This window comes from Stenella coeruleoalba (genome assembly GCF_951394435.1).
Source record: "Stenella coeruleoalba genome assembly, chromosome: 17".
NCBI classification, from domain to species: Eukaryota; Metazoa; Chordata; class Mammalia; order Artiodactyla; family Delphinidae; genus Stenella; species Stenella coeruleoalba.
In genome coordinates this window covers 58,028,115-58,172,293 of record NC_137163.1, presented here as the reverse complement: position 1 = coordinate 58,172,293, position 144,179 = coordinate 58,028,115, and the positions used below count along the sequence as shown (strand labels likewise).

At 37.3% G+C, this 144,179-nt stretch overlaps 1 pseudogene across 1 annotated transcript; it reads right to left on the bottom strand.

The window, feature by feature from the left end:
* Window positions 1–59,367: 59,367 nt before the first annotated feature.
* On the bottom strand, window positions 59,368–133,155 carry LOC307176035 (CDK5 and ABL1 enzyme substrate 2-like; annotated as a pseudogene). The gene is made up of 3 exons: window positions 133,087–133,155; window positions 69,095–70,094; window positions 59,368–59,435 (listed from the first exon to the last, which is right to left on the bottom strand). The product of its transcript is annotated as a CDK5 and ABL1 enzyme substrate 2-like (transcript).
* Between the last annotated feature and the right edge of the window lie 11,024 nt (window positions 133,156–144,179).

Below are 144,179 nucleotides of genomic sequence, written 5' to 3'. Positions count from 1 at the left end.
GCCACTTTGGACTATCAGAATTATTCTTTTGTACTAATCACACAGGGGAAGTGAAAGTCTCCCAGGGTTAATTCAGGCCCCTCTGCCTAAACCCATCATGAAGTCATTCCTTCTCTGGGGTTCTGCCACCTCCCCAACTCTGCCCAAGAATCAAGGCCCAGGCTGTCTTTGCTCTTGGTCCCCCAAACATATCTGGGATTTTTATTATCCCCCTAAAGCATGGCCTTGTAGAAAGCATGGGAAATAGCCTCTCACCCTCCACCTTGTCCAGGGCCCAGTGCACTTTTCATTTTCCTTCTGACTCTCCCTCACACCAAGGACCTTCATCGAATTTGATCATCAGGGAAATGGGTGTGTTTCCTTTATTGAGATCTTTTAATGTTCATGCCTTTTCTCTCTGAAGGCTGGGCTAGACTTTTGAAATTCAAAACCCAGAGGAAAACCCTGAGTTTTTGTTTTTGTTTTCTCTTTCTGCTGTCTACTCTTTCTCCCAGGAGGTGATAAAGTTGGAATGGCAGAAGGACCACTGATTAAAAGGAAATATCAGAAGAACACACACACACACACACACACACACACACACATACACACACACAATTTATACACATATGTGTTATTATATATAATATATTATTTATAATATATACATTATATATTATATAGCAATATATTATATGGCATATTGTATATAGTAATATATAAAATATGTATATATTATAATATTTTCCTGAAACCATTGCACTATTAATCAAAACCTAAATTACTGGACAGGGCAGCCTGTATTCTTCCCTTGTCTCTTCTTGCCTCTCTGTCACAGTGGCAGTCTGCAAAAATAGCATTAGTAGGTAGAAGACAATACATTTAAGGAAAAGAAACTAGCTTAGTGTCCTCATTTTTTCAAATTAAAGAAATTTGGGAATCCCCTGTGAGACCCTTGAGAAAGAAAGAGAGAGTGAGCTTCCAGCTCCATGCGCCTGGGAAGAAGTCTAGGGTTCAATTTGCAATTAAACTATAAGTGCTTCTGAAAGCCTCAGAAACTAAGTAAGTGCTTCTGAAAGACTCAAAAACTAAGTCTTGAGAAATCTGAATAATATTTGAATCAAGGTTTCCAAATGCCATTTCACAAATAACCTACTGCCCTACTAGATAGTTATATCTAATCATAGTAAATAACATTTTTTTAAAAATCTGATATGTCTGGTTATATTTAAAGCAAATGCCCCAAAGTTCTGTTGTCCTGTTTCTCTTTGAATCTGTATGTTCTAAGAATTCCACATATTCTGTTTAAATCAGACATTTCTCTTCTCTCTAATTTTTCAAATGCTTCTAATCTCTGGATCTGACACACAGACTCCAATAGGTACCTCTGCTATATGTTCTCATTCTCTCTGTCTCTGTGTATCATCTTTCTATTTATCTATCAACTATCTATCATCTCTCTATCATCTATCTGTTATCTACCATCTATCATCTAGCTAGCTAGCTAGTTAGGTTCATAAGATTCAGGCTCCTCTTCCCCTAAGATTCACTGACCAATCTCTTGTTAAATATCTGCCTCCCCTGAGAAACTGTCAGGCAGGCACTATGTCTTTGGTGTTCACCACTGTTCCCTGTGGTCTAGCAGAGGAGGTAGCTTGTATAAGGGATGAGTAAATATTTGTTCACTGAGTGAATGATCATCTCTGAGAGCAGATACTCACTGGGTTATATATTCTGTGTGATGATAACTCTACTACAGTCACCAACTTACCCTCCAATAGCCACAGCATCTCAACACAATCACTCAGATATGTGCAATGTATGTAGTGGTTCATATATTTATCTCTAAAGACCGATCTCAATACTTAGTCTCCCACTCAGGAAATGCACATGAGTTTGAGTGAGGGTACTGTTTGAAGTACTTCAAATTTGGTCTATTTTAAAGTCTTTCCCAAAAAGTGTGTCTTTATTTATTCTCAGTAACAGTATATTTGTATTCACCTCACAACTCATCATGACCCATCAGCCTGCTGAGACACAGAAATTCAGAGTAGCTGCTCTAGACCTGTGCTTCCATATTTTAGTACATATATAAATCACCTGGTATTTTTGTTAAAATGCAGATTCTAATCCAGTAAACCTGGAGTGGAACCTGAGACTCAGCATTTCTAACACACACTCTCCCAGGAGAGGCCCTTGCTCTGGTCCATGGACCACACTTTGAATAAGAAGGGTGTGATTACTGCTCACTAAACCAATGGGAATAAAGCCTTAAAAATGCATAGTCTAACAAAATGTTTATATCTATCTTAAAGATATTATTTTTCTTTTCTTGCTCTACTCAAAGGTTTATCAATTTATAAACCTGATGACAGCATGAATAGGATTCTCTTTGCTCATAAAGTTCCTTCATGGGAGCCTTAAACATTAAATTCAGGAGAATTGGCTTTATCATTGGGGAGAGAGGAGATGGGATCACAGAAGTGTATCCAGGAATGTTAAACTTCTCTGAAATATGTGATTTCATTAAAAGAAAAGAGAAAATATGACAAAATGTTAATATTTGAAAGTACTGGGTGATAGTTAAATGTGAGTTTGTACTTATATTAATCTCTGTACTTTTCTGTAAGTTTCAAACATTTCATAACTTTAACAGCTTTATTGAGCTATTAATATACAAAAAAACTGCACATATTTAATGTGCACAATTGATGCCCCTGGACATATGCAAACATCCATGATACCCTCATCACAATCAAGGTAACAGACATATCCATCACCTCTTAAAGTTTCCTGTGTCCCTTTGCTTTGGTGGGGTTTATTTGTTTTTGTTTTTATGATAAGAACATTTAATGTGAGATCTATCCACATAACAAAGTTTGAAGTGTGCAAATACCATATTGTTCCCTTTAGGTACTATGTTGTAAAGCAGATCTCTAGAATGTATTCATCTTGCATAACTGAAACTTTATAACCATCAAGCAACTCCCTGTTTCTCCCACCCTCTAAACTCTGGCAACCATTATTGTGTTCTCTGCTTCTATGAGTTTGACTATTTTAAATACTTCATATAAGTAGAATAGTGTATGTGTCCTTCTATTACTGGCTTATTTCACTTAGCATAATGTCTCCAGGTTCAGCTATGTTGTCACAAATAGCAAGATGTCCTTCTTTCTTAAGGCTGAATAATATTCCATTGTACCCATATACCACATTTTCTTTATCCATTCATCTGTCAGTGGACACTTGAGTAGTTTCCATATCTTGCCTGTTATGAATAATGCTGCAGTGAATGAGAATGCAGATATTTCTCTAAGATCCTGATTTCAATTATTTTGGATGTATACCCAGAAGTGAGATTGCTGGATCATATGGTAGTTCTAGTTTTAATTTTTTGAGGAAACTCCATCTTGTTTTCCAAAGCTGCTGAACCATTCTTCTTGGATATGTTACCCAAAGCACAGGCAACAAAAACAAAAATAAACAAGTGAGACTGCATCATACTAAAAAGCTTCTGCACAGAAAAGAGAAGTCAACAGAATGAAAAGGCAACCTACAGAATGGAAGAAAATGTTTGCCAATCATATATCTAATAAGTGATTAATTTCCAAAATATATAAGGAACTCTGACAACTCACTAGCAAAATAAATAAATAAATAACCCAATCAAATATTTCATAATTTTTAAAGCCTAAGACCACTACTATACTGTAAATGAGAACTTTTTGTTTTTTTATTTTACATTTCTCTTATTGAATGCCCTCAGTGAGGTGAGAAACAAAGGAAGGAAGAGATCACAGAAAAACAAGAAATTTATAAGCAAAAGAAAATCTATTATCTTTCATACTTTTACATGTGTATTCAGAATTTGCAGGGGAGGAATTACCTCACATATTTTAGATTTTCTTTTCCTCCAGAATTCAGAAGTTCTCTTCTCCAGAATGAAAAAAAACAAAAACCAAAAACCAAACAAACAAACAAAAAAACTGAGAGGGTGGATCCTTTCACAAAATGCCTTAATCTGGATATTTTTTCAGAAGGAAATTAGATTGAGCCCAAGGGAGAAAATCTTCTGGCAAACACTAAATTTAAAGCCCATTCTTATTGCTAAACTCTAATTATGTTGTCACTGTCTTGCTTTTGGTACTATGGGGAAAACAGATTTAATTTTAAGAGTCCTTGAAGCTCAGTACCAACTGACTCATCATTCTTAATTCCTCCTCCATATCTCCCTGTTTTTACTTCCTATCTCTATATTTAGAAAACTCTGGTTATTTTATCTATTTTCAGGAAACTAGAACAAAATCTGCTCTAGAATATGTTGAACATCTAGAAGTCACACTATATTTTCTTGCACTGAACTAAAAGATATATAAATAAAAGGGAACTGAAATAGCTCCTATTTAGAGGCAATGAGTCACTTTTCAAGTTTTCACTGCTTCATCCAGCATAGGAATATCCTTTCTTTTGCGTTGTCTGACATTTTCCAATAATCTATGAGCAGAGATTATTTAGCAGGGGAACACATGGAGAATCTTTCTGCTAAACCCATGTTATGTCACTTTATCTTTTCCACATTTCTATTTAATTTAAAAATTTGAATCCAAGTTTCCAAGTATTAGGAATCCAATTATGTCTCAGTTTAATCTTTGGGAAATTGTTGTCTTGAAATTTTGTAATTTGAAGTCATCTGAAGACTCAAGGAGGTCATCAGTGAGTATAATCAGAATCTATTAAACCATAAATAAATATTTTAATGCAAAAATAATTTTAATAATTGCCTATGATAATCAAATTAGATGTTTACTTTCCAGCTAATCTCATATTTCCAATGATATTTCCTTCTTGATCCAATTTCACACCCTTTCCTTTGCCCTTTCCAGAGGCACTAGTTTGGTTTGCTTTTCATGTAGTTTATTATGCATATCCATCCTTCTTTTCCTATCTATTCATTTATCCATGTGAAAAGTGTGTTGACATAAAGTATTTTATTATAGAAGAAAAATCTTTGAATGATTCATTATCCTCGAGGAGCTATGAAAGGTAAGTGTTCTATTGTTATATTGCATTCCTCTTATTTTTACTCATTGCCTAGGAAACGCCCAAATTATGTATCTTAAGTCTAAAGCATCAGAGCCTCTGTTTCCATGAAAAATTTACAAATACAGACTGAGTTATAGTATTAATATAGTAGACTTGAGAAAATTAATAAATTAGATCATGAAGTCATAAATTGGTCTAAAAAAATGCTGAAACTTGCCACTCCCTTTTCTTTTCCACTTGTTTTGGCAGCTATATAAGTCCCTCTCTTCTGCACAGACTTCTTCCAACAGTTGCCGGCATTCTGGCCAGACCTCTGGAGCCTGAATTGCTCCTTTCCTAATACGAGAAATATTCCTTGGCTGTCAAGGTCTGTCATTGTCTTCCACATTACCCCAAATCACTATACCTCACACCCTGTTCATTACTAAATAAAATCTGCATTTTTCCCCCATATTCTCAACTGACCCCTGATCACTACATCTAAAAATAAGCCATGCATCAGGCATCCAGAATAAGAAAAAACATTACTAATTCTGCAGCCCTCCAAGTACGTTTATTTTATTTTTTTAACTTCTTTATTGGAGTATAATTGCTTTACAGTGGTGTGTTAGTTTCTGCTTTATAACAAAGTGAATCAGCTATACATATATCCCCATATCCCCTCCCTCTTGCCTCTCCCTCCCGCCCTCCCTATCCCACCCCTCTAGGTGGTCACAAAGCACCGACATGATCTCCCTGTGCTATGAGGCTGCTTCTCACTAGCTATCTATTTTACATCTGGTAGTGTACATATGTCAGTGCTACTCTCTCACTTCGTCCCAGCTTACCATTCTCCCTCTCATGTCCACGAGTCCATTCTCTACATCTGCGTCTTTATTCCTGTCCTGCCCCTAGGTTCTTTGGAACACTTTTTGTTTTCTTTTGATCCCATATATATGTGTTAGCATATGGTATTTGTTTTTCCCCTTCCGACTTGCTTCACTCTGTATGACAGACTCTAGGTCCATCCATCTCACTACAAATAACTCAATTTCGTTTCGTTTTATGGCTGAGTAATATTCCATTTTATATATGTGCCACATCTTCTTTATCCATTCATCTGTTGATGGACACTTAGGTTGCTTCCATGTCCTGGCTATTGTAAATAGAGCTGCAATGAACATTGTGGTATATGACTGTTTCTGAATTATGGTTTTCTCAGGGTATATGCCCAGTGTTGGGATTGCTGGGTTGTATGGTAGTTCTATTTTTAGTTTTTTAAGGAACCTCCATACTGTTCTCCATAGTGGCTGTATCAATTTACATTTCCACCAACAGTGCAAGAGCATTCCCTTTTCTCCACACCCTCTCCAACATTTATTGTTTGTAGATTTTCTGATGATGTCCCTTCTGACTGGTGTGAGGTGATACCTCATTGTAGTTTTAATTTGCATTTCTCTAATGATTAGTGGTGTTGAGCATCCTTTCATGTGTTTGTTGGCAATCTGTATATCTTCTTTGGAGAAATGTCTATTTAGGTCTTCTGCCCAGTTTTGGATTGGGTTATTTGTTTTTTTGATATTGAGCTACATGAGCTGCTTGTATATTTTGGAGATTAATCCTTTGTCAGTTGTTTCATTTGCAAATATTTTCTCCCATTCTGAGGGTTTTCTTTTTGTCCTGTTTATGTTTTCCTTGCTATGCAAAAGCTTTTAAGTTTCCTTAGGTCCCATTTGTTTATTTTTGTTTTTATTTCCATTTCTCTAGGAGGTGGGTCCGAAAGGATCTTGCTGTGATTTACGTCATGGTGTTCTGCCTATGTTTTCCTCTAAGAGTTTGATAGTGTTTAGATCCATTCTTTTATTCAGAACTTGAGATCTTTTAGAAAAGGAGAATATCATGTAGTGGTGAGAACATGGGTGATGGAATAAGTAGGACCTGATTCAAATCCAGCCTACACTTAGTTGTGTGACCTTGAGCAAGTTATCTTTTTGTATCTCACCTGTATACTGAGGATGATTGAATGAGATAGCATAGAAAAAAATCACCCAGCATGTACTAGATACATAATCCACAATCTGGTGTTTTAAGTCTTCTTTATAATTTCATAATATTCTTTATAAGAATGTTTAACTAGTGTTTTGCTCCCTTTTTTCTCATTACCCACAAACCACACCACCCCACCCTCACAATGGGGATGGGGGGACTTCCCTTCACTGTGCAAGTACAATTTAAAAATCCTTCAATGTACCTTTCAGCATGGGTCCTAAATTTACCTTCTGGCAATGATACATGTTCAGCATAACTAAAGTGTAAAATAACTGACACAAAGAAGCAGACAGGTGTCTCATTTTTACTCATGGGATTTTAATTTATGGAGGTGACTGAGTGACAACACAGAGATGTCATTGCTATTGAAAGAAGAATTTATTATTTAAATCTCTTGAGACAAGGGAACACACCATGCTATGCAGGGCCACATGGGAAGCATCAAGTTTGGTCAAGACACAGAAGAAGGAGTGAGGGTAAAGCCTAGGCCAGAGCACTTATTGGGGTTTCCATGGAAAAGGCAAGACAGAGCAGGGGAAACAATTTAGGATTGGCTAGTTTGAATATTTTGGCAGGTTTTTGTCTCTAGGAGTCTGTAGCTGCCTGGTACCTAACCCTGGGATGATTTAGGGCAGAAAAGTTGGTATGTAAGGTAATAAAGTGGGTTGTTGGGGGTATAAACTCAAGATTGGTTGATTTTGATAAGAAAGGCATACTCCCTGACAAGCCCTTTTTTCTCTAATAATTGGCTGGCCCTGGGAGGGGCAGTCCCTCCCTAGCCAGCAAGATTTTTAAGATGTCAAAACATCATAAGATAATGAAAATTAATAACATGATTAATACAATAAGAAAAAGAGAAAGAAAATCAGTTGTATGATGTTAAAAAGAAGCATTTTTAAAATGGGGAACAATTGATGCCATTTTTAATAGAAAAAAAATGCATTTCAGCCATGATGCTTTTTTTTAGCACTAAATATTTTTAATGAATCTCTCATCAGTGCCTCCAAACAACTTTATCATACCAACTCCTTGTCTGTGAGTACTTCTTATAAATATGGGAATGAAAGAAATACCCCTCACTTTTCTCAGCCACATTTGCTTCAGTGGGGATTACAGGGGAAAGGTACAGTTTCCTAAGTCAGGGCTGAGTTAGGCTAAGACGTATAAATCTTCCCTTTTATCCCCACACCTACATCCATATCTCTACTTCCAAATATAATATCAGGCCCAAAATCAGCATTCTCTGCTCCACCTATATAGCAATCATTCTGGGAGGACTTAACTTCTGTTAGAAACCCTGTCATGCCTTAGAGCTTTAAACATCAGTAAAACCAGGCCACACTTCTAGAAGCTCAATGTCACTGAAACAAATTATTATGACACAATGGGATAAGTAGATTAGTAGAGTTTATCCAAGTAACAGTAGGTTAGCCAAAGTAGATTAGTAGTAAGTAGATAAATAAAAGTTTATCCACTAGCTAGCAAATGTCTTTAGGGAGCACTTGAAATACGGTTCATCCAAACTGAGATGTGCTCTTAAGTACTAAGCACATACTGGATCCCATAGATTTGCTAAGAAAAAAATGAATGAAAGTATCTCATTAATAATTGTTATATCGATTACATGTTGAAATGGTAATATTTTTTATATTTAACAATTATTAAAGTTACATGTTTCTTTTTTTCCTTTTTTTTAATGCAGCTCTTAAAAATTTTTATTACATGTATTTTACATTTATGACTTTGATTATATTCCTATTGAATAGTGGTGATCCAACATTCTACAAAGGTACTTTTATACACCAACATCCAAAAAAAAAGAAAAGAAAAGAAACACCTGAGGGTTCCAGTCATCCCCAAAAGTCACCAAGATTGATCTCATCTTTCCATTTTCATGATTTTTGCCCTAGAGAAAGCTTCTGTTATGTCCAACATGAATGAAGAAGCAGATCCTGAATGAACTCTCTGTCCACAAAATCCATGCACTCTACTGTTTCCTGAGTTGGTTTCCTTAAACAACAAACTTATGACTGCATCCTCTGTATATGAATACTGTATTGGCCACACAATAATGTCAACAATGTCCAATTCCCTTATTTCTAGACACTAACACTAACACTGTCCCGTGTCCTGCTATAGCCTCACAAATCCAAATCCAGTCAGTTCAGATTACTCATCATTTTCCATAATCTTCTCCCCTACTATCATCCTTTTACTCTCCATCTTATTTGCTTGGAAAGCCCTCTCCACAAATTTACCTGTGACCCTCCTACTCAGACTAAAATAAATCACTCCAATTCTACCACCTTCCCCATGATCTCTGGGTCAGAAACTTTCTCAGCTCTAGGTTCCTATCAGTCTTTGTTAGCAACTTTTTGATGGCATTTACCACAGGATACCTTGTGCTACAGCTGATAGTGTGTATTTTCTGTCCCTTCCCAAACTATACGAACCTTGCAAGAAGAATAATTTATACAGCCTTCAAGACAAAACCTTACACTCAGTAAATATTTGAAAGTAGAATGCAATTTGAAGTTTGAAAGGCTATCAGAACAGAGAAATTCAGTTCTGTGATACTCACAGTTTGACCCAGAGTTCATAGCAATCTCAAATGACCTTCTACACAACCAACTTTTCTGTAGCTAACCCACTTGAGCGTGATGTGTGGTAAAGCATTAGGGAACTCCACAGAGCAGTCAATTTTCATCTCAGTTTTTTAGGTAAAATGATTCACAGGCTGGTCATGAGCAACACAGAAGCCAATAAAAAGATCCTGACTGGCAGTGCAATCCCAACATCTCTCAAGGCCTGCTTGCTTATAGAGACTAGAATATGTCAAGATGAAGAAGTGACCTATTTGGTACATACAACAGAGCAAATTGGAGAAAAGAAGTTATGGATTAGAAAACTAACCACCCCCCCAAAAACAAAATTCTGGAAAAGCTAACTATAAAGAAGCTATCTTGAGGTCATGAATCACAGCTAATTTTATCACAGAGCCAGGATGAATTGTGTGTTTGTTTGTGCCTGTTGTGTCCTCAGTCAGATTATATACCCCGAGAGGACTGTAACTGTATAAGAGATGTCTTATACATCTCTTTGCTTACACATCACATTGATGGGTACATAGTAGGGTATATAATTATATTTCCATCCAGCTAGTGAGCATCTGAAATTACTTGAGACTTCACATCCGGGGTGGGGGTGGGGGCTAAATAAATTTAGTTTAAATAAATTTTGGTTAGTTTAAATAAATTTTTGCCTTAATAGAGTGTGGAGAATGAACCACCATAACCCTAGAAATCTAAAAAAAAAAAAAAGGCAAAGATATTCTTTTCCTTGTTGTTCCTTTATGAGGTAGGATGAGATGTCAAAGGCCAACTATGAGGAGGTAGAAAATATGCAAATATCAAGACAGATTAATTTCTAAAAAGAGAGTCAACTCATCCAAATTACTGTCTCTATTGAGGAAATATGGTTTAGTTTACCTTTCCAAGGTCTCAATCTTACAGTGGAGGCAACGCTTCAAGAATCTGGTAGTCATGATAGGTAGATGAGAAAAATGGTCTTGGTTTCAGGGGAGTTATTTTCACCTGTTTTTTATGATATAAGCCAGTGGTTTCATCGATGAGGGAAAGGGAATAAAAAGGGCTTAACAAGGTATATGGGCTCAGTCAAGGAACGTGAGATTTAAGGCAAGCTCCTGTCTCAGCAGGAGTTTGAAAACAAACAAGAAATGACACAAAACCCTTTCTTATGGCCTCAGTGAAAAGAGTGAGGGTTAGAACAGAATTATCCACCTCAATAGGCAAAGATAGAGACAGGAAGGACATAATAAAATGCTCTCAAAAGGGCATCTTTTTGTGGGAACTCACAAAAGATGGAATAATTCTGAATGTGAGGATCAGAGAAATTTTCATAAAAGAAACTCAGCAAGTATCCAGTACAGCAAAGCAGTCTTAATCTCAGCTCTAGACATTCGTCTGAGGGTAGCCTGGCACTCATTAGTGAAGGACAAATTCAGGGATTGGGTGAAGTCTTCAGAGCCTGCAGCCAGGGTAGGCCAGTACTCACGGTGGAGCTCCTCTTTGAAGGAGTAAGAAATCTGCACTCACAAATATGTGAGAAGAAGCAAATGACATGTGTCTTTCAATTCAAGTTGTTCATAGAAATTGCTTTTTCTCTTAAAGCAGTAAAAAAAAAAAAAAAAAAAAAAAAAAGGTTGAATTTCTTTCCAATCAACCAAGCTATATGAATAATGTCTAGATAGACATTGTCTTCCAGGAGTAGCCGTTATGAAAAGGGTCTCGAATAGATTGTTTTGCCTTATGGAGCAAAATTACTCTTTCCCAAATAAAAGGCCTAAAGATTGGAAAAGAAGAAATACAATGGTTGCAGTCTCTGCGCTCCCACTCTGGAGCCCACAGCCTTCCACAGCCCATGCCAGTGACTCGGATCCCACACCCTGAGAGTCTTTGTTAGTGGTTGTGGTGGCCCAAGACACCACAGGGGCAGGTTGAAAAGATCTGACGGTAGCACCACTTCGACCAGTTTCATCCTCAGTCAGGAGGAAGACAAAATGTAAAAAGCCGGCATCTCTCCAGGTCAACTCAGGGCCAGACACTGGGAAGGAGGTGCACCAGCCCCGAGTGACAGGCGGAACCCTGACAACGTTGAAACAGCCCCGGGCTGAGTGGAGGTGAGAAACAGGCTCAGGGAGATTTGGGCTGTGCCTGGGTTCCCCAACCAGCAAGAGACTGAGGCATCACTTCATCCAGTTCTTCTGACTTTAAACCCTTCTGCTCTCTCAAGTGTTAGGTGCATGCCACACCCATGTGGCTGACAGGATCTTGGTGTTCCGGCTGGGTGTCAGGCCTAAGTCTCTGAGGTGGGAGAGCTGAGTTCAGGACATTGGACCACCAGAGACCTCCAGGCCCCACGTAATATCAATTGGCAAGAGCTCTCCCAGAGATCTCCATCTCAACACTAAGACTCAGCTCCACTCAATGACCAGCAAGCTCCAGTGCTGGAAACCCCATGTCAAACAACTAGCAAGACAGGAACACAACCCCACCCATTAGCAGAGAGGCTGCCTAAAATCATAATAAGTTCACATACACACCAAAACACGCTACTGGATGTGGTCCTGCCAACCAGAAAGACAAGATTCAGTCTCATCCACCAGAACACAGGCACCAGTCCCCTCCAAAAGGAAGCCTACACAACCTACTGAACCAACCTTACCCACTGGGAGCAGACACCAAAAACAATGGGAACTATGAACCTGCAGCCTGTGAAAAGGAGACCCCAAACACAGTAAGTTAAGCAAAATGAGAAGACACGGAAATACACAGCAGATGAAGGTAAAAACCCACCAGACCAAATAAATGAAGAGGAACTAGCAGTCTACCTGAAAAAGAATTCAGAGTAATGATAGTAAAGATGATCCAGAATCTTGGAAATAGAATGGAGAAAACAGAAGAAACATTTAAAAAGGACCTAGAAGAACTAAAGAGCAAACAAACAAAGATGAACAACAAAATAAATAAAATTAAAAATTCTCTACAAGGAATCAATAGCAGAATAACTGAGGCAGAAGAACGGGTAAGTGACCTGGAAGATAAATACTAGAAATAGCTACTGTGAGCAGAATAAAGAAAAAAGAATGAAAAGAATTGAGGACAGTCTCAGAGACCTGTGGGACAACATTAAACGCACCAACATTTGAATTATAGGGGATTTTAGATCAATATTTTAGATCAAATATAGATCAATGGAACAGTATTTACACAATCATAGTAGGGACTTTAACACCCCACTTTCACCAATGGACAGATCATCTAAAATGAAAATAAAAAAGGAAACACAAGCTTTAAATGACACATTAAACAAGATGGACTTAATTGATATTTATAGGACATTCCATCCAAAAACAACAGAATACACTTTCTTCTCAAGAGCTTATGGAACTTTCTCCAGGACAGATCATATCTTGGGTCACAAATCAAGCTTTGGTAAATTTAAGAAAACTGAAATTGTATCAAGTATCTTTTCCGACCACAACGCTATGAGACTAGATATCAATTACAGGAAAAATTCTGTAAAAAATACAAACACATAGGTTAATAATACACTACTAATAACCAAGAGATCACTGAAGAAATCAAAGAGGAAATCAAAACAAAAACCTAGAAACAAATGAAAATGAAAACACGATGACCCAAAACCTATGGAATGCAGCAAAAGCAGTTCTAAGAGGGAAGTTTATAGCAGTACAATCCTACATCAAGAAACAAGAAAAATCTAAAATAAACAACCTAAACTTACACTTAAAGCAATTAGAGAAAGAAGAACAAAAAACCCCAAAATTATCAGAAGTAAAGAAATCATAAAGATCAGAGCAGAAAGAAATGAAAAACAAGTGAAGGAAATGATAGCAAAGATCAATAAAACTAAAAGCTGATTCTTTGAGAAGATAAACAAAACTGATAAACCATTAGCCAGACTCATCAAGAAAAAAAGGGAGAAGATTCAAATCACAGAATTAGAAATGAAAAAGGAGAAGTAACAACTGACACTGCAGAAATAAAAAGGATCATGAGAGATTACTACAAGCAACTATATGCCAATAAAATGGAAAACTTGGAAGAAATGGACAATTTCTGAGAGAAGCACAACTTTCTGAGACTGAACCAGAAAGAAACAGAAAATATGAGCAGACCAATCACAAGCACTGAAATTGAGACTGTGATCAAAATCTTCCAACAAACAAAAGCCCAGGACCAGATGGCTTCACGGGTAAATTCCATTAAATATTTAGAGAAAAGCTAAGACCTATCCTTCTCAAACTCTTCCAAAATATAGCAGAGGGAGGAACATCCCAAACTCATTCTACAAGGCCACCATCACCCTGATACGAAAACCAGACAAAGATGTCACAAAAGAAAACCACAGACCAATATCACTGATGAACATACAGGCAAAAATTCTCAACAAAATACTAGCAAACAGAATCCAGCAACACATTAAAAGGATCATACACCATAATCAAGTGGGGTTTATCCCAGGAATGCAAGGATTCATCAATATATGAAAATCAATCAATGTTATACACCATATTAATAAACTGAAGGATAAAAACCATATGATCCACTCAGCAGATGCAAAAAAAGCTTTTGACAAAATTCAACACCCATTTCTGGTAAAAACTCTCCAGAAAGTAGGCATAGAGGGAACTTACCTCAAGATAATAAAGGCCATATATGACAAACCCACAGCCAACATCGTTTCAATGGTGCAAAACTGAAACCATTTCCTCTAATATCAGGAACAAGACAAGTGTGTGCACTCTTATCACTATTATTCAACATAGTTTTGGAAGTTTTAGCCCCAGCAATCAGAGAAGAAAAAGAAATAAAAGGAATCCAAATTGGAAAAGAAGAAGTAAAGCTGTCACTGTTTGCAGATGACAAAGTTTGATGATATTATACATAAAGAATAGTAAAGATGCTACCAGAAAATTACTAGAGCTAATCAATGAATCTGGTAAAGTAGCAGGGGTACAAAATTAACACACAGAAATCTCTTGAATTCCTATACACTAATGAAAAATCTGAAAAAGAAATTAAGGAAACACTCCCATTTACCATTGCAACAAAAAGAATAAAATACCTAGGAATAAACCTACCTAAGGAGACAAAAGACCTGTATGCAGAAAACTATAAGATACTGAAGAAAGAAATTAAAGAGGATACAAACAGATGGAGAGATATACCATGTTCTTGGATTTGAAGAATCAACATGTGAAAATGACTCTACCACCCAAAGCAATCTACAGGTTCAATGCAATACCTATCAAACTACCCATGGCATTTTTTACAGAACTAGAACAAAATATCTTAAAATTTATACGGAGACATGAAAGACCCTGAATAGCCAAAGAAGTCTTGAGGAAAAAAAATGGAGCTGGAGAAATCAGACTCCCTGACTTCTGTACAAAGCTTACAGTAATCTGTAAGCTTACTGTACAAAGCTGTACAAAGCTTACTGTACAAAGCTGTACTGTACAAAACTTACTGTATAAAGCTGCAGTAATCAAGACAATAAAGTATAGGCACAAAAACAGAATTATAGATCAATGGAACAGGATAGAAAGCCCAGAGATAAACCCATGCACCTATGGTCAACTAATCTATGACAAAGGATGCAAGGATATACAATGGAGAAAAGACAGTCTCTTCAACAAGTGGTGCTGGGAAAACTGGACAGCTACATATAAAAGAATGAAATTAGAACACTCCCTAACACCATACACAAAAATAAACTCAAAATGGATTAAAGACCTAAATGTAAGGCCAGACACTATAAAACTCTTATATGAAAACATAGACAAAACACTCTATGACATAAATCACAGCAAGATCCTTTTTGACCCACCTCCTAGAGAAATGGAAATAAAAACAACAATAAACAAATGGGACCTAATTAAACTTAAGAGCTTTTGCACAGAAAAGGAAAACATAAACAGGACAAAAAGACAACCCTCAGAAGGGTAGAAAATATTTGCAAATGAAGCAACTGACAAAGGATTAATCTCCAAAATTTACAAACAGCCATGTAGCTCAATATCAAAATAACAAACAACCCAATCCAAAACTGGGCAGAAGACCTAAATAGACATTTCTCCAAAGAAGATATACAGATTGCCAACAAACACATGATAGGATGTTCAACATCACCAATCATTAGAGAAATGCAAATCAAAACTACAGTGAGGTATCACCACAATTCAATCAGAATGGCCATCATACAAAAATCTACAAACAATAAATGCTGGGGGGGGTGGGGAGAAAAGGGAACCCTCTTGCCCTATTGGTGGGAATGTAATTTGATACAGCCACTATGGAGAACAGTATGGAGGTTCCTTAAAAAACTAAAAATAGAACTACCATATGACCCAGCAATCCCACTACTGGACATATACCCTGAGAAAACCATAATTCAAAAAGGGTCATGTACCACAACGTTCAGTGCAGCTCTATTTACAATTGCCAGGACATGGAAGCAACCTAAGTGTCCATCGATGGATGAATGGATAAAGAAGATGTGGCACATATATACAATGGAATATTACTCAGCCATAAAAAGAAACAAAATTGAGTTATTTGTAGTGAGGTGGATGGACCTAGAGTCTTTCATACAGAGTGAAGTAAGTCAGAAAGAGAAAAACAAATACCTATGCTAACACATATATATGGGACAGGACACAAAAAAGAAATTGTTCTGAAGAACCTAGGGGCAGGACAGAAATAAAGACACAGATGTAGAGAATGGACTTGAGGACACGGGGAGGGGGAAGGAAAGCTGGGACGAAGTGAGAGAGTGGCATGGACATATATACACTACCAGATGTAAAATAGGTAGTGGGAAGCGGCCACATAGCACAGGGAGATCAGCTCTGTGCTTTGTGTTCACCTAGAGGGGTGGGATAGGGAGGGTGGGAGGGATACGCAAGAGGAAGGGGATATGAGGATATATGTATACCTCTAGCTGATTCACTTTGTTAAACAGCAGAAACTAACACAACAATGTAAAGCAATTATGCTCCAATAAAGATGTTTTAAAAAAAGAAAAGAAGAAAGAAAGAAAGAGAGAGAGGGAGAGAGAGAGAGAGAGAGAGAGAGAGAGAGAGAGAGAGAGAGAGAGAGAGAAAGAAAGAAAGAAAGAAAGAAAGAAAGAAAGAAAGAAAGAAAGAAAGAAAGAAAGAAAGAAAGAAAGAAAGAAAGAAGGAAAGAAAGAAGGAAGGAAGGAAGGAAGGGGGAAATAAAAATGTCTTTGGCAGATGACATGATTGTCTATGTAGAAAATACTTATGTATCTACAAAAAAAGGGAAAATAGCTCCTAAAATTAAGTAAGTTCATCAGGGTCACAGAATGCAAAATCAACACACACATATCAATCATATGTCTATATGCAAGCAACAAATTTGTGGAGACCAAAATTTAAAATATAATGCCATTTACAATAATTCCCCCAAATGAAATTCTTAAGTAAAGCCTAAAAACAAGAAAAATGTACCAGATCTGCAGGCTGAAAATTATAATATACTGATGCAAGAAATCAAAGATGATCTAAATAAATGGACATATTGTGTTCATAGGTTGGAAGATGTAAATTCTCCCCAAATTGATATATAGGTTTAATGCAAATTCTATAAAATCCCAAGATCTTTGTATGTATAAAAAAATTTACTATAAAATTTATATGGAAAGGCAAAGGGACTAGAATAACTAAAACACTTTTGAAAAAGAATGAAGTTGGTGAAATCATTCTACCAGATGACTGACTTACATAGCTACAGTAGCCAAGACAGTGTGAAGAGGTGTAGATCAATGGAACAGAGCAGAAAACCCAGAAATAGACCCACACAAATATACCTAATTGAATTTGGACACAAGTTCAAGTAAATTCAGTGTAGGAAGGATACACCTTTTAGCAAATGGATGTGTAAAAAGAACTATGTTAGGAATGACTGAGACATGACCTGAGGACCTCCATGTTATGCTGCCCATACTGGACTTTTGCTGGACATTCTAAATTAAAACTGCAATTTAACAGTTGCTGAGTTGCTAAAAAGAAAGAACAAGGTTGACAACTGGAATTTTTCTGGACTAAAGAAAACATACCTTTCCCTAGCAGTAAATGAGATGTGTTCCATAAGTCAATCATATGGATAGAATAATTTTACCCTCCAATCCAATTCTTGGTAAACACTTGGTATAAGCCTGCATTAACTCCTCACTTTTTCCTATAAAAACCCCTGCCCATTTTCCTCCAGTGGAATACTATTCTGGGTTCCTCCAGAATCTGTGATCTTCGAATTGCAATTCAAAGATGAAATCCACTGCCTATTTTCCTCTTTAGAGTTTGTGGTCCTTTTGGTTGACAGATGTTAAGAGGATGAGAAGATAAGCTACAGACTAGAAGAAAACATTTGCAATCCACATATCTGACAAAAAAAAAAAAACCCTGTGTCTAGATTACATAAATGACTCTTAAAACTCAACATCAAAAAGATTTTTCAATTAGAAAAATGGGCAAAAGACATGAACAGACATTTCATCAAAAATGACAAGACGAATGGCAAATAAGCATGCAAAAAGATGTTCATCATCATTAGCCATTAGGAAAATGCAAAAATTAAAATGATAGTGAGAAATGACTATACACAAATTAGGATGACTAAAATAAATGGTGGGGGTGGAGTGACATCAACAAGATGGAATTATAGGGATTTCTAGTGTGCATCTCCTCACAGAAACATCAGTTTGAACAACTATCCACTCACAAAAATAACTTTATAAGAGCTAAGAATTTCAGCTGAAGGATTAGAACACCAGGGTGAAGCACAGAGGTAAGAAAAGACACATTGAAGACGGTAGGAAAGGCAATTGCACAGTACTCCCCTGTCACTCCTCTCCCAACACCAGGCAGCCCACAGAAACCCTCCCTGTGGAGGGAAGGAAAGTGAAGGGAGTACCAACCTTCATCAGCGACCCAGCACCGGGCCCACACCAGCCCTGACTGTCTCCCCCAGGGAGCCATTCCTGTGGTCCCAAGCTCAGGGCAGCTCCCACAAACCCAGGGTCCCCATCCCAGTATCACCAGGCTCCAGGCAGGCTCCCAAGGACCCAGGCTCCCGCCCCACCCCAGTGCCAGGTGGTCCCTGCAGCCTCAGCCTCCAGGCCCATCTCAGTAGTCCCTGGCGACTGGCTAACTCCTGCTGACCCAGGATTCAGGCTTGCCACGCCCACCATTCGGATTTCAGGTGAATGTTCCACCTAACAATTTATTGTTATGCCGACTTTCTTTGCCAAGTATTTCTCTCAGAGACCTGGTGAAGTGGCATCACTATATGCTGGGAAGAATTCATATACTTTGGGCTTCCCTTGTCATAACACCACCATAATAGCATTTTTATTTCAATGTTAACACAATCATGTGTCTTGTTTAAACCAATCTATTGTGAATTGTTCAAAACAGCAGTTTGGGGGTGGAACTTTCCCCTGAAATCCAAGAGAAGAGAACTCTGGCAAACTGGGCTGGGTACAGGCAGCAGCCAGTTTTCCTAAGTCATCTGGGTTCTATTTCAGGGATTCCATCTCCTATATGACTCTCAAACTAGTATCTCTCCTCCTTGGAAAGAGCAATGAAAATAACAGAACGAGGAGCTTGATAGTATTTTTGCACTCAAGAAATTACAGAATTTTCTATTTGAGATTTTATTTTAAAAAGAGAGGAAAGTACTTACTTGAGTAGAATTAAGCTGCATTATGGATTGAACTGTCTTCATTTATTCTCTGTTCATCCACTGTAACTAGTCACCATCCACTACTGAATCTGAGCCTATTTGTATTCTGGTTCCTTCTCACCACTCTTGTTCTGAGTCATTGTTTTGATCTGCTTTCCAGTCCTGTGCTGATCTATGTCCCAAGCTGACCCATGCTGGGTCCATTTAAGTGAATCAGAGCTGCTGTGCTTACTGCAAACACTTTTTGTTTCTTCTTCCCCAGTTGCTCAGCATGCAATCCTTAAATTGTCATGTCTTGATCTTCATTATTCTGGCTATATTTGTTAGGATCTATGCAATGCTGAATTGATAGAGGTACATCTGCATCACTTCATGTCCCCCTCTGGTAATGTCTACTACAAAATGCTATATAAGGGCGGGGTGGGGAGATTAAAGATTGCTAAGAATAAGCGTATTTTGTGTAGAATTAAGAGGTCAGTCTTGTTAAATATGAGAGCTCTTCTTGATGAAAATGAAGGGGCTGGAAGATGGGTGGAGGTAGAACTCCATGAATAGAGAGGTTACCATGAATTTAGAAGAAGGAGAGCCAAAAGATGAGGCTCCCGATTTTCTCAGTAAGGGGCAGGCAGGGCTGTATTTAGAGGTTTCTGGGTGTTGAGAACACCTGGAACATACATACCAGAACAGTTCCCTCCAATGAACTTTCTGCAAGGATGGAAATTTTCTGTATCTGAAAAGTACAATTTGGTAGCCACTAGTCATGTGTGGCTGTTGAACACTTAAAGTGTTTTGTGTGACTGGGGTATTGAATTTTTAATTTAATTTTAATTAGTGGAAAGAGCCACATGTGACCAGTGGCAACCATATCCAATTGCACAGTTCTAGAGAATATAAACATTGTATGATTAATTGGGGCACTAGAAATTGCAGTTTATTTGATTTATATAGGCACCCAAGCCAGAGATTAAGACAGAATATTTACTTCTGTGGTTGGGAATTTTGTTTGGCAGGTAGTATGGTAAAAATATGTGTTCTAAAGCAGTTAATTTAAATACACTTCACTTCTTTTATCAGTACAATCCTGTCATCATTAAGAACACAAAAGACTACCTTCTCTGCATTCTTTTATGAAAGTTGTTCTGTGGTATCAGTTCTATTGATATTTAAAATACTACCTACTCAATAAAACACAAAGTTCTGTGTGGGCAGGAAAAAAAAATGCTATATATACTGCTGGAGGGAAGAGTGGGGGATGGTTATGAGTTTCTAGATATGGGGAAAGTAAAATTACTTTGGATTCTACTTAGAAAACTTTCCATGGTCTTTGGAGGCAACTCCTTCCTTCCACTGACCCATTCTCCAGGTAGAAGCAAGGGAAGAAAATTAACCAAAATAACTGGTACCCATTTTTTTTTATTTGAGACCCTCTTAGTTCTGTGTACTCCTTATGGTGTTAAGGACTGACTTCACCTTTTCTCATTTTCACCCTAGAAACTCTGGAGAAATATGAGCTGCTCTTAAGGTATCAGGTAACTGTACACATCCTCTGTTTACTCTGGCCCTGTGGTTGGCTAATGGTTGAAATTTACTAATAAGCTAAAGATATTATTAGTGATATTGAGAAAAAAACTGAGATCCTGAATTTAACAAGGATAGAGGTCAAGTGAAAGGCAAAGACACTGCATACAAGACAGAGATGAACGACAACTCTAGTCTTAATAAGAGTTTCAGAAAAGATTTCGTGTGACTTCTGACTCAGTCAACAGGAAATATGACAGTTTGCATTTCATATCTGAGACAGAACAATCTGTCACTTGGAAATATTTGGGTCAATAATATTAGCTGAGAATAAAATCATGATGTGAACGTGAGAGTGATTCTAAATAAACTAGATAAACAGAAAGATTCCAAGGGCAGAAATTTTCCTTCTTTTTCTTCAAATTTATGTATAAATATGCTGCCACAATGAGACTGCTAGATAATATGTGGTTTATGAATTTCATCTGGATTAGAAAATCATTAGATTCTCTGCATCGTTACAATGTGATGACTTTTACTTTCAAACATTTAGAGCTGTTAGCAGGAACAAAAAAATGATCTCTTAAGGAAGCATATTGTGAGATGGAAAAAAGATGATTTGGGCATATACTGGTATAAAGAAAAAGAGAATGAACTGAAATATTTAATTTTTCAACAAAATGACTAAGGACCTAGATTCAAGCAATTTTCTATTTAAACTTATCTTTTAAAAAATAACATACTTTATAGATCTTTGGGCTCAGAAACAAAGGTTGTGGCTATGTACAAATATTCTGCGATAAAATAATTAAAGTCACATACGTGTAAATATTTAAGGCAGAGTTGTCTCTGTTTACCATAAATCTTGGACAAATTCATTTGTTCTAAAACGGATGTCACATTTCAATTTATTGTATACTCACAGTGTGGCTGACAGAGGTTTTTGCCCACGCCCAAAACTCTGCTGCACTGTCTAGGCAATGCTTTATTGTATCTTAAAGGGTTCCTTCTGCAGAAAAAAAACTGAGCTGCCTCGTTCTGGCTCCTCTTGCAACTGTTCAGCTATCCTGCAGTTTTCTATTTGCACTCTCCAGCCTGGGAGGTTGCAACGCAGCAAACAGTGCTACCCTGCTCAGAGATCTGCTATGTTTAAAGCTCCTTGCTCTGGATTTCCTGTTTAAAGATTAAGAGATTTGATAAAGATATATTGGTCAAGCTTTCATTTTAAATCTGTCCAAGCTCCTTGACAGAGTGGCCATTTTACTAACAGCACTCCATTTGTCTTAGGATAACATATGTTAGATTTCCAGTGTTATTCAATGATTATCCAGTCCAGCACCCGCAGTTTACAGATGAAGAAATTGACGCTCAGAGAGCTGAAATGAAATGTTTAATTTCTGGGAAAATAAATTTCTTATATTCCTGAGAACCCAAACTCCAAGTATAAATTCTGCTGTCAAAAAAATCATCAGGGAGAGTGAGTTGCTGAGAGTGTGTCGCCATTGGATAAAGGACTCTCTTGGGAATAAAAGTTCTAAATAATCCTTCCTTTTTTCCTTGGTCTCAGATCAAGGAATGGATGAATGTTGGGGAAAAAATGCACATAACACATATGCATTTAAATTCATTTAAATTCAGAGTACCAAGTTTCTCTGAAGTTCACTGATAAATACTCTAGGTTAAGAATCCCTATTCTAAACTGTCTAGATGAATGTCAAGAACATTCATTATATTCTGAACTAATTATTGCTTTTTTCCTATTGATATTCATTGAGTTCTTACTATGTTCTAGGAGCTTTACATATATTTAGGTATTCAATCCTCTTAAAAATTCCACAGACCATTACTATTATAATACTCATTTTACAGATGATGACATTGAAACACAGAGACATTAAGTAACTTGACTAAGACACAGAGCCAATAAGTGGTAGTATCAACATATCAATTTGCTAATTTACGTTGTCTGGGTCCATAATTGAAACATGCTTTTAACCACTAGGTAATATGATTTATCGAGTATAACATGTCAATCACTTTTGCTAACTATTTTAAGTTTTCCAAACCCTCTGAGGAGGTTGTCATTATTATTTCCATTTTTTAGATCAGGATATTGAGGTTTATAGATATGAAGTCCAATGTTGATAAATCTAGTAAGTTATAGAACAGAGAACTGGGCACAGATCTTCTACCATATAGTGCAGTGTTATTTTCTCTGTAGCAATCCTGTCCAGTAGAACTTTCCACATTGATGGAAATGTCTAGTACGATAGACACTACTCACATGTGGCTATTGAGCACTTGCACTGTGACTAATGTTAACTGAAGAATTTATTTTAAATTGTATTTAATTTTAGTTTAAGTAGTCATACCTGGCTAAGGGCTGCCATACTGAACATCGGGGCTCCAGAGCCTTACTCCTCAGTGTGGTCCATGGGCCGGGACCACCAGCACCACCTGAGTGTTGTTAGAGATGCAGACTGCAAGCTTCATCCCAGACCTATGGAATCAGAGTCTGAATTTTAATAAGACTTCCAGGTATTTTATACACACTTTAACATTTAAGAATTGTGGTTCTAGATCACTCCACCACTCATATTATTTGTCGAGACCAAGAAAATAAACTATTTCATCTCAAGAGCCTTTTGCTCTCCAATTACTTTCCAAATTAAGGGTTTGTCACCTCTCTCCACTGCAATATGAATAAAAGCTTTAAAAGGAAAAAGAACGTAGCAGATTAGGAGACTTCAGGCAAATTCATACCACCAAAGAGAAATCATAACAAGGAAATTAGTAATATTTGTAGCTGGAGATGTAGGTAAAAGTCAGATCACAAGAAGTCAAAAGTCAGATCATGAAGAGATGTATCATGTAGGAAAGTTGGACATTATCCTATTGGTAATGATCCCCTTTAAGGAACATTAAGCTGAAGAGCTACATGTTACATGTAGGTGATCCCAATGGCAGTGTGGAGAATAGATTGGTTTAAAGACCATCTCAAACCAGGTCAGAGGTGATGAGTGATAAGTGTTAAGAGTAATAAGAGATAAATAAGGTAGTGGTAGCTGGAATAGAGCATAGGGAACAAATTCAAGAAATATTTAGGAGAAAAAAATGGACAGGATTACATAATTGAATGTGAAAGATAAGAAAGAGAGAGGATAAAAACAAGGGTTTTAGCTTAGGTGACTACCTAGGTGATTGCCTCCAGGTGACATAGAGGATACAGAAGGTGACCACAGATATAAGTTCAGTTCAGGAATACTGAAGTTTAAGTGACTTTTGGACAGGTAGGAGGATATATATACACGCAGCAATTAGATAGGCAAGTTTAAATTTCATTAGACATATTTGGGGTATAAGATATAAATTTGGCGATCAACAAAGTTTAGGAGGAAATTGCAATGGATTAGTCAGGAAGAATATGCAAAGTGGAAAGAGTCTCCACAACATTTCTGAGGGACTGTGGAGGAGGAAGAGAAGTCTGCAAAGAGTAGCTACATTATAAGGAGCACGTGGGATTTTACAAGCCAAGAGAGTAGTTTACAAGACAGTGTCAGTTGAAACAAAGATGCAGAGTAACAAAACACCAAAAATACCACTTTAGTTTGGTAATTACTTGGTCATTGGTGACCTTATGAGAACAGTTTCAATGGAGTGGCTGTGATGGAAACCGGATGCGAAAGAGTACAAAGTAAATGGGAGGTCAGGAAATCAGGGCAGTGAGTAGAGACTCTTCTTTGAAAACTTTTATGCAATTCTACACCAAGTATTACAGATCAAGATTAAAGGAGACATGTAAAGAGTCTAATTAACCAACTTGTGTTATCTCCAAAGGGAAAACATTTTATTTGCCTGTGAATGGCCCTTGTACTGGCACTGCATAGAAAGGGAGATCAAAATGAAACCAAACCAAAAGCAGCATGTTTTGAACAATGAAAAACGAAAACTCTGTTCTGAGCGATGGATATAAAGAGATGCAAGATGCACTTTGTGGTCCCCGAGGCTCATCATAATGTATAGGAATAACACCCAAAAAAATCAAGAATTAAGTGATCAGAGAGCAGCTGAGAGTCAGAGCTTAAACATGAATTAGGCACCAGTGAATGTTAACCACTTTGTTCATGCAACCTAACTATTCCCACTTATCTCTCTGTTGGAGGAGGTCATCAAGAGGTTGTGACACCGGTTGAACCTCGAACTGGACCTGAACGATCAAAGGCTCCTTACTCCTTCCCCTGTACTTAGAATGTACGACTGGCCCACTGTCCCCCTGCTAGGAGCCACTTAAGGACGCAGCCTTGAGAGAATGATGTGTTGAGGCCACCTGAATTGGACAGTGACTGAACCCTGTTAATGGTCTCCATATAAACTATTACAGTTCTGGTGGGTAGGTGCAGAGATCTACTCACCTCATGATTGTCCCAGACAAGCCTCGAACTTCAGCTTCCTTGCTTATTAAAACTACCTCCTACCCATCTGGAGTGGCTTACCTCTTTCTTCAGTGTCTCTTGCCCTCCGTGTAGGGAGCCAGTGTCGGATTTCACCCAGGGAGCTCAGGTAGTGAGCCAACACTCTCCCTGTGAAAACCTGCCCCTCAACAACTAAACCTCCAGACACATTCCCTTTCAGTCCCTAAACTACCAGGTAGAGTCTATACCATAACCCCTGGCTCCAGGGCTTTGAGGTCTCCCAGCTAAAGCCACTTAGCACTCCTCCAAGACCAGCTCATTCCCATTGCTGGGAACGTAAAGAACCTGAGGGCAATAGGATGGCACATAGGTGATGAGGCTGCTCACCTGCTCTGACCTTATGCTCACATTTCACTATGTTGATTTCTATCTCCAGTAGATTATTTTTATTAAAAGTAAACTTCTGGTGGCCTATATGGGAAAAGAATCTTAAAAAGAGTGGATATATGTATATGTATGGCTGATTCACTTTGCTGTACACCTGAAACTAACACATTATAAATCAACTATACCCCAATAAAAATTAATTTAAAAAAATAAACTTTTATTATGTAGCAAGTATCTGTATGCAGAGTAGAAAGTTAAAGATAACAGATACCACAGTAAGAAGATCAGATGACTTTATTCCTACAGTCAGGGATAACCACTAATACCTTATTGTAAGTTCTTCCACATTTTTTTTATTCACAAATATAAATATATGCATGTTTACTGAGACAAGATCAAGCTGTAATGTTATTTTTCCCATAGATGATTAACTCTTTAAGAGACCAAATTTTACAATTCTATTGCGGGACTGTCTGGCTTGGTATCTGACTTAGAATAAGACCCACATGAAAGAAATTTAAAAGTGGGTTCTGTTTCTTGAAATTTACTGAAAAGATTTGCACCTCAAGAGCCATCTACGAGGTCCAAGACTCATGGGTCCCTCTTGACTAAAGCATTAATGCTCACTATGCAGACCTGTATCAAGATAATGTGATTGAGTTCAAACAAAACAGAGAGATGGGTGATGGTCGAAGTTGGGACCAGGAGTTGGAGTAGCCATGAGTGTGCTCTTGCATCCTTTCCTGTAGATAAAATGACCACACCAAGAATGTCCACAAGCATGGGGGCATGGGTGATATGGCCTAGCTGACCTTGAAGCCGATACCTAGCTTCAAGACCTTGCATATGTCAGAGATTCAAATTCTCTTCTGCTTCATGAAGAATATGGAATTATATCTCTTTCCATAAATCAAAACAATATGCATTGTAATTGTTCCATAAATCAAGAGATCAGTAGTGTGCATCCTTACTTTCCTAATGCTCAGTGATCCTTATCCTTTCTGCAGAGATATCTGTGCCTAAAAAGGTCTTCAGAAGAAGAATCTATACATTATGGAAAAGTAAAAGTACAAGAAAGTTTTAGATTCTATTACTGCTCAACATCATTAATTATTAAAGAAATGCAAATCAAAACTACAATGAGGGCTTCCCTGGTGGCGCAGTGGTTGAGAGTCCGCCTGCCGATGCAGGGGACACGGGTTTGTGCCCTGGTCTGGGAAGATCCCACATGCCGCGGAGCGGCTGGGCCCGTGAGCCATGGCCGCTGAGCCTGCACGTCCGGAGCCTGTGCTCTGCAATGGGAGAGGTCACAACAGTGAGAGGCCCACGTACCAAAAAAAAAAAAAAAACTACAATGAGATATCATCTCACACCAGTCACAATGGCCATCATCAAAAAGTTTGCAAATAATAAATACTAGAGAGGGTGTGGAGAAAAGGGAACTCTCCTACACCATTGGTGGGAATGTAAATTGGTGCAGCCACTATGGAGAACAGTATGGAGGGTCCTTAAAAAGCTAAAAATAGATTTATCATATGATCCAGCAATCCCACTCCTGGGCATATATCCAGAAAAAATGGAAATTCTAACTTGAAAAGATACATGCACCCCAGTGTTCACAGCAGCACAATTTACATAAATCCATTATGGTCACAATGTTTCCATAATAAGGAAAACTCTCTTTAAATTAAGAAACTATCATAGCAACACTGTTTCCAATAGCCAAGGCATGGAAGCAACCTAAATGTTTATTGACATATGAATGGATAAAGAAGATGTGGTATATATATACAATGGACTATTACTCAGCCATTAAAAAAAATAATAATGCCATTTACAGCAACATGGGTGGACCTAGAGATTATCATAGTAAGTGAAGTAAGTCAGACAGAGAAAGACAAATATCATATATCACTTATATGAGGTATCTTAAAAAATGATACAAATGAGTTTATTTACAAAACAGAAATAGACTTGCAGACATTGAAAACAAACTTATGGTTACCAAAGGGGAAAGGAGGGGAGAGGGATAAATTAGGAGTTTGGGATTAACATATGCACACTACTATATATAAAAGACAGATAATCAACAAGGACTTACTGTATAGCACAAGGAACTGTGTTCAATATCTTGTAATAACCTATAATGGAAAAGAATCTGAAAAAGAATATATAAATATATGTATAACTGAAAAAACGATAATATATTATTTAACTTCTCTGTGCCTCAGGTTTTTACCTAAAAAGCAGAAATAATAAAAGCACCTACCTCATAGAGTTGTGGTAAAAATTAGTTGAGCATATGAAATACTGAAATATGTTTCATGCACAAAGATATTTCTCTGAAGAAGATATACACATGCCATCAAGCATATGAAAATATTCTCAACATCACTAATCATCAGAAAAATGCAAATCAAAATCACAATGAGATATCAGCTCATACCTGTCAGGATGACTATTATGAAAAAAGAAGGATTATAAATGGTGGCAATAATGTGGAGAAACTGGAACCCTTGTTCACTGTTGGTGGGAATGTCAAATGGTGCAGCCATTATGGAAAGTAATATGGAGGGTCCTAAAAAAATTAAAAATAGAATTACTGTATGATTCATCAATTTCACTTTGAGGTACATATCCAAAAGAATTGAAAACAGGATCTCAGAGATGTTTGCACACATACGGTTATTAAAGCATTATTCACAAAAAGCAAAAGGTAGAAGAACCTAAATGTCCATCAATGGATGAATGAAGAAAACATAGTGTATGCCAGCAATGGGTTATTATTCAACCTTAAAAAAGAAGGAAATCCTGTCATACGCTATGTGGACAAACCTGGAGGACATTATGCTAAGTGAAATAAGCCAGTCACAGAAGGACAAATACTGCATGATTCCACTTACATGAGGTATTTAAAGTAATCAAACTTGTAGAAACAGAAAGCAGAAGGTGTACCAGGGACTGGGGGGAGGGGCAGATAAGGAGTAGCTGTGTGGTGGGTGTAGAGTTTCAGTCATGCAGGATGGTGGGCAGGGTGGCGCCCAGGGATCTGTTACACAACAATGTGCATATGGTTGACAGTATTGATCTGTACTCTTGGAAATTGTTGGAAAGGTGGATTTTATGCTTTTTTCAGCCACACTAAAAATAAATGGAAGAAATAAACTCTGGCAGAGATTGACACTTGATTATATCTAAATCCCCAGAGCCTAGCCTGAGATTTGGCAAAGAGTAAGGGTTTAAAAAATTGTTTCTCAGAGGAGGAAAGCCTGAATGAATGCAAGAGTGAACCTGAGATTAATTTTTTAAAGGCATTCAGCTACTGAATATTCACTGGGGACCCTTGCCTCTCTCACCCTTGGGCTTGATGTCTGTAGTGGTGATTGGAAGATTAATGGTCACCAGGGAATATCCTTGAGATGGTCAAAAAGATTCAAAAGTGTCATTTTCACATAAGGAGCTCTTTGAGAAAAGTAGAAAATTCCAGCGTCACTGAACGCCCTTTTCTTCTAAGAAACTTTCTCTAAATTGTCCTACTTTCTGAGCCGTTATTGTCAGCAATTTTGCTTCTTCAATTCTTCATTTTTATTATCTTGGACTTCTGAAAAGTGATGTTTCCCTACACTAGGACAAGTTCCCCTCCTATTACATATTTAAGCTTAATTCTTAAAGTTAAGAATTATAGAATTGGGAGATTGGGGTTGACATATATACACCAAATATGCATAAAATAGATAACTAATAAGAACCTGCTATATAAAAATAAAATAAAATTTTATAAAATATTTTTTTAAAAGAATTATAAAGTCTGCATATAGGTCACACCTCTCATGTACTGCAGAAGCTAGAAGGATCTGAAGCAAAGGTGATCAGACGCTGAGTCATGCAAAGCTGGCCTCCTCCATGCAGGAAAACCTCCCCAGCAAGTTCACCCAGTGTTCCTGGACCAAGGGCTCAGGGGGCTGCCCTCTTTTAAACCCATTCTAAGGAGAGCAAAAGGCAAAATACATTCATTCATTCAAAGACCTCGGCATTAGGCACTCGAGTGCTAGGACAGGATTCTCGCCCTAAATCTATCTAAGGTCTGGTCAGAGAGACAGACAAGAAAATCAGTGATTAATCCCAGAGGGATAAGTACAGGAGGGTAGATACAGGCTCTGAGATAACAGGAGAATTACCACTGTCTTAGCTAAAGATGGCTGAGGATAGCTCAGTTAATGCTCTCAATAACAGAACTAATTTTTAAAAGATTAACATGATTAGCCACTGACAGGGCTGGAGGTTGGGTGGGGACCAGGGAAGGAAGCAAGTATACTATAGAGGGAGGCAGCAGCTTGCTTATATCATTTATGCTCTAGGAGGATTGATACGGCTAGAGACAAGTGTCAAGATGGAGAGTGGCGGGAGATAGAAAGCAAGGGACTAATGCAAAACTCAGGTGCTCAAGTGCTTTCTGTTATATTTGAACTTATCTCGAAGATTAGTGGAAATGGAGTCGTGAAGAGATGGGCTCTTCAGAAAGACAACTTAGTAAGAGTGTGCAGCATGGATTAGAGAGAAGGAGATAGAAATGGGGAGCCTAGTTACATGGCTATTGTTACTCTTCAGGAGAGACGTTATTAAATTCTGAACTCTGGAGGAGGTGGTAGGAATGAAAAAGATAGAAAAGATTCAGAAGTCTTTCATCAAGGAGATTGTAAAAGTCGTCATTTAAGATTATCCTGGTGAGATATTATCCTGTTAATATCTGGTGCAGGATTTTTATCATAATGGTTTATAGAAAAGTCAAGTCCCTGATAATATACATAAATTTGTGGATGTATTTAGGTAAATTTTTTGCTACGAAAAGTCTCTTTAATTTTCATCAGACTCTCAAACAACCAATAGGTTAAAAGTTAAATTATTAAGCTAAGTATTGACAGTGGCCCACTGTACTACTAGGAAGAACCAAAGCTCTTAATTTCATAGCGTATGTTGACAAGACATAGCCCACAAGGCCAGGTTAGAAAAGCAAGTTGGTTTTTTAATGACATTTATCACCTTGGATTTTATGCAAGGCTACTCTTGCACTTCAGAATTCTTTATTGCTCTGAACTACACAGAATTTTGTCAGGTAACAGGGAAACAATCTCTTATATTCTCAAAAATCTTTTTTAAAAGTAAAATCCACGACTTTCCTGCAAAACTTGAGTGAAACTTAGTCCATCTAAGGAGCCCAGAAGGGGCAGCTCAGTTACATATGGCCGTACACCCACCTAGAGAATATTTGGGGCATCTTTTCTATAAGCATTCATACATTTATCTATGTATCCTTGTAGTTTAAGAAATGGAAGCAAAGATGAATAAGATATAGTCTTTGTTACAAAATTATCAGTCACTTAATTTAATAAATGGACTCCATAATAGTCATCCAAAGCAGGCAGTAATAAACTTTGTTATGGGATCAAGGAGTGGGAATATGGCCAAAGAGAGATGCCAAAGCAGCATCTCAAATACAGTGTAGGAGTTTGCCAGGCTGCAGGAGCATACGAGGCCAACTGCAGGAGCGCTATCCCAAACTTAATGTGTTACCTTTGGCTTTATTTTGACCACGTCATATAAGTTTGTGTCTTTTTGATTGTAGGTCATGAAATCACTTTAGGGGGAAATATGTGGATATGCCACAGTATGTTTATCCCTTCACATATTGGTGGACATTAGGATGGTGTCCACTTTTTGTCTATTACAAATAAAGCTGCTATGAATAATTAGGTGCAAGTTTTGAATGGTTGTATGAATTTCTCTCAGGTAAATACATAGGTATGGAATGGCTGAGTGTATGTTTACTTTAAAAAAAACTGCCAACCTGTTTTCCAAAACGGTTGTATCATTTTGTATTCCCACCAACATTGTATGAGAGTTCAAGTTGTTCCGTATCCACCTCAACACTTGGTATTGTCAATCTTTTTAATTTTTAGATATTTTAATCAAAGTGTACTTGTAATTCCTTATGGTTTTAATCTGCATTTCCCTAATGAGTAAATTTGAGCATTTTTAAGTGTTTATTATATATATATATATATATATATATATATATATATATATATATACACATCTCAGAGAATTTATATATATATATACTACAGAATAGATGTATATATTTATCATATATATAACATGTACACATATTCTATAGCAAAATGTTCAAATCTTTTTCTTTTTGTTTATCAAATCCTTCTGTTTATCAGGATGTTGATACTCATTAATAAGCAGTTATGTGTTCTTTGTATATTCTAAATGAGAGTCTTTGTTCCATTCTGTGGTTTACCTTTTTATTTTCTTAACAGTGTCTTTTGAGAAGAAAACGTTTTAAATGTTGATGAAATCTAATTTGTGTGTGTGTGTGTGTGTGTGTGTGTGTGCGCGCACACGCGTGTGTGTGTGAGCGTATGTGTATGTAAGTGCATGGGTTCTTTAGGGGTGAGTGGGAATGAGGCAGGTTAGATAATCCCTTCTCCAACTCAGGAGAGAAGGTTGCGAAATAGAAGGTAATAATATATGACTCCATATAAGGAAGAGACCTAAAAAAGCATGAATTATAGCCCAAATTGTCCCTGTGCAATAGTGTAATAGGATATGAAATTGTGCTGCTATATAGGGGAGAGGGATGTGGGACAAAATTATAGCTATCTAAAGAATAGTGATAACTGGCATTTATGTACATTTATATGTATATATATACATATATATTCCCTTGAAACTACTCTTCTGAGAAAATCAATCATTTTCAACAAATTATGTCTGTATAAGTTGGCAAGTAAAAATACTACCAAAAGTGCAAATCAAGGAACCAGAAACGTCTAGGTTAAAAATCTAGGCCTCCCTGTGACCTTGAGAATTTTATTTCATATCTGATTGATTACAAAATGAACTGAGCAATTGAAATGGAGTCTATAACAAAAAATATTTCTTAGAAGTTTTTTGTTTTATTGAGGTATAACTGACATATGACATTATATTAGTTTCAGGTGCACAATATAATGATCCGATGTTTGTATATATTGTGAAATAATCACCACAATAAGTCTAGTTAATATCTGTCACCATACATTAGGGCTTTTATTAAAACATCTATGGATGCATACTTCCCCAGTCAAAATTCTGCAACGATTTTTTTTAGAAATTGAAAAATTGATTCTAAAATTTACATAAAAATGCAAAAGACTCGAAAAGCCAAACAACCTTAAAAAAATTTTTGAGGGCTTCCCTGGTGGTGCAGTGGTTGAGAATCTGCCTGTTAATGCAGGGGACACGGTTCGAGCCCTGGTCTGGGAACATCCCACACGCCGCAGAGCAACTAGGCCCGTGAGCCACAACTACTGAGCCTGCGCGTCTGGAACCTGTGCTCCGTAACAAGAGAGGCCACGACAGTGAGAGGCCCGCGCACCGCGATGAAGAGTGTCCCCCGCTTGCCACAACTAGAGAAAGCCGTTGCACAGAAACGAAGACCCAACACAGCCAAAAATAAAAATAAATAAATTAAAAGAAGGCTCAACATTAAAAAAAAATTTTTGATGAACTTAATACTACTAGATTCTAAGACATAGATATAAACCTACAGTAATCAAGTCAACGTTATATTTGAGTATAAAGACAGACAAATAAATCAATGGAACAGAATAGAGGGTTTAGAAATAGATTGATATGTAGAGAGTCAACTGTTTTTGGTAATGCAATTCAATGATAGTAGAACAATTGGGTAAACAAATGAAGAGAAAAATGATTTTCTGCCACTATCTCAAATAATGAAATTAACAATATAATAATTTGAGATGAATTGTAGATATAAATATAAAAGTTAAAACTTTAAAGCTTTAGGGACTTCCCTGGCGGTCCAGTGGTTAACACTCTGCACTTCCAATGCAGGGGGGTACAGGTTCAGTCCCTGTTCGGGGAACTAAGATCCCACATGACACACGGTGCTATTGTACAATACAATAGCCATTAACCACATGTGACCATATATAATTAAATTCAACTGCTTAAGATTAAGTGAAATTTAAAGTTTGATTTCTCAGCCACAGCAGCCATATTTCAAATGCTTAACAACCAAGGTAGCTAAAGGTTATGATATTGGAAAAGGCAAATAGAAGTTCTAATGGAAAGTGTTATTCTAGAAGACAATATAGGAGAATGTCTTCACAAGCAGGAAAAGATTTCTTAAATAGGGCACAGAAGTTGCCAACAAAAAAACTTAAACGTCGATAAATTGGACTTTCTCAAAACTTAATCACACATTCATTAAAAGACACTGTCAAGAAAATGAGTAGACAAAACACAGACTGGAAGAAAGTATTCACAACATATATATATGAAAAAGTGTTCTGTGGCTTCCCTGGTGGCGCAGTGGTTGAGAGTCCGCCTGTCAATGCAGGGGACACGGGTTCGTGCCCCAGTCCGGGAAGATCCCACATGCCGCGGAGCGGCTGGGCCCGTGAGCCATGGCCGCTGAGCCTGCGCGTCCGGAGCCTGTGCTCTGCCACGGGAGAGGCCACAACAGTGAGAGGCCCGTGTACCGCAAAAAAAAAAAAAAAAAAAAAAGTGTTCTGTATGCAGGATACGTAAAGAACCCCTACAATTTTATTTTTAAAAGAGCAAACAAAAAGCCAATTAAATGGAGCAAAAAATTGAACAAAAATCGTAAATCAACAGATGATTCACAAAGGAAAGCATGCAGATGACCAATAAGTACTCAAAAAAGTACTCAATATCATTGGTCATCAGAAAAATGCAAATGAAAACCACAAAGACATCACTACACACCTGTAATTGCGGCTAAATTTAAAAGGAATGACACACTTGATATTGATGAGGATGTGAAGCATTCAGAAGTCTCAAATATTGCCATTGAGAATGTAACATAGTACAGTCATTTTGGAAAACTGTTTGGCAGTATCTTATGAAGTTAAACATGTAGTATAACATTTCTATGGCTTGGCAACTGCACTTGGGTGAAAGAGGAAACCAAAGCACATTTCCACACAAATATCAGCACACAAATGCCACTTAGCAACTTTATTAATGTTAACCTCAAACTTGAAACAACCCAAATGTCCTTCATCAGAAGAGTAAATCATCAAATTTTGGTAGATCCATACAATGAAATACTACTCAGCAATTAAATGGGGCAAACTGCTCACACACAGAACAGCATAGATGAATCTCAAAACTTTTTGCTAAGATTAAAAAAAGGACTTCTAAAAAATAAACACTATATGAGTTCACTTAGATGGAGTTCTAGAAGAGGTAAAACTAATCTATGCCTCTGGAAGGAGGTCATTTACTGGAAAGGAGCATGAGCGAATTTTCTGGAACAAGGGAAAAGTTCTATATCTTGTTTGAGGTGATGAGTTCATGGGTAGAGGCATTTGTCAAAAATCCCCGAACTACACTTATCATATGTGCCTATCACTGTATGTATATTATCCCTTGATTAAAAATAAAAAGTTCTGGAGGGATTAAAGGAATTCTTGTATAAATGTGTAAATGTGTGTAGATGTGTATAAAGGTATATTCTAAATGTGCCTTTCCTCTCAGTATCTGCAGTGACTCCAGCTCTAGATACGAGTGCCCTCTGCTCACCCAAACCAAAGTGCCCTCAGAAGATATTCCTTATGGAATACCCCATTATCAAGTACCAGTGCAGAAATAGAGACTTTACCTCTTGTGGTCTCCAAAGCCTCAGGTAACAGAGCTCAGCCTCGTTCTTCATCCCTCTGCCTTTTGGTTTATTGATCATAACTCATCACAAAGAGTCTGACAAACTCAATATGTCATGGACAACCAGAGCTTTTCTTATTCCATCAGCAGCTGACTCAACTATTAGTCATCTCCGAGATCAAAATCTATTTTCTCATTCTAGGCTTGTAAACCTGAGCCCAGACCTCTGCAGACATCTTAAAGCCTGCCGTCAATTGATTTTTTTTCTTTTATATTCTGTAAATCTAACAATAAATAAATAATAACGTTCAAACATCCACTTTGCATTTGCTTTATTTATCACATTTTTAGGCACATCTTTTGGTTTTCAAGTGACCTGAATATGCTCAAACATATATTGACATCAAGTAGGTTGCCATGGGAACTGAATGCAGCTGCACAAAGAGGTTTACGGGCAGGTAATTTAAAAAGCCCTGGAGCAAAGAATGAGTGCTTGATAGTGTCCTAGAACACCCCAGGGCATATCAAAATTAAATAAAGCACTAAGTCTTGAAGTAAGGGGTGGTTATTATACAGTAAACAGTAGCTGAAAGAAAAAAGCATTTTCCCCTAAATATCTGGTTTTCAGAATATGCATTATGATATTAACTTATTTGATGGGAAAAATCAGGTCTGGGTTCTCTATATTTACTCACTAGATCAAAAAACATAATAGTTTGAAAATCTTTGAATATATGCTTTATTGATAATATTAGTGTCCTCAAAAATGGATCAATAGTGAACATAGAGAGAGAGAACCACAGACTCAGAATTAAAAGAATTCTTAAAAGCAACTCACAATTTAGGCTCCAGTGACCTCTTAATTCTGCGGAAGGGCCAAATCATGTATATTGTTAAGAGCCCCAGTTTGGAGACCACTGATATTGTCATTCGCCCTAAACAGCACAAGGCATCCATACCAAATCATGAAAAAGTGGTTTTGACCTCTTTATAAACACATGCCATTGGCGGCATGAAGTTCACAGCCTCAAAAAGAATAGTTGTAAACTGTGACTTTTGTAAGAGACCTAAACATTGAGAGATTTGATCATTATTGTCATCTCTTCTGCAGATGAACAAAACTGAGGGAAAGTTGAATTTTATCCTCTCAACCTTCCTACCTACTTATCAGCATGGCCATTTTCATAGTATTAGCTTAAAACACCCTCATTGTCAAAGTCAAAATTCTTTATGACGGTGTAGCTTCTCATACTCTATGAAACGCTTCCTATAAGTTGTCCAATTTTCAAGCAAAATAGTGTTCAATTTTAAAATTTTCCATTAGAACCCTGGTTCTATGAAAAATTTAATACCTTCTACAAGTAAATCCATAATTGCATAGTATCTCAGAAAGAACACAGGATTTAGAGTAAAAAGAACTCACCTTTACTACTGAGTTGGTTACGTACCAACTGTGTGATATTAGACAAGACATTTAATTTCTCTAACTCTAAATTTCTTTCTTTGTAAAGTGATGATGATAATCATGCCGAGCTCCCAGAGTTGTTGGTTAGATTTTAAATGATAATGGTGTAAAAACATTTTAAAATCATAAAATAATAGACAATTACAACGTTCAATAATTTAAAGCTGAAAATTTGTCACATGTTCCCCCTCTTTCTTCACTAACAATGGACAGTTATCTTGGATAACATAACAGTTAGGTGGGATTATAGAAATAAGGATCGCTATTCAGTGATGAGAGAACGTTGCACAGTTAACACAGCTCAAATGATAATAATGGCTATCATTTATTGAGTGCCAATCAAATGCCAAGAAATCAACATAGTATCATTTATCAACACTATGAGGCAGAATTTAGCTCCGTTTTGGAGATATTAAAACCAGGTGTCGTGAGCATATTGTTTTTATTCTAAAGCATCACGTCCTTGCAGGAACAACCAGTCCCCATTTCATGACGCCTTAGTGAAACCTTCCATCACAGCTTCCTGACTTCCTCTGGCCATAGGAGTGAAAATATGCAAAATTGGACCAATAAGACATCTTTTTGTGGACTTCCACATGAACTTGGGGAAGAAATCCCTTTCTGAGTTGCTAAGAAAAGACTAGAGTCTGAAGCTGCTGGTGGTCACCTCGCCTACTCTGCGTGACCAACCTCCGTGCAGAATAAAGTGGAGCAGAGAGGACAGGTACTAGGTGAGATGAAACCCCAGTAACATCATTGGAACCTGATCCAATCAAACCCAAGCCTGGATGGACCATTCCCTCACACCCAAGTTATAAGAGCAACGAATTCCTTTTTGATTACACTTATTTGAATTACTGTGAAAGGGTCACAGAAGGAAGTAGAATTTCCTGTGACAGATTAACAGAGTTACTCATGCCTGAAGTTCTGCACAACTGATAAAGTAGCCACTGATCTCTGCTATCTAATACTTTACTGGCCTTTGCGATGTTCTATCATTCTGACGTCACCTTTGAAATGACACCAGGCAGCTAATTGCTGTAGTGAGTCAGTCTCCTGACAACACTTGATACAAGTGACAATTATATCATTCAATTTCACATTCCTTTGAGAGTGAAATGAAGGACCACTAAGTCCCCAAGTAGCTTGACATCTTTTGGGGACAAAAAGAGGAATGTATATGCAATGTGGGCTGAAGAAACCTTTAAAGAGCTCATTGAATATCAGAATAAGATGGGAAATACAATTATTAGAGGCTCAAACTGAATCATGTGGCTGTTAAAATACATTTGAGTTTAAGATTGCTGGTGTAGAGCTTTAAAGTAAAGGATGCCTATTTTTGAGCTGAAGCATTACAATGTCAACTTACAGACAGGTGTAGGCTCTGTGGCTTCAGAGAAATAAAGTATGGTCATAGTCATTCGTTTAATTCATACAACAAATATTTATTGAGCAAACATTATGTGCTAGGCTCTGTTCCAGGCAAATCTCAGACTTCATGAAGTTTACATTCTAGTGGGGAAGGCAGAACATAAACAAGATAAAGGTGCAAACTATATAGTATGTTAGATGCTGATACATGCTAAGGAGAAAATTAAAGCAAGGAGAAAATAATTAAAGAAAATTAAAGCAAGGGAAGAGGTGGGAAAATCACCTCAATTTTAGAAACAATGACCAAGGAAGGTGTCACTAAAATGGTGACATTTAAACGAGATGTAGGTGAGAGAGTAAATTATGTGAATATTAGCAGGGAAAACACTTCAAACAAAGCAACAGTTGCAAACATTCAGAGCCAAGAAAAGACCCTTTCAGGCAACTTTTAGAAAAATCTTATGACTAAGTATATCCACAAAGTAGCAAATAATCTCAAACAATTTTATACCGATACACACAGAATTCTGTATGCAATTTATTTGGAGAGGCTAAACAGTATTAATACCACCACCACCACCACACACACACACACACACACACACACACACACACACACACACACATAAATACTACTTGGAAATTGCACAAATGTATTTGGTTTTCATCCAGTAGGCAAGAAGAGCTCTATACGTATCAAATGGTAAAATTCATGGGTAGAAGGAGACCAAAGATTAATATACGACATGTGCTTCTGTCCTCATTATGGCACTTTGCAATTCAAAACAGTATAAACTAAAATACATCTTCTGAGGATTTGTGAGTCTTCATTCAAACCCTGTACAGACATCCACATGGGAATTCCATTTTCAGCAAGATGTCCTAGATGTACAGAGTGACAATAGTATAGAACACCAAAAAGTGCTGGATAACATGCTTTTTAAAAAAATCTTTAAATCACAGTTGAGCTAGTAGTTGAGAAAAAAATTTGGGTTTAGAATGAGAAAGTAATTCTATAAGTATAAGCTAGTCCTGGAAACTGCATTTGCCCTGGGGACATTGGATAACTGGAGAAAGAAAAACAGAGCTGGAGGAATCAGGCTTCCGGACTTCAGACACTACAAAGCTACAGTAATCAAGACAGTATGGTACTGGCACAGAAACAGAAATATACATCAGTGGAACAGCATAGAAAGCCCAGAGATAAACCCATGCACACATGGTCACCTTAACTTTGATAAAGGAGGCAAGAATATACAGTGGAGAAAAGACAGCCTCTTCAATAAGTGGTGCTGGGAAAACTGGACAGCTACATATAAAAGAATGAAATTAGAACACTCCTTAATACCATACACAAAAATAAACTCAAAATGGATTAAAGACCTAAATGTAAGGCCAGACACCATCAAACTCTTAGAGGAAAACATAGGCAGAACACTCTATGACATAAATCACAGCAAGATCCTTTTTGACCCACCTCCTAGAGAAATGGAAATAAAAACAAAAATAAACAAATGGGACCTAATTAAACTTAAAAGCTTTTGCCCAGCAAAGGAAATCATAAACAAGACCAAAAGACACAAGGGTAGAAAATATTTGCAAATGAAGCAACTGACAAAGGATTAATCTCCAAAATTTACAAGCAGCTCATGCAGCTCAATATCAAAAAAAGGCAAACAACCCAATCCAAAAATGGGCAGAAGACCTAAATAGACATTTCTCCAAAGAAGATATACAGATTGCCAACACACACATGAAAGAATGCTCAACATCATTAATCATTAGAGAAATGCAAATCAAAACTACAATGAGATATCATCTCACACGGGTCAGAATGGCCATCATCAAAAAATCTAGAAACAATAAATGCTGGAGAGGGTGTGGAGAAAAGGGAACACTCTTGCACTGTTGGTGGGAATGTAAATTGATATAGCCACCATGGAGAACAGTATGGAGGTTCCTTAAAAAGCTAAAAATCGAACTGCCATATGACCAAACAATCCCACTACTGGGCATATACCCTGAGAAAACCATAATTCAAAAAGAGTCATGTACCACAATGTTCATTGTAGCTCTATTTACAATAGCCAGGACATGGAATCAACCTAAGTGTCCATCAAACAGATGAATGGATAAAGATGTGGCACATATATACAATGGAATATTACTCAACCATAAAAAGAAATGAAACTGAGTCATTTGTACTGTGGTGGATGGACCTAGAGTCTGTCATACAGAGTGAACTAAGTCAGAAAGAGAAAAACAAATACCGTATGCTAACACATATATATGGAATCTAAAAAACAAACAAAAAAATGGTCTTGAAGAACCTAGGGGCAAGATGGGAATAAAGACATAGACCTACTAGAGAATGGACTTGAGGATACGGGGAGGGGGAAGGGTAATCTGTTACAAAGTGAGAGAGTGGCATGGACATATATACACTACCAAATGTAAAATAGAAAGCTAGTGAGAAGCAGCCGCATAGCACAGGGAGATCAGCTCGGTGCTTTGTGACCACCTAGACGGTGCGATAGGGAGGGTGGGAGGGAGGGAGACACAAGAGGGAAGAGATATGGGTATATATGTATATGTATAACTGATTCACTTTGTTATAAAGCAGAAACTAACACACCATTGTAAAGCAATTATCATCCAATAAAGATGTTAAAAAGAAAAAAAGAAATGGAGTTTTAAAAATAGGAAATGTGGGTCATAAAGTACAAAATATGATTTCTGACATTAATCTAAATATTTCAGTAATTCCATTAAACGAAAACAGATTAAATTTTCTCTTTCTAAAGATTATCAGGATTTTTAAACACAATCCAGTTATATGTCAATTAGAAGAGATATAGCTAAAACATAAGAATATAGAAAATTTGAAAGAAAAGGGATAGAAAAAAAATTGAAAATAAAGCTGGTTTAGCTATATAGCTAGTAGAAATGGACTCTTTCAAAGAAGATTAAGATGCCTAATTCACAGGGAATATATAAGAATATAAATCTGTAAATTAACATCTAACCCTACAAAGCAAAAACTCAGAGAATGACAAGAAAGAAATAAATCCATCAAAATAGTGAAGATTTTAATCCAGCCCTGCCAGTATTTGATATACCATACAAACAAATAGCGGCAAAGATAATGGGGTTAAAAAACTGAAAAAAAGTATGCTATATAAGCATACTTCATTTTATTGCACTTTACTTAATTGCACTTTGCAGATAATGCAGTTTTTACAAGTTGAAGGTTTGTGGCAACCCTGTGTCAAAGAATTATATCAGTACAATTTTTTCAATAGCATTACTTTTAATTAAGAGGTGTACATTGTTTTTTTTTTTAAGTATAATGCTATTCCACACTTAATAGACTACAGTATAGTGTAAACATAACTTTAATATGCACTAGGAACCCAAAATGTTCATGTGACTAGCTTTATTGCAGTGGTCTGGAACCAAACCCACAATGTATCTGAGGTATGCCTATATAAAATAATAGATTGGGTCATAGATTGCATAATATTTATACAACAAAATAATATATAGCCATGAAAAATTAATCATAACAATAATCTAAAGAAGAAAAAAGTATAATACATAATTTAAAGAAAGCAAATTCCAGGAGAATAGACATATTATGATGCAATGTATATAAAGTGTAAAAATGGACAAACTTATTTAGAAACATAAATACATAAAATAAACATAAAAACATAAAATAAAAGAGAAAATGAATAGCATGTTTAACACAACTTCAGGAGAATGGCTCATTCTGGATGGGACAGACATGTATTCAGAAGGAAACTGAAGAGCCTCAAAGGAACTGGTAATTTCCTTTTTTAAAATAAATGTGTCCAAATATTCATTTTTTATTATTATTGCTGTTGCTGTTTAAACTGTGGTTTCATGTTATATATGTTCTTATGTCTAATATACAGCACATTAAGACATAGAAAAATATGTACATATAGAGTCTAATGGAAAAACTTTACTGAAAAGCATTAAGTGACTTTCTGGAAGCTACAAGCAAGTCTGTAGGACAGTTCTCACATCCAAATCAATGATTTTCTTGACTGTGCACAAATCAGCCTTATCCTAGAGAAGATTACTCTTATCATGTCAGCCCTACATAAAATGAGGTCATTTTTGAAAGAGTTTGCTGATAAAATGGCAGAATCAAAAACTCTAACGACTTTAAATGACTTTAAATTATTTCTCAAGTTTGAGACAGGTCATATTTCATGAATTTTATAAGCAGTTCTTACAACAGGCCATGCTTTGTCCTTATGTGGCAACATGTACCTAGACAAAAAGACTAGAAATGGAAACCCCATTGGAAAACCAGATTATACAAATGTTGGCATCTTCAAGAATTCTAGAAAAGACTTTCTTAAAAAATACAAATTGGGAGATGTTCAAAGAGCATTAGAACCATGGCTGATCTGAGTGACCAAGGGCAGAATCCATGAATAAGCTTCAGAGCTTAAGCAGGAACTTGTTGGGGGAAGGGAGAGTAGGAAGTAATTATTAAAATACATAAGACTGTTCCAGTTTAAAAAACATTTTGATCCTCAAGTCTTCGCAAATCAGTGTAAATTTAGCCTTTTTTTACAGAATAGAAAATGTGTATTGAAATATATTGAAAAATTCTTAAAGCTGCTCAATAAAATATTTATCCTTCAATGTTTATCAGCACTAACATGGATAAGAGTCACTGAACTACAAACAGCTAGGTTTCAAGCATTAAACATTTACTATCCTATTTTTATGCACACAATTTTTGCCCTAATTTCTAGGTATAGTTGAGAAATTCATTTTAATTATCTCTGTTCTCCTTTCTGTTGTTCTCAGCCCCATGCTACTCTGTGGTGTGAAACTGATAATGAGCAGAAAGCTGATAAAACATGTGGGAGCAGAAGCTGAAGATGGTGAACTCAAGATGGTGAACTCTTTCTGCAGACAAAATAACAATATAAATTTTAGCAAATTTGGGTTTGTTTTATTTTTAAGATTTTTTAAAGATAAATTTCTGTTCACGTTAGAACCAAAACACAGAACCATAATGAGATAACAGTCAAATCTGAACCAACAAGAGTTGCAGTTCAATGGGAGTCAATAAATACGGCATCTTGCTGCCCCTACCTGGTTACCATGGCAGGTTGTGCCTAAAATTGCCTGGAAAGATGTGCTGTCTTACACAAATTTGAAACAAAATCTTCTAGACAACTTAACCCCCAAATATAAGCATCATCTTTATGTCAAGTTCACGATTTCTCTTGGGCACATTTTTTTTCAGTTTTTGTTTAAGCCCAGACCCTAGAAATTGACGAAACTAAGGGCTGGATTCCACCCCTGAGGCATATGATAAAAAGCTCTCCTGGAAGAGGAGAAAGGGTTAACATGAATTATTCTGGGGGTCCTCCAGAGTCTGCCACAGTTCAACAATCCAGATATGTGTGTGGCAGGATCATTTTTTTTTATATTAACATATCTTCCCAAGTATATTTCCCCTATTTGACTTTCAAACTATCCCACACACTCCACACACTTTCAAGCAGTTAGGTTACTTCCGTATGATGGTCTTAGTCCGTCCAGGTTACTATAATAGAATACCATAGACTGGGTGTCTTGTAAACAGCAATCCAGTATTTCATAACTCTAGAGGCTGAGAAGTTCAAGATCAAGGCACCAGCAGATTTGGTGTCTTGGGAAGGCCTGCTTCCTGGCTTACAGGTGGTCATCTTCTCACTGTGTGCTCAAAGAGCAGAAGAGATGAGGGAACCCTTTGGGGTCCCTTTAATAAGGGCACTAATGCTATTCGTGATGCTTCCATCTTCATGAGCTAATCACCTCCTAACAGCCCCACCTCTTAATACCATCACACTGGGGATTAGGATTTCAACATATGAACTTTGGAGGGAGATAAACATTCAGTCCATTGCAATGATTGTCTCAGAAGCAAAGTATGTCAAGGCAGAAAGTCTGAGCAAGTCTTCCTGGTTTTGATTTCCAAAAGGAAAATGGAGAGAACTTGGGACTTAGGCAAAACTTTTGAGAAAAATTGAAGATTAGAGACAGTGAAACTTACCTTTAAGTCTCCACAATATTCGCCCAGGCTGGGAAGGGAATTGGGAGAAAGCAACAGGAAGAGAGGTAATGGAAATAAATATATTAGAGAGATTGGAGGATGGAGAAATCACTAAAGCAAAGGAGTACTCAGAAAGGCATATTCAAGCAACCAGGAGTTGTGCAGGACAAGTAAGTCATCATATCCATACCTTCAGTTGCTACATGACTGAGTGTGAATGTAACAGATAACTGACCTTCTCATCGGCCTTCTGATGGGAAGTCCCTCTGGTAACAGCCAGTATTTCACCAGCAGGAGCAACACCATCCATGCCTTGAGAGTCACCCAGTTTCTATCCAACTTATTCCACATGAACTAAACACTAAATATGTGCTTTGGTATAGACCAGAACAGAGTAAATCAGAGAGAGAGAAGGAGGGTGGTGTCCTAGATACATAATGATCTGGTGAAGGGACTGTTATAGAAAATACCATTAGATACTTGTCTGGTAGGAACAGGGTCTAGAAAGAATAAGCTCCATTCTCCCTAGACTAGGATCTCTGACAACACTACTTGTCCTCTCAAACCATTCCTATCCCCTCTCCCCTCCCTGCCTTTGCTTACCTGTTGTGCAAGAAAAAATGTTATAACAACCAACATTTATTATGCTTTATAGTATACAAAAGGCTGTCTCACATGTAACTTCATTCATCTTCAAACAATTCTGTGAGATTGGCAGGTCAATTCCCATTGTTATCCTCAATTTACTGATGAGTGAGACTGAGGCTCTGAGAGGTTATGTAAGTTACCCAAGAGCACACAGGAACTAGAAGGTGGCAATAGTCCCAGTCTGTTCATTATCTGTGGTTCTATTGTTCCTTCACTACCATTTTGGCCCTGCTCCGAGGTAGAGCAAGCTGCTCCCTACAGTTTAAGGGGCCCTGAAGCCCTTCCCTCATGAAATGTTTCTTCCCGGACCTTCTTAAGTTCCAGAATACCCTGCCTTAGAGACATTACTCTAAGTTTAGGCAAGGTCTCCAGGAGGCCGTTGGTAAAATGAGACATTCAACCTGGGCTCCCTTAACTGAGACGTCTATGGGCCAGAACTACTGTTTAAGAAACTTAAATGAAAGAACAGCCAAGTGACTATCATGGAGTAAAGGCTCAATAAATAGTGGGTTTCTTTTTTCTAGTTAAAAAAATTTTGGGGAACTTTTTAACACCCATGACATAATTCCTCTGCTTTCCAAGTAAACAAATAAATAACATAGCCATGAATAATATAACTTCATGTAATTCCAATGGTAAAATAAAATCTCAGAAAGTTTTTTTTTTAAATCTCAACGAATCTTTCTGAAAATAATGAGCTCCCAAAATCGTCATCCCGAAGGAAAACAGTTTGCTTACCTTAACTCTACGCTGAGTCGTAAAATACTCAAAATTATTTTCACAAAAATTACTGAATTTATCAGTTCCCCTAGCTCTGTGGCATACGAGCATAAAGAATAATACACCCTGGGACTATGTAAAAGCCTAGATTAATATTGAATGAACAGCTAAGGATAAACAGGACTCTCTGCTCTGCTCTCACTGAAGACAAACACAAACAGTAAGCAGAGAATCAGGCACGGATCAAGCCCATGAACGCACGCATTGGTTACTGCAATACCAACAGGGCTTTTAAAATGTCAAAGGAAAAATATACTTTAATAAAAATACATGAAAACTGTGTTGAAAAATTAATGTAGCACACTGTGTGCGAATAAACCCCTACATGAATAGAAAGTTGAGATTATCTCCATGCATCAGTAAACCTCAGGTGACAAATCACTGGTGACAGTTTCTCCGCCCTCCTTTCAAATACAGTTAGGGGTCTTTGGGGGATTGTCGATGCATAACTGGGGTCAAAGATTTTAACTCAAACAACCTGGATATGCAGAGAAAATGTTTTGTTGTTGTTGTTTACGGTTTTCCACATGAGCCCCCATCCTCTGGTTAGAGCTAAAATTTTTAAATGAATATCTAACCCAGTTTAGACCCAGACTGATTTGACAGCTTAAATGGTCCTTTCAGGCAATATTCTCCCTAGGAGTGGGGAGGGAAGTCACTCAGATTTCTTCTGCCTCTCTCTACTCATCTCTGAAAGAAGGCAGTTGGGTGTATACGTGGGGAGAGAGGAGAGGAGTGTGAAATGGGGAGATGAGTGACCTTGAGGGTGGTGTTCTGGTCTTCTAGTTGGTGTTGTCTTAATGCTGTCTTGGCATTCATGGCTGGAGTCTGTAACTGATCTCATTCTCCCAATTTGGTCATAACCCAGTTCATTCTCTGGCCAATTTGGTCTCACGTGGGCACCTCCTGGCTCCAAAACCCCGAGATTCCCTGCCAGCCTCCAAGGCCAACTCTGAGGTCAGCCCCCCATCTCCTTGGGAACTGATGGTGGTTCAGGAAAGCTAACCCTAGGAGGTTCTGGCTCCTCAACAACACCACACAACCAAAGGAATGGAGGTGTGTTCAGTGCTGGAAAAGTTAGAAAAGGTCTCTCTTCACAGAGCCCAAAAAGGGAGTCAGGGCCTATAGCCTTCTCCCTTCACCTCCTCGCAGCCCACACCCTGAATCTACCCTCACCGTCCACCGAGGGGAAGCGGGGGCACACATCCAGTCAATGTGCTCCTTCCTTCTCTTCCTCTCTGGCCTCTCCCCATCCTCTTCCTCCAGAGTTGGGAATGAGGTGGGCTTTGCACTTTCTTCTACATTCTGTATCCATTAGGCACAGGGCTTTGCTATCATGGATGGAGGGGGTACCTTCTCTGCGGGGGATCTTCCCGGTTTAGTACCTGATATGTTAGACGGAAAAAAATAAAGAGATCTGGAAAAGGGTCTCTCAAGATCATAGTCTGGGTTATAATGCTTTTATTTCACTTTGTCCCTGTTTTTCATGTCAGAAGCTCTATATTATTCAATTTTCCTCTTCATCATTTTTACAGTAAATTCACTTCCCCTATCAGGCAGATGGTTGCTCAGATTGACTTGGGCAAAATCATGGACAACATTAGTAATTTCTAAAATCTTACCACTCACTCCCTCGTGCATATATATATGGTCCACTGTTCCTATACATTATATGTTTAAATCAGTGTAGATGAGTGTGCAAAGCTATCCTTTCACATAAACATTCTGTTACATGGCACTTATCAAAACACATTTATTTTTGTTATTTGTTTGTTTGTCTCTAACATAAAATATCTACTGGGGATTATTTCGATGACCATTATTTCTGTGGCATTACCACATAGAAAGATAAATTCCTAACTTGATGGCAAACGTGATAAATCATGTGTTAACAAACATTTGTTTTACAGATAATTGGAGTAAATAGAATCATTTATCCTGATGTAGCAAATGTTGGGGCTGGAAGAATATATATGAGGGAACAACATAGCTGCTGCCTTCAGATACATAGTGGTTTAGAAGTGGAAACCAAGTCTGATCCATGTGACTCCAAGGGGCAAAATTAAGATTATGGAAAGAGTTAATGGGAAAGGAAATTTGGTTTAGCTTTCTAATAATCAAAGCTGTCTAAATATAGAGTGGGTTGACACCTCGAGATTCAATGATTATATCCTAACTGGGTTTATTCAAGCTGGGCCATGTGACCACTTAATAAGGACGTCATCTTGACTATTTAAAGGTGTTAAGCATGCTGAGTTTCTATACTTCTTAAAGTCTTTAAGCTGAAGGTTTCAGAAATTCAAGTAACTGATAAAAGATAAAGAACCATAGTAACATAGTAGTGTTGGCAGGAAAATCGTCCATGGCCATTTTTTGATGTTAATCACTGAGCTATTAAATAGGAAAAATTCAAATTACCTATCTGTGATATAATCAGAGTTGAAAGCACAGTTTATGACAAAACTGGTGAAAATAAGGCCATAGGAGGGAGACCAGAAAGTTCTGGCAAAGGATGCTTCAAAGAATTAGAGGGAAATAAAGACCACTCTGGTTTGGTTAAGTAAGAGAGAAGAGCATCATTACAGTGATTCTATAAATAGGAGAAAAAAAGATATAAGGTATAAATGCTGAACTGGTGGTGGTGGTGGTGTTAAACTTAAGATGATGACATTTTTGAAGATTTAAATTATTTAGTGAGTCCCAAGCAACCTCAGATTACATCTTTATTGATTCTTTCCTTCCCTTCTTTAGCATTTTGCCAAGAGTGGTAACAGGAGACAGTATGGCTGGGTACTGATTAACTGTTAACAGGCAATTAATAACAGGTATAGGAAAGAAAGGAGGAAGCAGAGAACACTTAGAAGGATGCAGATAGGGGCTGCATCACTGGTCATCCTTGTCATAATGTCATGACCCACAAACCCATATTCATTAAGGAGATGGCAGGGAAAGGGATAGAGTCAAACTAGACAAAAGGGGGTCTGCAGTGCCTGGAAAGTCAGTGCAGGATGAAGCAGACATGTCTCTGGGAGTGGAAGTCAGAAGAAAGGAAGTATATAGGCATTAAATGTGTACTAGGTGCCAGCCACTGCCATACGCACTTCAAATCCTGTTAACTCATTCATTCTTCACTTCTACCCTCATAGGAAAGTATTCATAATCTCTTTTCACATTTAATGAAAATGAAAATGAGACTCAAATAGATTGCATACCGCAGGTCACACAGCCAGTTACGGGTTGCTGGGATTTAAAATCCCAAAGCTTATGGTCTTTCCACTACATCACACTAGCAAAATGTGCTCAGGCATGAGCAGATAAATATAAGTGACAAGTGATGCCAGAGACTGGAGCCAGGTGGCAAAAATAAATCAAGCAGGAATGGATACATCAAGCAGATGGGGGAGGGGCTTGGGGAATGCATGGGGAAGGCTGGGGGTGTCTAAGATTCACAGCCAGACTGTCCATTTGAATAAGCCAGAAATCCAGGAGCTAGAAAGATATCAAACACAGAAGAGGACAAGGGCATTCTCAAGAAAACACCCCAGACAAAATGCTCCAAAACTTTTGGGTACTCTTACTACAATCTTGTCTTTTATTCTTCTTTCTTCTTTATTAGGGTTTTCCATCTCCTGAACAGAGGGGAAGAGGGAACTTGTGCTTTCCTCATTTCATTCTTCATTCTCACTTCACCAATGCTGTAACCTGTGATTATGAGCCAGCCAAGGTAAAGTTGCATCAAGAGGTAAAGACTGAACCGAAAAGACTCAAGAGAGATTTTAGAAAGAAGTCACCACTCTGTTTCTTGTTGTCAAATTTTGGGGGATTCATTTTTCCATAGAATCCATGAATCTCCTTACCGTGTGTGATCCACGAGTCATCAGTGTCATCAGAACAAGTATAAAGGGAGAAAGAAGACAAAGTGAGCAAGGGGAATAAACCTGCCACCTTACAGACTGCAGCTTGCATGGTCAGATTTAGCAATTTTTAATCAACTGAAAGTCCATTTGGCATTTGGACAAAAGCCCTATTTTGTAATTTTCCAAGTGAAAGCATGAAAAAAAAAGTCTTGCAACTAAACAAGTGAAAGGATATACTATGTAAGACACTCTCAAAGAATACAGTAATTACCACAAATATAATGTATAGAAATATAATTGTGTCTCAGAAATAGATCTATTCAAAGAAGGCTTTCATATGTGTGATTATGCATGACAGCCTAATGAAGCAGACATTAGCAAGGTTTGTCAATATGCAAATACTATTTCTACCAGTCCATTCTGATATGGTTTATCAAATGGCATTAAACATCTCAAAAGAAATAGACTTATGCATGACAGCCTAATGAAGCAGACATTAGCAAGGTTTGTCAATATGCAAATACTATTTCTACCAGTCCATTCTGATATGGTTTATCAAATGGCATTAAACATCTCAAAAGAAATAGACTTCTCGGGGCTTCCCTGGTGGCGCAGTGGTTGCGAGTCCGCCTACCGATGCAGGGAACACGGGTTCGTGCCCCGGTCTGGGAAGATCCCACATGCCACGGAGCGGCTGGGCCCATGAGCCATGGCTGCTGACCCTGCGCGTCCAGAGCCTGTGCTCCGCAATGGGAGAGGCCACAACAGTGAGAGGCCTGCATACCGAAAAAAAAAACCGGAAAGACACAGACTTCTTTTATTTCCCTAACACATAGCAAACACCTCTTTCTCCATACATGTGAAGTAGTCTCTTCATCTATTGTAACACATTGCTCCCAATAATTAGACTTATGTTCTTTGGATTCTGTTAAGGGTGAAATTTTTCACAGTTACTGTACGTTATTATAATCTAGGTAAAACTCATTTAAATGATTTGTGTTACTGAGAGAATAATAACACCCATTAGAAACTGTTTTGCTTGCCCAGGGAGTTAAAATACAATATAATCGCAGACGTGCGATCAACATGCTCCTTGCCTTTTTAAGGCCACACTAACTCCTGAAATGGAAACATCTAGGTAAATGTGTATGTGCAAATACACACATACATCCACACCCACACATTTTCTCTCTCAGGAAATCCAGAGCATCTTTTACTAGGTTTCATTATAACTGAATGGCATATGATTGAAATATAAAGTTACCATTGCAAAGACCTCTCACAGACATCCTTCTAAGCTCCAGGATAAGGGTCTTGTGGCATATTTGTGCAGATCTACTCTGCTGGCTTTTCACAAATGGCTCTGTCAAAGCATAACATGTGACTTCCATAATTGAATGTTATTTACATCAGAATGAAAAGAGACTGTGTAACTATTAGTGTGTGGTTCATGATTTTGGCACTACAGACTGGAGAAATATCTTCTGTTTCCAGGAAAATCGTTTCAATTTGTCCTACATTTGGTTAGTAATCTTACTCAGAGGCAGAGAGAGTCAGAGAGCCTTCGCTGCGCCCAGGCACATTCAGCACTTAGTAAGCCCGGGAAGAAAAAAGACTGGGGCTTGGGCCTTGGCAACTTCAGCATCCCACTCTCAACACGGAGGGGCAGGGACCGCACTGAGAGAGCTCTCAAGGTGAGACCCCTGCACAGGGCCAGGAATAGGAGAATAGGATCTTTGAAGTAGCATGGCGTCATATAGTGACTGCTTGTCGATGGGCACAAAAGAAAATTTCATCTGGAGACTGTAGACTCCCACCTCCCAGATTTCCAGACTCAACTTGAGCACACAGGGCCAACACAAGAGGAAATCTCATTTAAAAAAAAAAAAAGAAAGAAAACCAACCTGAAGAATCTTAAAGGAACAACTCCCTCAAGTTCACAGGGGACCTCAAGATCTTCTAGGGGAAGCTCAAGTTGCCCAGAATTTGGAATATTACTCAAAGACAGGAACTGCAGCTTCTTAGTAGACGTTAGTATGCCACAGCAAATTAGAAAGTGTGTGTTTGTTTCAGAACCTCCCTGGAGCATCCTCCTTTGCATTATCCACTATACCTCTCTCTGTCTGCCTCCCAGTTTAACTCAACAAGTGTTTGTGAAACACCTACTATGTTCATGTCTCTGTGCTTGTTATTACAAGAACATGCCAGATGAAAAAAAAAAAATCTAGTCTCTGGCTTCGAAGAGTAGGTTGCCTGGTAAGAGAGACAGTCCTGCAAAGAACCTGTCTATCCAGTCTAGTAAAGGAGAGAGAGATTGTACAACTACTTATAGTAGAATAAGAAGCAGCTTAATTGACAGGCAATAGACAATGGAAATAGACCTCAGATTCCTGGCTCCATCACTGATGTGTTATTAGGGAAAATCACTAATATTTCTGGATTGTTTCTTTTTCTCTGAAATAGGAATGATCACACCTACCTTCCCCTTCCCAGTGTTGCCTTTGGAATCAAATGAAATGTATGGACAGAGTCTTTAGAGACTGGATGGTGATTCGTAGGTCTAACAGCTAGTAAGAGCTAATATTAATTAAACAGTCTGTGCCAAGCACTGTGTTAAGTCATTTAAATATTTTCTTTTTTAATCCTCATAACAACCCTGGAAGGTTAGGGGACATGCCTGAGATCACAGACTGACTCCTCACTACACTGTCATACTGTTAATTCTCTGCCACTTACAAGCTCAGTGACTTTGGACAAGTCCTTTAATCCCTTTTGATCCTCCATGTTTTCATCAGTAAAATTAAGGTGGTCTCAATGAAATTTGTTTTAATTGTGGTAACATACAACACGAGATCTATTCCCTTGACAAATTTTTAAGTGCAAGATACAGAATTGTTCACTAAAGACACAATGTGGTACAGCAGGTCTCTAGAACTTTTTCATCTGCCCGTTGATCATCAACTCCCCATTGTCCCCTCTCTGCAGCCCCTGGCCGCCATCATTCCACTCTGATTCTATGAATCTGACTATTTTAGAGACCTCATATAAGTGGAATCATGCAGTATTTGTCCTTCTGTGACTGGTTAACTTCACTTAGCATAAGGTTCACTCTTGTTATGCATAGGGCAGGATTTCCTTTCTTAAGCCTGAATAATATTCCATTGTGTATATATAGCACACTTTCAATGAAATATCTTGGACCAAACAGTCCAAAATGCTATAACAGAAGTATGAACACTTTCGAGAGCACAGAGAAGAAGTCATTAATTCCTATTAGTCAGGAATTTATTGATGTGGAATAAGCCCCAACACATTCCCCAACTTCCGGTGTGCCTGCTTCATCACGTCAACTTTTTGTATTTTTATTCATACAAACTCTTAGTCCTACTGGCAACTGAGGCTTATTCATTTTTATCATCTTTCTGAGACCCTTACAAATGTTTGTAGAAATGACTGGATGGATGAGTGGATGGACAGCTCTTATCTGATAAGCTGGGCCAATTTTGGTCTTCATTATCTTCCATCTTCTGATCACTTTCTTAGGTCCCCAAACTTCTGGACCAGGTCAAATCTCAATCCTATGTATCCGCATAACTTCCTCTACATTATTGTGATTGCCTGTGGATGTCTACCTTCCCCATCAGGTTTTCAGTTTACTGCAATGAACACTATTTGTCTTGTTCACCACTGTGCCTCCAATTCCTAGCTCATAGCAGGTGACCATTAAATATTTAAAGAACAGTGAATGACTGAATGAGTTTACTAAAGCCTCTGTTTGTCAATGACCTAGTTTTGGACCATCCAAAGATAAATTCTGCTCCTGAGAAACCTTACTGACCTGGCATTGCTGCTCTATTTAAGTTAAAACACTCAGTGTATTTGATTCAATAGTTGTAAATAGCAAAACACTATGTATGTATTATCCTTTTAATATATATTCATAAGATAACAGACAAGCATACACACGCGCACACACACAGCCTGATAAAAGGATGGTTTTTAAAAACTGCCTCAAAGCTGCCTCCAGAATAGAAATCATATTTAGTTATTCCATCTATAAATTCCATTTTAATATCAACGTCCTAGATACCCTGAGAAATACTACAAGAATCTAAAACATCAAAAAGAGTAAACAAATGTAGTCTTACTAATGTAGGAGAAGAGAAAGAGATATTTCAGAAAGATTTCTAAAGATTTGAGTGTTTTCTGGTTACCCTTGAGTTATGCAGAATGAATCTGAACTTACTTCAGTATTCATCAAGCTTTATGCTTTGACTAAAGAAACCCAAGTAGCATTAAATATTTGAATCATACAACCAATTTCCCTTTATCTCATTCCCTGCCTGCTCTAGCATTCAAGATTCATCCAGGAAAACAGAAGACAGTACAAAGTACTTCATGGAGAAAATTGGTTATACAGATGTTGATGAGGAAAATACAGGGATTAGCAACATCAGGAAGCTACAAACACCATTGGGCTAAAAGGACAAGGGGAAGAGGGAGTGTTACTGGAGCCTACGCGTCCAGCGCACTTGATGGAGAGCTAGGCAGGAGACTCAGCCACCACCAAAGAAGTCACCTAAGGCAGAGATGGATGAGAAAACATACACCACATTTCTTTCCTTCTGTCCTCAAATCTGAGGGGCACAGATGACAGGAATTAGCTCCCTTGTGATACAGAGAAGATGAAGGGAAGGCAAGGAACCGATGTGAAGTGTGAGAGCACACAGGCCCAGCATCAGTATACCTACCTACCAGCCTACTGATCTGCCTACCCACGTAGCTTCAGGGTCACTGAAGCAAGTATCTGACTGTTTCGAAAGAGTCACAGATGTAGAAAACAAACTTATGGTAACGGGGGGGAGTAAGGGGAGGGGAGGGATAAATTGGGAGATTGGGATTGACATATGCACACTACTATATATAAAATAGATAACTGATAAGGACCTACTGTATATATAGCACAGGGAACTCTACTCAATACTCTGTAGTGACCTATATGGGAAAAGAATCTAAAAAAGAGTAGTTATATGTGTATGTATAACTGACTCACTTTGCTGTACACCTGAAACTAACACAATATTGTAAATCAACTCTACTCCAATAAAAATATTTTTTAAAGTATCTGACTGTTTTGAAAGCTTATTTCTTATTGGATGTTAATAAATTGATGTTCTGATTTAAAATATTTTATTGTTTTAAAAAACCTCTTCTAAAGTTGCTGTTCTTAGGTTCTACTATTTTATATTCATTTCACATTTAAAGTTTCTGTTTCAAAAGATAACACTAACCAGTATGTTATTATTATGTAAAAGACATGTTATAAAAAAAAAATACTCAGTGTTAAGGATTATTCAAAATATAGTTAACAGCCAAGGAATTAGTGTTGCTTGTCATTTTGCTTCTTCAAAGTGGGAAGTGTGGGCAAAACTAAGATCTAAGGGAAGAATAAACAAAGGAGATGCATAATAAGACTCAAATGGTAGAATGCTAAAAAATTTTCAGATGAATCTCTGATGTCAAATAAGAATCCTTTTGGAAAACAATTTTTTTAAAAGCATGCCTAAAATCACTGTTGTCAGAAAAGTCTTACAGGAATTTAAATCCCTTGATTTTTCAGAAAATATATCTTGGAATATACAACATGCACAGAACCTGCCCAGCTGTCATGAAATATTCATTTTCATTGACCAACTCAGTCACTCCACTACAAAGCCCTGACTTGCCCACGGCGTTATTTCTTTGGTCCGTGACCTCATCAGATGGTGCAGGCCAAATAACCTCCAGGTGTGACCATCATTGTTTGGATGGAGCCTTTTCTACCTGTGGTAAATAATGGTATAGGAATTTGATACTACAGTAAGTGTGAGACAAACAGATGTGGTTTTCATGCTTTGTCCTTCCCCACTACAGCTGATCCTTCCAATATCAGGGGTCATTTTCTTTTCAAAACATCAGACAGCCTATGTTGTCATTAAAATCACCAAGAAGGCCTCTTAGGCATGCCTGGTACTGACTCTCTGCTGAGACAAGCCCAGTCTTGTGAGACATGTGAAATTCAGAGTTCTAACCACTAGTGCCCATTAAGGATCCTCCAGCAATTTTCATATGATTAGAAACAGCCAAAGTGTAATGGGGAAAAGTACATTCCTACGGCCTCCACACCCCCTGCAGTTTTAAATACATTTGATCTCTCCTGCTTTTCCTGCTTTAAAAAGGTAAATTAAGTAGTGCAGTTGGGCACTACTAACCAGCTACCGTGTTCCTTCCCAGGAGGGCAGACTTGAGGGGGAAGAGTCTCATTAATACAGCACAATCTTTAGACATGAATTGTCCCTAAACTAACCCAACAAACCAAGGAACAATGTTTACCTCCTTAGGAATATTTAACTCATTCTCCAGAAATTTTGAATACATAGATGAGGTCAGGGACAAATCAATTTTTCTCTAAGGTGTCTTATAATGCCTCTCACAGTCTTGCTACTTAGTATATTTTTAAACAGAAGAAGTGAGAAATGGATACTGTGGGATGGAAAGTACTCAAGTATAATAAAATTTCAACCTTGAGACTAATTTTAAAATGCCAACCCGGGCAGATGAGGAAGAGAAAATAGAATTGGAAGGAAGAATGAAATACTTTACTCTAGAAGTAAATATAGATGTGCCTATCACATGTCTTTATCTCTACTAGTTTCTGAATAATCTCTAAAATTTTCCACAAAACTGCTCCCATTTTTCTACTTTGGAAAAAAAAAGACTTAAAATTTGTACTTACTTCATGGTTACAAATGATATCTCATTTGTGGTATCAAACAACATTAAATTGCTTGAAACTAAGGTAGTTTCAAAAGAGCCAAAACTCAGGGTATAAAATGGAGAAACCCTCAGATCTCATACATTTTTAGTTCTTATGCTACCTGAAATGTCATTGACCAACAATTCTTTGCCCTAATTTCTCGATTAGAAATGTCCCAAATTGCATCATCGTACATTTTTCTCTATTTTAAGTGTCAATTCTAACATTTCCTGACTTAGCTATATACATTTATAACTATGTCCTTAGACACATAAACATTTTTTAAATATTACATTGATGCCATCCTTTGTATAAACCAAGCCATAGCACAATACAGACTTATTTTTAATTGTTTAAAATCTAAATGTACATTTATTAAAGGTTCCATTTCTCCTTAGGATGTAGAAAACCACAAGACAGCATCACTCCTGACCTAAAACATAAAAAAGATCTACAAGATTATAACTTTTCCTAAACCCATCAGATGGTTGAGGTTGAAAGGCAAATATAGTAAATTTATTCGATGGACTACATTAATAATTACAAAGAGGGGGAAAACACTGATATACATAACATGGAAAAATCTGAAAATCATTATGCTGAGTGAAAAAAGTCAGACATAGAAGAATACATGCAGTATTTTTTTTTTAACATTTACATAGCCTTCTAGAAAGTTGTGGACTAATCTAGAGAGACAAAAATAGATCAGTGTTTGCCTGGGGTCTGTGTGAAGGGAAAGACGGACTGCAAAGGGGCACAGAAATCTAGAGTGATGGAAATGTTCTGTGTCATAATTGCAACAATTACCTCACATGTATGTACATCTGTAAAAGCTCATCAAATTATAAATTTTAAATGGATTTATTTTACATAAATTGTACCTCAATAAAAATGACTTTTATGAAACCTAATTTTCATGGGAGGCTTAAGTCAATGCAATTAACTCAAAGTCTCCCAAGAAGTTTCTGAGCTTTCATTCTAATCAGATTTATCTTTCCTCAGTAGGGAGGACATCACAGGATCAACACCCCAAAAGCTAATAATCCAACTGCTATTTACATAAAGGATTCACTAACAAAGAGCAATAGCTCTTAATGAAAGCAATAGTCACTTCTGCTGGAGCAGGAGAACAAAAGCAGCAGGAAAGTCTAGTAGCATATCTTCTGATGGTCCTGACAGGGCAGTAACCCTCAAGAACTCCCAGGAGCACCTGAAATTGTCCCTGAGTCCCTCAGCTCAGCATTGCTACTATATATATATATATATATATATATATATATATATATATATACACATATATATACACACATATATATATTCTTCTTCAGATTCTCTTCCCTTGTAAGGTTATTACAAAATATTGAGTATAGTTCCCTACTCTGCTATACAATAAGTCTTTATTGGTTATCTATTTTATATATAGTCATGTGTATATGTTAATCCCAAGCTCCTAATTTATCCCTCCCCTCACTCTTTTTTGATACAGGACTATCTCTCAAACATACAAACAGGCCAGCCTAAAATTGCAGTATACTGCCATCATTTCACTTTGGAATGGTTTAAATAGAAGAACTGGGAAAAGTCCAAAATTTGTCTTCTAAAATACCCACCAAGTCAATTCCTAGATATTTTCTTGGGCCTCACAGATTCACCATACTTATATTCAAATTAACTAATCTCTTTTTAGATGAAAAATCACAAAAGAAAATTTAGTGCAGAGGTATCCTCAAAGTTTTCTTTTTCACTGAAATTAGGATGACATTTTTTTAAAAACAGCTTTTTTTTATTTTTTTAAATCATTTCATGTTTTACTTTTTTAATGAAACTGTTGGATTATATTGAAGTCTGTGTGTGTGTTGGGGGGTGTGGATGTATGTGGAGAGGGTGGTATTTAAGTACACTGTTGTTTTATGGCTACCCATTTGTGATATAATTTGCTGATAGACTATAAAAAAGACCAAAAGAAATTCAACCTCACCTTGAAAACAGTGCATGCTTCTTTTTTTCTAGAGAGTTTATGTTAGTATTATTTTGCTGTATCTGTTTGTCATTTAAAACATGAGATTCATGTAAAGTTTTATTGCTAGTGGCCTACTGTCAGCTCTCACAAAACTGAATGTACTGTGCTATTGCAAGCCTTGTATAGGTGAGAACTTTACAAAAGTAATTAACAAAGCACATTGAGTATAATAATCAACGCTAACAACAGTCATGTAAATAAAATTATTTGCATAAACAAAATATCCTAATTAGTATGAATTCTTTCTTGATGAAGCATGAGAACTATAGATGGTAACCTTTTCAATATCTTTAATTCTCTGAAGCACTTCTAGTTCTGGTAATAGTTTCAGAAATGTCATAGCAACTACTTTGGGAGATTAACATCTCTAATGCCTTCTTTGTACTGGTAATATTAAGTTTTCAATAACCATCTTTTGGATGGTTGCCACTTAACTCTATACTGCATGGAAATTTTTGTCAGTGTCTTTTAGATTGCTAATTCATTCAAAAAATATGAATGCATACTATATGTATCTACACATCAGAGATATAGCAGTGTTTTTTTTGTTGTTTTTCTTACTGTGCATAGTTTATTTTTATATATGCATTAGCAATATTTTAAAAACTGCTTTTAAAAGTGAACTGCCTACGTTTGGAGAAGAAACTATGAAATTTAGCTTTTTCATCTTCATGGTCTTTACAGAACCAAAACACCCTGATAGGGAATGAAGGAATTAGTTATTCAACTACTGACACAAAACTTCTAGAATTTTTTCCAAATATCCCAAATTCTGTTATCCTAAAAGAGGAAGAATCTTTTAAATGATTTATTTTCACTTTAAGAAAAAAGTGATTTATTTTCCCTTTAAAAGCAGCTTTAGGATATTATGGATATCATCATGGAGCAGGATATGGCCTTAGTGAAATGCTCCATGTTTTAGCGCTTCTTCCTCCAGGATGTAACCTACAGTGTGGTTGGTTTTTCTAATTGCTCTGTCTGTCATAGTGATAACTCTCTCCTTCACTGCTTCCAAATGTGACCACCAGCGTGGCTGAAATAACAATGGGTTTGAAACAGTCTATTGTATGCAGGAGCCCATGTTGAAAATTTCATAATTCGTCTAAATTTTAGGTTAAATAAAAATGATTTCAGGGCTTCCCTGGTGGCGCAGTGGTTGAGAATCCGCCTGCCAACGCAGGGGACACGGGTTTGAGCCCTCATCTAGGAAGCTCCCACATGTCGCCGAGCAACGAAGCCCGTGCACTACAACTACTGAGCCTGCGCCCTAGAGCCCGTGAGCCACAACTACTGAGCCCGTGAGCCACAACTACTGAAGCCTGAGCGCCTAGAGCCCGTGCTCCACAACAAGAGAAGCCACCGCAATGAGAGAAGCCCACACACAGCAAAGAAGAGTAGCCCCTGCTCACCACAACTAGGGAAAGCCCGCGCGCAGCAACAAAGACCCAACGCAGCCAAAAATAAATAAATAAATAAAATTGACTCTTAAAAAAAAAAAAAGAAATGACTTAAACCTTGAAATGGTTTTCTTCATAACTGTTTGAGGCTCAAATTCTAATAGACTATAAAATAACTAAGGGAAAAAATGCTAAAGGAAGCACACATTTTCTAAGAGGGAGAAAGGTGGAGAGATTGGATTGTACACACCAACAGGATCAAGGAAGGATGCTAAGTGATGGTAATGAATCTGCGTGCCTTATTCCTGCTTCCAAAGAAATTAAGTGTAAAAGGAAAGGGTTTCAATTAGAAATTCACGTGATATCACCTAAGGAGACTTAAGACAAGTATCCTTATCATACCAAAAAAATGGAAAAAAGAATATAAAAGTCTATTAAATGAAAATGATTTGACAGACAGAGAGCAAGAAATGGTGCTTTTGCAATTCCAGAATGTTTGAATTATTCATCTTCTCCTTGAAAATGTGTCAGTTGTAATAAAGTTTGCCAGAGCTTTCCACACGAAAATAATTTATGGGGCATTACACTGAGAACAAAAAGCAAAACAATATCCTTTATACAAAAGTATTTTTTCTTTAAATTGCTTTAAAAAACCAAAAATTATGCTTTTTAAATTAATAATTCTAACTTCTTTAACAACTTAGGCGCCAATATAGCTAAGAATTATCACTCTAGCAGCAGTTTTTTAATAAAACATGGAAGTGAACATGCTGTCTAATAACAAACTGATAAGAATCTAAGTGGAAAAGCATCAACTAGACTGCAAATGAATAGCATAAATCTAAACATGTCCCCCTGAAAAATTCAGAAACTGGCAAAACATCTGTTGGGCTGGCTGGCAGTCATCCTAAGTGATGATGCATGCCTTTTACTTCTGTAAGTTTAACAGTTTCTTCCAGCTCCTTCAAGAATTGGAAGTGCCAAGGACTCAGAAGTTTATTATCAAAAAAATTTTAACCTGGGACCTTGGGTATCCAGGCTGCTCAGACCAAAGCAAGGCAGAAATGTGGGCGTGGTATAGAGCCCTGCTCAGTGAGTTAGGGCTCCCGTTTTGGTGTTTTGGTTGTCACAAAGCCGCCCTGAGTCCTGCAAAGATGACCCAGCATGCCAGGCTTCTCTCCAGTCTCTCAACTTCTCTCCTCCAAAGGGACCTGGAGGAAGCAGAGACCTGGATGGACCAGTCCTGACTCTGTAAGGTCCAGTTCCCTCTATGAATACATGTATTCCTCTATGAAACAAAACATGTATTCAAACTACATGAGCTGAAGAAGTAAGAAGAGAACATTTGTCTCTTTTGCTTAGATTGCCCTAATTGACAAGACAAAACACACCTAAATAGCTCTAGTTCATGAGGAAGGCAAAGGAAAGGAATGGCAATTTTCTATGGTACCAAATCAAGTTTTTTAGTGGATAAATAGATAAAGTATCCTATCTCTGCTAGGCGCTAATATATTGGGCAGGGGGACACTCCATTAATGCACAATGTAAAAACAGAATTAAACCTATTAGGTGAAGGATTTATTCTACATTATCATTTAATTACCAACATGTCTCTATATTCAATTATAGTACTATGGTTTCATTAGGCACTTTCACTGAGATTTTCTAATTAAAACCCTCCCAGGTAACTGATGCTCAGTAGATTTGATTAGCATTTTTATCTTTCTTTTTCTCATTGAAAGTAAAATAATCTATCTTTGCACTTACGTCAAAAACAGCAGCTTCTTCCCTAGGTCTCCTTTGCACAGACACTAGTCACAATTTCCTGCCAGATGCCTCAGGGGAGAATTTCACCTTGCACAATTCTACTGGAAGATGCTATGGCTTCCTATTGAACAGAATATTGAGTCTCCCTGCACTGATACAGTTTAGGAATTAAAAGACTTTGGAGTCATTAAGCTGGTTTCAAACTTCGGCTCCTCTACTAACTAGTTGCACCTCTGGCAAATTACTTGACCTCTGTGACTATTTCGCATTCGCAAAACGGGGACTGTTATGAGGCATAAATGACAAAATGAGTGAAGTGTTTAACACAGCATCTGGCACGTAGTAAGTGGTAATTGTTACTGTCACTATTGTCATCTTTGCTGTTGCTGTTACAGGGTGTGGATAAGGAAGATATTTAATTAAGGTATGTGTTCCCAGGCAACTTAGTTACTGGAGGCTGTGTCATAAGCATCGTGCTCCAGAGACTGGTCGGCATCCATCATTTAATATTAAGGTTTGAGAACGTTTCTAATTCTGTTTATTCTCTGATTGTACTGCCCATTCTGTTCTCTGCCCTTCCAAGTTCAGTTTTGTGTCGCGACGGACTGTCCCACACAGACTATCATCTGTGCTCTCCTGTTCTCTGGCTTCTGGTTGGACTTAGCCAACGGGAGGCATCACCAGGAAATCTGAGCATGAGAGAAGACAGGTCAGGAATATCTCCCTCACTGCCACTTGCTTTGGGGCCATAATTCTGGCAGTGGTCAGATGTCTCTGCAGCTACCCTGGAAGTCCCTTCACACCTCCAGCTTTCACTGGACTCTGTTAACAAGTCTATTTTCTCCCCTCATCCCTTCAGGCCTAGGAGTGGCATTAGCTTCTTTTGCTGGTAGCTAGAGCCTGAACATCCTTCATTGGTTTGCTTAACCATACTTTGTAAATAGTCCCTTCTCTAACTACTCATCAGAATTTCATCTAAGTGCATCTCTCTTTCTCACTGGGACCATGAGTAATGTACCCCTTCAGATCAATATGTTTCCCTGTAGCCAACTGGGTTAATGTTCGTTTTACAATTTTTATTGAGTCCTTACTATGCACTAAACACTGGACTAAGTGCAAAGTGCAAGGGAAAAAAATTATATATATATGTATTTAAATATGTATACATGCCCTTCTCTTCAAAGATGTCAGTCTTTCAGTGTGACCTCAAATAAGAGGAGAAATTTAAGAGGCACAAATGTAAGGAAGTGGCATTTCAAGCATAGAAGAGGATGTTTAAAAGTCATGATGACCTGAAGATACACAGTATATTTAGTGAACAGCAAAGTCATTCGGGGTAAGGAGAACATTACGCTAAGATTAGAATGGTGATGAGATGGGAGGATGCCATCATGAGGTATCATTAAGTGGCTGGAGATTGGCCAGGTTTGGAAGGACATTACTGGAACTTGTGTAAAAGGGTTCATGCTGTGGAATGATTTTATACTAACTCAATTTTGACAGGTATTTATGGCAGCAAGAATATTAGGGTGACCAGTTCAATGGATTGCAAGAATACAGAAGAAATACAAAAACAGGTGTTATTGGAGTTGAAAGCAGGGGACATACTCAACAAATATTTCACAGAGAATTATCAAGACTTCAAGACTTTTGAATATAGGAGTTGGAGGAGTATTAGCTATGGGTTCAATCTGAGGTGTCTGTTTAGACTACATCATAAATGGTGACTCTGTTAACTGAAACAGGAAATAGAGGGAAGGGAGCAGATCGGGTAGGGGTAGATGAATTCCTTTTGGAAAAAAAACATCTGACCTGTTGGTGTTACAATAATTGGCTTAAAAAAGAGACCTGATCATCATTTTGAGAAAAGAGGAAATAATCTCACGATTAAAAAAAAATAAAAGTCATGCTAGAACAGCACCAGATGATTAAATTAGTGAGGCCCCTTAAATGTAAGAAATTTCAAAAGTAAATGCTTCAGAAGTTTCAAGTTGGACATTCGTATCTACTTTGGTGTCCTCCCTATATCACCAAGCACAGTTAGTGTCTGCCTATACTGCATTTCCACAGCATCACCTCTCTATAGTCTTGTTCATTACCTGTCTCTGTCTCCCTAACTTACTTTGACATATATCCATAATGACCTATGCAGTGCTTGGCATGTGATAAGTGTACTTAATAATCAGTTTTTAGTATCATAAAGTGGTGAAATGCCAAAATTATGAGACCACTTCTCTGCTTCAATATTCGATTCCAAAATAACAGGAGATGTGTTACTTTTTTTCTCATCAACTGTTTTAGTCATTGTTTTTTTAACCTGCAAGGATGCTTCCTCTCACTCATCACAAAAATAATTCAGATATCAGACAGATACTGTACTCAAGTATAATCAAGCTTTTATTTTTTACATCTTTGTTGTAGTATAATTGCTTTACAATGGTGTGTTAGTTTCTGCTTTACAACAAAGTGAATCAGTTATACATATACATATATTCCCATATCTCTTTCCTCTTGTGTCTCCCTCCCTCCCACCCTCCCTATCCCACCCCTCTAGGTGGTCACAAAGGACCGAGCTGAACTCCCTGTGCTACGCGGCTGCTTCCCACTAGCTATTTTACGCTTGGTAGTGTATATATGTCCATGCCACTCTCTCACTTCGTCCCAGCTTACCCTTCCCCTTCCTCGCGTCCTCAAGCCCATTCATTTTCTACATCTGCATCTTTATTCCTGTCCTGCCCCTAGGTTCTTCAGAAACTCTTTTTTTTTTTTTTTTTTAGATTCCAGATATATGTGTTAGTGTATGGTATTTGTTTTTCTCTTTCTGACTTACTTCACTCTGTATGACAGACTCTAGGTCCATCCACCTTACTACAAATAATGCAATTTCGTTTCTTTTTATGACTGAGTAATATTCCATTGTATATATGTGCCACATCTTCTTTATCCATTCATCTCTCAATGGACACTTAGGTTGCTTCCATGTCCTGGTTATTGTAAATAGTGCTGCAATGAACATTGTGTTACATGACTCTTTTTGAATTATGGTTTTCTCAGGGTATATGCTCAGTAGGGGATTGCTGGGTTGTATGGTAGTTCTATTTTTAGTTTTCTGAGGAACCTTCATACTGTTCTTTTTAGTGGCTGTATCAATTTACATTCCCACCAACAGTGCAAGAGGGCTCCCTTTACTCTTCACCCTCTCCTCCATTTATTGTTTGTAGATTTTCTGGTGATGCCCTTTCTGACTGGTGTGAGGTGATACCTTATTGTAGTTTTGATTTGCATTTCTCTAGTGATTAGTGATGTTGAGCATCCGTTCATGTGTTTGTTGGCAATCTGTATATCTTCCTTGGAGAAATGTCAATTTAGGTCTTCCGCCCATTTTTGGATTGGGTTGTTTGTTTTTTTGATATGGAGCTGCAAGGGCTGCTTGTGTATTTTGGAGATTAATCCTTTGTCAGTTGCTTCATCTGCAAATATTTTCTCCCATTCTGAAGGTTGTCTTTTGGTCTTGTTTATGGTTTCCTTTGCTATGCAAAAGCATTTAAGTTTCCTTAGGTCCCATTTGTTTATTTTTGTTTTTATTTCCACTTCTCTAGGAGGTGGGTCAAAAAGGATCTTGCTGTGATTTATGTCATAGAATGTTCTGCCTATGTTTTCCTCTAAGAGTTTTATAGTGTCTGGTCTTACATTTAGGTCTTTAATCCATTTTGAGTTTATTTTTGTGTATGGTGTTAGGGAGTGTTCTAATTTCATGCTTTTACATTTCCCAGCACCACTTATTGAAGAGGCTGCCTTTTCTCGATTGTATACTCTTGCCTCCTTTATCAAAGTTAAGGTTACCATATGTGCCTGGGTTTATTTCTGGGCTTTCTATCCATTGATCTATATTTTTGTTTTTGTGCCAGTACCATACTGTCTTGATTACTGTAGCTTTGTAGTGTCTGAAGTCCGGAAGCCTGATTCTTCCAGCTCCGTTTTTCTTTCTCAAGATTGCTTTGGCTATTCAGGGTCTTTTGTGTTTCCATACAAATTGTGAAATTTTTTGTTCTAGTTCTGTGAAAAATGCCAGTGGTAGCTTGATAGGGATTGCATTGAATCTGTAGATTGCTTTGGGTAGTAGAGTCATTTTCACAATGTTGATTTTTCCAAACCAAGAACATGGTATATCTCTCCATCTGTTTGTATCATCTTTAATTACTTTCAACAGTGTCTTATAGTTTTCTTCATACACGTCTTTTGTCTCCTTAGGTAGGTTTATTCCTAGGTATTTTATTCTTTTTTTTTTTTGCAATGGTAAATGGGAGTGGTTCTTTAATTTCTATTCCAGATTTCTTATCTTTAGTGTATAGGAATGCAAGAGATTTCTATGCATCAATTTTGCATCCTGCTACTTTACCAAATTCATTGACTAGCTCTAGTAGTTTTCTGAGAGCATCTTTAGGATTCTCTATGTATAGTATCATGTCATCTGCAAACAGTGACAGATTTACTTCTTCTTTTCTGAGTTGGATTCCTTTTATTTCTTTTTCTTCTCTGGTTGATGTGGCTAAAACTTCCAAAACTATGTTGAATAACAATGGTGAGAATGGACAACCTTGTCTTCTACCTGATCTTAGAGGAAATGGTTTCAGTCTTTCACCATTGAGAACAATGTTGGCTGTGGGTTTGTCATATATGGCCTTTATTATGTTGAGGTAAGTTCCCTCTATGCCTACTTTCTGGAGAGTTTTTATCGTAAATAGGTGTTGAATTTTATTGAAAGCTTTTTCTGCATCTATTGAGATGATCATATGGTTTTTATACTTCAATGTGTTAATATGGTTTATCACATTGATTGATTTGCATATATTAAAGAATCCTTGCATTCCTGGGATAAACCCCACTGATCATGGTGTATGAACCTTTTAATGTGCTGTTGGATTCTGTTTGTTAGTATCTTGTTGAGGATTTTTGCATCTATGTTCATCAGTGATATTGGCCTGTAGTTTTCTTTCTTTGTGACATCTTTGAATGGTTTTGGTATCAGGGTGATGGTGGCCTCGTAGAATGAGTTTTGGAGTGTTCCTCCCTCTGCTATATTTTGGAAGAGTTTGAGAAGGATAGGTGTTAACTCTTCTCTAAATATTTGATAGAATTCACCTGTGACCCATCTGGTCCTGGGCTTTTGTTTGTTGGAAGATTTTTAATCACAGTTTCAATTTCAGTGCTTGTGATTGGTCTGTATATATTTTCTATTTTTACCTTGTTCAATCTCAGAAGGTTGTGCTTTTCTAAGAATTTGTCCATTTCTTCCAGGTTGTCCATTTTATTGGCATAGAGTTTCTTCTAGTAATCTCTCATGATTCTTTCTATTTCTGCAGTATCAGCTTTTACTTCTCCTTTTCAATTTCTAATTCTCTTGATTTGCGTCTTCTCCCTTTTTTTCTTAATGAGTCTGGCTAGTGGTTTATCAATTTTGTTTATCTTCTCAAAGAACCAGCTATTAGTCTTATTGATCTTTGCTTTTGTTTCCTTCATTTCTTTTTCATTTATTTCTGATCTGATCTTTATGATTTCTTTCCTTCTGCTAACTTTGGGGTTTTTTTGTTCTTCTTTCTCTAATTGCTTTAGATGTAAGGTTAGGTTGTTTATTTGAGAGGTTTCTTGTTTCTTGAGGTAGGATCGTATTGCTATAAACTTCCCTCTTAGAACTGCTTTTGCTGCATCCAATAGGTTTTGGGTCATCGTGTTTTCATTGTCATTTGTTTCTAGGTATTTTTTGATTTTCTCTTCGCTTTCTTCAGTGATCACTTCGTTATTAAGTAGTGTATTGTTTAGCCTCCATGTGTTTGTATTTTTTACAGATTTTTTCCTCCAATTGATATCTAGTCTCATAGCACTGTTGTCAGAAAAGATACTTGATACAATTTCAATTTTTTTAAATTTCTTCAGGCTTGATTTGTGACCCAAGATATGATCTATCCTGGAGAATGTTCCATGAGCACTTGAGAAGAAAGTGTATTCTGTTGTTTTGGGATGGAATGTCCTATAAATAACAATTAAGTCCATCTTGTTTAATGTAGCATTTAAAGCTTGTGTTTCCTTGTTTGTTTTCATTTTGAATGATCTATCTATTGGTGTAAATGGGGTTTAAAGTCCTCTACTATGATTGTGTTACTGTGAATTTCCCCTTTTATAAGTGTTAACATTTGTGTTATATATTGAGGTGCTCCTATGTTGAGTGCATAAATATTTACAATTATTATATCTTCTTCTTAGATTGATTCCTTGATCATTATGTAGTGTCCTTCTCTGTCTCTTATAATACTCTTTATTTTAAAGTCTCTTTTGTCTGATATGAGAATTGCTACTTCAGCTTTCTTCTGATATCCATTTGCATGGAATATATTTTTCTATCCCATCACTTTCAGTCTGTATATGTACATAGGTCTGAAGTGGGTCTCTTATAGAGAGCATATATACAGGTCTTGTTTTTGTATCCATTTAGCCAGTCTATGTCTTTTGGTTGGAGCATTTAATCCATTTACATTTAAGGTAGTTATCGATAGCATTTAATCCATTTACATTTAAGGTAGTTATCGATATTGAACATATCAATATCGATATGTTCCTTTTACCATTTTCTTAATTGTTTTGGGTTTGTTTTTGTAAGTCTTTTCCTTCTCTTGTGTTTTTCCTACTTAGAGAAGTTCCTTTAGCGCTTGTTGTAAAGCTGGTTTGGTGGTGCTGAATTGTCTTAGTTTTTGCTTGTCTGTAAAGTTTTAATTTCTCCGTCAAATCTGAATGAGATCCTTGCTGGGTAGAGTAATCTTGGTTGTAGGTTTTTCCCCTTCATCACTTTAAATATGTCCTGCCACTCCCTTCTGGCTTGCAGAGTTTCTGCTGAAAGATCAGCTGTTAACCTTATGGGGATTCCCTTGTATGTTATTTGTTGTTTTTCCCTTGCAGCTTTTAATATTTTTTCTTTGTTTTTAATTTTTGATAGTTTGATTAATATGTGTCTTGGCATGTTTCTCCTTGGATTTATCTTGTATGGGACTCTCTGTGCTTCATGGAGTTGATTAACTATTTCCTTTCTCATATTAGGGAAGTTTTCAACTATAATCTCTTCAAATGTTTTCTCCATCCCTTTCTTTTTCTCTTCTTCTTCTGAGACCCCTATAATTCGAATGTTGGTGCATTTAATGTTGTCCCAGAGGTCTCTGAGACTGCCCTCAACTATTTTCATTCTTTTTTCTTTATTCTGCTCTGTGGTAATTATTTCCACTATTTATCTTCCAGGTCACTTACCCGTTCTTCTGCCTCAGTTATTCTGCTATTTATTCCTTCTAGAGAATTTTTAATTTCATTTATTGTGTTGTTCATCATTGTTTGTTTGCTCTTTAGTTCTTCTAGGTCCTTTTTAAACATTTCTTATATTGTCTCCATTCTATATCCAAGATTATTTTGGATCATCTTTTCTATCATTCTTTTTCAGGTAGACTGCCTGTTTCCTCTTCATTTGTTTGGTCTGGTGGGCTTTTACCTTGCTCCTTCATCTGCTGTTTCTTCAGCAGCTTGCAGTTCTGCTTGTTGTGTTTGCCCTGCAGGACCAGCTTCTCAAAGTACACATAGGCCATCGGCACTGTCACAGGCTCCAAAACACACTCCTGGGACAAGTTCTGCCTCTCTCATTTTCAACTCCTAATCTTGCTCAGCATCAGCTTGATGTGTGGGAACTTCTCCCAGAAGGTCTCCTTCATGTCCTTCTTGAGGTGGGAGAGCTTCACATACTCTATCACTGTGGTCATGTAGGATGCGAAGATGAGGACGTACTTGTGCTTGCTGCAGGGTCACTGACGGTCAGCCAGAAGGTTGGGATTGTACTACAGGGAATCCCATGCATTGGCCCCTAGTTCTGAGCCAGCTAGCGCCACCCTGGGCAGGACAGGTTTGCATCTGGACCCCAGCAGAGCACAGGGCACTCTGAGTCGTGGCTGAGGCAGTGGGCCAGCTTGAGCGTGACCAGGGTGTTGGTGGGGTACAGGATCTTGGTAAGACACAACCTTTCCATCCGCCCCCAGCTCAACGTCTTCCAACTGGAAGACCATCTCAGAAGATATGGAAATGTCACCGGATGGATGCCTCTGCTTCTGGCTGTCTACCCTCAGGTCACTGACGCACAGGCCTTCTCCACAGGGCAAGACAGAGAAGGCCGCACACACGGACTGCTTGGCTCAGATGAGCATGATCCTGCTGTTCCTGGAGTCGTACTGCCTCATATTATTGATGAAGTGAGTCTTCTTCGGGCCTTTGTGTCTTGGGGATCCAGATGTATGTTTGGTTCTTTGAAGGGAGGCACATCCCACTGTGTCTTCCAGAAACTCGAGGGCAGCCCATCCAGGGAGATGTTGTTGAGGAAGAAGAGCACGGCCTGGCGGCGCCGTGAGTCCCCTCACCTCCGCAGTGGCTGCGATGCGGCCCAGACAGCAGGGCCAGGGGACTGGCCCAGGGATCCACCCGCCATGGCCGCGGCCATCCTCTGACTGAGCCCAACGGCCACCCGCCACCCACAATCAAGCTTTTAAAAACAGGATCACTTATGACAAAAATGCTCAACCTGAAAACCCAACATTTTGCTCAAATAGTTCCTTAGTAAAATTCTTTGCAGCTACAACTGTCAGACGTTAGGATCTCCACACATTATAATTATTGTTTTCTCCCCTCAGATTACCATGTTAAGAAATATCTTTGAATTTTTGAGACTGACAACATGAACATTAAACCTCATTGTATTCTAGTGAATAGTGGTGAAGAATGTGTACACACACACACACACACACACACACACACACACACATACACACACTCTCCAATATATTCCAACATAGCAACCACATCACCATGCTTTGGATCTTACACGGATATCCAGGGCTTTACTGACAGGTGTCAGAAGGGTGTTACCACTAATAAATCTTAATTCTTCTAGTGTTTTCAAACAAAATCAGACCTAATCAAGGGATCTACACGATGGAAATTTTGATTGCTAAATCAGGATAATGCATCACTTCTCTAAGGGGATCTATAGAAGACAAAAAAAGCTAGGTGGACTCAGTAGGCTTGGTTCTTCTTAGTCTTTTAATTAAAACAAATACCAAAAACAAAATTATTCTTGACCCATTTTTGCCATCAAATTCCTTCACAGGTTTACTTTCTTATTTTCCTATTTAAAAGAGTCTAAACATTCTGTTTTTGTGACATCTTACTGAAGGAATTGAATTTGGTGTTCAAAGACCTACATTCACTTGAAAAAGAAGAGCAACAGTGAGGCAAGGGGATTGCTGGCCCAATTAGATATATAAGCATATCCTAAGGTCTCTATAATCAACACAGTGTGATGTTGGCATATGAGTAGCCAGGCAGGTCAATAAGAAAGAATAGAGAATCCAGAAATATATGTAATTGCTGGTAGTATTCAACAAAGGTGAAGTCACAAATCAAGTGGGAAGTATGGGCACTTTAATAAACGGTGCTGGGATAACTGGATAAGTACACGAAAATAATAGAAATTGAATTCATTTCTGACACCAGAAATCAGTGAAAATTCTAAAGGAATTAGAAATTTAAATATAAAAATGAAATTACACAAGTACAAACATTTCTGAATATACTTATAACTGAGAGGCAAGGAAAATTCTCTTCCCGCTCAAAATATTGAAGCAGTAGGGAAAATCATTAGTAAATTTGACTACATAAAGATTAAACATGCATGGCAGGGACTTCCCTGGTGGTCCAGCGGTTAGGACTCTGCACTTCCACTGTAGGGGCAAGGGTTTGACCCCTGGTAGAGGAACTAAGATCTCACATGCTGCATGGTGGCACAGCCAAAGAAAAAAAAGCATGGCAAATACAACTTCATAAGCAAAATTAAAATAACAACAATGCTATTTATAAAACAGGCCAGACAGGACATGGAAGCAACCTAAGTATCCATCGACAGATGAATGGATAAAGAAGATGTGGCACATATATACAATGGGATATTACTCAGCCATAAAAAAAAATGAAATTGAAATTGAGTTATCTATAGTGAGGTGGATGGACCTAGAGTCTGTCATACAGAGTGAAGTCAGAAAGAGAAAAACAAATACCGTACGCTAACACGTATATATGGAATCTAAAAAAAAATGGTTCTGAAGAACCTAGGGGCAGGACAGGAATAAAGATGCAGATGTAAAGAATGGACTTGAGGACACAGAGAGGGGGAAGGGTAAGCTGGGACAAAGTGAGAGAGTGGCATGGACATATATACATTACCAAATGTAAAATAGATAGCTAGTGGGAAGCAGCCGCGTAGCACAGGGAGATCAGCTCAGTGCTTTGTGACCACCTAGAGGGGTGGGATAGGGAGGGAGACGCAAGAAGGGGGAGATATGGGGATATATGTATATGTATAGCTGATTCACTTTGTTATAAAGCAGAAACTAACACACCATTGTAAAGCAATTATACTCCAATAAAGATGTTAAAAAAAAAAGGGAAAAATAGGCTAGAGATGTGAGTAGAAAAGGCAATACAGGCAATGCAGTTTCTCATACGTTTAGGACTCTATATGTCTCATAATTTAAAAAATAGTTCATAATAAGAGAAATACAAATTAATATTACACAGATATATCTTATTTATCACACTGACAAAAAATCAAGAGTGTGATCACACATTTAGTTGGTAAGACTAAGAGGAAACAGGCACATATGTGTTTCTAAAAAGAATGCAAAATGTTATGAACCCAATGGAGGGCAATTTGGCATTATTTAATGATTTTACGTATGTTTTTATGTTTTGCCCTTCTCTAGGAATCTATCTAAAAGATAAACATGAAAATATGTATACACATGGATATTTACTGCATGATTTAAAAAGGTAAAAAGCAGAAACAACCTAAATGTCCATTAATACATGATGAATTGAATTAACTTTGAGATACTTACTATGGAGCACCATACAGCTGGTTAAAAAAAAAAAACAACAACAAAAAAAGAGGGCTTTCTAATATGTGATCTCCAGGATATATTGTTAAATGAAAACAACAAGTAGTATAAGCAACATGTATACTATATATCATATTACCATTTATCTGAAAAAGGGAGTCTGTATATGTGTGTGTGTATATATGCACATACAATGGGAGATTAAGCTATATTTAAATAAAATTATTACTTATATGTGATGAGAGGTAACATGTAAAGGAGACAGATATAAAAGTCAGGGGCAGGCAATTTACAAGATGAATCTTAGTATTTTGTCATTCCAGAAAACAAGGAAGTTATCAAAAATTATTGGAATAGTGTCAAAAGGACTCATGAAACATCTTAAAGTGGCTCCCACTGCACAAAGATGAGTCATCCTCAGCACCAATAAGAGTAAAAACATCAGTGGGTTGAAATCAATAAAATACGTAAAAAATCCAGGAATTCCAATGATCATGTTTTAAAAAAAGATCACCTTTGGAGGATGCTAGGAAACCAACTCCTTGTTCTAAAAACTGATAAATAAAGGGAAAGAATCATACAGATTACTTGTTTTTATAGTAAAAACTATACCTCAGGGTATTCAAAAGTTGATGAGAAAAAATTCTGTCTATGGAGGTATTCCAACTAACATATAAAGATTACATAACTGGAATATTACCATTTTGCAAACCCCAAAGTAAACTCTGGACCTGGGAAATGATCCTCAGCGGCACCTAACGCCACAGCAGTAGATAACTGGACATTATGCCTCTCAATGGAAGTTTAGAACACCATTTATGAAGTAGTCTTGCCAAAAATGTAACCTAAATATGGATCCAGCCTCTTGATCTAACCACCAGTACAGGAAATACACGGGGAATAGAGGAAGAGGTTTTCTTTAAAAAATGAGAGTACAATCAGCGATATCCAGAAAGCAGGAAAGGTCACAAGACAAATTACTCAATTTTTTTCAACAGATCAATCTCAAAATTTTTTTAGTGTAAGTTAAGGTAGCCTATGAAATTAAAATATCCATGAGACGTACTAACAGAATGCAATGGTGCACCCTGTTGGAATCCCAATTAGAACAAACCAGCAACATAACGTCTATAAACAAAGAAAAATGAAATAAAACATGCATGAGAAAATACTGACTAGATATTTGATGATGTAAGACATAACTAAGTTTTCTTATGTATGAAAATGGCACCATGACTGGGTTCATTAACAAGAGTTTTTTTTCTTTCAGAGACACATACTCAAATATTTATGCGTGAAATATTATGTACGGGATTTGCTTCAAAACAATTCGGTAGGCAGAGACGTAGGAAGTTTGATTAAATGCAAGTGTGGCTGTGAGCTAACGAGTGTTGGGGCTGAATAATGGGTACATGCAGATGCACTGTACTTTTCTGTCTACAATGAGTGCTTAAAATTACCCACAATACACAACTGGTGGGAATGTAAAATGATGCAGCTGCTATGGAAAATAGTATGAAGTTTCCTCAAAAAAATTTAAAAATAGAACTACCATATGATCCAGCAATCCCATTTCTGGGATTTAACCAAAATAATTAAAATCAAGATCTCAAAGATATATATGCGCTCCCATGTTCATTGCAGCATTATTCATAATAGCCAAAATGTGGAAATAACCTAAAGGTCTATCTATGGATAAACGGATAAAGAAAATGTGGCATATACATACAATGGAATATTATTCAACCTTAAAGGAGAAGGAAATCCTGCTATATGCAGCAATATGGATGAAACTGGATGACATCATGCTAATTGAAACAAGCTAGTCACAGAAGGACATGCTTGATCCCCCTCATATGAGGTCTCTAAAATTGTCAAATTCCTGGAATCAAAGTGGAATGGTGGTGACCAGGGACTGCAGAGAGGGGGCAGTGGGGAATTGATCATCAACAGGCATAAAATTTCAGTTAAGCAAGATACAAAAGTTCTAGATACCTGCTGTACAACATTGTGCCCATAGTTAGCAATACTGTATTATGCACTTAAAAATTTGTTAACAGGGTAAATCTCATGTTAAGTGTTTATAACACAATCTTTTAAAAAAGAAAAGCAAAACTATATATATATATATATATATATATATATATATATATATCCATAATAAAGAGGTTAAAAAAGACCCACATACAAATTCTGGATCCATTTGTTTGCTTAATACCAAGCAAGTCACTTAACACATTTTAAGCCCCCATTTTCTCATACGTGAAAGGGATATAATAATAACAATTTTATAGGTTGGTTTGCCATCTCTATTTTTGGACGCTGATAATGGTTAGTTGAAAAGAGAAAGAGGTTTTGGAATTATTCTTACCAACAGTGTATATGTATAATTATGTATAATTTTAAACACACATGGCAGAGAGAAAAGTACAATGCACCTGTTTGTACTCGTTATTTAGCCTCAACTCCCTTTTAAATATCTGGCTTAATTTTATGATACTAGGCAAGTACTTAACTTTTCTAGGTTCATTTTCTTTCATGTAAAATGGGGATCATACCATTGTTATGTGGACTACGTAAAGTTGGAACTTTATAAACAACACTTTCTCTCCTCCGTGAAGCCATTTTGATTCCTAGTTGGAAATAGTCACTCTTCTGTTAGATTTACTTTGATTACTATTATACTAATAATCTCCCTTGAATTATTATTTAAATATTTTTTTATGAAAAGACTCTGGGTCCTTTGAAAACAGATTATTCATATCCTCTACCTCATGGAAGGCGTATGGCACATAGTTGGAGATCAATAAATTTTGATGAATTAAATCCCTTGAATAGATTAGATGCTACCTCCAAAACTGATTAATCTTCTGCAACTACTGACACTGAATGCTCTGGCCATATATTACTTAAATCTTTTAAAATGCACGTAAGATCCCTGGGAAAATGTCAGATTGTTTCCTGGACAAACAGTAAATGAGTTTGTCATATGTCAAGAAATCACCCAGTTCATTGTGTTGATAAACCTGGCCTGCAAATCTGACTCTGCTTTTTCCCTATCACATTTATGCTTTGTCCAGGTTTGTTCCTACAAACATGTCACAGATTCTTCAATAGAAAATTGTTTCTAGCATAAGGTTTCAGCTTTATTCCAAAAAGTGTGTCCCTATGAAGAACCACCTAACACATATCCATGATGCTCCAAAGATAAGCAGTGATAATGGAAGGGTAGATTTCCATATATTGCCATTCCCCTTAAATCAGGTCAAAAACTAGCAGGAAAAATGAATGGAGTCTCCAAAAGATAATGGTTCCAGAAAACTATTTGAAGCGACAAACAAACCAACCTTAAATGTAGTTCAAAATATTTCCACTTGAGATAAAACTCAGTTTCAGCATTCTGAACATGGTGACAGCATATGTTTTACTTCTGAGTATTGTAAGGCCCTTTTCTCATAAAACCAGGAGAAAGCCAAAAGCAGTTCAATTAAAGTGTCTAAATGTGGTCATCTTTTATCTATAGCTCAGTGGGACAGCTCAGCTAGAGCCTATAGAGTTCAGCTATGCACTCTTCCCAGAATATTCCCTAATGCTTCTCTGAAGCTATTCATTGTATAGGTCACTGTAGTAAAACTCACACCTCAGCACTCTCCCTGGACGCCAACAAGCAAACACTAGAGTGCAGTGCAGAGTAAAGAAAGGGTTTGCCTCTGAGTAAAAGGAAGATCATGATCTGTAATTTCCAAGTCCATCAAACAGAGTCCTATAAGAAAACATATGAGTTATTCATGAAGTTATAGGATCTATATCCAAAAATAAAGACAGACAAAAAGTTAAGTCAAGCTCCTTCCAAAGTAAGACATTTGAAAGGAGATCATTGCAACATCATAAGTTCACCGTAAAGTGATGCATTCATATTTTACAAGACAAGAACTGTACTAAAATCTTTAAAGTCTCTACACAATTGTGTTTGTCAAAACATATTTGGTGCCATAACTCACAAGTTTATTGACATTCTTAGTTTACATCAAATATTTTACTTATTGTGATACTGGAATTTTATTTCACTTCTTAGAAAATTTTATGCTTAAAAAGGGAGCAATCATAATATATTCCATAGAGTTTTCTCCAATTTACATCATCATATTCTAAAGTAAACTGAAATAAGCCAAGGCTTTATGTAACTAAATCTTTCTATTATTTTCATGGCTTAGAATGAGAAGGGGAATGAAGAATAAATCTGTAAGAGAACAAAACGTAAATTCATTGTGCTCACAATGTTGCATTAATCAGGAAAACTCTCTGTAAAATTGATTAAGAGGGAATCTGAACAAATGGCTGCATGCATTCAAAAGAGGCTGCACTCACTAAAATAAGCTAGAGTTTCATTTCTCCTTTAAAAAATATCTATTAAAAGTCTAGATCAGGTTCTTCATCTGTGAAACAGATATCATAATTAATTCCTACCATATCTATCATAGAAAAATTGTGTGAGGTTTAAAAATGAGCTAATGTATGGTAGGGGGGAGCTTTGTAAAAAGCAAAGGAGCTTAAAAATGTGAATGATAATCAAGATGATTATTACCTGCTTATAGATAAAAATAGATAGCATTACACCCAGCATGCAACAAAGCACTTAGCACATACTGTTTACTATATGTTTTAACTAAAATATTAATAGGTATTAGACAGTCACATTGTCAAAAGTACTGATTTAAGCAAAATTAAACACAAAATAAACCCAGAGCATCTTGTAATGCCAGAATGTAAGGAAGTACTGTACTCAAACAAACAAAACACAATGATGAGGGAATGTCAAAGGAACAAAGGACCCAAATGAAAGAACTCCCAGGGGCCAAAAATGGAAAAATCTAAGCATCAAGATCAATAAAATAGAATTGGCTTACAACCCATAGTACAGAATAAATAGCTATAAGTCCACAGTGAAATTATTTAATTAATTTGAGAATCAGTGGGGGAGGGACTTCCCTGGTGGCGCAGTGGTTAAGAATCTGCCTGCCAATGCAGGGAACACGGGTTTGAGCCCCGGTCTGGGAAGATCTCGCATGCCACAGAACAACTAAACCCATGTGCAACAACTACTGAGCCTGCGCTCTAGAGCCCACGATCTACAACTACTGAGCCCACGTGCCACAACTACTGAAGCCCGTGCACCTGGAGCCTGTGCTCCACAACAAGAGAAGCCACTGCAATGGAGAGTAGCCCCCGCTCACCGCAACTAGAGAAAGCCTGCGCACAGCAACAAAGACCCAACGCAGCCAAAAAAAAAAAAAAAAAAAAAAGAATCAGTGGGGGAGAATAAACAAATTTCCTCTGTAGAAGGATTCCAAATAATTTACGTAGATATTTCATCCTCAAGGAGGATGCTGTGCACGACAACTTCATTTCGAGGAGTACAAGCAGGAAAGCAATAGGAGGAACTTTACAGTGGAGAAATCTGACAACAATAACTCAGCCAGGTGATCAAGGTCAACAGCAACAGCAATAAGTCATGTTGATAGTGTAGATCCTTGATATGATGTGATGAGAATGGCATTTTACCTCTGTGGTTTTCCTCTGCAAAATCCATAGCCCCAGTCTAATTATGAGAAAATTACCGGACAAATCCCAATTAAGGGATATAATGCAAAATATCTAAACAGTACTCGACAAAATTGTCAAAGTCATTGGAAACAAAGAAAATATGAGAAACTATCACAATCAAGAGAAGCCTGAGGAGACATAACAATGAAATGTAATGTGTTATACTGATCCTGAAACAGAAAAAGGACATTAGGTTAATATTAAGGAAATTTGAATAAATGATGGACGTTAGTTAATAATAATGTATCGAGATGGGTTCGTTAACTGTAGCAAGTGTACCACACTAATGCAAGTCATTAATAACAAGGAGAACAAGATGTGGGGATGGAGGGGCAGGGAGTATTGGGGAATTCTCTGTTCTATCTGCTCATGTTTTCTGTAAATCTAAAACTTAAATTGAAAAAGAAAGAGGCTTACCAAATACGCCTTTTCTTTTTTCTTTATAGGTAGTGCAAGGTACAGCAACTTGTCCTCCACCTTCGAGGATATGTCGCAACACACTCCTGCCCATTGGGTTTCTAAAAACTTCACTAAGATGGCAGTCTTCTGAAATTCTGTGGGGCTTATCTCCCACCCTCTAGTTCACATAGGTCTTACTCAGGCATGAAAAATACCCACTACTCTGTGCATATTATATTCAGCCAGCATAATGTCCTCAATGTAGTGGATTATTATAACATTTTGTCAAATATCAGTGCAATCATGGCCTCTGGAGACCCTACTGTGGCAGAGAAAGCAGGAGGGTTGACACAGGCAGGCAACTTGGTGATGGTATATTGTTGTCTCTGCCAGGTAAAAGCAAACAGCTTCTAGTGGTCCTTAAGATACAGAGAAAAAAGTCTTGACCAGGTCATAACTGTATATCAAGTGCCAGGAGATATGCTAATTTTCTTCAGTAAAAATACTACATACTGCAGATCTCCACCTGGTAAGATTTACAAGGATCCACAGCCATTCTCCAAAATCCATTCAACCTCTGCATAGGACAAGCAGGCAAGTTAAGGAATGAAATGATATGATACATATCACCACCTCTCATTTTTTAAATCTTTGACAGTGTCACTAATATCTGAAAATCCCCCTAGAGATGTGACATTGCTACTGGTTTACTACCTTGGTAAGGAGCAGAAAAATTCAGAAGTTTCCATTTGCCCCTCCCACCATAATGGCTCTTACCCCATGGCCCCAAGGCAAGTGTGGGGATTCTTCCAGGTGCCAAGTATTTCTAATCCAATTATACATCGAGATACTAGAGAAACAACACAGTGTGCCTATGAACTAACTGGGTACTCTGTGAGTCACATCTGCGTTGTGAGGTACATCCATGTATATCACCTGACCACAGCCACCATGGTATTTTGGGTCATCGGAATTAGCAACAATCCAGAAGCAGTATTTAATAATTCCCAAAGGTCTGGGTATTTTTCGCTAGTGCACTTTCACTCTGCTAAATTTATGCAGGCTTGAAGATAGATTCACAGTATATACTTATGACAATACTGCAGGTTTCTTCCTCAGGTGAACTTGACCTTCCCTTCAAGGATACCTGACCTTCCCTTTTCCTTCAATAAACCCAAGATACTCTGGGACTATGAACATGCTTAGTTTCAAGCAGCGTTCTTACAGACTTCCCATCTATTTTATTCCTAGGGACACTGTGATCAATTAGCTACAGTCAGTGGTCCCTATGGACCAAAGTGTTCAGATTACTATTATGTCCCTACTGGCCTTTCTAGGAAATGTGCCTACTTTGTCCTTGTCAGTTGGCCACTCGGTCTCTGATACTCTGGCATCCCATCATCTCTGTTAAAATCAGGGAACTCATATAAAGAGTGGTGTTAGCCACAGCCATACCTGGCTACAAAGGAGAGCAACCCCAGACCTTTTCAAGGATGCAGGTGGTCCCCTCAGTGTATGCATCAATATCTTCTCCAGTGAAAGGATTGAATTCTGAGCCTTTTAATTCTTTTTCCACATCATGCCACACGAGCACTGGATCTCAGCCTCATTAAAATAAGCCACTACTGACTTCAAGGTTTGGTTAACCAACCAAATAACTTGTTAGAGTCACCACCAACTCCATGAGCTAGCACATTAAATCCAGAATGTTCAGTAACTGCACCCATATCAATGCATTTGCCCAGCTTTTCTAGTGTTATTTCCATGCTCCTTGGTCTAACTCCCTTAGAATCCATTTCCATATGCATTATGGATAATATATATCAGCAAATTTTGCAATTCTATTTCCTCTTGAGTCATTCTCCATACCTGATTCCTGAAGCATACTGAGATTTGGCCCTAAGAAGATCGACCGAACTTCAGAGGTATGTGTCTTCATTTCAAAAGGTATGAAACCCAGACCTATGGATGCCGGGAGCCGTATAGGAAGTGCCTTTGAGTCTCAGCACGGACGAGCCTTTGAGTCTCAGCACGGACGAGACCCATAGTGCCAAGCAAAGCTGGTACTGTCAGGTACAAATATGGAGAAGCAAAGCTCTCCTCTGTGTGGCTCCCCTTGTCTTCCCCTGCCTTTGCCTAAGGTGATTTTTATAGGATTGCTATTGGTGTTGGGAAAAATGTATAGTTTTTATGCAGGGGTTTAAGAAAAACCCCAAGTTAGGGTAAAAATCAAGAGGAGAATTGTAACTACTTCGGCTCCTTTAATGATTATATTTGTTGGGGAAATACAATGGTGGGAATATTTCTGCAGTAGCTTTTTGATTTTAAAAGAAAAATTGTAAGAGTCATGGCCTCCCAGTGAAGTTATAAACATGTTGGAAAATACCTGGGTATGGTGGCGAGTTTTTATGCAACAGTGAGTTTAATCAATGAGTTTATGGTACAATGCCCGCTCCCATAGTTTTTTAGAAGCATAAAAATAATGTGTATTGTTTTGATTATTATGGTAGGGTTGGGAAATTTGTAGATGAAATGTTATTTGAATATTGTTAATCACTAATAGAATTATATGTTTAAGTTTATGGCTTGATCAAGCAGAATGTGCAAGTACAAGAACACTTTAATCTCCTGAGAAGAACAAACAGAGTTCCTGACCTAGATGTGACCAACATGTGACTAACCACAGGAGAAGAAAGAGACTCTGGGCGATGGGAAAATTACCTAACCTGTTTTAATCAATCTGCTGATGTAAATTACCTTTGTTTTGTGGCCTATGTGGGGGAGTTTTTGGCGTGGAAATGAAAATGTTAAATTTGAAAATGAGATCACTTTATAGTATAAAAGCTTTTGGAATCTTGAAAATAAATTTGTCAGATCCTTGCACCCAAGAAGAGGTGTCTTGAGTTCTGTCCACGCCGACTCCGTCTTCCCCTTTGGGTGAATCCTGTTCAGCTGGGGCTGGTCCTCGGCATATGGACTTTCTGGATTCTGTTACTTTTCTCAGAAAAAAAATAGAATAAAATAAAATTAAAATAATAATAATGGTTTGTTGGTTGGTTTATTTGTTTTAGCAGATAGCTTAATTGGACTAAAACCCCCAAATTTGTCTTTCCTTTAAAGGATGGAAGCTGAAATATTTGTTTAGGTTTTTTAGGCTTAGCTGGGCTACTTGGCAGCCACATGCATAGTTCAGTGGTGAGCCAGAGATCAGAAAAGTGTTCATATGCAGAATGTAGGTCTTTAGCTCTCCAGCTCTCCTCCTTTTGGGGTTGAAATCCCCACTCTATCTGCTGTGGTCAATACAAATTCTATCCTCTGGTTTTTCAAGCCAGTAAGACCACATATTTCTATCAGTGTCAGTCATCCTGCATGGTGATAACAGGAGTCTGCACTCAGGCAAAGGGCCAATCAGTGTCATTCCCTTATTGAAATGGTTGCTTTTTTTTACTTTTAACTATTTAACTTTTATAACTGTTACCTGTAGGAAGGTTGGGGCAATAGGAATTGCTTTGCCATTCCTGGATATAAAACTTTTTCCAAACTGAGATTTTAAAAGGCTCCGCAAAAAATAGTATATGTCAAATCTATTTTTCATAGCACTATGTGGCAGATTGTGTTTTCCTAAGTGACCACAACAACATCGCCCCCATCCCTTTTGGTTCTTTCCAAATTGGCTTTAGCACTTCTCCATCAAGAGTTGTCATTTATATTTCTTATCCTCTTGAGTCTAGGTGAGGCTTGTGCCCTCTCTGACCAATAAAGTGCAGCGGATGTGATGTCATATGACTTCAAGGCTAGGTCAACAAGAGGATATGCATCCACAAGGCTTCTCTTCTTGGATGGTAGCTCTTGGGGACTGAGCCAGCCAGAAAACAGCACCTACCACCAAACAAGTGGGTGAAGGAGCATTTGGATACCAGATTCCAGCCTTCAAGTCTTCCAGCTGAGACCTCAGACATCATGCAGCAAAGACAAGCTGGTCTCATTGTGCCTTCTCCAAATTACTGACACATAGAATCTATGGTTGGCTTTTGCTACTGAGCTTTGGGGTAATTTGTTAAACAACAATAAATGGCCACAACAAGTTAGAGGTTAGGATTATCCAGCTATGACATCTGTAACAATAATGGTTTCCAGTTTATTTGGGTTGATATAGATGCTTAATTAGATGCTCCCTTTCTCTCTCACAATTCCCTCCTAAAGTGACAAGTTAAAAAAGGAAGTCAAATTTCCCATATAGAAGAGAATAGTTAAATGTGTTCCCTCATTAGGACCTCGTGTCCCTTGGAAATTTGAAGAGACTAGTAGTTATTTAAACCTGAATTCTTTGTCTCCAAGAATCAATAATTTAATTTTTATTTGGAGTATTTATGAGTTAATTATATTACTTCCTGGAGTCACATATATGTAAGGTCAACTCTTCACTATACAAGTCAGCATTTCTTGAATTTTAAACAGGAGACTAATGCTCTTAGTACAGATTCAATAAAGGGAGAGTTAAGCAAATTCTGTCCACCTTTTTCAAATAATAAATAAAGCATGTATTAGGTAAACAGCTGCTAATAATAATAAAGGATAAGTGCACAGCTCCATACCCAGGAGTGGGAGGAGGGAGAGGAAGCTAAGTTATAGCTATAAACTTCCTTCTGAAGAAGACAATTTGAGAAGGGATTCAACATCAAGGGGAATTACATAGTACCTGTTATATAAAGGTAGACATGTATTTAAAGATAAAACTTCCATGCTATATTTCTTTTGAGTTGTTTGTATTTTCTTCAAAAGTCATTGATACACATGAGCTTTTCAAAGACAAATATGGTCTAAAATCTATCACTTATGATTACAGAAGAAAACAAGAGAGGTAGATAAAGATAATGGCAAATTAATGCCGGTGTAGTTAAGGTCAAACTCATTCATCACTAATGGCAATATAAATTGGTACAATGCTTTTGGAGAGCCACTTGGCAATGCCTATCAAGAGAAATAAAAATGTTCATATCCGATCACTCAGTGATCCCATTGTTGGGAATTTTTCCTAAGAATTACATTAAAAGCATAAAAAAGCTATAAGTATGAAGGTTTTTATTTCATAAATTTTTTAGACTCACTAAAAAACTGGAAACAATCTAAAGGATGAACAATTAGAGAATGGTTTTGAAAAGCCAGTGAACTCTTATGTAGTTATTAAAAATAATAATTGTAAAGGCTATGTAACACCCTGAAAAATATGCTAGTTTTGTGATATAATATTAAATGATAATAGAACAATACAAATAGAAAATGCTACTATACTAAATAAAAAAATAAATATAAAGTGTGTGCAAGTACTGGATGGGAACACATAAAAATGTGTCGTTTTTAGGAGTTGTGAGCATCTTCAATTAATTTTACCTTTTTAACTGTTGATATCCTTTAATTTGTAAACAATGCTGATTGTACAAAAAATGATAATAGACCCATAATCCTTAAGACATTGTTGCTATTTATTTAGATGTCTGCCATCTCTTAGCGCATTAGTAAAAATTTACGCTAGCCATTCTAACAGGTGTGAGGTGATATCTCATTATGGTTTTAATTTCCATTTCCCTGATGATTAGTGATATTGAGCATATTTTCATGTACCTGCTGGCCATTTGTATGTCTTCTTTGGAAAAACATCTATTCAGTTCCTTTGCCCCATTTTTAACTGGATTTTTTGGGGGTAGGACAGGGGTTGTCAATGAGTTCTTTATATATTTTGGATATTAACCCATTATCAGATATGACTTGCAAACATTTCTCCCGTTCTGTAACTTAACTTCTCATTCTGTTTATTGTTTCTTTTGCCGTGCAGAGGCTTTTTAGTTCCATGTAGTCCCTGTTAGAATAGCTATCATCAAAAAGATAAAGGATAACAAGTGTTGGTGAAGATGTGGAGAATAGGAAACCCTTGTGCACCATCGGTGGGAATGTAAATTAGTAAAGCCACTATGGAAAACAGTATGGAGCTTCCTCAAAAAATTAAAAGTACAACTGCCATATTATCCAACAATCCTACCTCGGGGTATATATCCAAAGGATATCGAAAAGGTGTTTGCATTCCCATGTTTTTTGCAACAATATTCACAATAACTGAGATTTGGAAACAAACTAAGCATCTGTCAATGGATAAATGGACAAAGAAGATGTGGTATATATACACAGTGGAATATTTAACTGGGCTGGGGTAGCTGGGGAAATGTTGGTCAAAGGGACAAACTTCCAATTAGAAAATGAATATGTTTGGGGAAACTTGTATATAAAATTTAAATAGCTAGGTCTGGCTCTTCTTCCCAAATAGTCCTCATCTGGTCAAAAAAGGGGGAAAATATATACATAGGACTCCATAATATTCCTTTTTGTTTAATTTCATTCTTTCATCCCAAATGCAGACACACACATACACATACACGTAAACATTTTAAGAGAGAAAGGTATCCAATTGGCTGTTACATTTGCAAAATATTCTATATGACTGACTAAACACATACCAAAATTATCTATAGAAAATAGTGGGAGTTTACCTGGTAAGTCCTGGGGGCTGTTATATTACTCCCCAGATCTTCTCTCTGTCCTAGGTTATCAGGATTCCCAGCTGGATCAGAGTGAAGTCAGCAGCACCGTCACCTGCCCTTCATCTCGCTCTCTCACCTCCTCTGATCTTGCTTTTCCAGTCAATTGGCTTTTTGATATCTCAAATTTTATATGTCTTAAAAAATAAGGCTTCTGGGGAATTCCCTGGTGGTCCAGTGGTTAGGACTCCATGCTTTCACTGCTGAGGGTCCAGGTTGGGGAACTAACCCCACAAGCCACACTGCAGGGCCAAAAAAATAAATAAGGCTTCAGAAAGAAAAAAACTGAGGGTTGACAGTTCGACTAAAAAAAACAACTTAGTCAAAGTAATCTATTTTTTAAATTTCATAATTACCAAGCAAAACCAACCAAACTAACTTGGGGAAGCCTTGGAGACTTATGTTTTTCCTGGTCCCCCATTCTCTCCATGGGTCTTTTATGTTGGGAACTCTGAATATTCTCATTCCTAAAGAAAATTTTAGAAAACTCAAAACACATAATGGGTTTAGCTTTGAAGAAATATAAAAAGGTTGGTGTCACTTTATCAGACAATGGGGAGCTATGTGCACCTTGAAACCTAAAATAGGAAAATTTTGAAAGATCAATAAAACATTGATTCAAACATATTTTATAACATTGAGAGTCATAAAGGAGACGTCATTACATTTTTTGTAGATTCTGAGTTAAATGAGCTCATCAGCACAACCCTGCAATGAAGTTAAACTAGTTCAAAACATTCTTTTTTCTGTCTCAGTAAAAATATCAGTCGGGCCAAAGTTGTCCCAAAACTGCTAAATATGTGTTGCAGATGATACTCATAATGGCAGTGGAGTGTGGTATACATTTGGAGTAAAAAAAGTATTTGGCCATTTAAATTATAACCTTCCACATTCCTAAGGTGTCACTTGGAGAATCAAAGAAATAGATTAAGGATTGGGAAGTATAGAGAATAATTACTTTTGCTGACTCTCGGTAACAAATTTCAAGAGACTCTCTGTGTTTGGGTCTTTATTTGGAAAACATTTAGAAAAAAATTTTAAAGCGTGAAAATGGAGTCACCAGCAAAGAATTTTCCATCCCGAATTCCTCACAAATATTTCTGGCATTGGTGTGACAACTCTAGAGTATATTATAAATTCTAGTCAAGAAAAAGACTTGAAAAGTTAAATGCATTTTTAACATTAGAGTTATATAAAATTACCTCAATTATTTTTAACATCGTTATTGGAGTATAATTTCTTTACAATGGTGTGTTAGTTTCTGCTTTATAACAAAGTGAATCAGTTATACATATACATATGTTCCCATATCTCTTCCCTCTTGCATCTCCCTCCCTCCCACGCTCCCTATCCCACCCCTCTAGGTGGTCACAAAGCACCGAGCTGATCTCCCTGTGCTATGAGGCTGCTTTCCACTAGCTATCTATTTTAAGTTTGGTAGTGTATATATGTCCATGCCACTCTCTCACTTTGTCGCAGCTTACCCTTCCGCCTCCCCATATCCTCAAGTCCATTCTCTAGTAGGTCTGTGTCTTTATTCCCGTCTTACACCTAGGTTCTTCATGACATTTTTTTTCTTAGATTCTATATATATATGTGTTAGCATACAGTTTGTCTTTCTCTTTCTGACTTACTTCATTCTGTATGACAGACTCTAGGTCCATCCACCTCACTACAAATAACTCAATTTCGTTTCTTTTTATGGCTGAGTAATATTCCATTGTATATATGTGCCACATCTTCTTTATCCATTCATCCGATGATGGACACTTAGGTTGCTTCCATGTCCTGGCTATTGTAAATAGAGCTGCAATGAACATTTTGGTTTTCTCAGGGTATATGCCCAGTAGTGGGATTGCTGGGTCATATGGTAGTTCTATTTGTAGTTTTTTAAGGAACCTCCATACTGTTCTCCATAGCGGCTGTACCAATTCACATTCCCACCAGCGGTGCAAGAGTGTTCCCTTTTCTCCACACCCTCTCCAGCATTTATTGTTTCTAGATTTTTTGATGATGGCCATTCTGACCAGTGTGAGATGATATCTCATTGTAGTTTTGATTTGCATTTCTCTAATGATTAATGATGTTGAGCATTCTTTCATGTGTTTGTTGGCAATCTGTATATCTTCTTTGGAGAAATGTCTATGTAGGTCTTCTGCCCATTTTTGGATTGGGTTGTTTGTTTTTCTGTTATTGAGCTGCATGAGCTGCTTGTAAATTTTGGAGATGAATCCTTTGTCAGTTGCTTCATTTGCAAATATTTTCTCCCCTTCTGAAGGTTGTCTTTTGGTCTTGTTTATGGTTTCCTTTGCTGGGCAAAAGCTTTGAAGTTTCATTAGGTCCCATTTGTTTATTTTTGTTTTTATTTCCATTTCTCTAGGAGGTGGGTCAAAAAGGATCTTGATGTGATTTATGTCATAGAGTGTTGAGTGCCATGCAGATGTCTGTAATTATCAAAGTTGTAAAATATTCTGAAAGCCAACAAGAGGTTGAGCGCATGAATGAAAGTTCTGTGTCCTTCCTGACTTATGACAACATGGCTATCCTGAAAACGCAAATTTTGGCTGTTACACTTCCAAAGATGTCTGGAACTAAACTGTGAAGACATAGGCAAGCAGGTTCAAATTGGAATAGGCTGACCAAATGTTAACTATACTATCAGGCTTGCCAGGTATGCTTTCACCTTTTTATAAGAAATAAATTTTCTTTTAAGCTAATGGAACTAACTTCTCAACTGCACCTACCCAAACACACCCCAATTCTCAGAATTTCTTATAGCTGAATAATTCTGGTCTTCTTCATAGCCACTGTTTTGCAATCAATGTGTTGGGACATTTAATTAAAAAGCAGACCTCAGTATGTTCTAAATGGAGAACAAAGGAATGACATGTGTGTATACAGAGGGTTACATCTAAAGAGCAGGACAAATGAGTTAGTCTTATCAGCTAGTTTGTGTATTTCACAAGAATAGCCCTTCTAACTTAACCTTATTTAAATTACTTAATTTCTTTGTGCCTCAAGTTCTTTATGAATAAAATGCAGATATATCTTGTAAGGTTTCTGTGAGGATTTAATCAGCCAATATATGCACAAAACTTAGCCCAGGGACTAGCTCTCGGCAAGCTCTCAATAAATATTAGATACTGGGCTACCCTGGTGGCACAGTGGTTGAGAGTCCGCCTGCCGCTGCAGGGGACATGGGTTCATGCCCCGGTCCGGGATGATCCCACATGCCGCGGAGCGGCAGGGCCGCTAAGCCTGCGCGTCCCAGAGCCTGTGCTCCGCAACGGGAGAGGCCACAACAGTGAGAGGTCCGCGTACCGCAAAATAAATAAATAAATATTAGTTACTAATTTCAACACTTTAACTAGATCTACCTAGATTGCAAGTATTTAGTTCCCATGGGACTACTCTGGTTTAACTAAACAGTAACCATTAGAAAGAACTTCAACCTACAATAAAATATTAGCCAAATATTAAAAATTCTTTAACAGAACTATAAAATAAGTAGGGGAAATAATGTGAATAAATGTATGAGTTCATGGATGGATGGTGTGGAGGGGGAAAATGTTTCAAATTAATATAGTTTCCAGATTAGAATTCTGGGTTAGACAATTAGGATTTCTATCTGCATGGGGGTTTTGTTTGCTTGTTTTAACCTCCAAAAGCTTTCTGAACCAAAAAGCTTGTAAAGGCATATGTATATTAATTATTTTTAATTCTCCAAACAATTGTCTGATGCTTTGAGTGATTATATAAATTCGACCTTATATAAATCCTTTCTTTACAATTTTCCAGCATCTCAAGATATTAAAATAAAAATTAGAAGGCAATTTAAGAACATAAAACATCCCACTTACAAAGATTCAGATGATACCTTTAGCAGTAAGTACTAGTAGAGTAATTTATAAATCTGCTTTCTCAATGTACTAGTATCATTCTGAGTGATGGTTGTATAACTATATCTTTTTGAGTCCCAGGGTTCCTTGGGGATAACTCAAAGGCAACATCAGGGGTGAGGAGAGTGGGCAGGTTTCTGGGTCTCCCATAATGCCTCCCTTTCCCACTCCCATTCAACCACAGTTCCAGTTTTATCGATTTTATGTGTGACAATAATTTTCCTTAAGAGAAAAAATGGTTTTACTCCTATTAAATATTTGAAAGTTCTAAATATTACCATGAAATTCATCTACAACAGCTAGAATTCAAAAGATGTCATTAAAGCCTTCAACTAAAATAGCAAAAGCATAAATATTTATCATTGTACAGAAGAGTACTAAGAATGAAAAATTAGCTAAAATAAGGTGGTGGAGGAAAGGATAAAAGAAAAGAAATACACTAGTTTTATGATTGTTTATAGCAAGAAAGTAAAAGATAATGTCTAATGTATTAAATAATTAAGAAAATTATATAACCTAATAGTTCTAAAATAGCCACCGGAACACAAAGGCAAGCCTTCTTAAATACCACATTATTTAGGAATTGTACAGTAGAAGTAAAGTTAAAAATATGAACTAAATGTGATTTTTGAAAACAGCAAAAACATAAAGTATAATTAATTTCAAAGAACAAGATTCAAATATACCTGTCAGAAAAATATAAATGGGTTAAACTTATATCTTTAAGAAAGGAAAGAAAGTAAAATCATGAACAGAGGTATACAAGGCAAATACAGAAAGAAAAGGAAGTCAGGGGAAAGGGGAGGGAGGAAGGAGGAAGGTAAAGAGAGGAGAGAAGAAGGAGAATGAAGGAAGGGAGGGGGAAAGGGAGAAAAGAAGGAAGAAAGAAGAAAAAAAGGAGGAAAAGAAAAGGTTGTAACCTGAATATCAGGCCATGTTGAATTCATGTTATAAAACATTAAATGAGACAAAAGGTCACTATATAATGTTAAAAGTAGATATTCACAGTGAAGATTTTTTTTAAAAGTCAAGATTGACAATGCACCAAAAGATATAACATCAATATTCACAAAACAAAAACTATAGGAATTATAAAGAAAAACACAAAGCAGTAGAATTTTACTCACCTCTCTTAGTCTTTGACAGATCAAGAAGGAAAAAAGTAAGAAATACTAAAGAAGACTTAAATGGCATAATAAAGTAGTAGTAATTAATATAGATCAAGTTCTGTTCCCTGAAATAAAAACTACAACTTATTTTTATATAGAACCATCATAAAAATGGCCATTATATTAGGCTATAATGAAAATCATAACTAATTCCAAACTATTAAAGGAATACAGGGAACATTATCTGGTCACAATGCAATAAAACTAGAAATTAATAATAAAACTGAAAATAAAAATACATTTATTGATTGGGTGACTTTGTACAAGTTGTCTACCTTTTTTATTGCATCAACTGCAAAGTTAAAATAATACTTAAATCACAGGGTCATTGTGAAAATTTTATAAACTTTGAAACATTACACAAGTGTAAAATGCTATCCAAAAAGAATTATCTTCCTCCTCACACATGAGAAGTGATTTAATTTGGAAGCTCCAAAGATTTGAACTTAGTCTATACTGTTTACAAATGGCTATTTAAATTAACTAAATTAAATTAAATTAAATTAAAAATTTAGTTCTTCAACACTAGCCTTATTTAAAGTACCCACTAGTTACATGTGGCTAGTGGCTACCATCTTGGACATCAGAATATTTCCATCATTACAAACATTCCATTATTCTATTGGATAGTCCTAGCTCTTATTGGGGAAATCAACCAAATATCTAGAGGTTCATGAGTATTATTTAAGTTTTACTTCAGCAAATTAACAGGGTCCTTCTAGTGAGAGTCTCAGATGATTTTTTTTCCCACTTCACTTCCTAATTATACTAAAAGATCATCCTCTCACTTAATATAATCCAAATACATTAAGGTGCTAATTGAATATGATGAGTAAGCTGTGAATACTAATTGTCACTAATAAGTTTAATGCTGATTGCTTAAGCCTATAATAGCTACTCACCTACAGAGTGGTTCAAGTCAACTTGATGTCCCTCATTCTTCATTAGGAAAATGTGTTTATTAAGTTGACATCATTATATGTGAGCCCAGAGGATTTTCCCCGTGGGTAGTCATTTTAATGTTGAAAAGTATACCATATGTGAACCCTGAACAAATTGCTCGTGCAGCTGAAGGTGACTCTGACAGCCACCCATTTTTCAGTGATGCTTAGAGCATTCCATTTTGGTAAGCCTGAATCAATAATAAGTATCTCTACATCTACTACGTTTCTTCATTCATTTAGTATATTTTTAAATTCCTAGTCTCACTTACTAGTCTTGTGATCCTGGGCAGCTCACTTATCTTCTCTGGGCTTCAGAGTCTCCTTCCTTGAGTTGGGGAGTGAGAGGGGCTGAGAAATGGCAGCCTAATCACAAGTTTATTTCCCCTTTTCCCTCCCAGTTGAGGAAACTCTACTTAAAAAATACTACAGCCTAGGTCTAAATTGTCCTCACCACAAAAAGATATAATAATTATATGAAATGACAGAAGTGTAAGCTAACACTACAGCAGTAATCATATTGCAATACATAAACGTAACAAATTAATAGGTACACCTTCAACTTATACAATATTATATGTCAATTACATCTCAATTAAAAAAAATTAGGGCTTACTTGGGGAACTTGGAGAGGTCACAGATATACCTCAGAATTGATTTTTTTAAAATATCAAACCAATTAGCACTGACCAAGACATTTAGTATAAAAATAAGGGGGTAAAACCTTAATTCATGGCTCAAAAATTATAACCAAGGGTAAACAAAGTCAAAATAACCTATATTTTTAAAAATCATAATATTTTATCAAAAGATAGAGTGTAAAACATGAGTAAATAAGGCAAAATAAAAACAGTAATTCTTCCCAAAATAACATATAAATTTAATGCAATTATAAGCAAAAATCCCATTAGTTTTTTTTTTAACTAGATGAAATATATCTAACATTTGTATGGAAAAATAAAGGTATGAGGTCTGTCAAGAAATTATCAATAATGAAGATAGTGACTGGGTGTATATATTACTATCAAAACTTACTATGAAGCTATAGTGTGATAAAAGCACAGGAATAGACAAATACATCAGTAGAACAAATTCAAAAGCCAAGAAACAAATACAAGTGTATGAAAAAACCTCATTTATGATAAAGGTAACAAGTCAATTCATTGGGAGAAAAATAAATTATTCAACAAACAGTGCTGGAAAAATTGGCTCTCCAACTATTTACAATAGCCAGGACATGGAAGCAACCTAAATGTCTATCAACAGAGGAATGGATAAAGATGTGGTACATATATACAATGGAATATTACTCAGTCATAAAAAAGAACAAAATAATGCCATTTGCAGCAACATGGCTGGACCTAGAGATTGTCATACTGAGTGAAGTAAGTCAGATACAGAAAGACAGATATCATATGACATCGCTTATATGTGTAATCTAAAAAAAGGGTACAAATAAACATTTAAAAAACAGAAGTTGAGTCACAGATGTAGAAAACAAACATAGTTACCAGGGGATGGGGTGGGGGATGGATAAATTGGGAGATTGTGATTGACATATACACAGTACTATATATAAAATAGATAACTAATAAGAGCCTGGTGTATAGCACAGCAATACTCTGTAATGACCTACATGGGAAATGAATCTTACAAAAAAGAGTGTTTATATGTATATGTATAACTGATTCTCTTTGCTGTTCACCTGAAACTAACACAACATTGTAAATCAACTATACTCCAATGAAATTTTTTTAAAAATTAGTTATCCATATGGAAGAAAATAATCATATAAAACACCATAAATAATCCTCAACTTCTGTTCAAATATATAAATGTAAAAGTAAAATAAAATATTAGAAGAAAATATTGGAGAATAATTTTATAATATTATGACAAAGATGACCATCCAAAACAACATATGAAATGCATAGGTATAAAGAAAAAATTGACAGATTTGATTATATAAATATTTTTAAAACTTCAGTATTGAAGGGAAAAAACCTGAACAAATCCAAAAGATAACAATTTTAGTTATGATGGGGTAAGATCCTATATGTTGTTAAGAAAAGAACAATCAACCTAATTTTTAAAAGGATAAATTATATAAATAAGCAATTCACCAAAGAGAAAATATGAAAAACTATACATTAAAAAAGATGTTCTCGGTCACTAAAAATCAGAGACTAGTAGCATAACATTTTCAGCCATCATTTGGCAAAATTTAAAATAACTGATAACATCCAGAATATTAAGAACATAATTTAAAGAGTATTTGCTTACCTTGTTGATAAAAGTAATCTGGTTAAAGAAATCAATATTTTAATGTATATACCATTTGACCCAACAATCCTACATTTATGAATGTATACTACTGAAATAAAAGCATTAATACATAATGCAACATTGATTGGTGACATCAACAACTTAAATGTTAGTCATCCAGGTGATGCCTTTTATATTATATAATATGTTATATTTTATAAATGTTTATATATGTTTGTATTCAAATACATGTAATATGACATTCTGTATGGCTCCTGCATCAATTCCTTTCCCAAGCAGCTCTAGTCTACTTACACTGTCTCCATCTCCAAAGAAGGGAGAGTCAGGAGCAGATCCACCTTTCCACGTTTAGAGCTTATAGAATTTTGGAGTCTCCAGTTACAGAAAAAAAACAAAACAAAAATTCCAAATACAAATTTAGATATTGATATTACTTTGTCAACAAATATGCATAGGAGTTTTGTCACTGGAACACTTGTTCCTTTAGGCCATTTTGCTGAGTGTGGTTTCACCTAGAACTGCCAGGCTTCATCTGGAAAAGATACATGAATACACTTAAGACTCAGTCCAATGCATCAGGATGCACGAGACATGCAACTTTATACACTGTGGTCATACAAGTTTGTGCCTTAGAAACAAGAATTCTGGTAGATTCTATTTCACATGATTCCTGTCAAAGAAAGGAGAGAAATAAAAGATACTTTATACAGATAAAATTGCTGACGAGTGGGTTTCCGTTTTTCCTAGGCATATCTGAGCACTAAACCCTCCACCTCTAATTGTATACATCTGATGATCAGAAGACATTTTTCTAGACTAACTTCTAGCCCCATTTATTTCAAACCTTATTTCTCCTCTAAACATCCCATTCCCAGACACAGTAGGGAATGCATCACATATCACAGATCGTGATGCAACTTCCGGTCCCACAATTTCTGATGATCCAGGTGAATTGGCCCAAAAGGTCCTGGGAGTACTCCTGGAAGTTGCACCAAACCAGAAAACTTACTGATAACTGTTACACGTGGAGAAGAATGAAAACCACCAAAATAATCCCACTAAACTCAAATCTATGCCCCACCAAATTTCTCAATAGATCCCCAAAATGCTTTGGCCATTCTACTTCTACCCATCATAAGGGGAGGCAGGCCTGAAGGGAAGTTTAGTGGAACTGGACAGCAGCTCTCTTTGTGATTAAAATAGAATACCTTTGCAAATGAAGAAAGAACATACAATTACATGCCACATTGCTAGGACTCCTCCCAGGATCTTGGAAACAAGTGAGGGTCTTAGAGACTGAGCTTAGTAAGCTTCACAGTGAATCCGACCCTGGGGAGAAGATAATATATTTTCACATTGTCAAATTTGTCCATTCATAAAATCTGCTTATTATCCACTCTTTATCCTTAGATTCATGTCCCATTATTAACAGCTCAAATGCCCAATTACCAACTAGCAATTTGTTGATATATCAACTAAGAGTTTCATGCTCTCTGAAAGGAAGCCAAAGTCTTTAGAGTTTGATTTCGTTTTTATTCCACACAGTATTTCTAAGACGCAAGAGATCATTCAAAAAAAAAACAAGGATCCAGACCTAGACGGAGCTAAGGGCAGGGTCTCCTGGTTTGAGGCTTGTTGGAAGGAGGGAGGACAGTGTCCCCAAGGGGGTCAGCTGAGTGGGGACAAGGACAAAGGGATGGGTGATGACAACAGGTCACAGTGGGCAGGAAAGGATAAAAGCAGCCACGTAAGGTGGTTTAGGCAGAGTTGGAGGTTCCGGAGGGAGATAAGCAGTTTCAGGTTTGCAGTTGGCTGCTCGCCCTGTGAGATCAGAACGCAGAAACAGTAGTGAGCAGGTGTGTGCATCCCCCAGGGGAGGGCAGTCCCCAGCCCACCCCGTCTCACACCCTGGGCACACCACTTCTGGGTCCAGGCAACCAGAGTGTCCCTGGCACAAAAAGCTGAGTGGTTTGTAATTGGGGTCCCCCAACCTGTCTTTAGGCGCTCTGGGTCGCCCCTCCCTCCTGGGGGCTCCTGAGGCAGAAAAAGGACCTGCGGAAAGACCACATTCCACACCTGCCGGCCCAGAGCAATGGAGATGCCCTGCAAGCTGTTTTAAAAGGTATAGAGGAGACTCAGGGGTTGTCTTGATAAGAGCCATGAACAGCACGGGGCATGATTATCTCCATGGGGAAACCGTGACCACCCTACAAGGGAGAGTATGCTATATTCAAGTAGCACCAAGGTTTGAGAGCAACTTTATCCAGATCAGCGAAAGAGAAGTGAGCAACGTGCACCACCGAGTGTGAATGGTGACTGTGGCTGTCACAGGCACCTGCCCTGCCTCCCGTTCCCAGAAGTCACGCTACTGGTCTACCAGCTGCAAGCTGGGAAAGAGCACCCAGGGAAAGCCTGCAAGCCTGAGAAGACCCTAGGAAGGCCCAGGCTGCTTCTCTGGAAGTCTGTAAAGACAGCCATTCGTGACCGTGAAAAACGGCTCCGCCTCAAGCTTGTCACTGGCTTCTTTTTTACCTTTGGCTGTTCAACCCTTTAGAAGCAAGAGATCTTTTCATTTATTGAGAACAAAACTTGTTTACCTCCTGAGCCCAGCAGTGGCAGTACGCCAGTACCCAGGCCATCCCATCTGGGGACATAGTGGACATACCTGTGTTTGAGGCAGAGGCACCTAGCAGTTATCTCAAAAACTGGAGAGGAGATCATCTAAGACTGGTTCAGAGTCTTCCAAGAGCCCCAGAAGACCCTCAAAGCCCATTTAACCACATTATCCCCAGGTTCTGAAAATAGGAAACTCAGGGGATTGGCTTTTTATTAGAGAACATCAGAGCTGCCATACTGTATATGAGTCAGAGGTGGACATCATGTCTAAGACTGTGGAAGCAGCATAGAGGTCACATGCAGCCAACAGAGCATGACAAGGGACAGAGATGGCTGGTACCATATAACTGAGACCAAGAAGACAGTAAACTTTGAGGCCCATCAGGAAGAACCAGAGCATGGGGACCAAACTATTTCCAGCTCAGCTTTTTTAGTTTGAAATAAATCAAGCCATACAGTCTCAGAATGAAATGCTCCCTTTTTAAATTTACATATTCCATAGCACAGTGGTAACCTCACAGAGGGTTCTGTGATATCACCTGTCACAGAGTGTGACACAGAGTGTCACAACCTGACACTCTTCTCCAGGAAAGCAGAGACCCACCTCACACCCATGGTCCACAGAGCTGCCTCAACCACTGTTGGCCTTTGTTTCCCCTAGGCCATGACTGAAAGTCATCTTGTGGGCTAGGAAGCATCACCACTTCCTTCTTCAATTCCTCTTCTTCCCTCTGAATGTGCCCAAACATAAAATTAAATCCAGTCCACCAATTAAGCAAAAATAGGATTCATGTCCTCTCTGGATATTCAGGGATGGGAGGAGGGGGCATGGCAGCATTTGTTGGCAATCAGAAAGGCTACCGTCTAGATGCAGCAACTTCACTTTCAGGTATATACCCTGGAGGATAAAGTATAGTTTTAGGAATATATAATACTAACTCTCACACATGCTCCTTAGGAGACAACTATAAGAATGTTTGCAGCCAAATAACTTACAAGAGCAAAACACTGGAAATAGCATCAATTGTCCATCAACTGTAAAACTGATGAATTATAACATACAGTGGGGTACCATACAATAATGGCAGCTACACTGGCATTGATGAATCTCACTGTTGAGTATTAAAAGCAAGTCACGCAAGAACACGTGTTATAGTTCCTTTTATAGAATAGTTCAAAAGCAAGACCAAATTATTTACAGTATATACTTGGCAAAATTAAAGGAACACAATTATCTCTAGAAAGGAGGGAGATGTACTCAGAGTTGTATATACAAGTGTTTTAATAGTGTTGGGAATTGTTCTCCCTCATAGACAAGGTGGCAGGTATTCAAATATTTTTTAAGTATTGTCATGTTTTGACATTTCTGAAATCAGGAGGATCTTAAGAGATGTAGTTGTCATTTCATAGAAATCTTAACCAGTTTCTTCTAACAATACCTTACTCTTTCTGTATTTAAAGTATGTCAAAATTAGAAGTCTGAGAAAAATTTGTAATAAATACAAAATAAAAATTCAGAAGAACAAGAAGAGATGTGTCCATAGGTCATGGTGTTAGATTTTCATTTCCACGGAAACGTCTGCATTTATTCCACTGTACATGACACATCTCACATCAAAGCGGGTCACCAAAAGTGTTTCCCTAGTTGTTTATAGCCTTGGATAGAGGCTTGGGGGTAATCTTCAAAGACACTTTTGAGTATTCTTTTGGCATAAGTAGATAAATAAGTAGTTGAAGTATTGCTCTTTGTTCTGTCAGGCTTCCTAAAACTCTAAGCTTAATGAAAGAATTCTGAATATAGTGATCAAGTATTCACTAGAAAAATGCAAACCTGGTGACATCCAGCTGAAGGTCAGTTTTTTCAGAGCTTCACGCACTGCCTATGCGGTATGAGTGAATTTCTGTGTTCTTAAGAACATTCATTTCCCTGGCCACTATCCCCTATTACAATAAAGTTCTCCAATAAAATGTGAATGAAACTATTTCATCCAAGGATTCTTCTGCACACCAGGGTTAAAGAAAAAGAAAAAACAGAAGGACTTGTTTTCTTTAGCTCCAATGTATTACTTAATATCAACAAGATAAGCTAAAATCCCATTCCATTTAATACCAATTCAAGTATAAAGACTCACTTCCTGGTATATTTAGGTCTGGTTTTCATTTATGGGAAAGATCCCTGGAGTAGTGGAAAGTAATTCTTTATACATTATAGTAAAAAAAAAAAAAGGATAAGGAGAGGTATAGAATTGGTGAGGAGGGATACAACGGGGAAAGTACAAGTGGGAGAATTAGTTTTGCTTTTTATAAAAGTATTGTTGATTTTCATTCAGAAATAATCTGGACATAAATCTGCTACTTTCATTCACATGACCCACATCCCTGCACTCCCTAAATACAGCTATAGCAAGTAAGTATAAAGGTGAGCTGCCAAATTTCAAAACTAACCTGTTTTCAAAGTCAGAGGGGGGATAATTGTGGAAAAAAGTGCTAGACTCTGTTTATAAGAAGTAGAGTGCTTACCTGCAGCAAGCAGTAACATCACACGGAAATAATACAGAAAGGCCAGTCACATAGCCAGCCTTCTGTTAGCATCGAAAAGTCTGACCACCTGATCTTTTTTTTTTTTATTGAAGTAAAGTTAATTTACAATGTTGTGCTAGTTTCTGGTATAGAGCAAAGTGATTCAGTTATACATGTGTATGTCTATATTCTTTTTCAGATTTTTTTCCATTAAAGTTTATTATAAGATATTGAATATAGCTCCCTGTGCTATTCAGTAAATCCTTGTTGTTTATCTATTTTATATATGGTAATTTGTATCTGCTAATCCTAAACTCCCGATTTATCCCTCCCCCTCCTTTCTCCTTTGGTAACCATAAGTTTGTTTTCTCTGTCTGTGAATCTGTTTCTGTTCTGTAAATAAGTTCATTTGTGTCACATTTTAGATTCCACGTATAAGTGATATTGTATGATATTTGTCTTTCTCAGTCTGACTTACTTCACTTAGTATGATAATCTCTAGGTCCATCTATGTTGCTGCAGATCTGACCACCAGATTTTATACAAAGAACCAGACCCCATTGTAGGAAGTGAACAGTTACTCAGAATCCAACACAGCTGCAGCAAAAGGGTTATCCTACCAGAAAGCAGAAAGTATTTATTGATCCTTTTTACCATAGATCATAGCAGTGAATAAGACTGAACTGCTCTCTCTGTCTCTGTTCTTCCAGCTCCTGCGACTACGCACTTCCTTCCTCTCTCTCTTAGCTGGCTTGCCCTCCTTCACAGTTTCTACTAGGACCTCTCATCTGATTTTGTGCTGTCTCCTTTTCAGACATCAAGCTCAGAGACTTCCAAGCAGTGGTGGAGGGAGCCGGGAATAGAAGTGGATTCCAGGACTCTCCTCCTTGGGTCTTCAGGTAGTACTAATCAGTACATCTGTATGAGGTCTGTGGAAGGAAGAACCCCTGTGACTCACCCAAGTCTGGGAATGCTATATGCTCTCACCACCTAGGGCAGAAAACTTCATAGTACATGATGCAGCAGGTAGGATAGTCAGAAGAAATTGTCCCAATACTTAAAAAATAAAAAAAATAAATAAAATAAAAGCTGCATGGCTTCATCTAAAAAAAAATGTAAATGCAAGACTTAAAAGGATCAAGCTGTTTCCAAGGAACTTCATTTTGTTCCAGAAAGCTCAAAGGTATTCATGGACTACAAAACTATGCAGCATATAACAACGTAAAATTTACATTCAATGAAAGGCACATTCTGACATTTAATATAAAAATTACAAGGCATGCAAAGAAGCCACACAATATGATTCTTCAGTTGATCTAGAAATAAAACAGATGATGAAATTAACAGGAAAGGACCTTAAAACAATTATAACTGTATCCCATGCATTCAAAAAAACAGAGGAATGATTGATCATGTTAAATAAGGAAATAGATGATCTAATAACGACCCATATCAAACTTGTGAAGATGAAAAATATGTCTGAGATAAAAATTACAGTGGATGGATTAACAGCATATTAAGAAAAGATCAGTGAACCTGAAAACACAGCAATAAAAGCAATTCAAAATGAAACAAAGAGAGAAAAAATAAATAAACAAAGCTCCAGAGATGTGGACCACTTCAAATTAAGGGAAACAAATGATGTGAGACCTATGATTACTGACTGAGTAATCAGCTGACTGAGGTATTTGAAGAAATAATGACTGATGATTTTTTTTTTTGTAATTTGATGAAACGTATAAACTCACATATGCAAGAATCTAAAGCATGAATAAAACTACAAGGGACATCAAAATCAAAACACTTAAAATTATGACAAAGAGAAACCTCTTAAAAGCAGCCAGAGGAAAGAAAGACACCATTACCTACAATGAACAAAGGATAATCACAGACTTTTCAGAAACTAGGCAAGCCAGCAGATGTGGAGAAAGATTTTTAAAGTACTGAATTCTGAAAATAACATTAAAAGAAAGCAACACTTATAGAGATGGAGAAAAGATTAATGGTTCACAGGGGCTAAGGGCAGGACGAATCAGAGGCATGTGTGTGGCTATAAAGGGATAACATGAGGGGTATTTGTGGTTACATGGGATACACATGTGATAAAACTGCATTGAATAATACACTCACACAGGTGCATGCAAAACTAGTGAAAATATTAAGAAGGTATATGCATTGTATCAATGCCAAGTTCCTGATTTTAATATTGTACTATAGTTATGCACAATGTTATCTTTAAGTGAACCTGGGTGAAGGGTATATGGAACCTCTTTGTACTATTCTTTGCAACTTTCTGCAGTTTGTCGTTATCTCAAAATAAAAATGTTTAAAAAAATAAGAGAATATACAAAAACTAAAAGAATTCAAGATCAACAGAAATGCACTATCAAGCAAAGAAAATCATTTAACAGAAAGAAAACCATGCTAGATGGAAATCTAGATCTACACAAAGAAATGACGAGCCCCAGAAATAGAATGTGTGTCCATTTTAGATGTATTTCTTATATTTGCATATCTTTAAATAACTGACTGCCTAAAGGAAAAATAATAACAATCTATTGTGAGATATGTGACATGAGTTGCATATCAAATGTACATTTAAAAAACCCCAAAGACTAGAAGGGAGGAAATGGGAATGTATTGTTTTAAGCTCTATACCACACATGACATAATATAGTATTACTTAAAGACAGCTTGTGTTAAATTAAAGAAGTATACTGTAATATATAAAAATCAATTTTTTAAAAAAGGTTAGTAAAAATATGCCAAAAAGGAAAATAAAACATGCTTAGCTCAAAATAAGGCAAAAGTAAAGGAAATAAGGAAAAAAGAACAGATGGGAGAAATAGAAGAATGTTAGATTTTAAACCCCAAAATAGTAACATTAATGTTAAATGTACATGGGCAAAAACGTCTACAGCTATATCGAAGTTCTAACCCCCAGCAGTGCAGAAGGTGAACTTATCTGGAAATATGATCATTGCCAATGTAATTAGTAGTCAAGATGAGGTCATACTGAAGTAGATTGAGCCCTTAATCCAACATGACTAATATCCTTATAAGAAGGAGGAAGATGAAGTGAAGATGCAGACACACAAGTAGAAAGTCATGTAAAGACAGTGGCAGAGACTGGAGTTATGCAGGCACAAGCTAAGGAATACCTGGGGTTACCGGAAACTGGAGGAGGCAAAGAAGGATCCTCCTGCAGAGACAGAAGATGGATCACGGCCCTGATAATATCTTGATTTCGGACTTCTACTCTCCAGACTGTGAGAGAATAAATTTCTGTGGTTGTAAGCCACCAAGATTGTGCCACATTGTTATGGCATCCCTAGAAAACTAATACAGCAACTCAATTATAAAACAAAGAACGCTAAATTGATTAAAAAAAAAAAAAAAGCAAGTTCCAACTACATGTTACCTACAAGAGACCCACTTCAAATATAAAAATGCAAAAAGTTAAACATAGAATTAACATATGACCCAGGAATTCCATTTCTAGCTATATACCCAGAAGTATTCAAAGCAGGGACTCAAATAGATACTTGTACACCAGTGTTCATAGCAGCATTATTCACAATAGCAAAAAGGTGGAAACAACCCAAGTGCTCGTTAACACATAAATGGACACAAAAAAATTATGCCAGTAAAAGGTTTGAATGGACTCTTCATCAAAGAAAATACAAGATGTCAAATAAGCATATGAAAGTATGCTCAACCTTATTTGTCATTAGGAAAATATAGATTTAACCATGGTGAGGTACCGCTACAAAGCTGTTAAAATGGCTAAAATAAATTTTTAAATGACAATATCAAGCGCTGGTGGAAATGCAGAGCAGCTGGAACTCTCATGTAGTGCTGATGGGAATGTAAAATGGCACTGTTGCTTTAGAAAACACTTGGCATTTCTTTAAAAATTAAACGTACACACCAGGAAAGGCTCTCTTCCAGGTCTCTCTCCTAGCTTCTGCTGGTCCCTTGGCTTGTGGCAGCATAACTTAAATCCTCACATTGTGTTCTCACTTTGTGTGAACCTCTATGCCAAAATTTCCGCTATTTATAAGGATATAAGTCATACTAGATTAGGCGCCCATACTACTTCAATATGACCTCATCTTAATAATTACATCTAGGGGGCTTCCCTGGTGGCGCCGTGGTTGAAAGTCCACCTGCCGATGCAGGGGACACGGGTTCGTGCCCCGGTCCGGGAAGATCCCACGTGCCGCGGAGCGGCTGGGCCCGTGAGCCATGGCCGCTGAGCCTGCGCGTCCGGAGCCTGTGCTCCGCAACGGGAGAGGCCACAACAGTGAGAGGCCCGCGTAACGCAAAAAAAAAAAAAAAAAAAAATTACATCTATAACAACCTTATTTCCAAATAAGGTCACATTCTGAGGTACTTAGGACTCTGGTAGAGAGAAACAATTCAATCCATAACAGCACCTATTAGAATAGCCAACATCCTCTGTTTTCCTAGACATCTTGTTTTTTTAAATTAATAGAGTAAAAGGACTTTTCTGACATTTTTGCTTAGAGGACTGGATTAAGAAGTATGCCATTTACATTTGGTACATTTAATTAAATGTTTGGCATGAGTTTATAAGGAACTTTTATTTATTTTAGTCAGTCCAGATTGCAATAGATGATTAAAAATTCCAGTAGTGATAACCGTTGACATGATGATTTTTAAAAGTATATCTAATCGAATAAAGCCTCTCTGTTACCAAATTTTCAACTCTTCTTGATATATCTTTTTAGTTGAAGAATGTTTAAATCTCATCATCTCTTAGTAGCTTCCCAATTTTGGAGTTTATGACTCAGATAATTCTGTTTAATCAGTGGGTGAGACTAATACACACAAGCTCATTCTCACTAAAAAATAAAGACCAACATTAAAAACAACTGACTATGCCAAGTGCTGGAGAGTGTGGGGAATGATTGGAATTCTCATACACTGTTGCTGGGAATGTAAATTGTACAACAACTTGGGAAAACAGATGGGAAGTTTCTTAAAAAGTTATACATGTTTCTACCATATGACCTAGCTATTCCTTCACTAGGTATTTACTCAAAACAAATGACAACATGTGCCCATGCAAAGATGTACAAAAAATATTCACTATAGCTTTAGTCATACTAGTAAAACTAGAAACAATTCATGTCCAACAACGGCTAAATGGATAAAACACTTTGGTATATCCATACAATGGAATACTACTCAGCTATAGAAGGAAATTACTACTGATACATGACAACTTGAATGGATATCAAACTAGTCATGCTGAGTAAAAGAGGCGACACAAAAAGTAGTGCAGACTATGTTATCTCATTTGTGTACAATTCTAAAAAATGCCAACTAGTCTACAGGGGGGACAACCCAAATCAGTGGCTGATTGAGGACAGGAGGAAGAGGGACAGAAGAAGGATTACAAAAGGAGACAAGGAAACTTTTGAAGGTGATGAACATTGTTCATTATCTGGATTGTGGTGATAATTTTGCAGGTATACATCTATGTAAAAATTTATCAAAATGAACACTTTAAAGAAGTTCAGTCTATTTCATGTCACCTATACCTCAATAAAGCTATAAAAGAAAATCCTCTGACTCACTTGAAACACCATTATATTTTTCATATGTCTACAAAGTACCTAGCACAAAGCCAGCTACACAGAAAGTACTCAGCCAGCTACACAGAAAGTAAACTTGATGACTGAAAAGAATCCTAATTAAATACCATGAGGAAATATTTTAACTACCCTCAAAAATCATGCATTTATTAAGCATTTACTAGTCTGTACAGATACATAGTATAAAGGAAAGTATAAGACAATATAACTTCAGTTTCCAAAAGCACCACTTACACAAAAATTACCTGATAAATATAATTGATTTGTATCTGTTTATTAAAATAGTTTCTCTAAAGAGTCCTACTAGGTGACATTGCTAATATAATTTGATTTATTTAACATTTTAAAAATACATCTCTATAATCCATAACCTGCATTATATGCTTAGTTGCTTTATTGTTATTATCACTGTTATTACTATTCTTTTAAACTAGATGTTCTTTTTCCCTGAGGAAATCAAAATTTATATAGTTCCTTTTCTGTCAAATGAACATTTAACAAGTCAGTTTCTAAAAATTTTACTTCTTACAGTTTAGCCTTATTCCACTAACCCAAAATGAGTACTTTCCTCTCTTCCCCCCCACCTATCCCCGGCCCCCATTCCAGTATTTCTTTAGCATATACATTAGCAACACAGTATCAATTTCAATTGGTCATCTTAAAATCCTTCTGAAGGTGCAGTGAAACCTCATCCTTTATTTTATTCGAATAGCCTATCATTTTTAAAAAATTAAAGCTATACTTCCTTCCCTGAGCATCTATTAATAAGCCAAAAGATTTTATAAATCAGCTAGTGTCCATATACTAGCTGTCATCTTATTACAGTTATACTTATTCAAGCCTAGTTTCTTTATTAAAAAATAATTTTAGTAAGTTGTATCTTGGGTCCTCCCATTTGACTTATATGGTAGATTTTACGATAGCAATCTTACCAAATCTCAATTTACAAAATCTCTGGAATGTGATGTAGTATAATAAAACTTTGACTTGAGATATTAACTAGGTGATAAATGTGCTACATAAGATTCATTTGTAATGTGTAAACTGCTAGTTCTAACTTAATGCCCTGTAATTAGAGGGAAGAATAATGCTCATGCTTATGTCTTGAAGAAAAGAAAAAGGCAAAAGAACCAAGAAATTTGCCTTTTCATTATTCCAGCAGCCTGAGTAGGAAGACCGAGAGATGATGATCTAAGTAGAAATCAACACCAAACTGTCACTCCTGCTGGGGTATAGGAAGAGCCCCTATTCCTCTGTCAGGACCCACAATCCTAGGAAAATATAAAAGATCCCAACAACTCTTACATCAGATAGGGATCTGACACAAAATACCTGTAAAATTTCCATCTGTAACTGCCCCTTTCCTTGTCAGCTCTTGCCCAGTATCCCTTTGCTGCCACTTTTTAAAGGATGTTTGTTTATTGTGACACTGACCTAAGCTCTTTTAAATACTGGCGGCAGCAGCAGCTTTCTTTAAAAGAGAAATGCCAAAGAGAATGTTACTTTCTTAAAGAAAAGTGAAAGGATGCAAATTTTGTATGCAATCCTTCCATTTTTTTCCTACAATGCCGAAGCTGTCTTGCAGAGGATATTTACATCGTCAAACCTTTGATGACCCACTCACCAGGAACAATTTACACCCCACTGAAAAGTCCCTACTCTCTTTCCTTAAGCAAACTTGTAAGTTGAATTACAGTCTTCCCTTTATTTGACTAGCCTGGAAAATCTCCCTTTCCTATTCCTTCAGTTTCTGCGCCATGCTGTGAACAAGAGTAATACTCAAAAATAAGAACTAGACTCCAAGTTATATTTTTCCATGTATGGATTATCTTGAAATGAGTCATTCACCAATGTAATACAGAGTATTTGATAACTTGGTATAATTGAAAAATATCAAGATGCTCTCTAGACAACTGGATGGAATCTGTCATTTATTGCTTGCTAAAGCCAGTGAATACTTCGCTCAACTACGTTCTAATGGTGACAGTTTCAGCAAAAGCATTCCACACAAAGGAGAAACTATACTTCTAAAAAGCTGGGGCTCTGTGCTTTTATTTCACTATTTATAAATGGACACTAGAACCGCCCAGACTATTTTCCATAGGTACCAGAAAGAATGACTCGTTATAAATTAGGGAGTTGGGGAGATAAGCAGCTGGAAACACTAATATGCATTCAAGAACCAAATTCTCTAAGAGCTCTTCCCTAAGGGTCAGTCCATTTCAAAATGGAACTAGGACTTTTCCACTGGCTTATTGAATTGAATGTCCTACACATTTTAAAGGAGAGGAAGCATTCAAAAAATCATCTTAAAACAAAGTTGAAAGACAAGAGACTAATGAAAAACAAATTCACAATATATGTGATTGAGAAAGGCTAAATATCCATAATACATAAAGAGTGCAGACACATTAAGCAAAAGATAAACACTCCCATATTAAAATAGGTAATGTATATGCACAGTCAACCTCAAAAGAAAAAACAATACTAAAAAGAAATTTAATCACAACAATAAAGAATTAAAATTGAAATAATAATAATGTGCTTTTCTCACTTATCAAAGTGGAAAATATTTTCCAATGATATTAATAATATCCAATTTTGCAAGGGTTTAGGAAGCAAAGCATTCTCATATGTTGCTGGTCACAATTAAATTGCTCTTCTTAGAAGACAATGTATATTTATATGACATATATATATATATGTAAAGATATATATTTTAAAAGGCATATATGTTATATACATATTTAAAAACATGTATATATTTATAGCATGCAGATAAATATGTTATATATTATTTATTATTTACATATATATTTTAAAGAATAAACATTAAAACCATATTTATTTATTGTGTATACATAATATTTTTATTATATATATGAGTTTGCATATTACCTGGTTATTTTTTTTTTTTTTAATAAATTTATTTATTTATTTTTGGCTGTGTTGGGTCTTCGTTTCTGTGCGAGGGCTTTCTCTAGTTGTGGCAAGCAGGGGCCGCTCTTCATCGCGGTGCACGGGCCTCTCACTGTTGCGGCCTCTCTTGCTGCAGAGCACAGGCTCCAGACACGCAGGCTCAGTAGTTGTGGTTCATGGGCCCAGTTGCTCCGCGGCATGTGGGATCTTCCCGGACCAGGGCTCGATCCCGTGTCCCCTGCATTGGCAGGCAGACTCTCAACCACTGCGCCACCAGGGAAGCCCTACCTGGTTATTTTTAAAGGCATATTTCTATTCTGCTACTATTTCCTAACAAACTAATTGAAGATATGTTAATTCGAGATTCTGGCTCTCCTAAAGTGGAGGACTTTCATGGCACGTACACTTCTTTGGGATTCTTCTCAGAATCTCTGATGCCATGTATGCTAATGGAGAATGACTAATGGAGCCTGAAGTGTGGACATCATTCTTCAACAAATCATTAAACCAGGCACATTGTCAAACATTACAAACACTCCCTCTATAGGCAGAGTAGATGACATTCTCTTTTTTAATTCATTCTCAATTGAATTTTTTCTTAGCAAATAATTTTAAAGTCAACTTTGCAATTTCCAAAAAAAACCCCACAAAATGATATCAGCACATGCATATGTGAAGATCCAAAAATGAGGTCACTAAGACATCTGTAGTTTCACCCAACTGCATGTTGAAAGAAAATGTCATCACCTTCATTAGCCATTTCAGATTATTAGAATAATGTCAGCAATTCTGAAGTATATGACATCATTTAAAGAGACTCATTCTGTTCTCATTCTGCTCCAAATTACAAATAAACTCCACCATTTCCAAGGCAAATGGATTCACCGAAGTCATCCACTATGTAAGGCTTCTTTTACTTATTATAAAAAGCAATTTTGTAGGATGGATCAAGAAGACTGTGGATTGGAGAAAACTTTAGTCTTGGTAAAATTCCAGACTTTAAATTGAGGCCTCTTCAAAACATACTTTATATCTGTGTTTTCGACTGACCAGTATAAAGGCCTCATTGGTTCCAAAGGCTTTATGTTTCCTTTGCATGAGTCTTTCCATAAAAGAAGTACTTTAGCTTTTGTGTCTCATCATAGGCAGTGATAAAAGTAAAACCAATGAATTCATCAGCTAAATTATACATTCTTTGCTTTGACACTTTCAGCATCACCTTAAGCCCCATACAAATACAGATATGTCTCTATAATGTAATCTCCAAATTACAAATTATGCTTTTTAGAATAGTATCAATTAGAAACAATCATAGACACCATAACTTAGCAAACTTGATGACTAATGGTTCTTGATCATGTACTGAAGAATTCAAAAACATATTTGTTTAGAGTTAAATTATAACTTCAGTAAGATAAGATATCATTAAAAACAATTTAACAAAGAAAATATTATTCCAGAAGAGAATTAAAAAATTTTTCACCTAGCTTATTGTGTGAACTTATCCTGGGACCCAATAGGAGTCAATAAAGCCTGTAGACTGAGGTCTAAACTCCTCATCATTTTACAATGACCCAAATTATCAAACATTTATTGAACACCTACTATGTACCTGTGGTTACAAAATTGAATGAGATACACCCTTTACCCTTGAAAACTTTATAGTCCAGTAGGAGATATAAGTATCTAAAGAGATAATTTTAATATAATATTGTAACCACTAGGATAAAAGTAAATAAAAATAACATAGAAGACTTAGAAGAGAAATATTTATCCCTCAAGGAAAATATCCTTGAAGAGATGATGCCTCACCTAAGTCTAAAAAATGAAAAAACTCATCCAGGAGGAAAAAAATGTGAGGAAGGCATTCCAGCTACAGAAAACATAAAGAGCATAAGCACAGAGGTAGGAAATAGCACACTATATTCAAGAAATAATTAGGACCTCAAAGAAAAGTAGGGAGAATGTTACAGATGCGAAGTATTTGAAATCTAAAATCTGTAGAGCTTGAAAATTGATTGGATACAGGCATGAAGAGAGAGGAAAGAGTCTAAAAGTCTAAGACAGGATTTGTCTTAACTAAGCCTAATGCCATTAAGTGAGATTAGAATCAACCACACTTGCTTTATCTCCCATTGACAACCCCCCAATGCATCTGTGCATGCACAAACACACACACACACACACACACACACAAAGAGAAAACCTAATCTTTAGTGAAATGTAGGTTTGTAAACAGAGTATGCTCACCTTGGCATACCAGACCTACTACTTTCCATCTATCCAAGTGGTACCCATTTTTCAGGGCCCAGCTTATGTCTTGACTTTTTCATTGAAGGCTTTCCTGACCATCACCACTTCTAAGACTTCTTTGATCTCTCCTTACCCTGACCAAACCAATTACCTGATGGCTAAATCCACACATTTCACAGGTTAGTCACAGATTATTCTTTCATAATCTTATGCCAATATTTTGTTTTTTAGAATATAAAAGCTTTATTATTGTGTTTGATTTGGTTTTTTAAAGTTACTTTTTATGAATTAAATTCTTCAAATATGAAGCATATAAAGAAAAAATGAAAAATTACCCAAAATACGATCACCATACACAATCATTATTTTAGAGTTTGCTATGTGTATTTTCATACATATTGCAAAGCATATATAATGTTACATAAACAGGAAAAAACTCTAAAACCCCTACAAGCTGTATCCTTCCACAACATAGCATATCAGGTATATACAATTTTACAATGCACCATAATTTATGCATTTATATTGCTGTTTTTCTGTAGTGTCTCAGGTTTTGGTAACTGACATTTAATAGCTTTTATTCTCTAATATATGCATTTAAGGCCTCACATTTTCCTTTAAGTACCACTTGAGCAGCATCACAAATTTTGATATGTTGTGTTTTCTTTTATCAGTCCAAAACATTTTGCAAAATCCATTGTGATTTCTTCTTTGACCTATCGTTTAGTTAGAACTGTATTGATTAAATTCCAAATACAAGGAGATTTTCTAAATTATCTTTTGTTATGTATTTCTAGTTAATTCCACTGAGGTACAAGAACATGTTCTGTATAAGTAAAAATTTTTGAAATTTGTTATAACTTGCTTTGTGGACAGCACGTAAATTTTGGTTAATTGTTTCATATGTGCTTGAAGAGAATATGTATATGTCAGTTGGTGAATGCAATGTTTGATAAATGTGAACTAGGTCAGGTGTGTAACTCATGTTGTAAATTATTTTATTCCCTTACAGATGTTTATCTGCCTGTTTTATCAGTTATCAAGACAATTGTTTAAAATCTCCTACTATGATTGTGAATCAGTCTATTTTTCTTTTAAATTTGATCAATTTTTGTTTTCTATATTTTGAAACTATTTTTAGACACATACAAGTTTAGAATAGGTATACTTTTCTGGCAAATTGAAATTTTATTACTAATATGGAACATCTCTTTACGTTCTTAGTAATGATTTTTTGCATTACTTTCTAATTTACCTGATAATAATATAGGCAGAGCATCTTTCTTTTAGTTAGTGTTTGCATAGTATACATTTTTTCATTCTTTTACTTTTAATATTTTCTGAATCCTTATATTTTAGAAGTGTTTCTTTGAAGCAGCATACAATTGGGTTTGAGTTTTTACCTAATTTGTTAACCATTGTCTTTATTTCTCTACAACTATGTTTTCCCACTTTGTGTCTTTCTGTACTTCATTGTGGATATTTTTCCCAACTATTTAACTGATTGTCTCTTCAGTTGTGACTAATCTGTTGTTCAGTACATCCACTGACTTCTGAATAAATTTTTGGTATATTTTTCAATTATAGAATCTTGATTTGGTTCCTTTTTGCAGGTTTTTTCATTTCCCTGCCAAATTTCCCAATTCAGCTTTTATTTTCTTGAATATTTTAAACAGAATTGTTTTAAAGTCCATGTTTAATGAATTAATTATCTGGATTTTTACCTATATCTCTTGGCATTTGTTCATATTGCCTTGTCACCTAGTATACCTGGGCTTACTTTGTTGTTTTTATGTGAGACACTAAATTCTAAAGATTTTGAGAGACCACTCGAGGCTAAAATGTTGTTATCTTCCCTGAAAGAGGGTTTAACTTTTCTTCTGGGCATTCAGAAACAGTAGAGATATGAGCAATCCAAAATTATTTTAGTCCAATTAGCATTTAAGGTTATTAAACCTGAGCTTTAGTTACCCTGGGTGCTCTTCTATCAAGGCTTTCACTTACTTCTAGGGAAGATTCCTTCTGATTCTCAACCCAAAACCTGGTGTGTTCACCAAATCTTCCTTCACAGGCCCTGAGCTCCAATTTTTGCCCCTCACTGAAGGGGAGAATGGCCCAAATACATATCCACTATTCTAGGTTTCTTTCTTCTCCTAGTTTTTGGCCCTATAATTTTCATTACCTTCGTAGGTCTTCCATGACTTCAAATATATGGGATTTGTATATTTTTGTCCAACTTTTCTAGCTGTTTCAGGGGAAATGTTGGTGAAAATTACCCAGTCTATCATTAGAGCAAATTGAAACAATAATTTTTAGCCAATCTCTTAATAATAACAGCCTACATTTTTGAGAGCTTACGAAGTCCCAGACTCTGTTTTAAGAGCCTTAATTGTATTATACTATTTATAACTCTTGCAAATATACAAGGCAGGCACTTTTGATATCTCCATTTTGTAAATGGTAAAACTGATACCAAGAGAGTTTAAATAATTTGTCTAATGTCACTCAGAAGTCATGGAGCCAGAATTCAAATTCATGCAATTTGACTAAAATGTTGACAGTGTTAACAACTCTTCACTACCTCTTGTTGGTTTTTTTCCCAATTGTAAATAATACTGCCACAAGCCTTTTTGTATATATATTATATATACAATTATATGTATATTATATATTAAAAATATAATTATTCATTTTTAAGAACTTAAGAAAATATTCCCACAAGTGAACTCACTGGGTCAGAAGCATACATATTTGAAATATTGATACATATTAACATATTAACATACTGCCTTTCATTAGTTTAAATGAATTTGTCACACTCTAAATATCCATTAATATCTTAAATATTTGTTCAGAGTTTCCAATCTAAGAAGTTAAAAATAACATTCTACTGTTTCTATTTGCTTCTCTGCTTACTTGTTAGGTTGAACATCTTTATATATACTTATATGCCATTTATATTTTTTTCTTTTCTACCTTACCTAATCATATGATTTTATTTCTAACAGTATACTCATCTTTTTCTTTTATTTATGAACTTTGCTGTTTGTTAAAAATATTAAATTTTTGTCATAGATGATACAAATATTTTCTATCTTGTCTTTAGTTTCAGTGGGTTTTTGCTCTGTGTGTGTGTGTGTGTGTGTGTGTGTGTGTGTGTGTGTACATGCGCGTACACAGGGGCAGAGCTCTATTCAGTCTGTCTTAACATACTCTATAATTTTTTTTCTAATTCTTCCATATTTTCTTTTAATATCTTTATCATTTCACTATTTTAATTTTATGTCTTAGTTCACCTGTAATTTACTATGCATAGTTAACAGGAGAACAAATTTGTCCTTCCTTTTCCAAATAATTAATTAGTACCCCAACATAAGTTAATAGCAAAAGCCCATTTTTTCTTAGGGGTTGAAACTTCAACTTATTCTATACTAAATTATTTGACATACTTTGTTTTACTTCTGTAGCCTATTTAGCTCTATTGGTCTATCTCCTGTGTCATCACCACATTATTTTAATTAATAGAATCTGGCAGGATTGCTTTCTAATTGTTTCAGTCGTATATACCCTTTATGCCCAACCAGATTCTCACCTCCTTGAAATCAGAGACTAGAACTTATTTTTGTGCCTGTTTGTGTGTGTGTCCTCAAAACACTCAAAACAATCTTACACATTAATGTAACTAAATTGCATTTGTCTGAACTTGGTCTCAGAATTTCATAAGAATCTATGTTTATGAAGAAGCTTTCAGATGTTTGCTACATGTTGAACCCTGGAAATATCTCTGGAACCACCTCAGTTAATCATAGAGTTAGATGATCTATCGTCCTTTGTTCTGTTCTCATAATGGCCCAAGAATCAAAAGTATTAGTTGCTCTGTTGAAGTATGTGGGCTTTATGAATCTGACTGCTTTCATTTAAAGTTACAATTACTAGGGATTAGGAATAATTCTATTACTGTACAATGGAAACAAGCAAAATATTTTTACTTTGGGGCATGTGCTTAGGGTTCTGGAAAAACTGTCATTTTGTGGTATAGTAAACATGGGCTTTGGTGTATAAGATTTACTACAAATTTTGATTTTGTCACCTACTGGCTCTGTGCTTGATATGTAATAGACATGCATTAAGTATTTTGATTAATAAAGAATTAGTGAAGAAAGAAATATTTAAGTTTTTCTAATCATAATATGTGTTACTAATGGCAACAACATCTCAGGATGTGGGCCATTTTCAGTGCCAATATATTCAATATTTCTTGATATCAGATTCATTAAAAGCAATTGTTTCATGGAGAACTCTCAGATGATGAAAGCAAAAGACTCCTTTAAACCATCTTAAAATCAAGTATTCAGAACTTGAAAAGTGAATTTTGTATCCAAATACCTCCTTCCTTCACTCATCCCATGATTTCCACATCCAACATATAAATTTGGAAACTATTCCATGCTTCTCATTCCTTGGAAGCATGCTTTCCCTCCTTTAATCAAAGCAAGTTGTTTTCTCGAGAAGATTTACACAGTAGGTCTAATGTTTTGTAAAAACATTGGTGATTTTTCCATACTTCCATGCAATAATGGAGGCTGAGCAGTGCATTTAATATTTGGGCCCAGGGACTTCCCTGGAGGCACAGTGGTTAAGAATCCGCCTGCCAATGCAGGGGACACGGGTTTGAGCCCTGGTCCGGGAAGATCCCACATGCCGTGGAGCAACTAAGCCCGTGCGCCACAACTACTGAGCCTGAGTTCTAGAGCCTGTGAGCCACAACTACTGAGCCCACGTGCCACAACTACTGAAGCCCGCGCACCTAGAGCCCATGCTCCACAACAAGAGGAGCCACCACAATGAGAAGCCCACGCACCGCAACGAAGAGTAGCACTGCAACTAGAGAAAGCCCACACGCAGCAATGAAGACCCAATGCAGCCAAAAATAAATAAATAAATAAATATATTTTTTAAAAAATGTTACTGGCCTGCCAAAAAAAGAAAAGAAAAATTTGGGCCCAGGGTAGGGTGTGTTGCCCAGCAGCCTGGCTCTGGTGGAAAGTCCAGGTTGAGAGAAATGTGCAGGACAACCTGGATAAAAAATAGCTAGAACTCTCAGAGGACACTCAGATTGAGGTTACGAGAACCTGACCCAGGGCAACTGCATATCACAAATTCTAATGAGGAGAAAAATATGAGATAAAATAGGATTTGGTAAGTAATTGAATGTACAAATAATTAACAGGCAAAGGACTCAAATTTGCCTCTATGATTCACCTTGGAAGGAATAGTAATGATACTCCATTAATTAAAAATAGAGGCCTCACAGATACTAAGTCCAGTTAAAAGACATAAGTCTAATTCGTGAGATGAGCTGGCCTGAATGAAGAAGGAGGGTGACACTGGGAGGCTGGAGAAAGAAAGATGACAGGGATTCCCTGGTGGTGCAGTGGTTGAGAGTCCACCTGCCGATGCAGGGGATACGGGTTCGTGCCCCGGTCTGGGAAGATCCCACATGCCACAGAGCGCCTGGGCCCGTGAGCCATGGCCACTGAGCCTGCATGTCCGGAGCCTGTGCTCTGCAGCGAGAGAGGCCACAACATGAGAGACCTGCATACCACAAGAAAACACACACACACACACACACACACACAAAAAAAAAAAAAAAAAAAAGATGACAGCTCAGGGAGAGTGATCTATAAAACAAACAAGAGAAGAAAGGAGTACTGGTAAAAGTCCAGTTTAAATTAAATACCATGAATCTTCAGTGTAATAAATCATTTCACTTTAAATGACTTTTTCAGCAACATTCTGTGATCCAGATGCAAAAGCAAGTAAAACAGAAAGTGTACTACTGAGAAATGGTACCACAGAAATGGCAAAGAGGTAAATAAATCTCTGTGCCCAAATGTTTTACAAATAGCACCTCAATTAATACTTGCTAAAGACTGTATAGTAGACCCTGGTCAGACCTACATTAGTCAGACCTCCTAAAACTTTCCATACACAGTTTGTTTGCAACATCCTCAGGAGTTTTCAGGTCATCAGCTGAAGTCTGCCCCTGTACATGGAGAGCAGGGAGAAACCAAAGAGAGAGGCAGGTCACTCCATATTGGTAGGTGGCAGGTTTTATAAGCAAGGGACCTTAGTTGTGCAGTTTGCCTTGGGCAACCTCAAAACAAGATTTCCACACTCCCCACCAAACCTTGTAAGTTTATATAGAGGCTTTAAGGGTTTAGTCATATACACCGTCCAAATGTTTACAATACCACATTATTATCTCGAAACTGTATCCTTGGGTAGCTTCTAGGGAGGGGAAGGTAAGTGGAATACACATTCCAAGGTCAGGGGAGGGGGTGAGCAGCCTTCCAGCTTACAGGTCAAACCAGTGGTCATGTCTTCTTGATGACCTTTCCTAACACATGCTTACAAACATGTCATCATTTTTTAGTTACAATATGATTGGGCATGCTTGATGACTACTCATTATGGTATTTTGTTAAAAATGTTTCTTTTGTTCTTATAACAGCAAACAATAGCTTCAAGAAGATTTACATGTTCAATAATCTTCAACTCAGTCCTTCAAGAATTCACTTCATCTTATTTTATTTCCATTGTACAAAAAAGAAGCTCCTCCGTACAAAAAAAAGAAGCTGAAATCCAAAGTTAGCTAAGGTCATTCAGGTATCACATGGTGGAAGAAGATTGAGACTCAGACCTTCTGCCTCTTACTCTTTCTACTGCATCAACTTATGCAAAGTGTGCAAAGAAGGAGAGAGAAATGCTTATTCATAAAAAAAAAAAGTAAGGGTAAGATTTAGTGAATGTTAAGAAATGTTAGCTAAGTGTCAGATAAAAACAAGTCAGCAATCTGTGAGATGGAGCTGGGTTGGTAATGGCAAAATCCAGGATATGAGAGCAATAATAGTAGTGTTAGGAAGTGGAAGTTAAGGTCACTGGTAGTATGAGTAAGGAACTTTGATTCAGCATCTTATATTCAATGTGGATATTAAAGTCACTAATTATTTAGTGGGAGATAAGAAATATGAAGAAAGTAATATGAGCAGTAGCACAGACACAATGTCCAAGTGAAGCAATGGCAAGAAAGAGTTGAAATGCAAAAGTTGCTGAAATGCAGAGAACGGGTTGAGCCTTTCTGAGTTCACAAGAATCACAAAAGAAGGCAACAGTCTATCTATCATCTATATACATATCTATATCTATTTCTATTTCTATATCTATAGTGTTATTTGAGGAAACCGCATTTCCACTGAAGGAATAAAGAATGACGATGAAGGAAAGTTTCTAGCAATGAACTAAAGCTCACATAAAAAAGCACGGGAGATGATAGTTAAGGGACAGACATGGATAGCCCATGAGTGGAATTAAAGGATAAGCTGAACTGAAATGAGTTTTGAGGTGTAAAAGCAAGAAAAAGGAAGATAAACTAGAGGGACAGAAATGGGTGATGTCAGAGCCTGGGAACTGTAGAGATAAAAGAGGAGTATTTTTGCAGTATTTTAATTCCAAAATAAGTAGACTATCACAAGAGTAGAGTTAGGCAGAGACTCCCATAAAACTTCACATAAGGTGTTTTTTTGACTTTAATGAGCTCTCTTTGGTCATGTACTTTGTACTTTATAGCAAGATCAAGCATTTTCCCCTGCCTGTCTTGTTCTTAAATACATCTCAAATTAGAAGCAAGGTGTGTGTGCTTACCAGAAACATGGGATACACCAAACCCAGTCCATGAATTTTTTATAGGCAGAGAAGAATTAAAAGATCATTAAATTCAGAGCGATAACTGAAACCCTGCTCAGAATTAATGTGCCTCATTACTTGAGTGAAGTTTTCAAGAGTAAACACTGTTTATTTCATAGTCAGAGCACTGAACTGATGACATATTTCTAGTTTACTCAGACAATGCACTCACACTTTAATATGATATTTCATATTTATGGTAAAATATTCTAGGATGGAAATTATGTTTGGTCATTTATGCAAACTTTCATTTTGTGCAAATTAACACAATTCATGACCTGGTATGCCTCAGGGATTAAATATTTAAATGATGTTTAATATAATCTTTCCCAATAGATAAAATCATTTTGGAAAAAACAAAAGCAAGATTTGAATGATATTAAGAAAATGTTTTACTTAAATCTATATTTGCTTAATGCTTAGAATAAATGCTTCAATTTATTTTATAACCTTCTACTCTGTTCCTCTGTGTTATTTTTTTTTTATTCTTAGGTTATTTGTCATTTGGATTTCTCTGTGTTTTAAATAATCATACACCAGTTTTTTCTACCTGTTGTGGGTCATTTGCAAAGATTACCATGCACTATCAAGAGGTAAAGTTTTTTTCTCCACACTTTGAATCTAAGCTTGGCCATTTGACTTGCTTTGGCCAATGAGATACTAGCAAGCATGAGAAGAACAAAGACTTAAAAAGTACTTGCACATCAGGGCTTGCTCTCTTTCAACTCCAGTTGGGACCTTAAGACCACAATGTGAATGATCCTGAACTGGTCTATTGAATAAACCATTTGGAGTAGAGCAGAGCACCCCAGCTGGACAGTTTACTAAACACTTCGCTTGTGAGTGAGGCCATCTTAGACAATCCAGTCCCAGTTAAGCCACTAGAAGTCTACGGCCAAGTGAATGGCCCAGGAAAGACAATGAGAACAACACAAAAACTCAAAAACTGCCCAAATTGATAACTCGTGGAATCATTAGCAAATAAAATTGTTGCTGTTTTAAGCTAATAAATTTTTTAGAATTTGTTACACAGCAATAGATAATGACATGCTAAGACCTATTATCCTCTGAAATAGGCAACATCCATTTAAAGAGATTGGTAAAGAAGAGTGCTGGTAAGCAAAGCAATGCTTTAATTGGAAGAAAATGAGGAAATTAACATATGAGAGTTATGTTAATTCTCAGTCTCATCCAATTGCAATTTATATCACCACTAACCCTGTCTAATTCTAGTCTTCTAAATTGGCTTACAGTGTTCTAAAATTATAGAAATATGTAACTTCCAAATGGTTTCAATTCAAACTATTCTACTATCCAAGTAATCCATATAGTAAACCCCATCTCCTAACTTGTTAATAGTGGATGCTGGGAAGCAGTCTCAGTATTAGATTAGTTCATGACTGCATGACTAGATTGATCACAAGATACCTGCCCCACTATCATTCACTTTATATCATGAATAGGAAAGGCTGCCAGGAAACATGGTTCCATCATGAGTTAGACTGAGGTTGGGCCAAGATTGCCACTAAGACCAGAAATATAAGACGAGGCAAAAATTAATTACTGGTCAGGATGTGGGCTAATGGTTTTTAACCTGGAACAGGCATAATAATCACCAGTGGACTTTTTTAAACTACAATTTATCCCCCACCTACTGGAAATTTAATTCATTCAGTCTGAGATGGAGTGCCAACATCTGCTTTGTTTTAACATCACAAGAAATTGCCTGTACACTGCTAAATAAGAATAACCAGTAAAAGCAAAGGAGGACGTTAACAATGTGATATGATTTGAGGGGTAACAAGATAAATTTTTTTAATAATACAACACCCCACTGGTCAAATATAGTGCCTGAAGTTACACTGTCTCTTTTTTGGCTGAAAATATATTATCCATGGTCAGGCAACTTAACAGTAGAAGGGAAAGGCCTAGAATCAAGAGACCTAGGTTCTCTCCTAATTACTCACCTAACTTTGAGGAAGTCGTTCAACCTCTCAGTTTCTTCCTCTGCAAAACAGGGAAAGAAATCTATGCTCCCTAGGCTTCTATGAATGTCAAATGAGATGCGTGGGAACATATTTGGCAAACTTTCAAACGCCATCTAAAATAAAGAATTACTACCCTTCTGTAGGAAAAAGCCATTAACTTCTCTGAACAAACTTACTTGAATTGCTAGCCTATTACCTAATAAAATGATGAGGAAAAGAGACTAGGCATAAGTAACTTTGGATTGGGAGGGAGGAAACTCTGATGTGAGATAGTTCTGGGAAGGGAGAACCAACTGTTTCACCTCAATGGAGGACCCTCCCCAAGTGGCCTGAGGATAATACAGATGAATGGGACAGAGTAAGGTGGCTCAAAAAGGACGCTAAGTGCGAGCATTGCCTACTTCCTAATTTAGCCTGAAATCAGCTCAACAAATGGCCCTAAATCAAAATAGTTCAAGGGGCTCATTTTATTCTTAAATAATGGGACCGGTTAGAGAGAGAAAGAATAAAATAAGATATATCTCAGAATAAAGCGCTTGGTTGGATGTTTGATTTTTGTAGGCTTCTCTTTACCATTTTCCATTTGAAAACCAAGTTATTGCCATTTCTCATATTTGAAAGCATACACCTCTAATAACAGAGGCAGAGGAGGAATTTTGCAGATACAATAAAAAAATAAAAGTGAATTGCTCTTCAAATTGCCTTGCAGAGTTACCTTATATGAATAATTATTCATAATCTTTTTTGATGCTGTAGTGCAATAAGAGGTTGTTTTTCTTTTGATGGCAATAAAATAGGTTCATTTATTGAGGCTATAATGATCAAAATGAGAACTTGAAAAATGATGAGCTCATGCACTAGAAGTAAAAAGAGTTTGAATATGTAAAATACTGAACCACAAAAGCAAAGTTTTTCTCACTTCAAGCTTTTGAAAATGTTATATGAAGGTGAATCCTGTGCACTTGGATTGGTTTTTTTTAATGTTGATAATATATTTTATTTAACTCAATATATTCAAAATATCATTTCAATGTGCAGTCAATAGAAAAATTATTGAGATATTTTACATTCCTTTTTCATATTTGACCTTTGAAATTCAGTATGTATACACTTGTGGCTGAGCCACATTTCAAGTGCTCAAAAGCTACACAGCTATGTATAAGTGATATCATACAGTATTTGTCTTTCTCTGTATGACATTTCACTTAGCATAATGTCCTCCAAGTCCATCCATGTTTCTGCAAATGGCAAAATTTCATCATTTTTTATGTCTGAGTAATATTCCATTTTGTGTGTGTGTGTGTGTGTGTGTGTGTGTGTGTGTGTGTGTGTGTACCCCTCATCTTCTCTATCCATTCATCTGTTGATGGACACTTAGGTTGCTTCCATGTCTTGGCAGTTGTAAATATTCTTAAATATTTAAGTTTGCATGAACTTTATTCTTTGTCAAGAACACTGCTCTAGATCTGAGCCACAAGGGTGAAGACTTTAAAAAATTAACAAATATTTTAAAGGAGGAGGGGTTTTAGTCAAAGGGCTGTGGGTGGGAAGATAAAATCCCTAATCCATCCCTCTTTTCATTTCCATAGAGCATAGCTGTGAACACTTCCTGCTGCCTTCTCCACGATCACCCGCTCCCCTCCATCCAGTGGGTGGGGATCTGACACCCAATGGGTCTCTCGCTTCTGGTGGAAGGATCAGATGTTAAAAGCCACTGGCCCAAGCTTTCTTTCCTCTGATTTGTCATCCGCAGCACAGGCTCTCTCTTTGTGCTCACCAGACCCTTGCACACCCTAGCCCACATGATAATGAACATATAATTTCAATACAGTACAGTAAGTAACTGCTTTAATGGAACTTTGGTCAAAGAAGCACTAGAGCAGATAGGAAGGAGGGCATGCTTCATAATCAATGATACTCTTTCACTATTCACATCAATTTATATAACATTTTGTCATTCAACATTACTATGGAAATGTTATTTTCTTCCAGCTTTACTAAGATATAATTGACATTATAACATTATATTAAAACATGGTATAAGTTTAAGGTCTATAACATAATGATTTGATATATTTATATACTGCAAAATGATTGACACAAAAAGATTAGTTAACAGATTCAGCACCTCACAGAGTTACAAAATTTTGTGTGTGGTGAAAACTTCTTCTCTCTTAGCAACTTTCAAATATACAATACACTATTGTTAACTAGAGTCACCATGCTGTACATTACATCCCCAGAACTTGCTCATCTTATAACTGGGAGTTTTTATCCTTTGACTATCTTACCCTTTTCCCCTCTCACTTCTCACTCCCAGCCCCTGGCAACCACTAATCTGTTCTGATTTTATGAGCTCAGTTTTTTTGATTCCATGTATAGGGAGATCATATAGTATTTCTCTTTCTCTGCCTGGGTTATTTCATTTAACATAATGTCCTCAAGGTTCATCCATGTTGTTACAAATGGCAGGATTTCCTTCCTTTTTATGGCTGAATAATATTATATTCTTTATTTTCTTTCCATTCAGGTTTTCTCTATCCATTCCTCTGTCAAGGGACACAGGTTGTTTTCATGACTTGCGTATTGTAAATAATGCTGCAATCAACCTGGAGGTGTAGATATCTCTTCAAGACAGTGATTTTATTTCCTTGGGATATATATTCCAGTGGAACTACTGAATCATGTGGTAGTTCTATTTTTAATTTTTTGAGGAACCTCCATACTGTTGCCTGTAGTGGCTGCACCAATTTAGATTCCCACCAGCTGTGCACAAGGGTTCCCTCTTCTCCACGTCCTCCCCAGCACTTGTTACTGTTTGTCTTTTTGATAGTAGCCATTCTAACAGGTACAGTGCTGGCTGCTATAAGCCCTGCCACCCTGCTCCATTTCTATCTGATTCTCAGTGGTCAAGCCCCAGAGATTTCCCCAGTGATCCCTGGGAGGATACCTAAGTGGGCTTCTTGGGAAGCGCCAAGCAATGATGAGGAAGCTGAATGTCCACCTTGGGCTCTTTTTCCCTCCACTGGAGAAACCATAGACCCAGAGGGGCCCCTTAGTGTGTTGCTATGCGGTCCTGGGTGAGGGGCAATGTAGTCACTCCCTTTACCCTTCTAATTCGGTCCTTCGGGATCTCTGTGGTCCATGGGAATGCTTTAGCCTCACCCCTGGGTTTCTGGGATTTTCACAATGGTGCTTTGCCTATGGATAGTGGCTAGCTGGTCTTCTTGTGAGGGGGGCTGAATTTGGAAATCACGTATGTCACCATCTTAATCTGTGCATTTGGTTTAAATTTTTAAAATGAGATGTTGATTTGGGGAAAATATGATAATTCTGTATTTTCTTAATATAAAAGACAAAGATTATATTTTTTCTTCTAAGAACTTCACGGCAATTCTAAACACTTATCAAATAAATAAAAGTTGTTTACTAATTTTTTGAAGATGTATTTTTTCTCCATACATTTCTTTGCCCTGTAAACCACCAAAATATACCTTTTTATCATCTCTTTCCTTTCCTACAAATGGACACAATGGCATAAATTCCTTTTCTCATGTGATGCTCTTGTGGGCAATAGTAAAAGACACCTGATAGCATTGTCCAGCTCTTCTTAGTTAGATAAAGACTGAGATTTCGAGATGTCACCTAGCCCAGTCATTTTCTTCCCTTTTGGACATGTTCTACAAATGTGCATTTTTTTTATGTCTTGTTTCTCTGCCTAGGTGTTTGTACCTAACCTGGGATCATTAAACCAAGCACAATAAACAAAGTTAACCATCAATAACAATGTAATTTGATAGATACTGTAGCAAAAGTGTTAATAAAAGTGAAACAATATCATAACACATCATGAAAGCAGTCAGAGACCTGTTGTATACTATGTCCAATGAAGGAGGTGCACGTTAAAACACCTATTGATTATCTCATGGTTTCTACGTGTCAAAGTCCTGGTTTGACTTAGCTGGGTCTTCTGCCCAGTGTCTTACCAGGGTGAAATCCAGGTACAGACTGAGCGGCATTCTCATCTAGACCTCAGAATGCTCTTCCAAGCTCATGTGACTGTTGGCAGGATCAGTTCCTTGCAGCTGTAGGACTGACGTCCCTGCTTTCCTCCTGGCCGTCAGTTCCTAGAGGCCACCCATGGTTCTTTGCCACATAGCCCTCTCACAAGCCTTCTCACACGTGGCAGTTTGTTTCTCCAAGGCCAGCAAAAGAATCTGTCTCTCCAGTCTGCTAAGACAGAGTCTTATATAACTTAAGGTAACCCCAGGAGTAACCATCCCATTACCTCTGCCCTCTTTTATTGGCTAGAAGAAAATCACAAGTTCTGCCTGCACTTAAAAGGAAAAAATTATATGAAGACTCATTTGGGAGTCACCTTAGGGTGCATCTGCCACAAGATGACACAAAAAATTCATAAATATGTTGTCTGAGATAAGCTTTGGAGCTTGCCTTTGATTGGACAGCTGAAGTGGTGAGTGGGGAAAGAGATGAGGCAAAGACATTCCAACCAAGGAGAAAAGCATGAGCAACAGAGCAGAGGGAGAAAGTACAAAACACATTCTGAAAGAGTACTTAGTCCACACGATGAAGTAAAAGGACCTCTGTTCTCTCCACCTTATGTGAATTTCTAGGAATTCCCCAAAAGAAGGCAGATCTTCTGCTAACTCAGATAGAAGTCTTTGTGTGAGTTAGATAGAGACAACCTTCTTGCCAGTATGTACACTATCACAAATAGAGCACAGCTCTGTGGATGGCGTGCAGGCTGGATTTCATGTCCCACTTCTTCAGCCAGTGCCCTTGTCCAGGAATAGAATAGAATAGAATAGGAATAGAAAAGGCTACAGTGAACAGGCCACACAATAATTGTATGCAGTGACCTTGAAGGAAGGACTGTAGACGAATTGGGTAGGGGGTAGCATGGTGCTAGGTCTCTCATGTATAATCTGCCCCAACTGCCTGACCGTAGACCCCTTGGGAACTTTAATGCAGCTCCTTCTAAGGCTTTCTGCAGTCACCCATGTGATGGCATTGGTCTGCTCTGAGCCTCAGCTGATGCTAGGGCAGATTTCAAATCTGGCAGATCTAATCAGAGAAAAAGATGGCAAAGGAGATGCAGAAAGTGAATACAAACAGAAGGAAAGTGAACTGAAAATTAAATTATAGAAGATGATTATAGTGATGTCTAGAAGAAATACAGATGTAAAGAGAAAATAATCCAAGTTCAAGGATAATGGGATTTTACCAAAGAAAGGAGTTCTGCATTGGAAAAACCCAAAATAGAATAAAGAAAACTAATCTATATATCAATACAGTGAGAGACTCACATGAAGTAGACTTCAAAAGGCTCAGAGAAGAAAAAAACAGAGAGAGAGAGAGAGAGAGAGAGAGAGAGAAAACTGGGGAAAAAGTCCTTTTTCTGAAGATTATTTTGCTTTTTTTATAAAGTAGAAATTTTCTTCAGACCTTCATGGTTCTAAACATTATAGTTTTATATCAAAAACCAAGTTAGAGGGGCTTCCCCAGTGGCACAGTGGTTAAGAATCCACCTGCCAATGCAGGGGACACGGGTTCAAGCCCTGGTCCGGGAAGATCCCACATGCCAGGGAGCAACCAAGCCCATGAGCCACAACTACTGAGCCCACATGCCACAACTACTGAAGCCCACATGTCTAGAGCCCGTGCTCCCCAACCAGAGAAGCCACCACAATGAGAAGACCGTGCACCGCAACTAGAGAAAGCCTGCGCACAATGAAGACCCAACACAGCCAAAACTTAATTAATTAATTAAAAGTTAGATATAATGTATTTCAATATTCATTAACTCAAATGACTTTAGATCTAACTCTGTACATGGTGTTAAGCACTAAATATATTTTATATTTTTCCAAAATAATAATTACCTCTCAAGTACGTACTATATGCTAGGCCATGAGTTTTATAAACATTGCCTCAGTTAATCCTTCCAGCCCTGAAAAGTAATAATTAATATGAATATTTTATAGATAAGGAAATGAAGATGTCAGGATACAAGATCAAGCTCTAAGGGGCTCCATTCCATTGCATTCTTTGTGAATCATTCTTCCCAGGAGCTGTACAAACTGGCTGTGTGAAGTAACTTGCCCACGTCCACCCATTTAACCAGAAGAGGAAGCCCCGGTGCCCCCACTCTTTTGTACCACACCAAAAAGTAAATTTCCATTGCTTCAAAATTTTAGGAAATTTTACGACTGTGACTTGAGTAGCAGTTTACGGAGTTACAGAGTTATTCGGTATTTACTGAGCCCTCCCTATGTACCAAGCACAGTATTTGGTGTTCTGCATGTCATTTCCACTTAATCTTCACAGCTTTCTGATGTAGGTTCTAGCATTATCCTCATTTCACACACAAGGCTACTGAGATGGCAGGTGAATAATCCTGCTCACAATACTCAGGCAGGAATTGATGGATTCAAGATTAAACCCAGGTACCCCTGACTCATTGAGCAAAGGCAATCTGAGGCTCTACTGGGGATACCACACACTCCTCAGGCTGACTTCCCTGCCATGGTTAATCTGAAAGTAACTTCACATTGATCTCTTTCCATATAAACTGTCATGCTACTTTACAATGATCTATCATCACACATAAGATTTTATAGTCACCTCCATACAAATCTGTGGTTGATTAATTAACTAAAATTGGAAGACATTTTGATGATGAAAAGTGCTAAGTATTCCGATGAATGATAATTAGTGTGGGACTCCAACTAAATTATGTGTGTCAGTATTGGGAATCAATCGGAGAGGGAGGGTGAGAGCTCAGACATCCAGAATTAGATGAGATGGGTTTGTCAGGTCAACAGAGATGACTAGAGCAGATATTAGCAGCAAAAAAACAAACAACTTTTTAGACACCTAGTATGTGCCAGGCACCATTTGGGACCCTAGAGATATAATACTGAACAAGATAGAAACAATCTCTGCCCTTATGTGTCTTACAGTCCAGAACATGGCAGACTTCAGAGGTGGCCCCTGCACAGTGGAGCACGGTGCCAAGGAAATTTTGCAGTCAGCAAGCCGACCAGTAGAAAGCAAGTACATGGCCAAGTTAGTTGTGATTCAGGGACTGCACTCCAATCCCTGGGAGGGTTGAGATGGCCTGAGGCAAGGCTGCAGTATTAGAAGAGAACCAGGATAGATGGGGCTATGACTGGGATTTGGTTACTGAAATAAGGCAGTGACCTGCCCACAGGAAGTAGGTAAAAGCGTGGTTACTAGGAACAAATCAGGGAGGGCCTGCGCATCGGGAAGGTGAAAGTAAAGTTGGTCTTCAGGCCAAGAATTTTGTAAAGTTCCCCTCCCACCCACCCCCCACACCCTACTAGAAACAGAAATGACCCCAGAGGCTAAGGTACCCGTGAGCCTCTGTTCTGTGGTGCAGCCACTGCTTCTCTGGGAACTGGAGAGATGTGAAGGGAGGATGTCAGATCAGCCTTCTCCCTTTCCCAGGCTGAGTTTTCTCTCTCAAATTGCTCACAACACTTATGTAACTGTAACGAGAGATCACACCACCAAATATGTCCCATAGCAGAAGTTACCCAAATGATAGGCTCACACAGGGCTTTCCTCCTTCCCTACCAAAGAGATTTTTCTTTTTTTTCTGCACAGGAATTAGAAAGATATCTCACAAGAAATAGATGATAGATAGACTGTTGCCTTCTTTTGTGGTTCTTGTGAACTCAGAAAGGCTCAACCCGTTCTCTGCATTTCAGCAACTTTTGCATTTCAACTCTTTCCTGCCATTGCTTCACTTAGACATTGTGTCTGTGCTACTGCTCACATTACTTTCTTCCTATTTCTTATCTGTAATTCCCCAACCCAGAGTCCCCAACCCTATCATTGCTCCTCCTGGCTGCCCCACCTTTTCCTTGTGCCTGCCTCAGCCTGTCTTCTTTGACAGCCTTAATGCACTAGCATTTTTGTGTCAGCACACCTGGTCAACAGGTGCACCCTCCTGAACACTTAGCACCTTTGGGTCCATCTTACTTGGCCTGTAGCTGTGCATTCCTGAATCCCCTGGACACCTCTGGGCCCAAGACCACTGAATGCTGTACCCTGTACTGATTCCTAAATACACCCTGACTCCTAAATACACTTCTTAAAACACACACACACAAAAAAAAAAAAAAGAAGTGAAGCAGTCCTGACAAAGGTGCACAGCCAGATGTGTGCTCTCTTGCTTTGGGGGCCTCTCCTAAAACCTACTCAGTTCTCTGACTTGACTTCTTATCAGGGAGTCAGTTTCTTCAAAGGCTCCTTTAGATTCTCTTCCAATTCTGTGATTAGTCCTCTTTTCTACTGCAGAGGAAACAGCCTTTCTTTGCTTTGACCTCACTCTCATTTGTTTTTCAGGTATCATAAGGGTGTCATTTTCCTTTAATGATGCTATACATATGCCTATAGGCTATAACCCCTGATGGTGAAAGGCACAAATTACATTTATTTGATCCAACAAATTAGAGCTATTGTCTTTTGCAGAGAGATGCAATGTTTTTCCGAAGGATAAGATTTTAAAACAGGATGCTTCTGCTGTCACTTATCCCATTTTCTTTAAAGACCTTTCTTTTCAAGAGAGTAATGGCAAACTCTAAACTCATTTGCATCTCAGCCTGGAGCTATACATTGCCAAAGCTGTCAAATATTTTACAATAAGTATTTGTAAATATTTCCACTTCCGGCATATATTAAAAGGCTAAGTGACTCTTCTGTGAGTACATGGTAAATATTCAAGAGTCAAATAACCTACATAACTCTGGATGACATAGCCAATAACTTATGAGGTATTTTTCATATCTCAAGTTATTTTATGCTTGAAACAGGGCAGTTATGATGCCCATTAGGCAGTGACGAGCTCATGTCAGACACATGGAGTGACTATAGTCAGAGTGACTATAGCTCAGATCTCCTGACCCTGAGTTCACTGTTCCCCGCTCAAGTGTCCCATGCTCAAAACTTGTTATCTGTTTTATTTTTCAATATGTTTCTATCCTCTGAGGAAACTATGTTATATTCTTCATTTTTTTAATCTTTTGCTATGGAAGCTTTATTCAAAAAAGAAAAGCTGACTTCCAAGGGACAGCTGAGTTGGCGCTTACAGTAAGGACGCACTTTATAGTCTGTCTTAGTCTGTTCAGGCTGCTATAACAGAATACCACAGACTGGGTGGCTTATAAACAACAGAAATTTATTCTCACAGTTCTGGAGGCTGGGAATTCCCTGATCAAGGCACCAGCATGATCACAATTTGCTGAAAGTTCTCTCCCTGGTTCTTACACATAGCACCTTCTCAGTGCATCCTCACTGGGTGGAAGGGGAGAGGGTTCTTTCTGAAGCCTGCACTGACTCCATTCATAAGGGCTCCACCTCATGACTTAATCACCTCCCAAAAGTGCCACCTCCTAATATCTTGGCCTTTGGGGGCTAGGATTCAACATATAAATTCGGAGGTGGAGGGCCAGGAGACACATTCAAACCACATCATAGTCCTTTGCAATCTTCTTGCTAGGCTTTTTAATGTCTTTCATGTGTGGACCTCCTTATTACCATAAAAAAATTTCAGAGACATCCAGATTTATAGGCATGGGTAAAGTGCAGATTGGTATAGAAGTTACGTATATTAAAATAGGGAAAGAGCATGGAGGTGAGATAAATTGCTGCTATCCTTAGAGTGGCTGAGAAAATGGAGGTTATCTCTGGGTCAAACTGGTCCTGAAAATACTGAATCCTTTTCAAGAATGTTCAGTTGGTTACCTTTTCTCTAAGTTGGAAATTTTTATATCAAAATACATTCTTGAGGACACACAAAAGTGGGCTGAAACTCTTTTTTTTCCCCCTCATCTAGTCTTCCTGAAGTCCTTCAAACTGGGGAGACTCCGCACCAAGGGCTCCTTCTCACAGAAGTTGACCAGAAGAATACAAAGCTGACCAAACCCCTCAGGCAGAGCTGGTGAAAAATCAGTTAGTGTGTGTATAGAGGCCGTGGGATATCATGGGAGAAACAACAACCCAGTTTATGCCTTTGTATATTATATTGTGAAGAATGGAGAAGGAAAGTTGTCTGTTAAATGATAATAATAACTAAATATCTACCAAGTAGTTATGAATATCAGGTACTACAGCTCTATGAGTTCTACTCTGAATTATCACATTTAATTCTCACCCCTTGAGATACGTACTATTATCCCAATTTTGTAGATGACAAAACTGGACACAAAGTGGTTAGGAAGGTGGCTCAAAGTCACAGTTAATATGCGGTGTTGCCTGGATGTGAACCAAGTAGGTATAGCTCCAGAGGCCAGACTCCTAACCACTAGATAATCCTACTCCTCATTGTATAAGGCAACACACACATACACACACACACACAAAATGTGATTTCCACATGCCAATCACTGCAGTAAGGACTTTTACATGTTAGCTCACTGTGTCACCATAATAAGTGTGGCATAATTTCATTATTTCCGTGTCCTATTTCTGTATCTAAATTTCCTAATTTCAGAAATACAAGTTTGAGATGTTTTAAACTCCCACTTTGCTAGTAGATGAGATGGATTATATAAATTGGGTAAATAATTAGGCATTTTTAAAGAGTTAAAAGTGAAATTGCCCAAAGGAATAAAAATAGATGAGAATATGCACTTCACAGTGAAGGAACTTTCATACATCCCAAGTCACTAGATGAGAGGAATTCAAGACACTGGAAAGAGGAAGCTATGGAGGAAGTTTCTAATAAGAGATTAAGGAATAAATAGACAACACTGCAAAAGGCTTTGCCATAAACTTCAGAGAAAATAAATCAGTAGTTTCATTTTCATGCTCTAAAGTATGAATATTTGGAAGAAGATTGCTGAGTTTCTATTAAAAATCAAATAGAGACAACCTCAGATGATGAGTGATCATAAATAGAAGCCTCAACTTTGCAATTTTGAACAGTGATTGTAAAAAAATCATTTCTCTCTCCCTCTCTTTCTCTTTCCCATGCGCACGCGTGGGCACACACACACATTTTCTCCAATGTGCTGCACAAGTGAATCAATCTGCTAAGAGAGAGAGGAATGAGGGTACCCAGGGAGAGAAAGAGAAAGAGCAGAGATACCCAAGGGAGGGAGACAGAGAGCGAGGCTGCAGTGGATCTGGAGGGCTTTCCACTTCCGGCCTAGCTCTCTGTGGTGTCTGACTTCACTTCCTCTTATTGGATCACTGTATCTTTTTAACATATTTCCATTTTTGTTTAAAATAATTTGAGTCGGTTTTGGTAAGCAGCAAATGATCACTGATCACAACAGAAATATATTACAAAATAAAGGCTGGCTAAGAAAACTTAAGAGAAACCCCAAGACCCACGTTCTAATTCATGTACTTTAGGAGAAACCACGAGAGTAACTTTAGATACAAGTTGATCTTATGAAGCTCTATGCACAAATGGTTCGACTTTGACAGCCATTGAATATGCTTTAGTACTTTGAGATTTACACCTGTGAACTTTCTTATGACTTTCTGGAATATTTTTCTTTAAGCAGTGCTACTGTAAGGCACGACGTTGTGTCTTGGTGGAGTGAAAGGATTAAAGAGCTTTCTTTTTCAACCAGATTTTTTGCTAAGAAGTGACTTCAGGATTGGCCAGAATAGAGAATTCTAACAAAAACTGCAATACCTAGATATTGTTGACACAACAGTAGTCAGCGTTAACATAAATTTCAGAGAACTCAGGTCTTCTGGGAAACACATGTGGACTGGGAAAGAAATCAAATACCCTTCACTTCTTCCAGAGTTGCTAATAGGTTTTAGTCTCAATAAATTACTGATAATGCAAAAAGAAATGCGAGCTTACCTCCAAGCACTTCCATGTGGGTATTCTGTTTGTCTCTGTGGACATTTTTTGCCTCACAAAGCATCATGGGCTTGCAAGGAGCTCTTCTCAAGAAATATGAATAAATCAAAAGTGGTCTAAGGGCTACATTTTCCTCAGTTTTATGCTAAACGCAATTGCCTGACTTCCAAATCCTGTCAGTCTAGTGTAGCTGAATCTCCTGTCTCTTTTGAAGATCGCTCCTTATGAATGGTTTAGGATGTGACGTTTGAATGCACATGCTTGTGCCATGGCTACAAAATGACTGATTTCTGTTATGAATCTACAATAAAAACTATATTTTCCCATCACACACACACACACACACACACACACACACACACACACACACATCCTGATACACACAATGTTTCCATGCTGAGGGTCACCCCAGCCAGGAGGCAGGAGAAATTCTTCTTTCTACCTCACCATCAGTGAAGATTTTCCTTCCTCACTTCCTCCCACACACTAACCTGTTCTCACATCCCCACCACACCCTCATACACCTCTTCATTATCCTCCTCCTCGTGCTTTCATCCTAAAACAGTGATTCCAGGCCTGCTGGAGTTGTCTTCCCAAACTGTGAAAAATAAATTGGTAACGTGATGAAGGGCCTCCATTCATACCTTTGTGTATTCAGGAAAGGAGGGAGGAGAGGTAAACTACTGACATCCCAAGTTAGAATTCTGAATGTATCCTCCAATGGAACCAGTAATATAAATAACAATTACATCTTTAATGGGATTAGTAGTATTCTTCAGTTTCTTTCACTCATTTATTCAACAAAATATTGCTTTATTGTCTACTATATTCCAGGCACCATTCATGAGTCTGTTACTACAAAAAACAAATAAAATTATGGACCTTTCTATGGATTGGTCTTAATACATAAGCATGATGAATAACATCAATGCCATACGAAATTGTGTGCTAAGTTCCTGATAACCAATTTACAGCATGCAACCATCCCATCAGTCAGTTAAGGAATCTCTATATATGTCAGTAACCGTGCATATATAAATATTAATTTCTCAGTCAAACACTTAATACTCCATTTATTCATTCATACACACATAGCTAAATAAGTATAGATGGTTAGAATTCACATACTATGCCATAGAAACTGGTGTTCAGACTCAAATCCTTGGCCATGATCTCGTCTCACTGTTCCGCAAGATATTACATCAGATTTATGACATATATTTTAAATCTAAAGTTCTAAATCCAAAATACTTTTTTAGGTTTCCATACAGATAAAGCATAGTTACTAAGGACATGTGCTCTGGAATCAGATAGATCTGAGTCTAAATCTTAGTAGTTTTGTTACTTTGCACAAATTATTAAACTCTCTTTGCCCTTAGATTCCACATCTCTAAAATGAGGATAATAGTATCTATCGTATAGGGTTGACATGAGGATTAAATCAAATTAAGTAATGTATAGATTAAGCCCATCATGTCTAGTACAAGGTGAGTACTCAGAAACTTATTACTATGAAATGGTTATATTTTATCTATTTAACGAGCAAAACATCAAAAAGAATTAGTTGACCTGGAAGCCATTGAGAAACAATAGGTTTCTGTGTCCTCTTCTGTGGAGAGTATATTGGAAGGTGAAAGTGCACAAGTCCTATTTTGTAGCTAGGTGGTCAATTTCATTTTTCTTTTCATCTCTAATTCTCATGATTTTATTATGTCCCATGGTATGTGTTCAAATATTCTCCTCTACCGTGCTTTAAGGAAGCAAATGCAGTAATTCCATGAATACAAATACAACCTCAGCCTGGGAGGTCAACCAAACTGCAAAGGAGCAGTTGAAGGTGATATTTTAAAAATTAAATCTCTAAATCCATCTGAACAAACCTAGGGGACAGATATGGATCCACATGATATAAGAATTGCCAGATAACCAATCCCCATAAATAATCTCCTTGCAAGACTTGGAAATGACTTTGATTGAGAAATGGCATGCTATTTCTCACATAAGGCTATTCGCTAAGACACCTCTTTAACTCCTTTCATTCTCCTCCCTCCCCAGGGTAGCATTTCAATATACAATACTAGTCTGGAATTGACATTTGTTCTGAAAGGGAAATTCACTTACCTGCAGCTCTTCCTGAACAGGGTCTCGAGTGAGGAAGCAGGTACATATGCCTTTTACCCAGGAATCCATGCTTCAGTTAGCTTCCTCAGCATCTGAAAGATAAGGGAGAGTTTTTCCAATCACTCAAATGCCAAGCATGAAGGAATAAAATTGATCTTTAATTGACCTTCTTAGTGGAAAAGTAGAACTTCCTTTCCCAATAATGAAAGTCCTTCTTAAACTTTCAAAAAGGGAGGGGGGAGTCAATTAAAACTTTAAAAACCTCAGGCAGAAAGCAAGTCCAGGTGACCACATGGTTGCAAAGTATTCCATCTAATCCAGTGTTGCCGGCCCTGGGGATGACGATTCACCAAACGGAAGAAACCTCTGCTTAAGTGGGAAAACATTCAGATACGAAGAGAATTCAAAATTTCCCTGTTTTCATAAAGTTCCCTGGCTTTAAATATAAAATGCAGAGTTTCTTCTTCACCAGAACCCAAAAAATTTATCAGCCCTGTGTTCTGCCTTTCACACCACTAATTTTTTCTCCTTATTTGCATATTATTCTTAATCTGCTCAGCTTGATTTGCTAGTCTTCTAGGGCTACTTTGAAAATAGGAATTAGAACAAACAAGGCCAATAATAATCAGGAAGTAGACATAAAATAAATACAATTGTTTTGCTTTCATCCTTTCTTTATATCTTGTTTTTGAACAATCCAAGTCCACATATATATCTTTGCAAATGCTTTATATTGAAAAATATACTGAAATAGTCTTTTTGCATATCCATCTCTCATTTAACTATAAGCTCCTACTTACAAAGTCTATGCCTTATACATCTTTGTATGGCATAGGATATTGTCTTGGAAACTTTGCTTCTGTTTTAAATCAATTTGCATTTAAATAAGACCTGGCATAAAATATCTATAGCCAAATTCAAGGATGAGTTTGAGTTGACATTATTTGAGATGATACCAGAAATATTTGCATAAACTTTTGACCCTTAAAATTATATTATTTGAGGGGCTTCCCTGGTGGCGCAGTGGTTAAGAATCCGCCTGCCAATGCAGGGGACACATGTTCGAGCCCTGATCTGGGAAGATTCTACATGCCGAGGAGCAACTAAGCCTGTGCACCACAGCTAATGAGCCTGCACTCTAGAGTCCATGTGCCACAACTACTGAGCCCGCGTGCCTAGAGCATTTAGTTGTTTTTCTGGGTTTTTATCTTGTTCCTTCATCTGATACATATCCCTCTGCCTTTTCATCTTGTATATCTTTCTGTTAATGTGGTTTTTGTTCCACAGGCTGTGGGATTGTAGTTCTTCTTGCTTCTGCTGTCTGTCCTCTGGTGAATGAGGCTATCTAAGAGGCTTGTGCATGTTCCCTGATGGGAGGGACTGGTGGTGGGTAGAGCTGACTGTTGCTCTGGTGGACAGAGCTCAGTAAAACTTAATCTGCTTGACTGCTGATGGGTGGGGCTGGGTTCCCTCCCTGTTGGTTGTTTGGCCTGAGGTGACCCAACACTGAAGCCTGCCTGGGCTCTTTGGTGGGGCTAATGGCAGACTCTGGGAGGGTTCATGCCAAGGAGTACTTCCCAGAACCTCTGCTGCCAGTGTCCTTGTTCCCACAGTGAGCCAGAGCCACCACCTGCCTCTGCAGGAGATCCTCCAACACTAGCAGGTAGGTCTGGTTCAGTCTCCCCTGAGGTCACTGCTCCTTCCCCTGGGTCCCGATGCGTACAATACTTTGTGTGTCCCCTCCAAGAGTGGAGTCTGTTTCTCCCAGTCCTGTCAAAGTCCTGCAATCAAATCCCACTAGCCTTCAAAGTTTGATTCTCTAGGAATTCCTCCACCCATTGCTGGACCCCCAGGTTGGGAACCTGATGTGTGGCTCAGAACCTTCACTCCAGTGGGTGGACTTCTGTGGTATAAGTGTTCTCCAGTCTGTGCGTCACCCACCCAGCAGTTATGGGATTTGATTTTACTGTGATTGCACCCCTCCTACCAACTCACTGTGGCTTCTCCTTTGTCTTTGGATGTGGGATATCATTTTTGGTGAGTTCCAGTGTCTTCCTGTCAATGACTGTCCAGCAGCTAGTTGTGAATCTGGTGTTCTTTCAAGATGGAGTGAGAGCACGTCCTTCTGCTCTGCCATCTTGGTTCCTAATCTGTATTGGCATTTTTCTTGATCATCGTGTTTAGATGTGGGCATGGCAGTGGCTTTATGAGTTAAAGTCACAACAAAGAGTGTTCTGGTCTGGGCTGTCCCACTATAAACTTTTAATAGATTGCAAGCCTCATTACTCCAAATTAATACCCAGCATTTCTCAACCAGCTTTATTACCACCTACAAAATTCTACCTTGTCTGATTCCCATAGAATAGTCAAATGCTGTTCCAGTCCAAATCCAGCTACCTTACTTTCCCTTCCTGGTAAAGATAAATTCCATGACTATTTAACCATTGTCCAATACTTTATTATATATTCGAAAGTTGCTAAGAGAGTAGATGTTAAATGTCCTCACCACTGTAGAACAAAACGAAAATGACAAACACTTATGTCAAGGACGAAATGGAGACAGTCAACACAGGAACATAAAGGAATATTAACCGAACTTTACAGAAATTTATAGTTCTTCTCAGAAATCATCAGAGGACACCAACCAATCCCCAAACACCAAATCTGTTCACACCAATCTCAGAACTTCTTTGTTCCCATGACTCAGCAACGCTGATCCAAATAGGGAAGAAAATCAGCTGAAAAAACCAAATAACTTTTACATTTACCTCACAAAAAACCCTGCGTCTGTGAGCAACTTGAAACTCATTGGTACCACAGCCTTGAGTTTCCTGGCTTGCAGGTCAAAAACCTTGCAATAAACTCATCTTTCTGAAACCAAAAGTGGGGTTCTGCAGCTCACCACTCAAAAGACAATGAAGAGGCCAGGTTGGTGGAAAGTTTCCTTTGTTTTGGATGCCAACAACAGTGGGGGAGGGGCAGACTTCTGTCCAAATGCCAACTCCCCACACTGTCAATCAGTGGACAAGAGCTTTTATAGAAAGAGGTAGGGGGCTACATGCAGAAACGGCAGAGTCAGCTCTGACAGTCATCTTGAAGTTGGTCATCGGGGGTCTAATCAGCAACATCTTGATTGTTTTAAGTACAGTTAATCTTCAGTTCCAGGGTCAGTTTGTTTCCATTTTCTTGAGGCCAATTCTTGGAATTGTGGCAGCTAACGTCATGGCTGTAATCTGGGCATCATGTGGTTCACTTCTTCCATGTGGTGGGGATTTCATTACCTATAAGACAGCTCACAGGATATGGCCCAGAATATTAGTCAAGGAGCTAAAGGTCCTTGACTTTGCTTAATGATTAAACTATTATTATTTAGTCTTGTTGGACTGCTTTCCTGTGTTTCTGCATTTTCTAACTTATCTGATTAAACTTACTTTTGGCTAAAGTTTTTCCACAGACAAAAGGCAGGTGGAGGACATGGGGGGCAAGGACCATAGGGTCCTGCTCCATTTCATTTCCACTTTATTTTAGTCAGTATGCAGAGTTTGGTTTTTGACACCACAAAAAAGAAACGGTTATTAAATTTTGTGTTGTGATGGAGGTATTCCCTAACACTATGGTGGTAATTATTTTGTAATATATAAGTGTATCAAATCAGCACATTGTACACTTTAAAATTACAGTTTTATACGTCAATTATATCTCAACAAAGCTGGGGGAAAATAAGAAATCAAAATTAGCAGTTGTCTGTAATGCCTCATCCTGACTCAATTAATGTTCTCCTAGAAGCCCCAACATATGATTTGTTGATGACACATATCTTAAAAATAATCAATATATATTTTGTGCTGGACATTCTCTTTACAGAACCTATTTATTTAAAGTTTTAAGTGAACATCTTTGTTGATAATAGATATGACTTAGAAATTGGTCATGACTGCAGCTTTGTTGAGTTCCAAGAAACAACATCTAAGACTGAAATTTGTTTGTGTAGAGCATTTATTAGGGTGTATACTTGGGCTCAACACCTTTGAAGCAGAATTGGACAGAGAATAAGGTTGGGCTGGGGTACAATCTCAACCAAGGGCTCTGGTGACTCTATACAGACTCTAAAGCTGGAATGGCCCGTCAGAATTGTCTTCCATTACATCAAGAAGGTAGGGCATTTTACTCTGAATCAATCAGTCACTGGATGTAGACCTCCCCTGAGGAGAGAGCATAAACTTGGGTGAAACAGTTGGGGAGAAAAATTTCCAAGAAGAACTGACAGCTGGGGAACCAAGTCTATCAGTCCTGAAGGGGATGCAGGCATCATGTCAATTTCCACTACAGGCATGGTATGAAAACAGAGAAGTTTTTTAACTTCCTGAGATGCCCCAACATGAGGAAGAAACAAATAATGTTTTAGAGGCAGTCCAACATACAAAGGGCATCCTAGTTATGCACTTCTGAAGTTAAAGGGGGTTACTCCATCCAGAAACCACTATGTACAAAAGTACCCTTTATTGATTTTGTTACTCTTGGTGTCAAAAGAAAGTTTCCCCTATGGTTTCATGAATCCATACTTAAATAAGAAGTACTTATTCAATTATAATAATCTGTCCCTATAGGAAAGAAAAGGTATCTCAGCACTGTCTCAACACAGCAAGGGATCTGTACATTCCCAGGACGTTTACTCAGTGGCACCCAAGTGAATGTCCAGCACTTTAGTGCACATGCTACATAAATCACCCGTAGTAACAAAGGCAAACTGGTCCAAACTGTTCAAAAATATTAGCAGGGAAATTTCCCCTGAGAGACTTAATAGGTGACCAAATATTGCCTTTTCTATAATTATCATAACCCAGAAAAAAACTATAAAGGTAGGGCATGACTTACAACTACACCTCAAGGATAATTTAAGCATTTACGAATGGATTTCATTTAGTTGCCCAAATCACAAAGCTTTAAGTAAGTTTTAGTAATAATTTTAAGTTTTCTGGTTAGATTGAAGTTTTCCTTGATGAAAGCCTAACAATTTTAACTTTTGGCAGGGAGGAAGTTGTGTATTTTTTTACTCTCCTCTTCACAGGTGAACTGCTCAAGAAGCTATATAAGAGTCTTCCTTTAAAACAAAACTGTCACTTACCTATAAACCTCAAAGCCCTGGAGAGGTAAAATTAATTAATGATATTTTTAATTTTTTACATTTTTATTTTTTAAAAATCCTAATTTATAGCAAAGAACAGTTAAATTAACTCCTGTATACACTTTACCTACATTCACTAATTCTTAACATTTTACACATTTGCTTTATATCTCTCTCCTTCTTTCTTTCCCTCTCTTTATATATATTATATATTCATATAAATAATGAAATAATTATTATTACTAATGCTAAACTATTTGAAATTTAGCTGCAGATATCATGACCCTTTATTCCTAAATATTTCTGTTTATCCCCTAAGAATAGAAACATTCTCTTACGAAACCACAGTATAGTCACTGAATTCAGAAAACCCAATATTCTTATAATATCATAGTATAGTATATTAATTACCTCCTAATGTCCTTTATATACTTTTTTTCTTGATCCAGAATTCAATCCAGGATCACCCATTGCAATTAGTTGTAATGTCTCTTTAGTTTATCTAGAGCAGTTTCTCACCTGTCTTTGCCTTTGTGACACTGATATTTTTTAAGAACACAGGCTAGTTGTTTTATGAACTCTCCATCAACACGGGCTTTTTGATGTTCTGTCACAGTTAGTTTTTGCATGTTTGTCAGGAATACCAAGTAACCGATGTTGTGTCCTTAGTGCAACACATCAAGAAGCACATGACATTAGTTTATCACAGTACTAGTGATGTTTGCTTCAATCACTTGGTTTAGATGGCTTCCACAAGTTTTCTCCATGTAAAATTATCAATATACCCTTTGTAATTAATAAGTAATCTTGGGGGGGGAATAAGTAATGTGTGGGGAAATACTCTGAGACAGTTTAATTATCTGTCCCTCATCAAACTTTCACCTAATGATGTTAACATTTATTAATGATTCTTGCCTGAGTCACTTATCACTATGGTGGTTGCAGAATGGTGAATTTTTTTTTCCCAATTTTCTTTCCTTCTACATTTATTATATAACATTCTATGATAAAGAGGAGCTTTTTATTTAATGGGTTCTCATCCATTACTGCTATATTTGTGTTGATGATAACACTGTCCGATTGAGAGCCCTTCAAACTGGCTCCTGTGTCATTTTTACAATGTCATTTTTTTTTTAGAACTTCCTTACTTTTTGACACAATGAAGTGCTTCAGACTCATCTTGAATTTTTTTCTGTCCCAGCTGTAGAATCAACCATATCTCCAAGCTCTTCAGAAACCACTACATGGTTTAAGTCTACCTAGAGTGTTTGTTCTCTACAATTATATCTATAAATTTATGTACCCTCAACATGTATGTTTAGGGGATCTTTCTTCCTATGTATCTATATTGTACTCCCATGCCGACTACATGAAAAGGGTACAACATGTACCCTTAGGGGATCTTTCTTCCTATGTATCTAGATCGTACTCCCATACCGACTACATCATCCTGCCCTAGTTCTTTTTAGTTCCTTTTATCTTTATGTCCTCTTGATATACACACAAGGGATTACTTTTCCTGTATAATTAGATGGGCATACTATGCTAATGACATCAAAAATGACCTACACTTTGAGAAAATCATACTGCCTTTCTTAGGATTCATAACAATCCCTCTTCTCATAATTTTGATGGGGAGCTTTTCATGGTAACTTATCAGAAATGATTCAAGACACCAGAAATCATGAGGATTTCTTCCTCAGACTGAAATATGTGATCCATGGAAGTGGAATCATTAATTTTTTAAAGGGGGTGGAAATAGGCACATAGTTTTTAAGGTTGAGCAAACTGATCCATTGGACTTATACTCCTGGTTGATTCTAGGCCAATTAAGAACTAGGTACAGAGATTAGTTCAATGGTGGAGTAGAAGGACATGCTCTCACGCCCTCTTTGAGAACACTGGAATGACAACTAACTGCTGAACAATCATTGACAGGAATACACTGGAACTCACCAAATAAGATATCCCACATCCAAAGACAAAGGAGAAGCCACAATGAATGGTAGGAGGGGCACATTCGCAATAAGATCAAATCCCATAACTGCTGAGGGGGTGACTCACAAACTGGAGAACACTTATACCACAGAAGTCCACCCACTGGAGTGAAGGTTCTGAGTCCCACGTCAGGCTTCCCAATATGGGGGTCCAGCAACGGGAGGAGGAATTCCTAGAGAACCAGACTTTGAAGGCTAGCAGGATTTGATTGCAGAACTTCAACAGGACTAGGAGAAACAGAGACCCCATTCTTGGAGGGCACACACAAAGTAGTGTGTGCTTCGGGGCTCAGGGGAAGGAGCAGTGACCACATAGGACTGAACCATACCTACCTGCTGGTGTTGGAGGATCTCCTGCAGAGGCAGGGGGTGACTCTGTCTCACCAGGAGGGCAAGGACACTGGCAGCAGAAGTTTTGGGAACTACTCCTTGGTGTCAGCCCTCCCGGAGTCCGCCATTAGCACCACCAAGGAGCCCGGGTATGTTCCAGTGTTGGGTTGCCACAGGCCAAACAACCAAGAGGGAAGGAACCCAGCACCATCCATCAGCAGACAAGCAGAATAAACTCTAAGTGAGCTCTGCCCACTAGAGCAACAGCCAGCTCTACCCACCACCAGTCCCTTCCATTAAGAAACTTGCACAAGCCTCTTAGAGACCTCATCCACAAAAGGGCAGAGAGGAGAAGCAAGAAGAACTACAATCCTGCAGCCTGTAGAACAATATCCACATTCACAGAAAGATATACAAGATGAAAAGGCAGAGAGCTATGTACCAGATGAAGGAACAAGATAAAACCCCAGAAAAACAACTAAATGAAGTGGAGATAGGCAACCATCTAGAAAAAAGAATTCAGAATAATGATAGTGAAGATGATCCAGGACCTTGGAAAAAGAATGGAGGCAAAAATCGAGAAGATGCAAGAAAGGTTTAACAAAGACCTAGAAAAATTAAAGAACAAACAAACAGAGATGAACAATACAATAACTGAAATGAAAAATACACTAGAAGGAATCAATAGCAGAATAACTGAGGCAGAAGAACGGATAAGTGACCTGGAAGACAGAATGATGGAATTCACTGCGATGGAACAGAATAAAGAAAAAACAATGAAAAGAAATGAAGACAGCCTAAGAGACCTCTGGGACAACATTAAATGCAACAACATTCACATTATAGGGGTCCCAGAAGGAGAAGAGAGAGAGAAAGGACCCGAGAAAATATTTGAAGAGATTATAGTCAAAAAATTCCCTAACATGGGAAAGGAAATAGCCACCCAAGTCCAGGAAGTGCAGAGAGTCCCATACAGGATAAACCCAAGGAGAAACATGCCGAGACACATAGTAATCAAATTGGAAAAAGTTAAAGACAAAGAAAATTTTTTGAAAGCAGCAAGGGAAAACTGACAAATAACATACAAGGGAACTCCCACAAGGTTAACAGCTGATTTCTCAGCAGAAATTCTACAAGCCAAAAGGGAGTAGCATGATATACTTACAGTGATGAAAGAGAAGAACCTACAACCAAACTTACTCTATCCAGCAAGGATCTCATTCATATTAGATGGAGAAATCAAAAGCTTTACAGACAAGCAAAAGCTAAGAGAATTCAGCACCACCAAACCATCTCTACAACAAATGTTAAAGGAACTTCTCTAAGTGGGAAACAAAAGAGAAGAAAAGGACCTACAGAAACAAACCCAAAACAATTAAGAAAATGATAATAGGAACATACATATCAATAATTACCTTAAACATGAATGGATTAAATGCTCCAACCAAAAGACATGGGCTCGCTGAATGGATACAAAAACAAGACACATCTATATGCTGTCTAAAAGGGACCCACTTCAGATACAGGGACACATACAGACTGAAAGTGAGGAGATGGAAAAAGATACTCCATGCAAATGGAAATCAAAAGAAAGCTGGAGTAGCAATACTCATATCAGAAAAAAATAGACTTTAAAATAAAGGATGTTACAAGAGACAAGGAAGGACACTACATAACGATCAAGGGATCAATCCAAGAAGAAGATATAACAATTATAAATATATATGCACCCAACATAGGAGTATCTCAATACATAAGGCAACTCCTAACAGCTATAAAAGAGGAAATCAACAGTAACACAATAATAGTTGGGGACTTTAACACCTCACTTACACCAACAGACAGATCATCCAAACAGAAAATTAATAAGGAAACACAAGCTTTAAATGACACAATAGACCAGAGAGATTTAATTGATATTTATAGGACATTCCATCCAAAAACAGCAGATTACACTTTCTTCTCAAGTGTGCACAGAACATTCTCCCAGATAGATCACATCTTGGGTCACAAATCAAGCCTCAGTAAATTTAAGAAAATTGAAATTATAACAAGCATCTTTTCTGACCACAATGCTATCAGATTAGAAATGAATTACAGGGAACAAAACGTAAAAAACACAAACACATAGAGGCTAAACAATACGTTACTAAATAACGAAGAGATCACTGAAGAAATCAAAGATGAAATAGAAAAATACCTAGAGACAAATGACAATGAAAACATGATGAGCCAAAACTTATGGGATGCAGCAAAAGCAGTTCTAAGAGGGAAGTTTATAGCTATACAAGCCTACCTCAAGAAAGAAGGAAAAATCTCAGATAAACAATTTAACCTTACACCTAAAGGAACTAGAGAGAGAAGAACAAACAAAACCCAAAGTTAGCAGAAGGAAAGAAATCATAAAGATCAGAGCAGAAATAAATGAAATAGAAACAATGGCAAATATCAATAAAATTAAAAGCTGGTTCTTTGAGAAGATAAACGAAATTAATAACCCATTAGCCATACTCATCAAGAAAAAGAGGGAGAGGACTCAAATCAATAAAATTAGAAATGAAAAAGGAGAAGTTACAACAGACACCACAGAAATACAAAGCATCCTAAGATACCACTACAAGCAACTCTATGCCAATAAAATGGACAACCTGGAAGAAATGGACAAATTCTTAGAAAGTTATAACCTTCCAAGACTGAACCAGGAAGAAATAGAAAATATGAACAGACCAATCACAAGTAATGAGATTGAAACTGTGGTTAAAAATCTTCCAACAAACAAAAGTCCAGGACCAGATGGCTTCACAGGTGAATTCTATCAAACATTTAGAGAACAGCTAACACCCATCTTTCTCAAACTTTTCCAAAAATGCAGAGGAAGGAACACTCCCAAATTCATTCTATCAGGCCACCATCACCCTGATACCAAAACCAGAAAAAGATACCACAAAGAAAGAAAATTACAGACCAATATCACTGATGAATATAGATGCAAAAATCCTCAACAACATACTAGCAAACAGAATCTGACAACACATTAAAAGGATCATACCCCATGATCAAGTGAGATTTATCCCAGTGATGCAAGGATTCTCCAATATACACAAATCAATCAATGTAATAAACCATATTAAAAAAATTGAAGAAGAAAAACATGATCTTCACAATAGATGCAGAAAAAGCCTTTGAGAAAGCTCAACACCCATTTATGAAAAAAACTCTTCAGAAAGTGGGCATAGAGGGAACCTACCTCAATATAATAAAGGCCATATACAACAAACCCACAACAAACATCACTCTCAATGGTGAAAAACTGAAACCATTTCCTCTAAGATCAGGAACAAGACAAGGATGTCCACTCTCACCATTATTATTCAACATAGTTTTGGAAGTTCTAGCCATGGCAATCAGAGAAGAAAAAGAAATAAAAGGAATACAAATCGGGAAAGAAGGAAAATTGTCACTGTTTGCAGATGATATGACACCATACATAGAGAATCCTAAAGATGCCACCAGAAAACTACTAGAGCTATTTAATGAATTTGGTAAAGTTGCAGGATACAAAATTCATGCACAGAAATCTCTTGCATTCCTATAAACTAATGATGAAAAATCTGAAAGAGAAATTAAGGAAACACTCTCAA